The following is a 144179-nucleotide window of genomic DNA, read 5'->3' as shown; positions in this document are numbered from 1 at the left end:
CCCCTTCTAATATGATCAATACTCTGGTAATTGGTACAGAAGGATTGCAAATCCCAACTTCAAGGCAAAAGGTCGACTCTGTAATCTGTTCGCTCGGGACATCAAAAGCATTCAAGTGTTAACAGGAACATGTTACGTTGTTTTTCCTGCCTGCAGGGCTGAGTGGGTAGCACAAGGTACCAACAGGACCATGCCATGCATTATTTAATAGCACATCAAAAGAAATCGGGCTGTGGCTTTATTTAGATGAGGGGCGGCTGGCTTCCATTGTAGTTCAAGCCTTACCAAATATTTCTATTGCTGTGGGACCATAGGTCGCAACTTCAGTCCTGAAGACTTCCCAACAGGTCAGGTTTTCAGGATATCCCAGCTTCAGCGCAGGTGGCTCAATCAGAGGCTCAGTCGAAGACTGTGCTGAAGTAGTGTCCCTTGAGGACTGGAGTTGGTCAGTGTTTCCCCAGGACATGGATACACTGGCGACACACTTTATTCGAGCTCGGCTAGTCCCACGAATTCGGGTATACCCGGGTGTATTGAGGTTTGTGACTGTTTTCTGCCCGAGTGCATTGAGGTATTTTCCAGGCAGGGATTGAAGCATTTTATTCCCGCTGGCTGCAATACTGCACAGTATATATATATATACTGCATTACAATTCATGAATTTATGCCACCTGGTAGACACGCGAAGCATTGCAGCCTATTAAATCCTAATCATTATCATTTAACAGATCAGCCGCCCGTCAGCCAGGCATGAACCCAGGCTGGGAAGGCAAACGCAACGGGGCTTGTCAGAGGTGAGGAGCGGCGCATTCCAGGTATCTGCCAGGTACATACTGGGTATTTGCTCGAATAAAGTGTGTCGGTGCAGTATGTAATGGTAGTGTCGGAGGCACACGGAGATATACAGCAGTGGTAGGTTTCCAATTAGGTCACAATAGGATTTGAACCAGGTTCACCTAGCTGGTTATCACTATTCACTTCACAACTCCTCAATCCCCAAGATTTAAGCCCATAACAGATGTCACAGCCTTTGGCTCACTTTGATTCAGGAAGGGAGAGCACTTTAATACCTATCAAGAAGGGGGGAGGGGGGGAGGTTTAGATACAGTTCTAATCTCTGACTTTATCTAGGAAACGGAGACATTGTCCATAAGGAGAGAGTATGTGAGTAGCTGAAGCACTAACAGCTGTCAATAAACCGATAATTTGGAGAACCTCAAACCCACGGTGAGCTGACAGCTACGTTCCTGTGAAAGGCATCATCTTGCCAAATGCCCACATTGGACATCCTTGGAAGGAGATCTTCTCTTGGCTTCGCCTTCCCTTGTCTGATATCGGAGCACTGAGAAGGGTGGGAGACGACCATCATCGTGGTGGAACACATTCCACAACTCCACCACAGTCTCATTTTTCCAACCTACATGTCTAGCTCTGGAAGACGAGCCAAACCCTATAATGACAGGGAGCAGAAAAAATAGATGTTCCGTAGCCTAGGAGGCATTTAATTGGCTTTGTTGTGTGGGAGGCAGGTTCCATGGTCCTTCTTGACTCCCGTCTGCTGGCTGAAGGAGAAGGTGGTAAGAGTCCTGACTGTGAAGCAGTTGTGCCAGGTTCGAAATCCCAGTGTCAGGCCGTGGGATACTTCCTGTGCCTATGGCACCAAAAAGATGCTTTTGTAAACTCTCTTCAGGGTACAGGCACAACATTATCTGTGCTCATCGTCAGTGCTATATAAGAATAAATATTATTATTAGTAATATAATTATCCCTATTCTGCTGGAAGGATTTGCAGGGGTGAGCTTATGCCGTCAGTAGTACTTACATGACCATTAAAAAGCAGTGTTTTAACCTGTAAAACATGGGATTACAGTAAATCAGTCCCTGCTTCAGCACAAGTGGTTCAATCGGTCCCAGCTGCTGCACAGGTGGATATCCTTAAAACCTGACCTGTTGGGGGTTCTTGAGGACTGGAGTTGAGCCCCCCTGTTCTAAAGTGTGGTAGCATGCACACAATTGTTGACGTCATCCTGGGAGCAGCAAGCTATTCAGAGTGCCCCCTTTATTTATTATTCATAGAAAACTGAATGATATAAAAACGTCCGATTCTGACCTCAGGATGGCCTATTCTTACAGATCAATTCAGCCCAGTCTCCGATGGCAGAAAAGGGAACCAGTTACCGGGCAGCAACGTCCCTGAATTGGTTACAACAATGGCTTTGTGGGATTACCCCTTTAACCGCGACCATGGAATTTAGGCACGGCTCCTACGAAGAGGGGTGTTATCACGAAAACGAAGAGGGGGGGGGGGGTGAGGTCTCTATTTGGTGGACAGCAATGGGAAGCGTAGACCTCGATACATGTGCAAAGTATGCAGAGCTTCAGCTTTCCGAACCTGCGAGCGATCACAATGATTAAGTAATGTGAGCAGGTCACGGCTTACTGTGGGATATCGTCCCTGCTCCGGCTTATTGGATTGCAGGCTAGGTAAGAGCTGCCAAGAGCTCCGGGCTGTGTGACAGGGTGCCCATGAAGAACATCACAAGTAAAATAGCTAACAGATGTCATCCACGGAGGTTCGTAAATATTTTACGACGAGCTGTGAAGTGCATTGTGGAAAAGAGGGGGGGGGAAACGGCAAGTGAAATTGAATAAGAGCCGTGAAATGAGATGATCGTTATATAATAACTGCTGTAGTTATAAGTGATAGAAGTCTATTATATTCAAGTTTTTAATGGACGAAGGGTCTGCAAAGTATTGTCGAGCAAGTTAGCTACTTGATAGCCAAAGGAGGACTAAGATGCTCTCATTTGGAATGGCTGTTATACACCCCTAAATTGGCAGAACATATCTAAGGGGTCGCCCCAAACATTAGAAGTGACATCCCACCCCAAGTCACCTAAACATATCATATCCAAGAGCAGACCCTGGGAAGAAAGAAGGCGGCACTCCGGTGTGTCTTGGCAAGGATCAACTTTAAGGTCCTAGTGTGGACTTTCATCAAGAGACCACTGGAGCCCCGTCTTCTTTCTTCCCAGGATCTTCTATACCCCAACCCGCTGGGGCTTTCTGAGCACCAGTGGCAGCTCGCCACCGTCATTGAGAGTGTACCTGTTACAAGTCTACCCTCATTTAAGGATTACCACATTATCAGGGAGATTTTGTGGTTGCTATTTTTACTCCCAGAATCCCCTGCTTGTCCCATTTTCGCTCTTTACTTGCTGCCGAGTGAGGGCAGTGCCAGCATCATTGACAGGAATGAAAGCTTCAACCGATTGTGTCTGCCATGTTGGTGTATCCCATTGAGCACCAATTCCCAGATGGATTGCCTTTCAAATAGAGGAGGGGAGTGCTCTTTGAAAACATACACATCCACTATTCCAAATGTCAAGACCCTCCATAAATGACCAAGGGGGAAGGTGGGAAGTGCGGGGGGGGGGGGGGGGGGTGTGGGGAGAGAGGTGCCTTAAATGTATCCAAAGCCCATCCGGAATAAAAATCTCCAGGGAATCCGTGCAAAGTTGGAAACTTAAAGTGACACACCGACAGTTCTCCTTCTACATGTCACTCACTACCCAGAATCCTTGTCTGCACTATGGCCACTGCATGTCATTTTGCTGTTGGGAGGGTACCATATAACAGACATGTAAACCTCCAAGGAGAAAAATTGGTGAAATATGGGGGGGCTTTGGATAAAAACATATTTATTTTTTTAATGCAAAAGTGATTTATTGTCAATTTCACTGGAATCTATGAGGTTTGCTCATAAAAATCAGTGAGACTGGCTCCAAGTCAGTGAGCGCTCGCAATCTATGTCTGCGCATTTATAATAACTCATTAAAGTGGGAAAAGTCAGGGGTTCAGTTGTCCTTATATCTGTTGATAATTTCAGCCCCCGAATTTTATAATGTTTTGCTTTTGGGGGCGCTGCTAAAATCTATTTGGTACGACAACAGAACTTCTCAAACTCACACCTCTACCATCACTAGGTCACAGGCTCAGACAAGAGCCCCCTTGGAGTTTTGAAGACCCCGCTGCGGATAAGAGAGACGCACATCGCTTATTTTTCTATGAGATTTGCTTTCAAACAAAATAAATAGTCATCCGAATAGCTGGTTCCCTGCAAAAGACTCGTCATTAATTTATAAACCCCAAAAGGAGGCAAAGCCACACAGCTTCCCTGCCAGAGGAAGGATTAACCATACTTTCTCTGCTACCGAAAACACATTTAGGCATATGTACTATGGGGTCTAGGTATCATGGCAAAGCCGGGACATTTGAACCCAACATCTTGCCTTGTCTTCCACCGCTTGCACCTTGGGGAGAGTCAGTAGGAGGAGTTGGGGGAGTTACATGGGGCACAGATTATAATGATATGTATCACATTCTGTGTCTCTGCCCCAGCTTGCACCTTGACGAGACTCAGTAGGAGGAGTTGGGGGGAAGTTACATGGTGCACAGATTATAATGAGATGTATCACATTCTGCGTCTCTGCCCCAGCTTGCACCTTGGGGAGAGTCAGTAGGAGGAGTTGGGGGGAGTTACATGATGCACAGATTATAATGAGATGTGTCACATAATGCGTCTCTGCCCCAGCTTGCACCTTGGGGAGAGTCAGTAGGAGGAGTTGGGGGGAGTTACATGGTGCACAGATTATAATGAGATGTATCACATTCTGCGTCTCTGCCCAGCTTGCACCTTGGGGAGACTCAGTAGGAGGAGTTGGGGGGGAGTTACATGGTGCACAGATTATAATGAGATGTATCACAATCTGCGTCTCTGCCCCAGCTTGCACCTTGGGGAGACTCAGTAGGAGGAGTTGGGGGGAGTTACATGGTGCACAGATTATAATGAGATGTATCACATTCTGCGTCTCTGCCCCAGCTTGCACCTTGGGGAGAGTCAGTAGGAGGAGTTGGGGGGAAGTTACATGGGGCACAGATTATAATTAGATGTATCACATTCTGCGTCTCTGCCCCAGCTTGCACCTTGGGGAGAGTCAGTAGGAAGAGTTGGGGGGAGTTACATGGTGCACAGATTATAATGAGATGTGTCACATTCTGCGTCTCTGCCCCAGCTTGCACCTTGGGGAGAGTCAGTAGGAGGAGTTGGGGGGAGTTACATGGTGCACATATTATGAGATGTATCACATTCTGCGTCTCTGCCCAGCTTGCACCTTGGGGAGACTCAGTAGGAGGAGTTGGGGGGGAGTTACATGGTGCACAGATTATAATGAGATGTATCACAATCTGCGTCTGCCCCAGCTTGCACCTTGGGGAGACTCAGTAGGAGGTGTTGGGGGGAGTTACATGGTGCACAGATTATAATGAGATGTATCTTATTCTGCGTCTCTGCCCCAGCTTGCACCTTGGGGAGACTCAGTAGGAGGAGTTGGGGGGAGTTACATGGTGCACAGATTATAATGAGATGTATCACATTCTGCGTCTCTGTCCCAGCATGCACCTTGGGGAGAGTCAGTAGGAGGAGTTGGGGGGAGTTACATGGGGCACAGGTTATAATGAGATGTATCACATTCTGCGTCTCTGCCCCAGCATGCACCTTGGGGAGAGTCAGTAGGAGGAGTTGGGGGGAGTTACATGGGGCACAGGTTATAATGAGATGTATCACATTCTGCGTCTCTGCCCCAGCATGCACCTTGGGGAGAGTCAGTAGGAGGAGTTGGGGGGAGTTACATGGTGCACAGATTATGTGAGATGTATCACATTCTGCGTCTCTGCCCCAGCTTGCACCTTGGGGAGAGTCAGTAGGAGGAGTTGGGGGGAGTTACATGGGGCACAGATTATAATGTGATGTATCACATTCTGTGTTTCTCTGCGCCATTCTTTTTGCCTTTTATTTGCCCCAAAAGTTCCTCCATATCGGAAAGTGCGTAGGTCTAACATTCTAACAGCTCAGCTCCAAAAAGCGAGCACGGCGTCTAAACACACGTTCCTCCGCCTGGATACATAAACCCCAAAAAGCCGCGAATGGATCTGACTTTAAATTGTTCTTGTGGCACTTCTGTACTAACCTGATATTTCTCAATCTGCACCATCAGCGCCAAAAAGATGTTTGTATTGTTGTTGGCTGGCGCTTGGCGTACAGATGTGATGAGTATGTATTAAAAAGGATGTTTCTGCGCGCCCCAGAAATTGAGAAAGTGCGTCAAAATCCCGCAAGTTCGACTTGGCCTAAACCCCAAATTCTGTTTATAGTGTTAGCGCAGAATGAAGTTTGCAATACAAAAAATTATTTGACATAGCACAGATGTTTTATTAGTTAGGTTAAGGAAGCATAATTCTGTTTTAATTTAAAGCTGCACACCAAGTAATATCCTACATGTGTTTTTTTTTTAATAAATCAGTTCTGTACCATGAGAAAATATTTGTAGCATTTTTTTACATCAACTCTGAATTACATTTTTAATGTATTATAATGTAACAAGCATTTTTTGTTTCTATAGCAACCATTTACAAAGTCACACCCCTTCCTCTTCTGAAACAGGATCTGGCACACCCCTTTTTGAGCCCTGCCCCCTCTAGCAGCGCACCAACTGTACCTAGTGACTGCCTGGTCACATGATCTTACCCACAGAACTTTGCATCTTTGGTCCTCTTCTGCTGCACTGACAGCCATTTAGTGAACCCCCGAGCCGAATCTTCACCGATCGATAACAGGAGAACAGATCAATCGGCAACTTCGCTAATTACTTATCATTGTGTGGATTGTATTGATTCAGATATTAAAGGGGGGAAAAATCCGGCAACTTGGACGGCTTCTTTAAATTGTATCAATCAGGTATTCAACATAAGGGATGCGTCAAAAATAATTTCAAACAACAAATTATGCGTCATATACATGTATGAAGTCTTCAAATACGCAATGCGCATTGTACGAAGATTTGTACTTCTACTAGCACTGAGTTTTTGATGCACACATTTAAAATAATAAAATGTAAGTACACTGTCCCATTAAACTTATATTTTTTAAAGTATTTTATATAGGGGTAAGGACACTCAGGGGTTTTATTTTTTAAACAGTTTGAGCTGTGGTTCAGAAATACATGGTAACCTAACTTCTTGGCTGCCGTTGGGATTGGAACCATCGGGATCTCCAGCCGTTGGTTCACGATGGGAGAAAACGTTTTTTTGCATTTGGCACGCACACGTTTCTTAATAATATGGCACACTGCCTCCTATGAACTCACAATCCCTCTTAAAGACGGCTCAAACTTGCCAGCAGTCACCGTGAGCCTTTCCTCTGGGTCCTATTTGGTCTATTTCATCCCAGCCATGCTGGTCCCGTGGCACTATCATTCTCAGTGGACAAAAATCATAACTCCGGTACGATACTGTAAGTGGGAACTGTATTAGCAGCGAGATGCAATTTACCATCATAAGTATTAAGAAAAGGTCATTAGCATGCAAGTTTTTTTTTTTTGCATCAATTAAGCGCAGATGCTGAATGCTGCATAACCGGCAATGTTATATTTTCCCATTAGAGAAGTTGCCTTTTTCTTGGCATTAAATCTGCATATAATATAATGGAAAAGGGATTTCGGAGTCACGCAAAATCAATTTTGAAAATACATTTTGGGTTGGACGATGAACTACCCGTCTGATAAGGAGGCTGTAGGTCTTTTCTTTCACTGTTTTCATCTGTTGATATCTTTCAGTGGTTTTCTGTTTCGGGGTAATGGGGGGGGGGGGGTTATGAAAAATCAGCGGTCAATCTTTTTACTGCAGTGATCAGAAGAAATGTGAGTTTTGGGCAGAAAACATTTTAATAAAAAAGTACTCATTTTTTTACTTCGACTTATGTTAAAAATCAGCGAGACGCCAAATCTGTAAAAAATGAAGAAAATCCATGAATGGAGGTGTAATGCTTAATAAAGATCTTTCCCATGCATAGTACCCCTACCCTCACTCCTTATGGGAATTGACACTTAGAGGTCAAACCTTTAATTTAAGGACAGGAAGGTCACCGTACAGCTGCCCCATTGTGTCCCGTCCACCCCAGTCTGGTCATTTCCCTACAGCGCTTGTTTAGGAAACACTGCCAAAACAAAACATCAAAAAGGGCAAGAAGTCACAGCGGTGTCACGCAATCGCAGCGGTGTCACCCAATCATTGCAGTGTCACCCAATCACCGCTATGTTACCCAGTCAGGGCAGTGTCACCCTATCACTGCGGTGTCACCCAGTCACCACTATGTCACCCAATCATTGCGGTGTCACCCAATCACCGCTATGTTACCCAGTCAGGGCAGTGTCACCCTATCACTGCGGTGTCACCCAGTCACCACTATGTCACCCAATCATTGCGGTGTCACCCAATCACCGCTATGTTACCCAGTCAGGGCAGTGTCACCCTATCACTGCGGTGTCACCCAGTCACCACTATGTCACCCAATCATTGCGGTGTCACCCAATCACCGCTATGTCACTCAGTCAGGGCAGTGTCACCCTATCACTGCGGTGTCACCCAGTCACCACTATGTCACCCAATCATTGCGGTGTCACCCAATCACCGCTATGTCACTCAGTCATGGCAGTGTCACCCTATCACTGCCGTGTCACCCAGTCACCGCTATGTCACCCAATCATTGCGGTGTCACCCAATCACCGCTATGTCACTCAGTCAGGGCAGTGTCACCCTATCACTGCCGTGTCACCCAGTCACCGCTATGTCACCCAATCATTGCGGTGTCACCCAATCACCGCTATGTCACTCAGTCAGGGCAGTGTCACCCTATCACTGCCGTGTCACCCAGTCACCGCTATGTCACCCAATCATTGCGGTGTCACCCAATCACCGCTATGTCACCCAGTCAGGGCAGTGTCACCCTATCACTGCGGTGTCACCCTATCACTGCGGTGTCACCCTATCACTGCGGTGTCACCCTATCACTGCGGTGTCACCCTATCACTGTGGTGTCACCCTATCACTGCGGTGTCACCCTATCACTGCGGTGTCACCCTATCACTGTGGTGACACCCAATCACAACGGTGTCACCCAATCACAACGGTGTCACCCAATCACAACGGTGTCACCCAATCACAACGGTGTCACCCAATCACAGCGGTGTCACCCAATCACCGTGGTGTCACCCAAACACTGCGGTGTCACCCAAACATATATTCACACACACATAGATACAGTATATATTTACACACGTATTTTTCCATCCCATTTTTTCGCCGTGCAATTCCCCAGAACTTCTCTTCCTGAAGAAATTGTCATATAAAATGATTATTTCCATGGCGGTGTCGCTAGAAGAGTCCAGAGGAGATGCTGAGATGTGGGTGGGGGGGGGGGGGGTGGGGGGGGGAGGGGTTGGAGAGGGGTTCAGGCTCTGCTTTCCAGGAAGACCTGGTCACACTCATTTTAGAAATTGCCCGTATTCTACAAACAATTATAATTTTAGGATATGAGATCTAAAAAAAAAACTATTGAGAGGGGAAATACTTTTTGAATCCAGATCTTAATCATTAAGGTTAGAAATGGTGGAGAAGTTTTTTCTTCTTCCTTCTCACGGCTGATTACTTTTCTGTTTATCTGGAATCCGTGAGGTCGGCTGCACACTTAGAAGGTGTAAACACCGAGTCCTCACAGAAGTGACTGCGTGTGTGGGATCAGTCCTGCCCATGAATAAAAACCCGCCCCATCCTACAGTATTTATAAAAGGACGAGGTTGTTTTCACAGGTGGAACCAGTTGGGAAGGCACTTGGTTCAAACAAGGACGATTATTTTCTGCCAACCCCGTCTGAGTGGGTCTTGTAGATGCCCTGTCATTTACTCGGCTAATTATCAGGAGGATGTGAGGGGGTTAGGTTAAATAATCAAACCTGCTGTGTAATGCGGCAAACTCTTCCCTCCCCCCCCCATGCTGACTCAGCCAGACCTTGGCCCACACCAGATGGGATGAACCAAGAATGTTCCGTCGCGGCTAATTGTCCGGATTCATCTTCCCACCTCAATCCCTGTCTCTGCCGAGAAACCTTTTTTCCCCACCTCCCCCGTGTGGGGCCGGGCTGGACGAACATCCCTCACGGAAATAGATGTTGGGTAAACTCCAGATGTTGGTGCGAGATCCCGGTGTGGATGGTAGCTGTGGGAGGTTCTCCTAATCCATCATCTCAGAATCCACAGTCCGGTCAACATGCCCCGATACATGGTAACCTCCCATGGGGTCAGAATGGGACATTTGGTCGCGGAATGATTCACCATATTACTGTTAGGGTAAGGGTTTAATTTAAGGGGTTTCAGCGGTTAGGGTAATGGGTTTTAGGGTAAGGGCTTAGGATAGAGGTTGTAGGGTAAGGGCTTAGGGTAGGGGTAGTAGGGTAAGGGTTAAGGGTAGGGGATTTTAGGATAGGGGATTTTAGGGTAGGGGATTTTAGGGTAAGGGCTTAGGGTAAGGGGTAGTAGGGTAAGGATTTAGGGAAGGGGGTTTAGGCACTTACTTTAGCGGCAAAGTGGCCTCGACTGACCAAATGTCCTGACCCGTGATTGTTGCTGCGATGTGACTTACCTTATACACAGATGTAGCAAACACCTTGCATTGCGCCAGGGCCGGACGCAAAATTGTCTGCAAACGGTAACGTGCACGGCACTTTCCGAACGCACACAATTCTAAAGTTTCCATTTTAACGCCAGACGTCGCGGGAACGGGAGCGGTAACGCCGGCTACACCTGTATTTGCTCATAATGTAGTGCAGGGGTGGGCAACTCCAGTCCTCTAGGGCCACCAACCGGGCAGGTTTTCAGTATATCACTGCTTCAGCACAGGTGGCTCAATCAGTGGCTCAGTCGAAGACTGCTGGTTGCGGATGTGGTACTGATGGGACCCGACGGATAGTCTGACCTGGCTTCTATGATCTCAGCCAGGGGGGTCCTCCCTCCGTCACCAGCGCACCTGCTCCACAGGTGGGGTCCCGGGGGGGGGGGGAGGGGAGAGCGCGGGGTTCAGTGCAGTCGCACCGATGAAACCGCCATCAAGCCGGCCCAGCTCAGAACCCCAACATTTAGAGGTTGGCATCTCTGCCAATGCACAGCACTCTACCCCCCCTCTCTATTTCACTTCATTTAATTAAAAAAAAAACACACAATATAAATAAATATATAATATACACAGTGTATATAACTAATTCTTCTTTTATTTGGGGACTTTCCTGGCTAAATCTGGTGCCGGGTTTTTGCCCCAGGTTTGCGGTTGGGAGACGTTGACATCTTGCTCATGATGTGGGTAATATTGTGAGCTTCAGGACCAATTTGCTTAACCATAGTCGTCTTTAAGGTCAGTTCACATGGATGAGCGATGGAGCTCTTATACTTGGGTTTTGGGGAAGAGCTGGAATCTGAAGAACTTTGTGTCTTGGGACTTGGGGTATGGCTGGTATTTGAAGTACTTTATGGCTTTAGATTTGGGGTACGGCTGGTATCTGAAGAACCATATGACTTGCGATTTGGGGTAAGGCTGGTATCTGAAGAACCATATGACTTGCGATTTGGGGTAAGGCTGGTATCTGAAGAACCATATGACTTGCGATTTGGGGTGCGGCTGGTATTTGAAGTAATTTATGACTTAGGTCTTGGGGTATAGCTGGTATTGGAAGAACGTTATGACTTGGGTTTTGGGGTATGGCTGGTATTTGAGGTACTTTATGACATTGGATTTGAAATACGGCGTGTATCTGAAAAACCATATGACTTGGGATTTGGGGTATGGCTGGTATCCGAAGAACTTTATGACTTGGGGTTTGGGGTACGGCTTGTATCTGAAGAACCATATGACTTGGGGTTTGGGGTATGGGTGGTATCTAAAGAACTTTATGACTTGGGTTTTGGGGTATGGCTGGTATCGGAAGAACTTTCTGACTTGGGGTATGGCTGGTATCTGAAGTTCCTTATGACTTGGGTTTTGGGGTATGTCTAGTGTCTGAAAAACTTTATGACTTGGGTTTTGGGGTATGGCTGGTATCTGAAGCTTTTTAAGTCACCACGTTCTCGACGTGTATAGTTGATTGCAAATGATGTCTTGCGCATGAAAGCACAGTGGTCCTCTAATTGCTACTTCCACCCTGCCAGTAGGACAACAGATTGTGGAATACCTTTAAATACAAAGGTTAAAGGTTGTCTGTCCCACTGCTAAGAACTTCTGGCAATAACATCTCCTCCAGAATAGTTCTTCTCATAAGGGGATAGCGCGGTGAAGGGATGGGTGGAAGCACCATTGTGCTGGAGATCAGGACATCTGCCATGGGAAGGCTTCCTGCCGCACAGTTCTCCTCTCTCAGTCACCGATCTGTGTATCATTGAGAAACTAGTTGCTCATTCGTATGCAAATTCCAGCAGTGTCTGAGCAGATGTGAAACATTTGGTTCTGTTCTTGTTTTCGTGTAAGGAAATACAACATCTTTAAGAAATGAATGGGCAGGCGATGTTTATAACAATGGCTTTCTTTCTCCCTTGGTGGTCCATGCCGACCTGATTTATACGTGGACGGACCGTGCCAAGTGGGTTATGACGAGCTGACCAGAGAAAAGCAGGAGGAAAGTGTGGGTACACACCACATCTAACTACTATAAAGAGGGGGGAGCGAGAACGAGGAATTCTTACATGTCGGCACATCATCATTTCCATCATTCTTAGTTCACACCGGTTTGAAGCAGTAGCGTAGTAAGAGTGCGGTCTTTGTAGTGGGTGAAGCTGGTTCGCACCCCAGCGTCAGTTCTCTTTGTGAGCTTTCATTTCCCCGTACCTCAGCAACCAAAGTTGATTGTGAGCTCTTTAGGGAAGTGTGCCTGCAAAACTGCATGTACAGCGCAGTGGACACTGTCAGCGTTACGTAACGAAAAAAATATCATTGCAATGATATGAAGAGGCATATGTCGATTTCAATCAATTTGGGGATATTTTCTTTCATTATATGCTCTTCTGTCCAGTGGTATCCCTGCAATAAGGCATCCTGCTGTTACATAATAACGGGGTCCTAATACAGGATACAAATCGGGCTCGCGCTTTACAAAGAGATGCAAAGGCTGAAGATGTGCGTTTAAAATGTAAAAAAAGAAATATGTAAGTCCGTTATGAACTGAAAGAACATTTCAAGGGATTTCTCTGCTGAGCAAAACGAGCACACACAAACACACACGCACGCACGCACTCACGCACGCACGCACACACACACACACACACACACACACACACACACACACACACAGTCCTATATCCCAATTTTCAGGTCCTCTTGTGAGCCACATTTACTAAGAAGACCTGCTCCACGCAATGTCTTATATATAATGTATAACCTGCTCACTTAATGTAACTATGAATTTGTAACCATGTATCTGCCTTCATAACTATGTGCCCAGGACATACATGAAAACGAGACGTAACTGTCACTGTATTACTTCCTGGTAACACATATTATAAATAAACAGGACTCCGCCTGTGCTGGAAGATACCTCCTGGTCCCGCTCACGTGAACGGGACGGAAAGGGCAATGTTTACCAAGCCGGGGTGAACGGTGGCTTATGCTTAGCACTGCTAAGTCAGTATGGGCCTGCATGTCTTGAACTTCTTGAGCTCGTTACACATTTGTACCTGCTGCTGCCCACCACAGAACTGGAATTCCCCAACCCAACCACGGGCCTGGTCCACGTCACTGCCAGATGTGGCCCGCTCATTCCGTAAAAGGTTTCATTTCATTGCACTCCCAAATAAACCGCATAGGTTGGTTACCGTTTTTTTCCACTGCCCTGAAGTCTGGAAGATAAGCTAAGAAAGGGATTAGCTACATTTGATTTCAATCTATAATAATTTTCACCGTAAAAAAAAAGCGCTGAAACCATTTCATAAACCTGGCAGCTGGGATCCAAAGCTTGCATATTCCCCAAAATATGCACATAAAATATTCTCTCCCACCCCCTCTTCTCCACCGAAAAACCACTTCTCCGCAGCCCTGCACTGCCCCGCGGCTGCCCTCTTATTAAAATTAAGTAATGTACATCGGGCTTACTGAACTTATTAAAAGCTCGCTCCGATAAGATATGCATCCACTTTAGGTTTTTATGGAGGAGATGACATATGTGATGTCCCCTGAGGAAGGCGAGACAAAGGGGATCCAGGAGTTGACATCATGTTAATTTCCAGCTTTTTTTTTGGGAGCTAAATAATTCCATGTGGGATCTGGACGTAGAGACGGGTTGCTGTTTAATTGGTGCGGGTACATATGATACCATTGCAGGCGCATTTCAAAGCGTTGAGTTACATTGAGACAATGGAATTTTACGAGTGGTGGGGGCGTTAGAAGCTGCATTTCCTCCTTTTTAGGGGTGTCTCTACCAGAGATCCCCCATGTTGAAATGGTACTATGTTAGTAGGCCACCCCAACTTTAAAAAATCAGGAGCTGTGACCTCATGTTTTCCATTCCATCAAAAACAATAGTTGTCATGGAAAAAATGGGGGCCATTTTGCTCTATCCCTTAAAATTACAAGTAGGTACCACAGCATTGCTACGTCGTTAAAGAAAGTTATGAATCTATGTACAGAGCTTAAAATGAAATCCTAAACGACAGCCGTACTGGAGTTAGGTATTCCCTCAATGAACCTCTCTCTAATGAAAACTGGGGGAGGACATGAATAGCGGGATTATAGGGATCACACACTGTGCATCACACACTGTGCATCACACACTGTGCATCACACAATATACACCACACACTATGCATCACACACTATGCATCACACACTATACAACACACAATATACACCACAAACTGTACAACACACACTGTACACCACACACTGTACATCACACACTGCACACCACACACTGTACATCACACAATATACACCACATACTGTACATCACACACTGTACACCACACACTATACATCACACACTATACACCACACACTGTACATCACACACTGTACACCACACACTATACATCACACACTATACACCACACACTGTACATCACACACTGTACACCACACACTATACATCACACACTATACACCACACACTGTACATCACACACTGTACACCACACACTGTACACCACACAATGTGCATCACACACTATACACTAATGTGTCAGCACGGAGGCAGCACTGGCCGGAGTGCAGGAGCATATAGAATAATACACTGGCCGGAGTGCAGGAGCATATAGAATAATACACTGGCCGGAGTGCAGGAGCATATAGAATAATACCCTGGCCGGAGAGCAGGAGCATATAGAATAATACACTGGCCGGAGTGCAGGAGCATATAGAATAATACACTGGCCGGAGTGCAGGAGCATATAGAATAATACACTGGCTGGAGTGCAGGAGCATATAGAATAATAAACTGGCCGGAGTGCAGGAGCATATAGAATAATACACTGGCCGGAGTGCAGGAGCATATAGAATAATACACTGGCCGGAGTGCAGGAGCATATAGAATAATACACTGGCCGGAGTACAGGAGCATATAGAATAATACACTGGCCGGAGTACAGGAGCATATACAGTAGAATAATACACTGGAGCGCAGGAAATGGCCCTAACTGCAGTGCTCTCTCCCTGACCCTGCAGACCTGGTCAGTGGGCTCTGGCAGCCCGTTCTTCCTCTCTCTCTAGTGCAGAGGCAGTGGGGACGTGGCTGTCGTGGATCAGAGCCTCTTCCTGCTCCCTCTGGTCAGCTTTTTATATGGCCGGGTCCTCTCAACACTCGTTCTGCGAGTAAGAAGAGGAATGGGACGGTATTATAGCGCAGACAGGCAAACCGGGGAGTGACTCTGACCCGTGGCTGCAACGTGCCCACGCGTGGGAAGAGAGCGAGATACACCCACTTCCCCTACGTATGTATCTCTTTACTTGTATAGGGCCATCCAGGTACATAGCGCGTCACAGCGGTAATACGCATGACATCATATAACACTTAGTGGGAATAAGCGCTTCAAACATGAACGTAACAAAAGAAAAGGGAGTCCCCGCCCCGAAGAGCTTACAATCTTATCACCCTCTCCACCAATGCCACTTCCTCCCCCTCTAGAACAGACTTTATTCTGGCGTATAATTATCTTAGTGACACGACGTTAACCTCGGGGCAAATAACACCAGTTCCTGTTTTACTTATTTGCCCTGATTTAAACTGAGCCTAGGCTGCGCTTATAGTTCCCGCGACGTTGCGCCAAAACAAATACATTGGATCCGTCGCATGCGCTTATAGTAAGCGCGACGGAGCTACAAAAAATTTGGAAGCCATTGAAATTTAATTTTGGGAGAGACAGTCGCCACGTGACTACACCAATCACAGACCGCCTACTGCTCTCTGCCCGCCCCCTTCGTGACGTCACTGGCCTTGGCACCAGCGACGTTGCTCCAAACTAAAGTGCAACTTTCGCCAGTGGCGACTGCGACGAGTGACGTCAGTCGCGTCGCCGTCGCCATAAACGCGGCCTAATGAATCCAGGCTTCTGTACAGAGTAAAACGCTCGGTTCAGCGAGCGGGAAGGGAATGGACACGTGAAAACAGACATTGTTCTGTGCGAAGGAACCTACCCTCCTACCCCCCCCCCCCAAAAGCACGTGCCCCTTTAAAATATAAAGGTGGCCTCCTCTTACCACCTTCTTTATTAATTCATGCGTGTGCTTGTACAAGTGCCCGCTATCTCCCAGATGTCTCCTGGCCCGTGCCAAGTAATTGTAGTACCAGGCTGCCCTCGTCCCTGCCATAAGACGCAGAGCAGGGGAGCATGGCGGCACAGAGAGACGATTTGAGCGTCCTGTGTAACGGAAACTAAAACCCATTACTCTCCCCGTCTCACAGGTAGTTTTTTTTTCGCTTTTGTTTCCCATTGCAGCATCTAAGATTCGCTCATTGTCCCCCTGGCAGAATTATCAGGCTGTGACGCTGGTTGCAATGTAACACTAGGGGTTTCGATATCAAAGAGGGTCCCTCAACAAAACCCCGTGGATACAGAACTAGGGCAGGAGCAGTGCGCCAGGTTCAGCAAGAAAACGCAATGCCACCGACAGAGTTTTCCTTTGATAAATGGGCAGCGTTCTTTTTTACCGTTTGATAAATCTGAGGTGGGGTTTTTTTGCAAGACGTAACCCCTCCAGTTTTTCAGCCAGAAGGCGCCGGTACGCGGAGGAGAGACCTCGAAAAGTCTCATGGCTGCAACACTGGAGGCAGAAAAATAGGAGTGCAGCGTTTACCAAAAGAAATGCAATCCCATAGAATCCCCCAAACAGGTCAGGCTTTCAGGATATCCCAGCTTCAGCACAGGTGGCACAATCAGAGTAAAAAAAATAGTAATACTCTTAATAGATTCAAAAACAGTAGTGGTCCTTTGTTTCCCCCTCACAATACCCCCATTTCGATCATTAGGTTCTAAGAACATCCCTGCTGGAAAAACATCGAGAAATGCGTCGTTTTATTTTAAAGGGATTTCCTTTGTCTCCGAAAAGAAACGAAGTTCCGTTTCATTGATAAAAATGGAGAACCATTCACTACGACTTGGCGGCCTGTGTACTAAGCGGCGCCAACGGATTATTATTTCATTTTTTTGGTTACAAATTTGCGCAGCGAAATCTTACTTTAAACTGCGCTTGTGTCTGTGCGTCCGCGTACCAACCGGAGATGTCTCCATCGGTGCCACCAGCGTCTATAAAACTGGTTTCCATTTTCTAGAGCGCACGGAAATGGACGGCGCTAACCGTGCAGCTATACATGGCGGGTACGGGGAAAAAAAAGGAGAAAATGCGTCAACAACTGATCGCCAAGGTCAGCGTGGCGCAAATCCTAAACCTTTATTAAAATATGTGTCAGCCATTTTCTGCGACACGGTAGTGTCCGCTTCTCACGTTTGCACACTTGGTTCTGTAAAAGCGTAATAATTAATAAACACATTTTAGTGCCCGTTTGTGTGTTTTTGTTGACGCCCCACACATCTTAGTACGGAGGTCCGTAAGCCTCAGGTTGGTCACCAACCTACACCACATTTAACCTTCTTCAGGATCGGGATGGGTGCTGGAACGTTGAGCAGCGGTGCAGAGGTTAATGGTTCTGAAACGTGCGTTAGTATCTTCAGATAATAATCAGGATTTGGGTGTTTCTGCTCACAAAACTCACAACTGTTCCCCGCATTCTCTGCTGAGGTTTGCAACAAGAAAAATGACTCCTGCCTCCAACTCTTTTCTGAATTGGCTGCTGCAGGAAGGTTGTAATTGCAGCTGCCGAACCAATTAAAACATTTTTAATTAAAGCTGCGGTTATCGTTTTTGCTGTGAGTATATTTATGAAAGGAGAGAGAGATTTGGTACTGGGCAGTTCCAGTTGCATTTCGACATCTTTCATTACAGGGGATGGGCTCTGGATTATTTGTGTAACCACCCCCCCCCCCTCTAAAGGGTTACTAGCATGGTTGGCGTGTACCAGGCCTCACCCTGTGTTGCCATGGGATCACGGAGAGTGCATAAGGGTAGGGGAAAGTTCGAGAAGGTAGGTTCCAGGAAGACAACAGGAGAGGAGCCTCGGGGAGGAGAACTAGGGATGTTCATAATACAATAGTACAGACCAGGCCCCCACTCTAGTTTAATAAGTTGTAGCTAGGGACAGTGTCGATTAAGTTAGGATCCCAGAAGACGACTAAGGGTGTCCATTATAAGCTTCGAAGTATGAAAACGGCACGCCACAGAGGGCCTCAGTAACGAGGGCTCCCGGGTGCCGGTGGATCGGCTCTAACCGCGGATATGTATTACCAGTCCTCTCCGGCTGCAGGGAAGTGACAGTTCCCCCACGACGAACGGTATGTATTAGGGTCACTTGTACAAGACTCGTTAGAATTTAGAATGGGCCTAGCAGTACCGGGATGGTACAGAGGGGGGTCCTGAACCGAAAAGGAGGGAGGCCCGGGTCTCGGAACAGGCTTAATTTAAGCGGTTAGGGTAGGGGGTTAAAGAATAAAGAGTTAGGGTAAGGAGTTAGGGTTAAAGAGTAGGGGCTTAGGGTAAGGTGTTTATTTTAAGGGGGTTAGGGTAAGGGGGTTAAAGTAAGGCGTTAAGATTTTTAGGATAAGGGGACTAGGGTAAAGGGTTTAGGGTAAGGGGGTTAGGATAAGGGGACTAGGGTAAAGGGTTTATGGTAAGGGGACTAGGGTAAAGGATTTAGGGTAAGGGGATAAGGTTTTTAGGGTAGGGGGTAGCATTGGTTTAGGGGTTAAGATTATGTTTTTTTTAATGTAAGGTTAGGAACATTGGCGGCAAAAAAGGCCAGCGGTGAGATGTCCCAGCGGTGAGATCTCCCAGCAGAGAGGTGAGTGGTGTCAAAACACCGGCGGAGATTCGGTCCTGGCAAAACTGGCACGACCAAATATTCTAGACGGCTGTAAGGGAGGCATTTAATGGCAGAAGATGCCATTATCTCCCCGTAGTCTGTCCATAAAGAGGTACGCTCCTTCTGCCACAGATTTGCCAGGATTCCACTATTAAATACAGCATTCTGGCATTGCCATGAAATCATTACAGTTATATACAGTCCAAGGACTTTCAGAAATGCCGTTTTAATTGCGTTCCTCCATCTGCATACTTAAATATATATTTTTATGTTCCAAACCCGGCTGCGCATATTAATGGCCTCTGTATAGTAGGATAAAGAAAAGGACGCGGGTTTCTGACCTCCGCCGCTCTGTCGGTGTAACATGTCATTACGGGAACGCGCGCACCCCCCCCGATAAACGTTATCTATGCCGAGGGGGGTTAACGAGGCGACAAACCATCAGTGACCCATTCTAAAAATATCCCTTTCATTTTCCGCACTCCCGCTTGTAAACGGAGAACATCAGTAGGGTGACGTGCATTGCAGAGGATGTACAGAACAGGTCCTGTTCAACAGTCAGTTTGTCTCTACGGCATGGGCGGCCAACTCCAGTCCTCAAGGGCCACCAACAGGCCAGGTTTTCAGGATATTCCTGCTTCAGCACAGGTGGCTCAAACAGGAACTTACCATTGCATATGCAGAAAATGTGTATAGGGCTTGTGTCCTAAGGAAACAGCAGCCAACTACACTCCTCAAGGACCACCAACAGGTCAGGTTAAAAGGATATTTCTGCTTCAGTACAGGTGGCTCAATCAGAGGCCAGGTCAGGTTTTCAGGATATCCCTGCTTCAGCGCAGGGGTGGCCAGGTCAGGATTTCAGGATATCCCTGCTTCAGGGCAGGTGGCTCAATCAGAGGCTCATTGAGCCACCTGCACTGAAGCAGGGATATCCTGAAAACCTGACCTGGCCACCCCTGCGCTATATCTTTGCTTGTAAGTAGAGTGTAAGCTCTCAGGAGCAGGGCCCTGACTACCTCTTTGCGCTTACCTGCCCTTACTCGTATTTAATTCAGTTTATGTAATATATATATACTCTGTACCCCGTTGTACCACGCTGCGGAACATGCAGGCGCTTTACAAATAAACGATAATAATAGCCGATATTACTGTTATAATCAGGCGTGGTCCGGCCCAACCATTTTATTTGTACATAGGTGAGATGCAGGGGGTCTCCGGAGAATAAAGCTCGTTAATGTCAGCTCCGGGCACCCTCGGGGTTTCCCACATACTTATTTCCGAAGGTGCCCCCAGTACCATCACCTGCTGGGGAAACAAAATGGAGTTTTACATCTTCCCCAGCACGCTGGCCAACATGAAGCCGCAGCTTCCTACTAGCCAGCATGCCACAGGAGATACAAGCACCAGGAAATACTGGGAATCAGGGGGTCCCCGGAGCTGAAGCTAACACGGTTCAGATATGGGGAGCCCGTGCTTCTTAAGATAATCGACAATCTGTTTCCCATCTATGCTGAATAACGGGGGTCCTCTTTTTCAGAATACATCTTTAAAACTGTCAATGGGTCAAAAGTGTGGAGGCGCGGAAATCAAGTGACCAGAAGACATGAGCAAAGAAGGGGAGACGTCCTCCAGTGTACGGCTCCATAGTCCCTCAATCCTAACAAGACTAAACGAGTGATTATGAGTTTGGCGAGATGCCTGAGTACGGGACGAGGGGTTTGCAAGTTACCCCTAGTCAATGGTGTACAGCCACTGCCCATGTCCAAGGTTCGTAACCTCAGCATCCTCTTTGGCCAGTCTCTACATGTGAGCCCAACTGGCCGCAGCTAAGTCTGTTTTTTGTTGGCTGCTTCGGAGCTTGTGTCCACTCCTCTCATCTATGAACCGCGAGTCATTCGTCCATGTCTTTGTGCCTATGCGGTTGGACCACGGGACGGCCTTATATGCGAGACTACCGGTGTGCCCGATGCGGAGCCTCCGGCTCGTGCCGATCGCTGCAGCTCGGACGCTGAGATGTGTTTCTCGCTTTGAGCAGATCACTCCCATCTTACGCGATCTCCACTCGCGCCCAGAGATCTTCCGGGTTCGGTAGAAGTTGGTCGTAATGGCCATTTTAACCTTGCAAGGTCAAAGGCCGGCCTACGGCCAGTCTCTTCTGAAGTCGCAGAGGGATAGTGGCTATGATCTCAGGTCCTGAGGGGGGGTCCGCCTCTCTGTGCCAAGGGTACTATGGGTGGGGGGTCCGCCTCTCCGTGCCAAGGCGTCTGCCCCATACGCTGGGTGGGGGTCCGTCTCTCCATGCCAAGGGTACTGCCCCATACGCTGGGTGGGGGGTCCACCTCACCGTGCCAAGGGTACTGCCCCATACGCTGGGTGGGGGGTCCACCTCACCGTGCCAAGGGTACTGCCCCATACGCTGGGTGGGGTCTCTGTCTCTCTGTGCCAAGGGTACTATTGGTGGGGGGCCCGTCTCTCCGTGCCAAGGGTACTGCCCCATACGCTGTGTGGGGGGTCCGTCTCTCCGTGCCAAGGGTACTGCCCCATACTCTGGGTGGGGGGTCCGCCTCTCCGTGCCAAGGGTACTGCCGCATATGCTGGGTGGGGGGTCCGCCTCTCTGTGCCAAGGGTACTGCCCACTATGCTGGGTGGGGGGTCCGTCTCTCCGTGCCAAGGGTACTGCCCCATACGCTGGGTGGGGGGTCCACCTCTCTGTGCCAAGGGTACTGCCCCATATGCTGGGTGGGGGGTCCGCCTCTCTGTGCCAAGGGTACTGCCCCCTACGCTGGGTGGGGGGTCCACCTCTCTGTGCCAAGGGTACTGCCCCATACTCTGGGTGGGGGGTCCGCCTCTCTGTGCCAAGGGTACTGCCCCCTACGCTGGGTGGGGGGCCCGTCTCTCTGTGCCAAGGGTACTGGCCCATACGCTGGGTGGGGGGCCCGTCTCTCTGTGCCAAGGGTACTGCCCCCTACGCTGGGTGGGGGGCCCGTCTCTCTGCGCCAAGGGTACTGCCCCATACGCTGGGTGGGGGGTCTGCCTCTCCGTGCCAAGGCTACTGTCCCATACTCTGGGTGGGGTGTCCATCTCTCCGTGCCAAGGGTACTGCCCCATACGCTGGGTGGGGTGTCCGTCTCTCCGTGCCAAGGCTACTGTCCCATACTCTGGGTGGGGTGTCCATCTCTCCGTGCCAAGGGTACTGCCCCATACGCTGGGTGGGGGGTCCGTCTCTCCATGCCAAGGGTACTGCCCCATACTCTGGGTGGGAGGTCCATCTCTCCGTGCCAAGGGTACTGCCCCATACGCTCGGTGGGGTGTCCGTCTCTCCATGCCAAGGGTATTGCCCCATACTCTGGGTGGGGGTCCACCTCTCCGTGCCAAGGGTACTGCCCCATACTCTGGGTGGGGGGTCCGTCTCTCCATGCCAAGGGTACTGCCCCATACTCTGGGTGGGGGGTCCGTCTCTCCGTGCCAAGGGTACTGCCCCATACGCTGAGTGGGGAGTCCGTCTCTCTGTGCCAAGGGTACTGCCCCCTACGCTGAGTGGGGGGTCTGCCTCTCCGTGCCAAGGGTACTGCCTCCTACGCTGAGTGGGGGGTCTGCCTCTCTGTGCCAAGGGTACTGCCCCCTACACTGGGTGGGGGGTCCGTCTCTCCGTGCCAAGGTTACTGCCGCCTACGCTGGGTGGGGGGTCCGTCTCTCCATGCCAAGGTTACTGCCCCCTACGCTGAGTGGGGGGTCTGCCTCTCCGTGCCAAGGGTTCTGTCCCCTACGCTGAGTGGGCGGCCTTCTCGTGTGCAGATTTTTTTCACTTAGATACATCAATTTTCCTGCCCGATTTTTCTCTGATTCATACACTCCTTTGTTTCTGCGTCTGCACCAATAACACTTCTTCCAAACCCTCTGCTGCTTTACCACCGCAGAAGGTAAATTATTCTAATCGATTCGCTAACACAAACCTACTGTATATCATTAGACCTGGTTGACGTGTGAGAGCGTTAGACAAAGGATAGGAGGTTAAAAAAAACAAATACACAATTTCCTGTTAATACATATTATTCTGTACTAGACTAATATAGGTTATCCTGTATTGGATATATTCATTCCAAGGATGTAACAATGTCATCAAGACACTAATTAGCTGCTGTAAAAAAAATATTTCTGTTGGTACTTTTTCAACAATAAAAGCAATCCAGGATTGTAGCTAATCAGAATATTCTATTATCCGAAACTCCTGTAATGCCAGTGCCCTGGTAAGTTTTAAAATGATGTATACACATACTGTATGTGTGTATGTATGTGTATATATATATTTTACACCTCAGTGTCAGAGGGGCTTCTATTTAATGGGAAATGACTGTACTGAATTATTCTCTAGTCAGTGCCCATTTTAGGCCACTGCCCCACATACCTGGGTAGAGAAACAATATGTTTTTAAAAGTATATTCACTTGCATGTTTTTTTCCTCCTGACCTTGTATCCCACTGTAAAATCCTGATATCCTTCTCAATTTTAAAGAAAAGCTGATTTTAGAAAATATTTTGCAGCCCCCCAACACTGGACACATGAAAATAGATACGCTTTTAGTTCCCCTTTCAACGTGGGATACAGGCGCCTAGAAGCAAGTTTGCACCTTCTCTGAGGGCCCCGTACGTAACCGTTACACATACAGCTTATTATATGGACCAGTTTACCAATAAAACCCGTGTATTTCTGGATATATTTGTACTGACAGTACGAGTGGTGATAACGTCCCTATAACACGCGGAGCGTTTATCCGATCAGTTATCAGTCTTCAAACTGCTGTAATGAGCGGAAGGATCCGAGCTTCAACCAATGGGAGACAGGCAGTGGGGCTCTCCTACGTTCTCACACCATTTATTTAAATAAATCAGTTCTGTACTATGAGAAAATACTTGTAGCATTTTTTTTAAACAATTCCGAATGACATTTTTAATATATTATACTGTAACAAGTATTTTTTGTTTCTATAGCAACTGTTTACAAAGTCACATCCCCTTCCTCTTCTGAAACAGGCTCTGGCACGCCCCTTTTTGAGCCCCACCCTCTCTCTAGCAGCGCACCAATTGTATCCAGTGACTGCCTGGACCCCACAGAACTTTGCATCTTTGGTCCTCTTCTGCTGCACTGACAGATATTTAGTGAACTCCCGAGCCGAATCTTCACCAATCGATCACAGGAGAACGGATCGATCGGCAACTTAGCGAATTACTTATCATTGTGTGGATTGTATTGATGCGCATACAGTATTAAAGGGGGAAAATAATACATTTCTAAACAAAAAATGGCAGCTGTGACTGCTGCTTTAACTGCACACATATGATCTTTTACGAAAATGTATAAAGTTTTCTAATTGGCACATTTCCAGGGACTTCTATGGACACTGAGTTTCCGCTGACAATGGTTCATTGCAATTTAGGTGAAAATGACAATGAAGGGTTACCCTAGGTATTAGCAATGTAGCATCCTATGCAAATCAGGCCATTGCTCTCAGTGCAAAATAAACACACATATTTACATGTCACAGAATGAGGCACCCAATGTCACCAAAAACAAAGGTCATTTTACTGCAGATTCTCCATATAGGAGCACTGTGTACACACCACACACACACACGCACGCACGCACCCACTCTCTCTCTGAGTGAATTATAGTATTATTGATCATGGGTGTCTTTCTGCTATACTAGTGATAAGTCAGTTCTTCCCCTCTTTACCCCTGGAGAAATATCTCACCCAAAAAATGGGAGGGGAAGAGGATCAGGGGAAGAGAGTGAAAGAGAGGAGAGGGGTATTAGACAGAGAGGGAGATGAGAGAGAGTTGAGAGGTGGAGAGAGCAGGGGGGGAAAGAGAGGAGAGAGGGTTGAGGAGGGGGATAGAAGTAGGGGTCTGAGAGAGCTGGATGGAGGAGAGGGGGTATGGACAGGGGAGAGGGGGAAACAGGGAGAGGGGGAAAGATGGATAATCAAGGAGAAAAAGATACAGAGGAGAGAGATAAAGGGAGAGAGAGGGGGGAGATGGATAAAGAAGGGCAGGGAGAGAAAGTGGAAGGGGGAGTTATAGGGAGGAGAGAGATAAAGGGAGGGAGAGGGTGAAATGGATAAAGAAGGAGAGAAAGATACAGGAGAGAGGGATAAAGGGAGAGAGAGGGTGAAAGATGGATAAAGAGGGGCAGGGAGAGAAAGAAAGGAGAAGGGAGAGTTATAGGAAGGAGAGAGATAAAGGGAGAGATTCACAGGGTTAGTGTGATAAGGAGAAGGGAGAGATATAGGAAGGAGAGAGATAAAGGGAGAGATTCACAGGGTTAGTGTGATAAGGAGAAGGGAGAGGTATAGGAAGGAGGGAGATAAAGGGAGAGAGAGATTCACAGGGTTAGTGTGATAAGGAGAAGGGAGAGGTATAGGAAGGAGAGAGAAATTCACAGGGTTAGTGTGATAAGGAGAAGGGAGAGGTATAGGAAGGAGAGAGATAAAGGGAGAGATTCACATGGTTAGTGTGATAAGGAGAAGGGAGAGGTATACGAAGGAGGGAGATAAAGGGAGAGAGAGATTCACAGGGTTAGTGTGATAAGGAGAAGGGATTGGTATACAGTAGGAAGGAGAGAGATAAAGGGAGAGAGAGATTCACAGGGTTAGTGTGATAAGGAGAAGGGAGAGGTATAGGAAAGAGAGAGATAAAGGGAGAGATTCACAGGGTTAGTGTGATAAGGAGAAGGGAGAGGTATAGGAAGGAGAGAGATAAAGGGAGAGATTCACAGGGTTAGTGTGATAAGGAGAAAGGAGAGGTATAGGAAGGAGAGAGATAAAGGGAGAGAGAGATTCACAGAGTTAGTGTGATAAGGAGAAGTGAGAGGTATAGGAAGGAGAGAGATAAAGGGAGAGAGAGATTCACAGGGTTAGTGTGATAAGGAGAAGGGAGAGGTATAGGAAGGAGAGAGATAAAGGGAGAGAGAGATTCGCAGGGTTAGTGTGATAAGGAGAAGGGAGAGGTATAGGGAGGAGAGATAAAGGGAGAGAGAGATTCACAGGGTTAGTGTGATAAGGAGAAGGGAGAGGTATAGGAAGGAGAGAGATAAAGGGAGAGAGAGATTCACAGGGTTAGTGTGATAAGGAGAAGGGAGAGGTATAGGAAGGAGAGAGATAAAGGGAGAGAGAGATTCACAGGGTTAGTGTGATAAGGAGAAGGGAGAGGTATAGGAAGGAGAGAGATAAAGGGAGAGAGAGATTCACAGGGTTAGTGTGATAAGGAGAAGGGAGAGGTATAGGAAGGAGAGAGATAAAGGGAGAGAGAGATTCACAGGGTTAGTGTGATAAAGAGAAGGGAGAGGTATAGGAAGGAGAGAGATAAAGGGAGAGAGAGATTCACATGGTTAGTGTGATAAAGAGAAGGGAGAGGTATAGGAAGGAGAGAGATAAAGGGAGAGAGAGATTCACAGGGTTAGTGTGATAAGGAGAAGGGAGAGGTATAGGAAGGAGAGAGATAAAGGGAGAGAGAGATTCACATGGTTAGTGTGATAAAGAGAAGGGAGAGGTATAGGAAGGAGAGAGATAAAGGGAGAGAGATTCACAGGGTTAGTGTGATAAGGAGAAGGGAGAGGTATAGGAAGGAGAGAGATAAAGGGAGAGAGATTCACAGGGTTAGTGTGATAAGGAGAAGGGAGAGGTATAGGAAGGAGAGAGATCAAGGGAGAGAGAGATTCGCAGGGTTAGTGTGATAAGGAGAAGGGAGAGGTATAGGAAGGAGAGAGATAAAGGGAGAGAGAGATTCACAGGGTTAGTGTGATAAGGAGAAGGGAGAGGTATAGGAAGGAGAGAGATAAAGGGAGAGAGATTCACAGGGTTAGTGTGATAAGGAGAAGGAAGAGGTATAGGAAGGAGAGAGATAAAGGGAGAGAGAGATTCACATGGTTAGTGTGATAAGGAGAAGGGAGAGGTATAGGAAGGAGAGAGATAAAGGGAGAGAGAGTCACAGGGTTAGTGTGATAAGGAGAAGGGAGAGGTATAGGAAGGAGAGAGATAAAGGGAGAGAGATTCACAGGGTTAGTGTGATAAGGAGAAGGGAGAGGTATAGGAAGGAGAGAGATCAAGGGAGAGAGATTCACAGGGTTAGTGTGATAAGGAGAAGGGAGAGGTATAGGAGGGAGAGAGATAAAGGGAGAGAGAGATTCGCAGGGTTAGTGTGATAAGGAGAAGGGAGAGGTATAGGAAGGAGAGAGATAAAGGGAGAGAGAGATTCACAGGGTTAGTGTGATAAGGAGAAGGGAGAGGTATAGGAAGGAGAGAGATAAAGGGAGAGAGAGATTCACAGGGTTAGTGTGATAAGGAGAAGGGAGAGGTATAGGAAGGAGAGAGATAAAGGGAGAGAGAGATTCACAGGGTTAGTGTGATAAGGAGAAGGGAGAGGTATAGGAAGGAGAGAGATAAAGGGAGAGAGAGATTCACATGGTTAGTGTGATAAAGAGAAGGGAGAGGTATAGGAAGGAGAGAGATAAAGGGAGAGAGATTCACAGGGTTAGTGTGATAAGGAGAAGGGAGAGGTATAGGAAGGAGAGAGATAAAGGGAGAGAGATTCACAGGGTTAGTGTGATAAGGAGAAGGGAGAGGTATAGGAAGGAGAGAGATCAAGGGAGAGAGAGATTCGCAGGGTTAGTGTGATAAGGAGAAGGGAGAGGTATAGGAAGGAGAGAGATAAAGGGAGAGAGAGATTCACAGGGTTAGTGTGATAAGGAGAAGGGAGAGGTATAGGAAGGAGAGAGATAAAGGGAGAGAGATTCACAGGGTTAGTGTGATAAGGAGAAGGGAGAGGTATAGGAAGGAGAGAGATAAAGGGAGAGAGAGATTCACAGGGTTAGTGTGATAAGGAGAAGGGAGAGGTATAGGAAGGAGAGAGATCAAGGGAGAGAGATTCACAGGGTTAGTGTGATAAGGAGAAGGGAGAGGTATAGGAGGGAGAGAGATAAAGGGAGAGAGAGATTCGCAGGGTTAGTGTGATAAGGAGAAGGGAGAGGTATAGGAAGGAGAGAGATAAAGGGAGAGAGAGATTCACAGGGTTAGTGTGATAAGGAGAAGGGAGAGGTATAGGAAGGAGAGAGATAAAGGGAGAGAGAGATTCACAGGGTTAGTGTGATAAGGAGAAGGGAGAGGTATAGGAAGGAGAGAGATAAAGGGAGAGAGAGATTCACAGGGTTAGTGTGATAAGGAGAAGGGAGAGGTATAGGAGGGAGAGAGATAAAGGGAGAGATTCACATGATTAGTGTGATAAGGAGAAGGGAGAGGTATAGGAAGGAGAGAGATAAAGGGAGAGAGATTCACAGGGTTAGTGTGATAAGGAGAAGGGAGAGGTATAGGAAGGAGAGAGATAAAGGGAGAGAGAGATTCACAGGGTTAGTGTGATAAGGAGAAGGGAGAGGTATAGGAAGGAGAGAGATAAAAGGAGAGAGAGATTCACATGATTAGTGTGATAAGGAGAAGGGAGAGGTATAGGAAGGAGAGAGATAAAGGGAGAGAGAGATTCACAGGGTTAGTGTGATAAGGAGAAGGGAGAAGTATAGGAAGGAGAGAGATAAAGGGAGAGAGAGATTCACAGGGTTAGTGTGATAATACCACCCAGCTCAGTGTGATAATAAACGAGGCACCTACACTATTACATGAGGGGCTGCAATTAACCAGAATCAGCTCTCCAAGGGGGTGTAGCCATAGCCACGCCTCCCTCTCTCCTGATTGGCCAGGCCGCGCCCCCAAATAATCTCAACCCCTGTTCCCATTGGTCGGTGCCTTCCCCTCTCCCGTGTTGTGATGTAATGTAGAAGTTTTCTACGCTGATACCCACGTGCGGGGAGCAGTGACAGATGGAAAGGATGAAGAGAGGGGGAGTGGGACAGGGCTGAGGATGGAGGGGAGTTTATTGGGGTACAGAAGGTGAACATACATCACCCTTCTTTTTTTTTTTTTAAGGGAAGGGGGCAGCTAATTCTCTCACCCCCTCCCCCCCTCCCCCTTTACCAAGAACAATTACCAGCATCTCAACACACCTGGGTTCCCTGGTCATTTAAATACTGGACTTATATTTAATAATGATGGTTACCCCAAAGAGGTGAGGCTGGGCTATAAAGAGACAAACGGAATGCGCACCAGATATGCTGAGGCAGGTCACTTAATCAAGGTGGGACGTCCCTAATTGGATTTATTCATGATGCTTTGGATGGGGACCTGAGGAATAAGAAGGACAAGCCTCTCCAGGAGTGAATGCCACTGATGATCAGGTCTGCATACCATTCTTCCCCCCTCCTCCTCCTGTATCCCTCCTCTCTTGTTTTATTTTGGACCTGCCTGGCTGCAGCAGGGGGAATTGAGCCTGCCAACTCCACTACAGATATGACAAGTTCAACCTATATTTATATTTTTTCATTTACTTTCATGAAACAGGACTGTGAGATTTTATCAGAAATCTAATTCTTTCTGAGGCTGCTTTGATTGAGAAGATCAGCACTTGCTCTGGCTTTTATTATTAAGGTGGAAGCTGCTATGATGGGTAGGGTAGTTCCCTAGGTATATAGACATCCCCCCCCCCTTGCTGGCTGTGGGTGATCCAGTTGAGGTTGTAGGATGTTCTAATGCTATGGCACTGGCACCCAGGATAGCCTAGCATGGCGAGCTCACCATGCCTTGGGCTACTATGGCATTTACTGCTTCCCTTCCTGAGCCCTTGTCCAGAAGCATCTTCAAGAAGTTTGTGCTGATGCTCTGCTCTCTGCTGATGTCCCTCTATGTCTTCTACTGCCTGGCTGACCGCTGCCAAAGCCTGCCAGGGCCAATTATTGGGGCCACTGATGAAGAGGAGGCTGGCTACCTGGGGTCAGATCTGACCATCTGGCAGTCTGTGAAGAGGAAGAAGCTGCTGCAGAAGATGAGGGACCAGAGACAGAAGATGAAGCAGGGAGCTCCATGGAGTCGCCTCTTCCCCAACTTCGGGGTGGTATACCCTGGACAAGGTGGGGTGTTGGCCAGAGCTAGTGTTGGAGGATCCGGAGCTGATAGCACCCTCACCCCCCTAGGGGAAGGGAGCAAGAAGCTTCCCCAAGCCATCATCATTGGGGTGAAGAAAGGTGGCACCCGGGCTCTGCTGGAGTTCCTCCGGGTCCATCCGGACATCAGGGCGGTGGGAGCTGAGCCTCACTTCTTTGATAGGAACTACGACAAGGGACTGGACTGGTACAGGTGAGTGAGAGGCACAGACACAGGCAGGTATCCCACTGTACCCTGTGATGCCCCAGCCTCTGTGCTGCTGAGACGGTATTTGTGAGACGCCACTGCCCCACTCTGGCCAACACTGGAGAAATTACACACTTACTGTACATAGTCATTTCTGGGGTAAAGAGGGCATGCATGTTATGCATTTATTTATATGACATTAAATGGCATATACAGTCTGATGATCTACTTATTATATGCACTGTAGGTGCAAGTCACAATATACACAGGATGCCTGTTTTATTAGTTATATATATATTATTGTTTATTTGTAAAGTGCAGATTCCTCAGCACAGGTGTGTGTGTGTGTGTGTGTGTGTGTATGTGTGTGTGTGTGTGTGTGTGTGTGTGTGTGTGTGTGTGTGTGTGTGTGTGTGTGTGTGTGTGTGTGTGTGTGTGTGTGTGTGTGTGTGTGTGTGTATATATATATATATATATATATATATATATATTTCCTCTGCATGTGAAATAGATAGATATCAGGTTGGCTGCAACACATATGTGAGACACACACATGTATATATGTATATATATAACATTGTGTATAAACGTATGCATGCACATATGTACAGGTAGTCCTCGTTATCCAACGTTTCACTTTACAACGAATGGCATATCCAACGCTTTACAATGCAACCCTACGGTCCATTTTTTGGTGCCTGAATGCGTTATCCGACGCCTGAATGCGTTATCCAACGCTCACCGCCACTGATTAACATGGGACTCACTTTACAGCGGTTTCACGATCCCACGCTACTTCCAGAGCGGATTCCGTTGGATAACCGAGGACCGCCTGTAATTGCACTTTTATCATATACAGTGGGAGAAGATGATGTGATTGACAGTCAGGATAAAATCAGTTTTCCATTTATATCGTTATAGTACCACTTTATTTCATATAATAAAAGGGGATTCTTTTTAGAAGAAGCTCTCTCTTTGGGCTTTGTAGGATTCATTTGTCTTACACCTTTTCCAAAAGAGTTAGCTAATGTTTCATGTAACAAGTACAGCATGCCAACGCACTGTGCCCAGCGACATATATACAGTGAGATGTGAGAGTGTTTTACAGACATGTTGATAGCTGCATCTCAGGGAATAAGCATTTCATAAAATCCCCAAACATATGCAACATTTCAAATGCTCATTTAAAGTTAGACTTTGAAATGTGAGTTTCTAACTTTGAAACGTGAAATCGTGTTTATTTTATTAGCTCTGTGCTTTGGATTAGGACATTTAAAAAGTAATGTTTTTAGCAATCAACATTTCCACTGGTTTGTCAAAAGCCATAAAACGACAAGAACAGTAAGCTATCAATTATTTTGCATGGCTGAACAGTCTTTGTGTAGTAGAGATACTAATAATACAGAATTCATAATGGTACAACTGCTTTGTATCAGCAGTAGAATCAGAGTTCTTGTATTATCCAGCGTATCTCATCATGTTTATGTTTAACAATTTATTTTAGTGCTTTTCATAAGGGGTTGTCAGGAAAATCAATCACAAATGAAATCAACCTATAACGGATTGTTTGACAGCCACGTAATATATATTGTCATAATTACATGAAATAAAAAGTGTTCTAAAGAAACTTCTTGAGCGTTAGAGAAAACACTTAACGGTGTTGAAATCTGTTACAAAAATGTAGTTTATAATTATAAGCCGTATTTTCTGAAACATTACGCTACATTTCTCAATTAAAATGAGGTTATTTGTAAAATAAAGTTCCCTCCCTCTTTCGTCCTCTTTTTTAGTGACTTAGTAGATGAGGTTGGATAAAGACATATATCCACCAAGTTCAACTTATGTTACATAAGTACGGAAATACTCTGCCTATATTTGCAGTATATTGTACAGTGCAGTAATAATCCTATTTTCTTTTCCCAGCTGATCTGCTCAAAATCAGAAACTCCACTCACATTTAGTTAGAGTTTTTTGACGCCATGTTAAATCATAGCCGTTTAAAAATGGTAAGAAAAAGTATTCCTTTCTGTAGGGGTAAATATTAAGGGGGTGTTTGACAGACATACGCAGTTAACTGTTTCCTAAACCTTGACACAGTGATACAATTAGAACATGGACACCAAATAAAACATTACATTTATGGCGTGTATTGCTGAAATATCTTTGTAGCAAGAAATTAAGTTTATTTTAGATTCCAGGGTTGATTTTTGAAGCCTTGGTTTGAGTTGTAGGATCTACATGGTGGATATTGTTTTCCGCTAGGTTTGAACCTACATGGAAAAGTTCCTTAATGAACAGAGCGTTTACAGCGTTAATCTGCTGATATCCTTCGGGTACGCTCGTAAAACAGTACGCAGGGCAAACAAAAAAGTATTTATATTGAGAAATACAGTAGAAGCCCTTTACATTTTCATTATAATGGCATTTCTTGTACAGCGTCCCTCTCTGACCATATACATGACATTAAGCAATGCCCTAGAGGCCCCACTACCCCCAAGGGGTTAAGAAAAGAAACGTGACGATCTTTCACCCACAATATCAAACTTTGCAGACATCGGCGTATTTTTTTAATTTGCCAGAAATTGAACTTTTTAAAGGTTTACAAACAGAGGAAGAGTCCGCACACCCGGAAATATGGGTTTTGCTGGAGACACGAATCCCATTTCACAGATTAACCACCCAAAGTCCTCCTCTATACAAGACGTGGAGAGATACCTGCACATCATAATTACAGTATAAGGCGCAGCACATAGGAATGTTACAGACACAGTCCCTGCCCCGTGGAGCTTACACTCTGTGTATTTCGTGCCTGAGGCACAGGGAGTTAAAGTGACTTGCCCAAGGTCACAAGGAGCCGACACCGGGAATTGAACCAGGTTCCCCTGATTCAAACTCAGTGCTGCTGTTTACAGAGTGAGTGTGTTTACTCACGGAGCTGCTCCTATACCCAACAGGTACATGACTAAACAGGTCTCTCTCTCTCTTTTTCTCTCTCCACGTTCGAGCAACACGTAGACAAAGCGAATTTGGCCAAGATCACACTTCTCCAGTTAAGAACATGATTGCACAGCACTAACCAGCTAACGAATGTATTTATCAGGGAACAAGGAAGTGGACCATGAAATCCAATAAACGCTTTATCGAAGCTTGATCCGGCATCCAACTTCCGTAGACATACGCCAGTTAATACCGGATCCACCCTCGATGCCCCTTATCGGAGTTTAGTGAATCCACCAGCTCCCCCCCCCCCCCCCCCCCCAACCCCCCAGTGGAAGATTTGCTTGTAAGAATAATCTTAACAAATATTCTGCAATCTGACGCAGGTGATAAGCCAGCGCGGTTTCTGCCGTTGCTACTCAAGCTTACGTTTTGATGCAGAAAAAATGTATGTGCATCAATTCCTGTGTTAACTCTTCCCGTTGACCCTCCAAAAATGGCAAGCTGAAGCAGGGAAAACGCAAGGCACTTTAACCCCGCGCGGTGTTGCAAGGAGCTGTCAATACATAGATAACAACACATTAACTGCCATTAATATGCATAGAAGGTGCAGCACCATTGGCTTTGCAGTAACAGCTTCTGGAATTGAATAGGGGAGCAAGTCTTTCATTTCCTGGTTAACAATCTGCTTCAAATCCTTACATTTGATTCAGTTAACAGCAGGTTATTAAAAACACATTTTCAGTGCAAAATACACTCTTAAATACTTTGATTTATAGACAGTGTCAGGAGGGGCGGCGGAAAGTGTCTGCCCTTCATATCCGCCGTATGAACAGAGCAGTAAGAATTACAGCCCTTCAATGTATTTATCAACATTGTATCTCAGGGCCCAGCAAATAATAATAGCACATTCACAAGTCTCTGGCAGGGCTGCAAACCTGGCTTTCCCCATTATCTCTTAGCAAACAGTGCTTCCACTGCAGCCAGGGATTCTGGGTAATGACATGCAAATGAGCAAACCTTTTTTCTTAGTGCAGCCACCTCAGGGGTGGGATCCTCTTTCCGCCTCCTAGTCTCTGGTGGAATTTTCGAAGTGGAAGGAATAATGATGATATTATTATTATTATTATTATTATTACTACGAGTCCATTAACAGAGGGTTGTGTACTAACTCGATACGTGAAGCAGTCACCCATCGTGTCTTGTGTTCATCTTTGCTCCAGTCAGCCGTGGGGTTTTGGGAGACTTGACTTCCGCTCGTGATCTCACCGCACTCCGTTATACTGGTGAAGTACGGCTACAACTTCCACTCCGCCAGATCAATCAGCAACGAAACAGCAACTTTCGGTCGCCCGCTTTTAATAATAATAATAGCATGTTTTTGTATAGCGCTGCTAGTTATACGTAGCGCTTTACGGAGACATTTTGCAGGCTGAGGTCCCTGCCCCGTGGAGCTTACAACCTATGTTTTTGGTGCCTGAGGCACAGGGAGATAAAGTGACTTGCCCAAGGTCAAAAGGAACCGACACCGGGAATTGAACCAGGTTCCCCTGCTTCACACTCAGTGCCAGTCAGTGTCTTTACTCACTGAGCCGCTCCTTCTCCCAGGATCCCCTGCTTCACACTCAGTGCCTGTCAGTGTCTTTACTCACTGAGCCGTTCCTTCTCCCAGGATCCCCTGCTTCACACTCAGTGCCAGTCAGTGTCTGTACTCACTGAGCCGCTCCTTCTCCCAGGCTCCCCTGCTTCACACTCAGTGCCAGTCAGTGTCTTTACTCACTGAGCCCCTCCTTCTCCCAGGTTCCCCTGCTTCACACTCAGTGCCAGTCAGTGTCTGTACTCACTGAGCCGCTCCTTCTCCCAGGTTCCCCTGCTTCACACTCAGTGCCAGTCAGTGTCTGTACTCACTGAGCTGCTCCTTCTCCCAGGTTCCCCTGCTTCACACTCAGTGCCAGTCAGTGTCTGTACTCACTGAGCCACTCCTTCTCCCAGGTTCCCCTGCCTCACACTCAGTGCCAGTCAGTGTCGTTACTCACTGAGCCGCTCCCTCTTACTTTTTCAGAAAGTAATCTCACGACAAGGCATTATATTTCATATTTTATATATATATTTTTTGCTTTTTATTGCAGTTATCGCGTCCAGATAACTGCAATAAAAAGCAAATATATATATATATAATGTCTTGTGGCGATGGTAAATGAAACCACTTGCGAAGTTTGCCCTGCCTTATACCTGGCGTTAAATGACATCTAAACTCCAATCTTAAAGCAGCGCTCCACACTTTTTTTTTTTATGTAGCCGGGAGTTGTTCTGCAGGTCATGACCTTCAGTGACCTTCCGGCTCCCAAGCTGATATGTGCGAAACATAAAAACGAGGTCACCCGTAGAATGTCGGCAAGTCCTCTGCTGGACATGAGCTGACTCCAGTGGCCACACTTTGTCCACTAAACGATTGTTTTTGCTTGGTGGATGTAACCGCTTAAAGTTCAGGAACTGGGGGGGTGGAGGGGAGGGAAGAGGGGTGTGGGTCCCCAGAAACAGCGGGACCAATTGGTTCAGATATCATCAGAACATGGCATTGCAGCTTTCCACTAGATAATCCTTGTAGCCATATCTCATTTAACTTTTTTTTTACCAGCACATAAAAAAGAGTGTAACAAGATCTAGGAATAGTGGGGTTCAGCACCAGGAGATCTAGGAATAGCGGGGTTCAGCACCACGAGATCTAGGAATAGCGGGGTTCAGCAACAGGAGATCTAGGAATAGCGGGGTTCAGCACCACGAGATCTAGGAATACCGGGGTTCAGCACCAGGAGATCTAGGAATAGCGGGGTTCAGCACCACGAGATCTAGGAATAGCGGGGTTCAGCACCACGAGATCTAGGAATAGCGGGGTTCAGCACCAGGAGATCTAGGAATAGCGGGGTTCAGCACCAGGAGATCTAGAAATAGCGGGGTTCAGCACCACGAGATCTAGGAATAGCGGGGTTCAGCACCAGGAGATCTAGGAATAGCGGGGTTCAGCACCAGCAGATCTAGGAATAGCGGGGTTCAGCACCAGGAGATCTAGGAATAGCGGGGTTCAGCACCAGGAGATCTCGGAATAGCGGGGTTCAGCACCAGGAGAAATTTTTTAGTAAAATGACAAAACCTTCAAGCACTTTGCTGGGGCTTTGGCATTTTCCCCCATTGTTGGTGTCTCGACAGTGAGGACAGAGCGAGTGTGAGTGGCTGAAATGAAACACGCACGCGCATGCGCACGTACTAGTGATACACACTTCAACCTTTCCTGCGGTGCAAGTGCCAGGAGTGCGACTCAGACTTCAAAGGGTTACCGAAACACAGCCTGCCAGACTCCAGGAGCGGATCTGTGTGCTCGGTGCCTCGGGTCGCAGAAGAGGCGTTGGGGATCAGGCGTCCGGTCGGCTGTCCAAACAGCATGGAGACTGGACACATATTTTCCTGGAAGATTATGGCTAAGCTCCCTGGAACAGCGCCACTTATTTATGTCGGCGCAGGGAGCCGGGGTGGAATTACCGCTGCGCACACACTGGCAATGTCAGATCTACCGCAGATAAAGGATTTCCACTTCTATCCACTTTACCTTTCTGATCCCAATCATGTTACCCTACGCTCTGCCCGTCCGCATGGAATTGTATTGTATGTCTTTATTTATATAGCGCCATTAATGTACACAGCGCTGCACAGCAGTAATACACGTGGTAATCAAATAAATAACAGATAATATAAATAATAGATCATGGGAATAAGCGCTTTAGGCATAAAAGTAACATTAAGGAAGAGGAGTCCCTGCCCCGAGGAGCTTACAGTCTAATTGGTAATTCTACGAGTGGTTGAGCTTGAGAGGTGTTAAAAGCTGCACGCCCCTATTTAAAGGGGTGTCTCAACCGTGGATTCCCCATGTTGCAATGGTACTATGCTAGTAGACCCCCCCCCCTCTCACTTGAACCGCTGCTCCATAGAACTAGCACAATTTCCACGTAAAATCACAGTATACGTGGAATCCAATGAAACGTGGCAGACTTTTATAAGCAATGGCTGTATCTAAAATTATAACCTATATTTATATATAGTAAAGAAACCTAAGGAATTGTATAAGTGAGTTTTAGCATGTATGTTACTTTAAAGTTTTGAACGAGTTGTCTGTGAGAAGGGTTACTGGCTCTGCACTTCTGTAACCCAGCCTGTACTGAGAAAGCTATGTAACGCGGCAGGAATAAGCTTATAGGGGCCCCATGTTAAAATGGACAAGAAGGAAAAAGTGATACGCTGCGAGTGCTCATTGTATGCTAAGAGATAATGGGGAAGGGCAGGTTTGTGGACCTGTCTGAGACACGGGAATGTGCTCACACGTGGTATTTTTATTTGTTGTACTTTAACGTTTCAAACTGTGCTGCTTGACTCAAAACTCATTTAGCTATGTTTTTGGAACCGCCTACCTTCATGCAACTTCTCCTAACCCGAGATATGGAGCCCTAGAAAAGGAGATGGGTTGAAATGCAAGAAAATAAACTGCCGAAGTCGAGGATAAATATAAATACTACTAACTCGTTCATCTTTAGGAATAGCAGAAGGGGAGAGGGATTTGAGATTTGGCGATCAAGACAATGTATCATCATATAGTCCTTGCCCTAAATGTATTCGGAAGGGGGTTGCTGATTTAACATGATGTCATGGAGTTTTTTAACTTGATGTCAACAGTGTTTGAATAAATATTGAACATCCCAAACGCAGCAAACCCCAACTCGCCAATGGTCGTGGATCTGCTGCCAGCCCACCGTGGTCTGCTGCATTCTTCACAACAGCTGGGCCCGGCTGTGTGTCTGGATCCTACAAGGTTTTCCCAGCCTGTATGTTGAGGTCCTTTTCACCCGCACAGAGCATGAGAAGACACCGGAGAGTTTGTGGGGGCGTCGGATTTGGTGCCTGCTGCGTGCTCAGATGGTCCAAACATGTGCACCCCTGCCAAGTGTCCCCCAACTTCGTGGGGGCCCCTGACTTTACAGCCAGTCTGCTGGCACGTCGGCTTTTCTCTCTGGGGCAGGAAAGGAACGGAGAGGCACACCCTTGTTAATTACTGTATGGTGTGAAGCCACTGCCTTGTGCTCGAGGAGATTGCAGTCCCATTTGTTTGGATGGACCTGAACTCACATGGGAAGTAGGGGCTTAAAAACCTATTGAAAAGGGGACACAGAGAAATGGAACAGGGGACTGAGAAAGATCTCAGGGGACAGAGACCAGGGGCAGTGACAAGGGGACAGAGACGAGGGGCAGAGACAAGGGGCAATGACAAGGGGACAGAGACGAGGGGCAGAGACAAGGGGCCAGTGACAAAGGGACGGGGACAGGGACAAGGGTCAGTGACACATTTTTGAGTGGATACAATGTGAATCTCGACCTTCCTTATCTTGTAGCATAAACCATTTGAAATCCCGGTGCAAAGTCGTGTTACTTGTTGTTTGTCAGAGTTACTTAGTATTCCTGATGTAAAGCACAAAGCCGCTATGGTTTATATGCACTTTGGCCAATCACTGTCTGCACTCCAGGCGCTCCCTTCAGTGTGTGTAAGGGGTAAAGGGTTCATGGAGTGCATGTCCGAGAGTTGGCAACGTCTGGTGTTATATCTAGAAGCGGCAGTGGAGCGAGAGCTGGGAAATGTGCAGAGGAATGGGACAACAAATGTGTGTCTGTATCTGCAAAGATTGGGGCGGCATATACGGCCGGTGACAGCTGGAGCAAACCCAAATGGGACCAGATGGCCGGGCCACGACCAGTGAAGTACAGCAAAGACGTATTAAGCTGCAGCTCAATATATAACGTACATAACAAAAGGGTCGGGGGCCCCTGGGGAAATGGCACTTGGAAATAGCAGCCACCATCAGTCTAACTGCAGTGTCCAGATAAGGCCGAGGCGCCGTGCCCGCAGGGTTCCTCTGCCGCTGGTGAGATCTCCAGCCAGCTCTTTAGAACTTTGCCGGGAATGGTCGTAGTAACCACTGGATACCATCAGAATCTCAACACAAAGACTGGAGATTAGACGTCGTTTTCGTCAGGGGAACGTAGCTTTCTCATTCCTTCACTTATTTTTAAAGCGTTTTTTCATTTCTTGAACTTCTTTTCTCTCCAAAATCCTCCTTTTTTTTTTAACCCATAAGGTTTTTCTCTCCTTGTTTTCTCCCCCAACCAGCCCTCTCCTCTGTCCCTCTCTCCTACCTTTTCTCCCATTTCTTTCAGTTTATCACCTCTCCCAATTCTCTTCCCTCTAATATTTTGTATTGTTCTTTATCACTTCCCATCGTTCTCTCTCTATTTCATTCTCTTTCTTCCCTCCACACTTCCTTACTCTTTCCTGCTTTGCTCCCACCTTACATGCGTCCTTATATTACATTATAGACTCCCTTCTCTTCTTTAGCTTAGTACCGATCCCACAGTCATACTCAGCACTGGGGGTAATGGCTGATCCTTTACTCAGTGAGACATTAGATGGCAGATGGGTGAGGGGTTGAACCCTTTTGCTTTGCAATGCACTGCAGATTCTCTGGCAGTGAAGGGGTTAAGAAGAAATACCAGCTCCTTCTATGTCTCCCTCCAACCAATCTTTCACTCGCTGGGAGGCAGTCTCACTCGCTGGGAGGCAGTCTCCCTCATTGGAAGGCAGTCTCTCTCATTGGAAGGCAGTCTCCCTCATTGGAAGGCAGTCTCGCTCATTGGAAGGCAGTCTCGCTCATTGGAAGGCAGTCTCGCTCATTGGAGGGCAGTCTCGCTCATTGGAAGGCAGTCGAAGGCAGTCTCGCTCATTGGAAGGCAGTCTCGCTCATTGGAAGGCAGTTTCCCTCATTGGAAGGCAGTCTCCCTCATTGGAAGGCAGTCTCCCTCATTGGAAGGCAGTCTTGCTCATTGGAAGGCAGTCTCGCTCATTGGAAGGCAGTCGAAGGCAGTCTCGCTCATTGGAAGGCAGTCTCATTCATTGGAAGGCAGTCTCCCTCATTGGAAGGCAGTCTCCCTCATTGGAAGGCAGTCTCCCTCATTGGAAGGCAGTCTCGCTCATTGGAAGGCAGTCTCGCTTATTGGAAGGCAGTCTCGCTCATTGGAAGGCAGACTCATTAATTTTTTATCATCAGTCGTGTCTCAGGATAATTCAATGAAAACGTTATTTTTGCTTTTCAAAACTCCTAATTTTGTGTTTGTGAATCTTGACAAAAGCTATAAAAGCTCGTTCTGCATCTTCCTCCAGCACTGAGGGGTTCAATACTGATCAGATCTTTCAACAAATTATCCACAATGGAAAACACAACTAAAGTCTACAAAGCTTGAGTAATATTCAGGGAGAGGAGACACTTTGTCACATTAATTATGCCAACCCCCATATTTCCTGAAACACCCGATGGTATCTCTTCCCTCCATACAGGAAACGCCATATCTGCAATATCAGATCTGGAAGCTGGAGAGCGATTTTACAGCATAAATATTGCTTACATCTTTCTGAAGCCGTCCAAAGAACTTCACCCCAATAAAAGATCTTTCTTTAAAACATGCACAGTGCCACCACTTTTATTGGGTATCGTGGACCACCGAGCTAAACAGTGTGCGTGTGTGTGTGTGTGTGTGTGTGTGTGTGTGTGTGTGTGTGTGTGCGTGTGTGTGTATATATATATATATATATAGATGATTAACCCATTCAGTGCTCAGAGTTTACTGTTGTACAATACCCACACTCAAAGCAGTACGGACAACGGTAAAAATGAAATATAGCGGTCAATATTAACTAATAAGGGTGGGGACTTTCTGTGGCGTAGTGATTCCAAAAAAAATGTGTGTTTCGGTTTTGAGGAAGCGCGACTGTTTTTGTATTTTAAAACAATTATGAGGGGGAATATGTCAAACACATCTTTTTCTAAATTTCATCAAACTTTTTCAAACTTTCCAGAAAAAAAAGTCCCCCCCCCCACCCCCACAAAGGTTCAGCAATAAAAAAAACAATTTACAGCAACAAAAATTCCTTCTTGAAGTTCGACTGGGAGCTGAAATGTAACGCTGAGTTCTCCAACTCAACGCAGAGTCCAAATTGAATGTCGAATGAGTGAAGTCCGGATTCTGAACCAGCGATCGTGCCCCGCTTTGCTAACGAATAGTTCTCACACCGAACAAGTAAGGGAACAATAAGCGGATACAAAATAACTGCCATCCATCTCTTTGTAACAGCAATCGACACTTTCCGCCACAAACTATCGCTACAGTTTGAAAGATCGATGTTGTATAAATGACTTAAGCTGCACTATATCCTATAGTAACTCCGCAGAACCGTGTTGCATAACCGCCTGGCACTGATGTGGTTAAATGTTCTGGCTCCATTAAAACACCTTCTCCCCTACTTACAAACAATCCATTGTCCCTGTTCAACCAAAGTGTTTCTGAACCCCCCGCCCCGCCCCTCCTACTGTCCCTGCTGTTGTGGGATTCAGTGCGATTTGCCTGCAGTAAGCTAAAATAATACATTGATGCCTGTGTTTAACGAGATTGGAAGTGAAATTCCCAGGAGGCCTCCAACGCAGCCTTCTTTTAATATGTTACTACAATGTAATTAGCCCAAGATCTGTAGGATATCTGGTAACGCTGTTTCCATAGGCATCCACTTTCCGTCTAGTGTCAGATGGGACTTAGTTATGATTTTAATTTGGTTCATCATATTGTATCAGCTTATTTTGGCTTCCACTAATTTTCAGGATATTAATGACACAAATATAGTATTATTATTATTATTATTATACCATATATTGTAGTTCTTAACTGATGAGCATTTTAGAGATGAAGTGAAAAGAGACTTACATGTAAGTTGTATGTTGCAAACTCACTATGCTCCCGTGTCTGGTTGTAATCCCGTCAGGATCACCTTTCAACTCGTCCACATTTGTGAGGGAGTCTCATCTTCATTGGAGACACCATTCACGTCCACGTGATCACCCTCTAAAACAGTGGTTCTTAACAAGGGTGCCAGGTTACCCTGGTGTGCTGAGATCCTTTGCCACGGGTGCAGCATGCCACTGGTGGAAACGCTCCGTCAGCTGCCCAGCAGAAAGATTCCCACGCCATCCGGAGACAATGAGGTCCTCTCCGAGCCTGGAACCGAGGAGGGAGAGAAGCCTCCATGAGTCCAGACAGCGTGGGACCAACCCGCTGCACACATGTTTCAGATGTGTAGGAGAGTGGGAGAGCGTGTTATCTGTGAGGGGGATCCAGAGATTTTTCAAATCCTCCAGGGGAGCCTCTTCTCAAAAAAGGTTGCAAACCAGTGCTCTATCAGACTCTTCTTCTTAAAAAACCACGTATGAGGGAAGCATTCTACCCAAAGGCCCCATTTTTTCCAGGTTATCGTCTCGAACGGTGGCGCGTTGCCATGGAAACGTGTCGTCATGATGTCATTTGAAGTCGCAACGTCACATTGCCATGGTAACAAGATATGGTGTGATATCACGTTGAGGACATCATTTGACGCAGGGATTCCAAAGGAGCGCGAGGGCGGCAGCGAGGAGGCGGCCGACCCAGGCGAGTAACTTCCCATTAGGTGCGATAGGCCGGATAGAGCAGCAAAATTATACGGGGGCGGAAATTATCGCCCTCCCCAAATTTTGCCGCCGTAGACCCAGGCCGAACGGGAAATCTGTGACACTGGCGGACAGGTACCTGTGAACACACCAGAATTACCTGGGAAATACGCTGATTTGAATATGCAAGTATATGCAAATAATCACAGGTACAGTACGCCTCCACGTGTTGTACAGAGGACTGTTATGGGAGTATATACAAATATAATCACCGCGCTTCTCCGTATAAGGAGCATGCAGCTAGTGAAGGGATTGGCCATACAAATGTGCAAAACAGAAAGAGAATCCCTGCGCTTCTCCCATAGGGATAGCAATCAATGGGGAATGTGTATATATATATATGTATGGTGTATATACCTATAAGAAAAAAGGAGACTTTTGGTATACATCCTTTGATCAAATAATGACAGGCCTGCTAACCACGTCAAGGTAAGTTTCATTAGCAGGTCCCTACGCTAAATACATACTAGTGTTATGTGAAATAAGCACTGAAGGGGTTAAAATATCAAAGCATATGCTTATGTAACCTAGTGCAGTTAAAAACTGGTATATACCAGTACAGATACTCACATGTAAGTGAAGTGAAATAATGGGACCTTGCTTTGGGATTATATACCTAGAAGAGGATCAAAGGATGTATACCAAAAGTCTCCTTTTTTCTTATAGGTATATACACCATACATATATACATATATATATACACATTCCCCATTGATTGCTATCCCATAGGGAGAAGCGCAGGGATTCTCTTTCTGTTATGGGAGTATATACGTCATTGGCTTCTCTGTTACCTCGGACTCGCTCTCACATTCTCTTGAGCAAAGCACAGGGGAAGCACATTTGGGGAACGTTTGTACAACTCTATCCACCAGGATTTAAAGTACCTTCCTGTTCATGAAAACCCAGGACACATGGTTTATTTCTCCCAATCACAGGAACAACTAGTTTAGTAATACCTCATAGAAGATGGGCGGCTCTGCTCAGATCACATATACGTATATATATATATATATATATATATATATATATATATATATATATATATATATATATATATAAATATATATACATATATATATATATATATATGTATAAGTGACGGAGTCTGGTATTGAACCCACAAGCCTGTGTATTAAAAAGAAAAACAATACCAACAGTATTCCTCCTTTCCAAAGGGGTTAATACACATTGCGTACTATATAGGAAAGCTGCGTCTATATACCCGGGGTATCATTACCGGGCACAGTTACTACAGGGCAGTTATTCGTCCTCACCTGTTCACAGGTGTACCAAACACATTGGCTCTTATCTTCCCAGTGATTGACTTAATTAATATTTTATCCGACACCTGTGGGAACAGGGTGACAGGATAATCTCGCCCTCTGGCGCAAAAGCAAAAGGACAGGAGGAGCAGGTCTTAACACAAGAACAGCGTTTGGGCAAACATTTCAGTCGCCTGACTGAATTCCTTTGTCTGCCGTGGCAGCGTGCTCCGGTAACCTGTCATTATCTCCTATTATTCTTCCTAATCGCATTGTCGTCGTGTCAAGGAGCTGCTTTTAAATGCGACACCAAAACCCGGATTAATGTCCTTAAAAAGAGGCAGGATCAGAGAGCTGGGAGCTCACAGGTTTATTACAAGGCTCCCACCTGCTTGTGAATCATGTGAATGTAATGCCGGGGACAGCACAGACACACACACACACACACACACACACACATATAGTATACACACACACCTCACCCTGATGAAGGTTCCCTAGGTGAACCGAAATGTTGACATTGTCTTCTGTACAACACACTTCTTTGTTAGATCACTTACCTGGATGTGCTGTGTCCTCCCTTCTCTGTGCCTTAGCTCTGGGTAAAATATATGTTTATTGATTACCTATCATGTGTACACTTGCTTGTACATGCCTTATTACAGCTAAACTGTGCTATCCCCTTTTATTGATATATATATAAATGTAGAGGTATCAGTACCGTGTTAGCTGAGCTTCAATAATCAAAAAATAAATAGACGATACCGTTCTGTGGCTAACGAAATGCTTTTATTTGTGCGAGCTTTCGAGATACACTGTGTATCTCGAAAGCTCGCACAAATAAAAGCATTTCGTTAGCCACAGAACGGTATCGTCTATGGATAGACTTCTGCTGCTGCTAAAGTATTTTAAAAAGCATAATGTAGAAAAATGAACGGAGCAGGCACTCTAACAGTGCAATAAATGTGTTACGTTACTTTTCAAGGAAAAGGCTACGCTGGGTCGCTGAGGATTAAAACAACATATTTAATGCAAGTTTTGTACGCCTAGTCCCTTGATTAGAGATATATATATATATATATATATATATATATATACACACACACACACACACACACACACACACACACACACACACACACACACACACACACACACACACACACACACACACAGATTTAACCAAGGATATTGTATCCGGTCATGCTGCAGAATATCACATTATAACGCAGAGTATCCCCGATTTTCCCTAGGATTCCATTTATTTATAAAAAACATTTATATAACGCCCTTATCCAGCACATTAGCACCTTAGTTGGTAAAATAATGGTGGGGTTACATATGGAACACTTCATGAGATGGGCATAGTCATTATTAAGGTGTCTGTGATGGGCGGGGTGGGAACATTATGGTCGGGTTATGGGTTAGGTGCCTTGTGAGCTTGCTTGGTTGGTGGGGGGGGGTTGGAACTACATACTATATATAGATATAAGATATATATAAATAAATGTGTATATACATATATATATACACACACACACACACATACAGTATATATATGCATCTCTTATGTGATTACAATCTATCTAGTAGCTAAAAGCTCTGTAGCCGGCTTACTACGACATGGATCTTTATACAGGCAGTCCTCGGTTATCCGACACAATGCGTTACTCAAAATGGCGTTGGATAGCGAAACGTCTTAAAACGAAACACGTTTTCCCATAGGAACACTGTTTAAATTAAAGGTTCCGTTCCTGAAGGCATTTTTAACACTAAAATACACCAAATATTTTACGCAGCACACACATACATTATATAGTGTATATACTGTATTATATATATAATATAACATAAAATATAATAATATAATATATTATATAGTATAATATAATATTATTTAATATATATATATTATATACACATAAACAACTTTGCAGAGCGCTGTAAGAGCGTTGGATAAGCCGTCTTAGCGTTGTAAAAATGAACCTAGGTATGCATTGCACAGCGTTGGATAAGCCATTCGTGTAAAGCGAGGACTGCCTGTATTGGTAAAAGACATAGCAGCGCACGCTTATTATCCGAGTCTCCAAGCTGCGGTGGGAAAACTAAAGCATCAAAGAGAAAGACGTACGAACCCATTGTCTCCCGTGTCACAAACCTCCAGGCTACAGGAGCTTAAGCTGAGGCCCGGAGAAGATATTTGATGAGGTGAAAGTGAAAAATAATGCCGTTCCCAGGTGCAAAACTCAACATACTGCCCTGTAATAACTCTTCCCCTATACACCGCACCCTGATTCTCATTGGGCAAAACCGCGCCCAAATATCTCCGCACACTTTGTCAGCATTATTTTAAGACCACACCAAAAAAAAATGGCGTTTGAGTCCCTTGAAACGCACCCATTGAAATGATTGCAAGTTGTTAAGAACGTATTAAAGTCGTGATTAGCAGCCGCGCTGATGTTTTGTTGATTGGCCATTATCCAAACAAACACTTTTAGCGCTGGGTTTGAGCACCAGGTGAAAATAGAAGGTGATACCTCCGGATGTAAGGTTTGCACAGGATTCATCTGCTCGCCCTTTCTCTAATTAAGGATGATTACCAACAATTCCCCGAGGCTGCCAGTCAAGCGGTATGATCTCGCAGAACATGTATTCTGCGCACTGCGGGCTCCATCTGTTCGCCGACGTTCAGTATGGAGCTTCGTGGAAGGAGGACCCCCTGCGCTAACATATATTTCCCAAATTTGCCTTGTTTCAAAAAAATGTCAATGCTAAAAATGTATACAAACCTTCACGTGTGACCTGTGTGCATGTATGTATATCTCTATAGGTACACAGCGCTTCACAGCAGCAATACAGGTGGTATAATCTTATAACATGTAGTGGGAATAAGCGCTACTGACATGAACGTACCAGTAGGAAAAGGAGACCCTGCCCCGAAGAGCTTACAATCTAAGTGTGTTAAGATGTCATTCATAAGATGCATGATTTGTTGTTTGACGCATCCTTCATTGATACAATTTAAATTAGAACAGAATGACGTGAATTTTGTTTCATTTATAACGAGTATTAGTAAATATGTAACTTATTAGTGTAATATTATTTATAATAGGCATACTGTGTCAGTGTTACACTTTGTAAACCTATGCATGAAACATACAGATACATTTCTGGGTGGATACATAGAAACTTCAGTGTGCGCTAATTCTATTAACAAGCGTCTTAGGCTGCGGTTATAGCGCATGCGCGCACGTGAAACATGCACTGCAGGCAGGAGGCATCGGGAGGCGACAGGGAGGCGCGGCGGAGGCGTGGCCGTGACACACGTAAGCGCCTCGCCCTCATTGGCTAAACTGCTCACGTGAAGCAGCTGTCGCGCTACAAAAACAAATGATTTAGTCTCTGCACCAGTCTGTCGCTCCGTAGCGCACTATGTGCGCCTTCATGTGCCACCATTAGTTGGTACCGGCATCACGCGCACACGCGCGCTGTCACTATAATCGCGGATTTACACCACCTTGAACTTGTCGAAGGATTTTTGATGCACTTTTCATTGATTTTGTGTCGCGCAGAAACACTTTTTTTTCATATAATCTATTGACCTCCGTACGCCAAACTCCGGCCATTTCTAAGCGCTACAAAGAGAATAATCATTTGGGGGTGCGTGTGCGGACATTTCGGGGCTGTACATAAGCTCACGCAAGCGTAATTGAATTTAAGTTTCACGTGCCAGTTTTTGTACTAAAAAAGCAGTTTCCCACATTTAGTATTTAAGCCCTGGGGTCTCCTCTCTAGAATTGCATTTGAAACTCAAGACGCCCCCGGGGCAAACAAATCTCCTCACATTCCTCCTGGCGAGCAATGAAGGTAACACACAGTTCTTCAATGAATGGGTTAATTGTATTTGTGTAGAGATTATCGTTACCTGCGGTGAGGTGAAGACCTGTTTTGTTTGGGAGGCTCACAGTTACCCCTCACTGTCCCCTCGCTGTCCCCTCACTGTCCCCTCGCTGTCCCCTCACAGTTACCCCTCGCTGTCCCCTCAGTTACCCCTCGCTGTCCCCTCACAGTTACCCCTCATTGTCCCCTCACAGTTACCCCTCGCTGTCCCCTCACAGTTACCCCTCACTGTCCCCTCACAGTTACCCCTCGCTGTCCTCTCACAGTTACCCCTCGCTCTCCCCAGCAGAGTAAAACTTTGAGTTTATTACATCATTTGTCTTTTCCCAAACCTCTCTCGTGTTGTAATAACCCACAGCACCAGAGTATCAGCTGATGTTCTTATGTCACCTCCTGATAGTAACTGCACTGAATACGATATAAACCAGGACTAGCTAAACCCGTCGCTGTTAATCTGTATTCATCTGTTCACACTACTTGCAGATACATCCCAATATTTTGAGTGCGTCGGGTAATAGGTTTTATTGATATTTCCCCAAATAGCAAGTTGGATCACACAGGGTAACCTCAGCAGAAATACCCTGTCAACCTTGTTGACAAAGTGATGTCAAAGAAATGACCATTCTTTCCTGCCTGAAAGTCTATCTCTACTCTTGTAGAATTTGGTACACACGGCGTTAGTTTTCTGCGCCACAAAAATGTACTTGCGCCGCCTTTAATGTGACAGGAAAAGCCAACGCAGGAAAACACGCGTGTCGCACGTGTTTCTTCATAAAGACAACCGCGCCGTTATGCAAATGTGACTCCGCCCTAACCCCTCCCATTCATCTTGCCGCAGACATACCCAAAAATGACGCAGCTCAGATTACTACAGAGACGCTGCCCAGCGCGGGTATATTTTAGCGTGAGTTGTGAGTTGCAACAAAATAACAACATTGCATCATTGATACATTGAGCCTGGGGCTCCTTAGTCTCGCTTTTTTCTTTTCAATCCAAGCAGTTAAAAAATTTTTTTTAAATAAATCTTTTTTTTTGTTTTTATGTATGAACCATTTCATTATTTTTATTGAAAGCTGATTGCCTAAACTGCCGATCGATTGGTTCTCCCGTGATCGATCAGCAAAATCCTGCTTTCCAGGGTTCACTAAATGGCTGCCTTTCAGTTTCAATCAAGCCTTCAGTCAGTGTAACTCAGCAGCTACAATGTATTCTTATATTACTAAGGTAACATTATCTATTGTTACAGTTTGCAGCTCAAATTGCTGGGAATATTGGCAACAAATGATCACAAACAGGAAAGTGTTACAAAGATCTTGCACTGCTGGGGAAGGGGGCTAAACCTGCTATAGAAAGCAAAGGATGCTCAGTATATAACACTCATTAAAAATGGCATTAAGAGTTGAATTTTAAAATAAAAAGGTAGAAAGTTTTATCTAATAGTACAGAACTGATTTATAAAACACACACATGTAGGATATTGCTTGGTTTGCTCCCTTTTTGTCCCAGTCATTATAGGAATGATCTGTGTAGGGTCAGAATGGCCAATGGAAGATGACACAGCTAGAGAACCCATGACTTGATCTACAAGTCACCCAAGCCCGCAAGTCACCCAAGCCTGCCTCTTTCCCCCTTCTGGTCGCATTCCAGTGGTTAAGCGGAAGATAAGGATTCTGGGTATTGATATGCAAATGAGTTCACGGGGCGTGTCACGTTTAGCTTGCTGGCTCGTTCTTAACTCCGGCGCCAGAGAGCTCTTTATACAGCCTCCAAATCCAGATGCAGAGCAGTGAGCGTGAATGTTGATCTATATTGCTAACATCTATATAGACCAGGTGTGGCCAACTGCAGTCCTCAAGGGCCACCAAGGGGCCACGTTTTCAGGATATCCCTGATTCAGCACAGGTGGCTCAGTCTTTGACACCTGTGCAGAAGCAGGGATATCCTGTAAACCTGACGTGTTGGTGGCTCTTGAGTGCTGGACTTGGCCACTCTTGATATAGCCTTTATTTATTAATATGTCTAATCCTCTATTGAGCTCATTAGTCTTATTTCTTCCTACAACATCCAGTGGTAATGAGATCCACCAGTTATGTCAAAACTGTACTGTACATACTCTACCTTCTAGAAACACAAGAACAAACAGGCATGTACAGTGTTGGATGTAAATACTATTGCCCATCGCTGCTCCTGCACGGTTTGGGGACTCAGCTACTGATATCCGATACCGGGTTTAATAAAGGATCTGTAGATCAATGGCAATTTCCCCGAGTGTATACTGCAAAATACCAAACGGCCCATAAATCCCGGGTCGTGACCTCGAGAAACACAAAGGGCCAGCGGAGTCTGAGCATGGGGTTCATGTCAGGATTAGGTTTCTCCTGGTTCTCAATCTGGTTTTTTTTAATGCTGGGCATTTTTATAGGGCTATTAAATCCCAGGATGTGATGGAGACCAGAGAAGGAGCATGGAGGGGTTGTAATGTCAGGAATTGGGTCGGGTTTCTTCCTTCCTCCTGTCTCGATTCAACGCCATCATCACACTGGTGACCAGACTTTCTGCGTCTAACCCAATTCACTTGGGCCAGTTCAGCGACCCTGCTTGTTGACTCCTTGGCGGGTTTTCTACTTGCCTTCCTCAGCCCTGTTTTTACCTTATTTTACTTGGAGCTGCAGTGGGAAGTGGGGGATTCCCCAAAGCTGATCCATACTACATTTAGCCCCGGGAAAATCTCTGCTTTCCTTTCATGTGCCAGTGGTCTCTGGCCCCATTTGGAAGATGGCGGAAGTCCAAGCCTCACTCCCATGGGCCTATCGGAAGCCGCCATGTCGTCAGAGCATGACATCGCAGCTTCCTATTGGACGACCCTGGTGGCCATCTCCGATTTTACTCTCATCTTACCGGCACATGAAACGGTAAATATCTCAGTAACGTGGAGGTTCCCAAACCTAATAACAGCATGGGTCAGCTCTTGCGGGCCACAGTTGGGGATTTGCTGCTTTAACATGGGGAGCGGGGGTTATTCCTTGGGAAAATATAGGACATGTCCGAACATGCTAGCCCCCTCATATTTCACTTGCTGATTTGTACAAAGTATATTCCAAGTATATTCCAACCATTGGCAACTCGCAGGAGGTCATTTGTCTGCCACAAGTGGAAGATATTAGGAGATATCTTAAGGAGAGAAAACCCCACAGTCTGAATGGGACACGCACCCACCTCCGCCACCCACCCCCACTAATAGGCCCCCCCCGATAAAAACAAAATTCTTCCTCATTTGCAAAGAATTCCAGACAGAGACATTTTTGCTATAAGTCTGATGACATTTTTTGAAAATGAAGATAATTTAATCGTTACATCGTTTTAAAAATCTTTATGTGCGAGCTAACAGGGATTGCACCTTCAAAGCTGCATTTTTTTTAAAAACAACTCTGAATTACATTTTTAATGTATGATAATGTAACAAGCCTTATCTTTGTTTCTATGGCAACCATTTACAAAGTCACACTGACTGCATTATATTATTTGTTATCTATAGGATTGTCACGTGTATTACTGCTGCGCTATATAAATAAAGACATACAATACAATACTTCAGCGTACTCCTCTGCAGCCATTTAGTGAACCCCCAAACCGAATCTTCGACGATCGATCACAGGAGAACGGATCGATCGGCAACTTACCTAATTACTTATCATTGTGTGGATTGTATTGATGCAGATATTAAAGGGAAAAATAAATAAATGTTAAAAAAAAAAACCCGGCACCTTGGACGGCTGCTTTAAAAGCTATCCAAGACCTCTGCCAAAGAAGCATTTTTACTGGGTAATGTAGAATTATTGTAGCTGTCTTTCCCATATCCCTGCTGAATGTCCCTGTCATTAAATCATGTAAACTTCCATTGGAAATGTTTCCACAAGTAATTGCATCACGCTGTGTGGATGCATTCTGGGACTGTGATTGAGACAAATACAAGCACACTGTCTAGCAATGTGATATAATTTGATATTTCAGTGTACTTCTGCCCTAATAATTCAAGCTCTGAAGTTGCCCGCGGATAATGCTCGATTTCCAGACACACATCCCATTCCCCGCGAGTCAAATCGAAAACATAATGTCTTGAAAAGAAGCGGATTTTCTGTGTAAGCTAATCAGTGTTATATTTCTAATCCTCGGACTTTAGTTAAGCTGGCATTTAATCTCGGGGGGGATCGGCAGAGTTATTTAATCTAACTGGATCAGCCTTCCTATTTAATGAAGCTATTATTCCCCGGAGATGGAGTTCTCGGTACAGAAAGCAGTGGTACTGTGACAGTTACTAGCTGCAGTCTGTGTCAGTGGGGATAGGGGCAGTGACTGACACGGACTGCGGCTAGAAACTAGCATGCTAACAACCTATATTTACGCCAGTGATTAAGCGTAGAGATTCCAGTTGATACTTTTTTAGGGGGTAATTATATATATTCCGCAGAGGCCATTTGGGCAGTTTTTGGTCGAAAACGGCCTTGCTGCTCCGGGGTATATACAATTTGCCCCCTTAGTCTCTAGCTTCCCAAGGCTAATTCATTGCAGCTCTGGCGCTCTGTCTTTAAATATACAGGTATTTTTTTAGCTGGCCTGAGCAGAACAATCCCTGTCCATCCTCACCTCCTCCTTCTTTAACACTCTGCTTTCCTTAGTGCGGTTCTTCATATACACAGCCCCGTGTATACTAAAGTGCAGGGGGGCTCAACTCTTCATATACACAGCCCCGTGTATACTAAAGTGCAGGGGGGCTCAACTCTTCATATACACAGCCCCGTGTATACTAAAGTGCAGGGGGGCTCAACTCTTCATATACACAGCCCCGTGTATACTAACGTGCAGGGGGCTCAACTCTTCATATACACAGCCCCGTGTATACTAACGTGCAGGGGGCTCAACTCTTCATATACACAGCCCCGTGTATACTAAAGTGCAGGGGGGCTCAACTCTTCATATACACAGCCCCGTGTATACTAAAGTGCAGGGGGGCTCAACTCTTCATATACACAGCCCCGTGTATACTAAAGTGCAGGGGGGCTCAACTCTTCATATACACAGCCCCGTGTATACTAAAGTGCAGGGGGGCTCAACTCTTCATATACACAGCCCCGTGTATACTAAAGTGCAGGGGGGCTCAACTCTTCATATACACAGCCCCGTGTATACTAAAATGCAGGGGGGCTCAACTCTTCATATACACAGCCCCATGTATACTAAAGTGCAGGGGGGCTCAACTCTTCATATACACAGCCCCGTGTATACTAAAGTGCAGGGGGGCTCAACTCTTCATATACACAGCCTCGTGTATACTAAAGTGCAGGGGGGCTCAACTCTTCATATACACAGCGTCGTGTATACTAAAGTGCAGGGGAGTTCAACTCCAGTGCTCAAGCCCCCCCACATCCCCCCAATAGGTCAGGTTTTCCGGATATCTCAGCATCATTGAGTCACATCTGCTGAAGCAGGGAGTGATTGAGCCACCTGAGCTGAAGCAGGGATATCCTGAAAATCTGACCTGTTGGGGTGGGCAGGGGGGGGGGGGGTGCTTGTGGACTGCGGTTGAGCGCCCCTACTATAGCCTTTAAGAAGCTCTTTGTACTCATGGTAGGCAACGCTACTCTGATATTAACCCTGTCAGTGCCTGACAGGCCCTCCCTAGCGGTGACTGGTTTGACATACGTAGGTGCGACATTTACTTGATATAAACAAACGTAAATTCAGATTGTTAGTCAATTAAAAAAAACGTGAAGCTGCATTCATTATCGGGGGGGAAGGCTTAAAACGTACAGATCCGGCCCATACGACATTCCTTAGGATCTCATGCAGCCGCGGTTCTGTTCTACCGGTAGTCCATAGGAACCGTACAGCTCAGAATGGTAGTGGCGCGGCACGAGGATCTCAGATCCTTATCAGAACGCTTTCCCTGCCACGGTGCCTCAGAATGTCAGTCATGCTGCAGCTGGACAGCTGTCAGTGGCTGATATATACGGTATGAAGATATAGGCAGCCCTGAACACTGCCATGGTTTTGCAAAGGTGCCAACTTTGCTGTCTTGCTGGTATGTGGATTCGTTTATGAAGCAGTTTTCCATCGCATGCAAGCATTATGGCCCATATTTACTAAGCCGTGCTATGTCACGCCAATGCTGGTAGAAACCTTGTAACCCGTTCCAGGGAATGGGCCTTTAAGTGTGTTCGGCTTCGGGAGGTGTGTAACAAAAGAGCATCGCTCACTAAATATGGGCCTGTATGTCTCATTTTTCTGCCTACTATTCTTTTAATTCTATGTCAAAAATAACCAGCACAGGAGACCCTTTATTACAAAGGCTCAGAACTATCCAAACGAATACTGGCAGATATCTGCAGCGTTCTACGGAATAAGAAAGGGCGAGGATTACCGCTCAAAGATATTGGGTGAAAAGAATATCTCCAAATGATTTGGATGGTCGTCCCGTGGCTGGCAGTGAAACAGGTTCCCTACTTCTGAATAATATCTGTTACCCCTGTGAGCAAACACCTACAGCAGCAAACGGTTTCGATAAACACATTGTATCCATGACAGAGAGCGTCCCACAGCCATGACCCATTCCCTGGCAAGCGTGTTAATACAGGAGCCGGAAGGGCGAGTCGCTCGCCCACCTTTTGGCTCACAGAGAAATAACACTTGCAAAATTCCAGCGAACAGCCAATGACACCGAAGTCTCCCGGAGTTGATATTCCGAACCTCGTGTCATCCCCTGATGTGTGTGTTCATTAAATCTTTCTTTCACGCTGCCTTCATTACTCATCTTCTATCTGGCGCCATTAAGATATCAACATCATTTTGCTACATCCACACTGGCAGTTCAATTATGTCTGGGTACCATTCACTATTTTATTCATGGGCTATCTCTTGGAGGTTGTCACACATACCTCCCTATAAACCCGGGACGGTAACACTTTGTGGCAGTGGAATATTAATGTCCCCTTGCATTGTGCTTTGACATATACGCATGGTTGTTATTAACCAACTGATCATTTCAATCCATTAACACCACATACATCACAGGGCTTTCAATGGATGTTATTATGTACATTCATCTTTTCATAAACAATTATCTGACAGGGGCCAGGGGAATGAACGTTCAAATGGGAATGTAACTGACTTGTCTTGGAGAAACACACTATGCTGAAAACATCTGCTAAACGTAACCCCTTTACTCACACACAGGGGTGTCTGCTTAATAGGTTATGGAAACACGCAATATAGTTTGGGTGCAATTTATCATGGTAGAAACAGGTGCTGCTGCCACGTCTGCTGGAGATTTTGACTGCCAAAATGGTATTCCCATCACGGTTTGGCTGCAATGGTAAACTCTCTGCATATCCCTGTGTAGTCTTAATTGTATGTAAATGATGCAGAATACGAGTGCTTAATATAGAGGTTGGGGTCCTTCACCAGCACAGTAATTAAGATAATGGCTTAGTAAATAAAGTTAATTAGCTTCTGAAGATAGAAGTGTGCCAGTTGAGTTGGGAACTGATGGCAAAAGAAGGAGAAATGTTGCCTTCGGCTTACTGTATCCCCCCTGTGTAGTAAACGAGGCATAGGGAGCAGGTAGTATGGTACATCTCTTTGTTTGACCGATGAATAGTTGATAAGTTAGAAGATTTTGAACCACACAGGGTTCAACTGTATGTTGCTCCAGTAAAAAGTATCACACAACCTATTCCTTTTCAGGGAGAAGGAGCAGCTCAGTGAGTAAAGACACTGACTGGCACCGAGTGTGAAGCAGGGGAACCTGGTTTGATTCCCTTGTGATCTTGGGCAAGTCACTTTATCTCCCTGTGCCTCAGGCGCCAAAAACATAGATTGTAAGCTCCACGGGGCAGGGACCTGTGCATGCAAAATGTATCTGTAAAGCGCTACGTAAAACGAGCAGCGCTATACAAGAACATGCTATTATTATTATTAGTGCGTCCCCCTTCCTTCCTCTGCCGTTGAAGACATGCCACCATCCAATCTCAGAAATCAGTGAGATTTGGGAAATTTGGGCCCAAAAATGACATTTGGATGGGAAATTGCAGATTGCTTTTATCAGTGAGACTCGGTTGCAGTCTACGAAACTGCTGATGCTAAAAATCTTTGGGAGTTGACAGGTCTCAGATGGTAAAATCAAGCACTGGATTAAAGTAATAAATAGTAAAAGTGCAGACATATTAAAGGACTACAGTACACAGACCCAATGTGTACCAGCACCCCCTACGGAGGTCCGTATCTCTGGAAGCAGGGGGTCCCCGGAGCTGAAATGAACGGGGTTCAGCTCCTGAGACCCCCCTGCTTCAATCCTGGGAAAAAATACAATAAAACAATAACAGCATGGATTTTTTAAGCTAAAAGGGAGTTCTGTGGATCGGAACCATCGTTCGAGCGGGATCTTAATTTTACTTTGCTACCCCAGTGCAAAAAAATGTAACAAAAAATAAATAAATAAAAGTAACGATCGGACTGGGGCACAAGTGGTCTTAAAGTTTGAAAGATGACCCCATAATATCTTAGCGCATTTGGTGTGATAAACGACTTGATATAGCCATACTGTACGTGAAGCCGTATATTATATACGGTAGCTGGAGGTACAGAACGCTGCTATGTCACGCAGAGAAAGACGTTGCTGCTGTGTGAGATATATTGCAGAGTGGATCGGATAGGCTTCCATGTATAATGTGACTGCTCAGCCTTCTCCCAGGGCTCTCTCTGCAGCATCTCTGGCTCTGAAAGCTCTCCATCAATAAGATAATGGTACATGGGAGAAATGAGTGTGAGAGGAAGGCAGCGTGCTCTTATCACACTGCGTGCTCTTATCACACTGCGGTATCCGAGAGCGGCTTTCTCACCCGCTTCCACAGTGCTGCAGTCTCATCTACCAGGGATGGGACAGAACCAGGAAGCAGTGGATCAGCGAGTACGGGCGCTGACCCCACCACAGTGGCACTGTTTCAAGCAGTGGCACCTCTCTAGAACATTTGGCCACGGCTATTAAGCCACGACCAAATTTCCGCCAGCGTTGAACCGCCACTTACCTCGCCGTCGGCTACTTTGCCGCCAAGGTAAGCCCCTAACTTTACCCTTTACTCTAAAAAACCCTAATCTTAACCCCTAATACTACCCTAAAAACCGTAACCCCTTACCATAAAACCCCTTAACCTAAGCCCCTTACCCTAAAAAAACTTAATCTTACCCCTAATACCAACCCTACGCCATACCCTAAACCCCTTAATCTAACACCTTAACCTAAACCCCCTACCCTACTCCCCATACTCTAAAAATGTAACTTCTTACCCTATAACCCCTATCCTTAACCCCCTACCCCAGGGGTACACAAAATTTTCTGGCGGTGGAAGGTGGGGGGCGCGGTGCTTACAGAGGCCCCACACTCTTCTCCACAACATTTAAATTAAATGGGAGAGCGCGACGCCTCCGTAAGTTCCCTTACCTTGTCTCCGGTGGGGTCACATGACATTGTGACGTCAGAAAACGCTGGAGAAAAGGTAAAAGGCGGGGGTTGGGGGGGGGAACAGGGGGTAAGAGCAGGGAGGGTGGCGCAGATCAAAAAAGGTTTGCGCACCCCTACCCTAACCGCTAAATGAACCCTTAAATTAACTTATCTTTTAGAAGCGGCTGGCGGCGGAGGGTCTCACTGTGGCAGAACGCCGGCGGAGACTTGTCGCGGCGATACAGCCGCGGCCGAATGTCCCGTTCCACCTGGTTCAAATCCCAGCGTCAGCTGGTGACCTGGGGCGCGTCACTTTATCTCCCTTTGCCTCGGGCACCCAAAAAAATTTGATTGTTAGCTCCATGGCCTGGGAGGGTCTCGGGCCTGCGGATAAAAACTCTGTGTACAGCGCTGAGTATACACTGTACAAGAAAGAAAGAGATGTTAATACTTGCGCCATTGTTTGAGCCTGCGTTGACGTGAGCGAGTTTCTAATCGTGTTTCCTATTTCACGTAATCCGGCGGATTGATACGGCTAAGAAAGAGGAGAAAACTTTGTAGCTGCCACGGCGGCAAGTAATCGATTAACTCCTAATATAAGCAGAACTTCGCACGATGCCCCGAGCCCTGTGAAACGTGCCCCTTGTGAGTTCGCAGGGGGATCCACTTTGGGGCGGGAGGGAAAACCGCTTCAAATTTCGCTGATGCATTTTGGACAGTTTCACACGTCTCCCCCCACTGCGCAAGGATTTCCGGCTCCTCTGGCCGAGAAAGGGTTAAAAGTGCATTAGTGCCGCCCGTCGTCCCCTCCGGCACTTAAGGGGTTATAAGATAAGTTACAGAGAAATCCCGTCCCTGGAAAGAGATAAATTCACATTTCTCTAAGCAGACAGAGAGAGCAGAGGGGGATAAAGCAGAGGGGGATAAAGCAGAGGGGGATAAAGCAGAGGGGGATAAGCTGATAAGAATTTGATGTTGATGGATACACCTTGATGGAAATGGATGATGAGAAATCCCCCAGCCGCGCACGTCCCCGGTAGAGAATGGATTCCGGCGCCGTACCCGAGTAATAAAATCTGCGCGTTGTCTTTACGAGATATAGGATTGTGTTGTGCCTGGGGATGTTTCATAGAAGAAATAACATATGTAAAATGTATTCCATGTGAACCGTTGAAAGGAAGCGTTGTTTGGACCGGAAAGAATCGCGGGTTTTTTTCCTGCTCCGCGGCCGGACTTAGGCTTAATCGGAAGAATAAACAAGGGGCCTCCCCTAACACAGAATGGGCTGTGTGATGCTCACAGATGTTATCATACATGTTTACGTGGCTTGGAAACCGGCAACGGATGCTCTGCGCTTAGATGAAGACCAAACAATATCTGACATGTTTTTCTTTTAATAAAATAGGTTCTGTACTATTTCTTTTATTTTTTTTAAACACCTCTGAATTACATTTATAATGTATTATACTGTAACAAGCATTTTGTGTTTCTATAGCAACCATTTACAAAGTCACATCCCCTTCCTCTTTTTGAAACAGGCTCTGGCACACCACTTTTTGAGCCCTGCCCTCTCTCTAGCAGTGCACCAATTGATCTTCCCCACAGAACTTTGCATCTTTGGTCCTCTTCTGCTGCACTGACAGCCATTTAGTGAACCCCCGAGCCGAATCTTCGCCGATCGATCACCGGAGAACGGATCGATCGGCAACTTAGCTAATTACTTATCAATGTGTGGATTGTATTGATGCAGATATTAAAGGAGGGGGGGGGGGGAAGCTTGGACGGCTGTTTTGAGTGTTTTACAGTACAAACCTCAGTGACGTGTTTCTGTTTCCTTGCACCAGAGGAAGCACCGTATTCTAAGAGATAACGGGGAAGGGCAGGGGTGCAGACCTGGCTGAGACATGCGAGTGTGCTCACACGTGGGATCCTTATTTACAAGACAATACAAAGAGTTTTGCCCTGATGGTTAATACATGTAAGTCTTTCTTTCTTCTTCTTCTTCTTCTTCTTCTTCTTCTTCTTCTTCTTCTTCTTCTTCTTCTTCTTCTTTTAAATATCACTTCTTTTTAAGCCACTTTGGTGACTGGTCTAATAGAGAAATTTCTCCATCAAAATAAAGATTTAAAAAAAATAAAATAAAACGTTATCTGAAACGTGAAATGTTTTAGGATAACAGTTAGATAAAAGAAGGGTTATTTATACCGCGCGCTGCGGAGAACTCCCATGTAAGAGGGATATAGAATCCAGTAAGACATCGGTCACTCAACAGGACTGAGCTCCGAAGATATATACTCCACCTCTATTCATTATCTGACGGATTTATACTTGAACGGTTCCATGTATGCTCTTTGTTGTTGTTGCTGTGGGTTTAGCTGTGGCGCTCTGAGACATCCTTTTAGGGCCTCTACTTTTTAGTGTGATGCTGTGATGACAGATTGGTTTTTGGCTGGCTCAGATCTGTTATTCTACTTTCCTAACTCTTATGGGTCTCCCAGTGATTCATGAACCATTTGGCTTGGTGCTCTCTATACGATGCCAAGGCCGAAGTTTGTCCTGCTAGTGAAAGGGTGGACTGGCTGCATTGGTGCCTAGTTCAAGAAACGTAACCTTACAATGTATCTGTCCAGCGGCTAAAGCAACGTTTGGTACTTTGTGGACACAAAGGCAGAAACAAGACTAGAACGTGTATAAACTCAATGACTCCATTTGATGGAGCCAGAGTTTACTTGCAGTGGAATGTACTAAGGCCCATAGTCATTATGCCGTGAAGCCATCTTCCCAGTGCTGGTAAAACTTTCAGCTTCATTCAAGTCAACGGGGCTAAGGTCTTCTCCATTGGGGGCAAATGATGCAGAACAGGAGCAAGAACAGGCAGAAGAGAAGGAATTGACTAGAACCCAGGAGGTTACCTAGAACTCTTGTGCTATTGCTTGAAAAGGTGTTACAGCCTACACGGTATGAAGAATCCACTGCTCGGTGCTACATTGGTGCATCCTCTTCTGCATGTGATAGGATGCTTTGTCTTTATCCACTGTGAAAGTTTGCACTTAATAATGACATGTCTAAACAATTATCAACAAAGCAAGGAAGCCAGAGGTGTATTGAGCTGTTAAGATTATATAAACTGCAGCGATTTTCTTGTTAAAATAAGAAAATCAATGAAGGGCTCAGCTAATGGCATAAAAGGTCTTATACTTGTCGATAGCACTTAAGAACTGACAGTATCCGTGACGTGCCCAGACGCAATTCCCGTAAATGTCTCCTCTTTATTTGTTCTTGTTCCATTTTGTCTGTCTTTCGCAAGTCCCCTGAAGCACCCCTGTCTCCTACTGTGAAAACAACTGACTCCTTAACCCTTTAACTGCCGGAGGGGCCAGCAACACGCAGCGCCTTCCCTCTGGCAGCGAAAGGGTTAAGGACTAGATCCAGCCTGATAGAGGGTGCTCCGGGCCTCAGCAGTCTTGGATTACCTCTTATCCCCAAAAGCAAGAGCTCCACTCTTCAATAATTCATCGGGTCAATTAGAGAGGGAAATTGTCATTGGTAATTATCAGCGAACACGGGCCATTGAAGACGTAGGCTCTTCTTCTGATGGTCCCTCGAGGGATCTCACTTCACAACTTTGGACAACTGATTACAAGGTTTCTGCTCTGGGTTTGAAAACAAACAGTAAATCAAGATACTACTGGGGGGAGGGAGAGGAGAGAAAGTGACACCGTCCCCAGTTCTACTTTCAGCCATGCCTGGTTGGAAGGCATCAGCCTTGAATGGTCGCACTGGGAATGTAGCCCAGTCAGCCTGGCTGAAAATGTATATCTCTAAGTTGATTTCCTGGTAACTTATTTTATATCAAAATTAAAAACACTTTACCCATAGCTCTCCCCAGTGGCTATGCCCATGCACACACCGATGGAGAGGTCCAATCCAGAGATTTTGTGCAACGTTCTTAAATAAGACTGTCCCACGTGCTCCCTTTGGTAGGGCTGCCTGACTGGGATACTTTTTGGGTTGGATTGAGTTCCCAAGACAAACTAAGTTGGCCAGCACTGCGAATGAGTCAAAGCAGGCAAGGGAGGGCAGTACTGCTGTTCACCAGATGATACAGAATGGTATTTACCCCTGCAGGCTACAGAGTACATGCTGTGTGCAAGAGAAACACACAGGAACCTACATACACACGCATATCTTGTGCCAACATTGTATAATAACTATAGAGTCATGCTTCTGGTTAACAGTGTCCCACCACATCTTCCTACTTCCCCTTCTCACCATAACTCACCAATAAAGCAGTAATGTCACTGCCCACTACCAGGTACACACTGGTGGTGTGGTGCTAGCAGCCAATGGAAAACCTCACCTCTGATTGGCCGATCACCAAGAGGTCTCCCATTCATAGTTGGCCCATGAGAGTTTGCATGAAGAATTTCTCAGGGCATATAGGACTAAATCACGTCCTGTTTAATTTCACGTGAATTCGGTGGGCTTCCATCTGATTTATGAGTAGTGCTGGGCCATACATGCAATACGTTAGGTTATAAATATGTGAACAATGTCAAATATGGGAGACGACCAAAACCCTTCAAGGGATAAGACACTAGACATAAAAGTATATAGCTGCAGCTTTTAGAAACCACATGGAAATTAATGGGAAATCTGAAACCTAGGACTGTCAAGTTTGTATTTTAGCCGTAATTGATGATGGGGAAGCTGTACCTTCCTGTGGCTGCGCTTTCAAACGATCACATTCCTATACATCTTAGATCTGAGTTTCCTGGTGTGTTTTATACAACAGTTATCAATGAATATTTGGGGCAGTGTCTTCGTCCCTCCCACGAAAATGATCCCCCTTATCCCAAGACTGAGATATATTTAAAATATACTTTTTAAGATCGAGACTTTGGTACATTCTAAATAAATCACTTACCTATGTTCCACTTGCAGTGTACTCAGCGCTTGTCACTTTGCGATACATTTTGCATGTGTATCTATTCGGAAAGCTTCGATATCATGTCAAAATCACTAGGAAACGTTTTTCTGGTATCCCTTAGTGCCACCCGGTATCCCTTAGTGCCACCCGGTATCCCTTAGTGCCACCCGGTATCCCTTAGTGCCACCCTGTATCACTTAGTGCCACCCGGTATCACTTAGTGCCACCCGGTATCCCTTAGTGCCACCCGGTATCACTTAGTGCCACCCGGTATCCCTTAGTGCCACCCTGTATCCCTTAGTGCCACCCTGTATCCCTTAGTGCCACCCGGTATCCCTTAATGCCACCCGGTATCCCTTAGTGCCACCCGGTATCCCTTAGTGCCACCCGGTATCACTTAGTGCCACCCGGTATCCCTTAGTGCCACCCTGTATCCCTTAGTGCCACCCTGTATCCCATAGTGCCACCCGGTATCCCTTAGTGCCACCCGGTATCCCTTAGTGCCACCCGGTATCCCTTAGTGCCACCCGGTATCCCTTAGTGCCACCCGGTATCCCTTAGTGCCACCCTTTATCCCTTAGTGCCACCCTGTATCCCATAGTGCCACCCGGTATCCCTTAGTGCCACCCTGTATCCCTTAGTGCCACCCGGTATCCCTTAGTGCCACCCGGTATCCCTTAGTGCCACCCGGTATCAGTTAGTGCCACTCGGTATCCCTTAGTGCCACCCTGTATCCCTTAGTGCCACCCTGTATCCCATAGTGCCACCCGGTATCCCTTAGTGCCACCCGGTATCCCTTAGTGCCACCCGGTATCCCTTAGTGCCACCCGGTATCCCTTAGTGCCACCCGATATCCCTTAGTGCCACCCTGTATCCCTTAGTGCCACCCTGTATCCCATAGTGCCACCCGGTATCCCTTAGTGCCACCCGGTATCCCTTAGTGCCACCCGGTATCCCTTAGTGCCACCCTGTATCCCTTAGTGCCACCCGGTATCCCTTAGTGCCACCCGGTATCCCTTAGTGCCACCCGGTATCACTTAGTGCCACCCTGTATCCCTTAGTGCCACCCTGTATCCCTTAGTGCCACCCGGTATCCCTTAGTGCCACCCGGTATCCCTTAGTGCCACCCGGTATCCCTTAGTGCCACCCGGTATCACTTAGTGCCACCCGGTATCCCTTAGTGCCACCCGGTATCCCTTAGTGCCACCCGGTATCCCTTAGTGCCACCCGGTATCCCTTAGTGCCACCTCACCTTGACCTCTGTGTAGCGCTCGAGTAGTGACCAGCGGGTTGCAGTTTGCTTGCCCTCATTGTGGGTCACTGTAGGTGCTTTGAAACTGCTGATGTTGTATTGAAGTCCCGTTAGCTGGAGGCGTGCCGGGTACTTACTAAGGTTCGTGCTAGCGCGCTGACGAGGCAGGGATCTATATACGCCGTGGCAGACAGGGGCTGTGAACCTGCTCTTTAGTTGGGACTCCATCAGAGCCGGAGAGAGCTTCTGAAATGAGAAGGGAGAGAACCAATGTGTTAGAGAAACGAAGGCGCCTTAATGACACAAACCTGATCACTTTGGTTTCAGAATATGAGGTTGGAATCCTAGTCACTAGTGACGTACCGAGTACCCGGACATTACCCGGACATTACCCGGACATTACCTGGGCCCGGCAGCAGGGAGCTGGGCCCGTCACCGGTAGGAAACGGCGCAGGGTAATGTCACTGTAAATACTTCCTCACTTACCTGCAGCCGGCGGCGGAAGGTGAAGAAGACCGCGGCGACATCTGGGAGCAGCAGCAGCAGCAGACGTCCTGGTGGCAGCAACAGAAGTCCGTGTCCAGCCGGCGGGAGCCGCAGGAATACAGCACACAGCTGATACCGGTGTGAGCCGGGGAACCATGTGACCGGAGCAGGAGTGTTCCTATTGGACAGCCGGGGAGGAGCCGGCTGAACACGGACTTCTGCTGCTGCCACCGCCACCAGGACGTCTGCTGCTGCTCGCAGATGTCGCCGTGGTATTCCTCACCCTGCAGGTAAGTGCTGTCCGGGTATTCGGTTACCCGGCCGGGTAAAATGATTGATTTTGCCCGGGTACCCGTTACCCGGTTTTCTAAACAAATAGGACCCGGTACAACACTACTAGTCCCAAATAGTAACATGGCCATCACAGCACGTAGGATCTATAATACGACACGCCCAGGGTTCATTCATCATTAAACTTCTCTGGGGTGGCTGAGAAGACATTCAGGTCTATATGCTTACAGAGGCACGCCTCCCCAGAGCAATGAAATGGATTGCCATGGGCGAGAGCGGCCCTCCTCCATCCGCATCGCGGCATCTGGTGACGCTACGTCGTCACGATGTAGCGACATCACCGTGGCGATGGGTTGCCATAACAACGTGCCGTCCCCCGACGCAGTGTCATCACGTGACAGCACCATCCCACCGTGACGCACTGCCATGACGACGCATCGCCACGTGACGTCGCTACTGCACCCTCCCCTAATCAGGTTTTCCGATTGCGCCCCCTGTATAGAATAGAGAATTAAGGTAAGTGCCGGCCCTTCAACACGCGACCCCCTTTTTCTTTCCCCCCCCCTTGTAACCGTCTTTTTGTTGTCTGTCATTGACTCCGTCCCTTCCGCTCGCAGAAGCAGAGAGGGGAGGCAGCCGTTTAGGGCGATAACTGCACTTTATTCCAAGCTGAATTGTAGCAAATTGATGGACGGCGTGTAACCGTTCCTTCCAATAAAGGACGAAACATTAGCATCAGCGCTGCAGCGGGGAGCTAATGGGACACGGCCACCGGCGTTTGCTAGTTCGGACCATTGGTGCATTGAAACAATGTAATGCAGAGACACTTTTATTCAAGAGTGATATGTCATTATCGTTTGCAGAGCAAGCCGTGTGGAAAATGCTGATATGGCAGCTATTTCCAATAAACCTGATCATTACCTTGCCTGCAATAAGGTAATTCTTGGCCTTTGCAGTAGGTACATTCACTTTGAAAACGTATTCTACAAACACTGCTATAGGCCCTTCTGCGTTTATTCTTCTTGGTGTTTAATTAGTAACAGCCACGTACGCTTCCCTTTATAATAACAAGTGTATTCCAGATGTCCCACCACCACAGAATAACGGTGACATTCTCAGTGCCGGGTGGCATTGGGCTAAAGTTAGAATAAGTTGCACCGACATCTTTGCTTGTTTCCTGGGGAGTTTGTGAGCGCCGCCCTAGTGGAGCTGAGGTTGGAACCTCTTCTTCCATTCCTATCCCTGTCCTTGGGACACTCAGACCTGGTCCACAGGTGGATTTGAGCGTCAGGATTACCCCGCATCACTAATGTCTAAGCATTGTAACCCTGTTACAAAGTATAGACCCTTTCATTCATTGGTTGATTTCATATTTAGGCAGTAGCGGGGGGTGCGAGGGCGCTGGTGCGGCCCCTGCTGGCCGGCAGTGGAAGTTGTACCCGAGATCCTGGCTCAGGTTCCGCTGCTTATCTCTGCGGGGGTGGGGCCTTTCTGCAGGGGCGGGGCCTTGCTGTGGGGGCGGGGCCTTGCTGCGGGGGCGGGGCCTTGTGTGTGTGGGGGGGGGGAAACTGAGGGTATGTGTCTGGTGGGTAATTGAGCGGGGTTGTGGGGGGAGGGAGAGTGAATGAGTGGGGAGGAAGAGTGAGAGACATGGGGGGGGTGAGGAGGACAGTCTCACGGGAGTGAGTGTGAGGATGAGACGGATGAGGATGGGAGGGGTTGTGGGAGGAGGGAGGCGGCAGATGCTGGACGGAGTTGGGACAGGGGGACGAGGGGAACACCAATGCAAAGATCTGTGTCAGATTTAGGCCGTGGTGTCACATTGAAACATTGCAGCAGTAACAGTGAGGTCAGAGAGGGCAATTACATACAGTATATCTGTAGACGGACGTTCACAGAGGTACACAATTTGGAGACGTTTATAATGTGAAATTATAATAGGCTTTATTGTGCCTTTTACTTTTCATCAGGAAATTATCCAAACACAGGGGGGGGGGGGGAACAAAGCTTCCATTCACTTGGGAGTATTTCTAGTGAAATCCTATGCAATTAGTTCATATCTCCATTAGTTAAGCTTCTCCCAGCCCAAACACATAACATGAAAATAAGCAGATATAAGCAGTCTCTTAATAAGGAAAGTCTTATCTGTTTAGTTGCTGTAGAGTAAGCTTCTCTGCTCTCCTGGAACCGCACCCGTGCGTGCACAGAAAAATACCAGCATCCAGGTTTAGAAGTCTTATTTGGTGTCTTGCAATCAGCTCTGCTGTGTGGCTGGCAGAGCCCAATACTGGTCAGCTCCAGAGATCTGGGTTTCTTTTGGTCAGTCTCTCCTGGGACTCAAGAACCTCTGCTCTGTCTCTCCAAAGGTCAGCTCTCAGTCAGAGCTAAAGAGAGTCACTTTCTGTCTGTTCAGACAGGTTTTTGTAAACAATCTAATCAGGCAGGTGGTGATTAGTAATTAACTACCACACTGTTAGATTAAAGGCACATTACTGAACAGGGATAGGTCCCCTGTTACAATATCCCATACTGCTATGTTGTTATACAGTAGCAATTACATACAGTATATCCCATACTGTTACGTTGTTATACAGTAGCAATTACATACAGTATATCCCATACTGTTACGTTGTTATACAGTAGCAATTACATACAGTATATCCCATACTGTTACGTTGTTATACAGTAGCAATTACATACAGTATATCCCATACGGTTACGTTGTTATACAGTAGCAATTACATACAGTATATCCCATACTGTTACGTTGTTATACAGTAGCAATTACATACAGTATATCCCATACTGCTACGTTGTTATACAGTAGCAATTACATACAGTATATCCCATACTGTTACGTTGTTATACAGTAGCAATTACATACAGTATATCCCATACTGTTACGTTGTTATACAGTAGCAATTACATACAGTATATCCCATACTGTTACGTTGTTATACAGTAGCAATTACATACTGTACAGTATATCCCATACTGCTACGTTGTTATACAGTAGCAATTACATACAGTATATCCCATACTGCTACGTTGTTATACAGTAGCAATTACATACAGTATATCCCATACTGTTATGTTGTTATACAGTAGCAATTACATACAGTATATCCCATACTGTTACGTTGTTATACAGTAGCAATTACATACAGTATATCCCATACTGTTACGTTGTTATACAGTAGCAATTACATAAAGTATATCCCATACTGCTACGTTGTTATACAGTAGCAATTACATAGAGTATATCCCATACTGCTACGTTGTTATACAGTAGCAATTACATACAGTATATCCCATACTGTTACGTTGTTATACAGTAGCAATTACATACAGTATATCCCATACTGTTACGTTGTTATACAGTAGCAATTACATAAAGTATATCCCATACTGTTACGTTGTTATACAGTAGCAATTACATACAGTATATCCCATACTGTTACGTTGTTATACAGTAGCAATTACATACAGTATATCCCATACTGTTACGTTGTTATACAGTAGCAATGTCGTAACCTCCGTATGTCTCCCAGGGCGGCAATAGGATGGAGGGGGCTTAATCAGCTTTATATTGCATATTATATTAAATATAGACCATATTCCTCCCCAAGACTTCGACTTGCGCAAGCCGCGCGGTTTTATTAACACGCGTGTAATGTTTCAGTCTTCCATTTTCTTATCTTTTCACTCGCTTATTGTTTTAAAACTGCGGCGGGTAATAACGGATTTACGTAGGGGAGAGGAGCGCGAGCGCGGCTCTTCCCCTGACAGATTGCGCTGCGAATAACAATAAATAAGAAACCACCGGCTTTGATTCTAATGAGATCCATCAAGACCAGGGGCAGCCTAAAGCCGCGCTCTGCGCTGCCTTAAAGTCACAGTCTGCGCTGCCTTAAAGTCACAGTCTGCGCCGCCTTATGCTGAGTCCCCAGTAATGTCTGTGCCACGCGCGCCCAGCGGGGGGGGGGGGGGAGGGCGGCGCGTGCACAGCGCTAACTGCGATCTGCGGTCTGACAGGAAGAGGGGAGCTTGCGACGGGAGGGGGCGTGGTCTGGGATTTGCGGGGCATGGCCATTACATCACGCGGCTGGTTCGCCCTCATTGGGTGAACTGCCGGTGGGGGCGTGGCCACGCCCCCGTCGCAAGGTTTGAACTCAATTTGATTGAGTTGGGAAAAACCCTGCCGCTCGGCGCGGCTGCACCTTCTGCGTGACGGTGTGTGCTGGGCCCAGCCCCATTGAGGGGTGGTGCTTACACAGACAGTGCACGCCGCGCCGTGCGCACAGGCTGTTACTGGGACCGCAGCCTTAAAGTCCCGCTCTGCGCCGCCTTAAAGTCGCGGTCTGAGTTTCCATAAAGCTGCACTCTGCGCCGCCTTAAAGCCCCGGTCTGCGCTGCCTTAAAGCCCCGGTCTGCGCCGCCTTAAAGCCCCGGTCTGCGCCGCCTTAAAGCCCCGCTCTGCGCCGCCTTAAAGCCCCGCTCTGCGCTGCCTTAAAGCCCCGCTCTGCGCCGCCTTAAAGCCGCGGTCTGCGCTGCCTTAAAGCCCCGCTCTGCGCTGCCTTAAAGCCGCGGTCTTTATCCAGCTGGATAAAGGACCGGGAGGTCGGAAACGCCGCTCCCCTTTCCCTACCTGACCAGAGAGCGCCTCAGAGATGACATACTTGCTCTATCTATCCTGTTGCTGGATTGTGATCCCGGCAGAACCCAGAGTCCAACATCGTGTGCGTGTGCGTGTGCGTGCGTGCGTTTGTGTTTGTGTGTGTGTTTGTGTGTGTGTGTGCGTCTGTGTGTGCGTGCGTGTGTGTGTGCGTGCGTGTGTGTCTGTGCGTGTGTGTGCGTGTGTGTGCGTGTGCGTGTGCGTGTGCGTGTGCATGCGTGCGTGCATATATTTTTTTTAAATTTAATATAGGAACATGGCACACACAAACAGAACCTGAAATTAAGGTAAAGGGAGGGTGCATACTGTCCAAAAAGGTACAAAAAAGGAAAACAGGACAGGCACTCCTATACTCTAAAAAAGGGAAATTTATTGACTCAAAAATTGTTGAGTCAATAAATTTCATTTTTTTTTGAGTATTTGCCTGTGACAATGTATATTTCTACATTCTTACCTAAGCTGGCAATCGTTTGGTGCTGTTATAAGCCTGTAAAAATCTTGATTGTGTACCTAGCAATCAGTCCTTCAGTCAGTGTACTGTAACTCAGCAGCTACAATGTATCCTTATATTACTAAGGTAATATTAGCAATTTGTTACCGTTTGCAGTTCAAACTGCTGGGAAAATTAGCAACAAATTATTCCAAACAGGAAAGTGCTGGGGAGGTGGCTAAACCTGCTATAGAACTAAAAGGAATAGCAATCCTATTTTCTCTAAGGAAAAGCAGAGACGCTTTGATATACTCAGCATTAATATACAGAACCGTATAGACGTCTTCAGAGTGGTAATTCCCTCCACCCCCACCCGGCACAAACCATTCAGCACAGGGATAAATAAAAGGTGGCAGAAACATATTGGTCTGAATAAAGCATATTTCTATTCGCTGTCGGATCCGTCATACTCAGCAGGGATTTATAGTGCAGAGTGCTCCTTTTCTGGGTCTTTTCCAGTAAATGTATTGTGCTATTGAGCTATTTGTTTATTTATGGTGGACACGAGTGTGTATATGAGCAGAAATAGGTTTACTAAGACCAAACAGTATATGTATAGATACACACACACACACACACATACACACCTTACTTATTTCTGCAGATATATATATATATATATTTATGTGTGTGTATGTATGTGAGTGACTGTGGATTTCTAAATATACTTGAGCAGAGAGAGGTAAGGTATACAAAAGAGGTGGTATGGTGGTATATTTAAGTACCATAATGAATCCAAATATTTTGAAATAAAGAGATTTATTACTCCTACTAAAAGACCTCTCCACAGCAGCCAGGTCAATTCATGAATTTCTTTTAAAAATCAGATAATCAGGCGGTAATCTAACTCCTCGCTGTGCCTCAAACGCAGGGCTAATGCGGCAAAGAAAATAGGTATAATCCTTTCCGTCTAATGCTTTGGGTTTATCGCTGCAGCCTTCTAAATAAAGTCCCCTTTGTGTTTTGTGTCGAGCTGGTGAAAAGCAGCCTAGAGTCAGTTCAGCAAGAAGTCTGCCAATTCTTACATTCAAATCCATCTCCCAACACAGTCCCTGCTCCCAACTTGGAACAGAAACCCCAGTTCCCTTTGAAGTTCTTTAAGGGCACGATAAATGCATCCATTCTCCGCACTTCCCACCCACCAAGAGTCTTGGAAATCATGCATGGAGTCCGCCATAACAAGCCTGCCCCGTCTAACCAACGGAGCAACTGCGAAACAACCACAACTGCTTCCCTCAGCCACATGTATCTTATTTGGAAACAGAATACACTGACCTGGTGGTCAGGAGACATTTAAACAAACGCTGGGAAGAAATTGATGGCGGTTGAACAGTCTCACATGTCAGGCTCCCGAACCCTGTGTCTCTATCGGCCAAACTTTGGCATTCCTTAATGAAGTCCTTTAGTAAATCCTAAGTGATGGCTGGTGTCAATTTGGTAACCCGGAGACTTTGCCCGCCAACCGCAGCTGAGGTTTGGCTCAAAACAGGATGCTTGATAGATACCGGTCCAGTATTTTTATTGCATTGATGAACAGAGCTAAGCAAGTTGCATAATCAATACACATTGAAAAGGCAGGTGGTCGAAAGAATACTTATGCCCAAGTTGAAATACAAAGACACAAGGTGGTCAGTGGCCCCCATGTTTATCATACAAAACTGGAGGATCATCATGTTCGTACCGGACTCCACTAATTAATATGAATAATTTTCCCCCCTTTGTATAGGGAAGACAGTGTACACTGGCTTTTACAGCACAGAAGTCCTTGCCCATAGAGCGTACAATCTAATGTTGAAGTCTGAGCCACAGGGAGATAAAGTGACTTTGCCCAAGGTCACAAGGAGCTGACGCCGGGAATTGAACCAGGTTCCCTTGCTCCAAACTCAGCGTCATTGGGTTACCGCCCGAGCGCCCCCTCCAGCCTCCTTCACGCCTTACTGAAGGAAACGATGCTTGTTGGGACCGGTGGGGAGTGCGATGCCGTGTTCTTGCACCTCTTTTGCAGACTGATAAATGACCCTCACTGTGCTCCCCGTAATATTCCGCGATTCGCATTTCCAGTTTGGCGCCGTGTTCAGAGCAGAGGAGGGCAGGTCCATAAACATCTATTGATCAAACCCAGGTAGGTGCAAATTGCCAGCACCATTCCCCCCTCTAGCATCCCAATGGAATGACACTGGTGGATCAGCGCCGGACGTGATATGGATTCCGCTTCTTTGTATTACTGCATCTATCGGAATATGGTGACTATTTATCAATCTCCTCGCGCTGCAAAACGTGAGCAGATTTATAATTGAAAAGGAATCAAATTGCCCCCGTTTTTCAGCCGTGAGACTGATGAATAGATTGTAATGTGTCCAGACTGGGCAGTTTGGCCCTAAATTCCCACCCAGAGGCAGATACGAGCTGATATCAACCTTGCCAGCCTTAGAAACCGGCCTCAGATATATCCCAGGCAAAATCAAAGTGCAACGTTGCTATTTTGTCGCAACTCACGGTGAAATATACCAGGCAATGTTTATTATTCTTAACTGCGCTATTCAAGAATGCGTCTGCCGGCGGCGAGATGAGGGATTGATGGCGCTGGTGGGAGGAGTTAGGGGCGGAGTTACGTTTGCATATCGGCGCAGGTTTCTGCATAGAGAAATGCGTGGCGTGCGTTGCTTTTCTTGACGTTTTTTTTTGTGTTGCGTAGTGCAGAATACCAGCACAGCCAAATTCTACAGCTGAATAAATGCACTTGGTAAACATGTCACATTTCCGTAACAAATGCTGATTTTTCGCTGCACACTTATCAGCGACGACCACTTTCCGGATACGTAGAATCCTCCGTGTCTTGGAGTTAACACTTTAGTGCAGTGTGCTTGATTTCAGCTCCGGGAACGCCCTGAGTCTCGAGGAGTTTACCGGAGAGGCTGCCTCCAGCAGTGTCTCTCCAGGCAAAACAAAATGGCGGTTTCAATCTCCTGGGTTATGCGGGCCAATAGGAAGCCTCAACGTTCTATTGACCGGCTTGACATGGAGGATTTCAATATCAAGAGTATCAATGTTACTCTGAACTTGACATGGGTATTACCGGCTCTGGTGAGGACTTTACATGAGTATTACCGGCTCTGGTGAGGACTTTACATGAGTATTACCGGCTCTGGTGAGGACTTTACATTGTATTACCAGCTCTGGTGAGGACTTTACATGGGTATTACCGGCTCTGGTGAGGACTTTGCATGGGTATTACCGGCTCTGGTGAGGACTTTGCATGGGTATTACCAGCCCTGGTGAGGACTTTGCATGGGTATTACCGGCTCTGGTGAGGACTTTGCATGGGTATTACCGGCTCTGGTGAGGACTTTACATGAGTATTACCAGCCCTGGTGAGGACTTTGCATGGGTATTACCGGCTCTGGTGAGGACTTTGCATGGGTATTACCAGCCCTGGTGAGGACTTTGCATGGGTATTACCGGCTCTGGTGAGGACTTTGCATGGGTATTACCGGCTCTGGTGAGGACTTTGCATGGGTATTACCGGCTCTGGTGAGGACTTTGCATGGGTATTACTGGCTCTGGTGAGGACTTTACATGGGTATTACCGGATCTGGTGTGGACTTTACATGGGTATTACCGGATCTGGTGTGGACTTTACATGGGTGTTACCGGCTCTGGTGAGGACATTACATGAGTATTACCGGCTCTGGTGAGGAGTTTACATGGGTATTACCCGCTCTGGTAAGGACTTTACATGGGTATTACCGGCTCTGGTGAGGACTTTACATGGGTATTACCGGCTCTGGTGAGGACTTTACATGGGTATTACCGGCTCTGGTGAGAACTTTACATGGGTATTACCAGATCTGGTGAGGACTTTACATCAGTATTACCGGCTCTGGTGAGGGGATATGGAATTTCTCAGTGATCCAGTCATTAGGAAATTCCCTGGGATGTTCTATTAAAGTGGGATTCGGCAAGGCCAGAGAGATGCTTTCCATCAAACTCATCTCGTGTTTTCCCATTTTCAGGAACCTCTAGTAGTTTTTCGTTTTGGGGAAATACACATTTCACACAACATTCATCCAAATCAGTCACCGTTAGGAGTTTCCTGAGAACTTCTTCATAAAGCTAGATAACTGCAATATCAGAATCTCTTCATTATTCTTGTCATAATTAGATATGTAGTAGCACAGGAGGGAGAGGGCGTAGGGGGTATGATACCTGTTATTGGACTCCACAAGTAGTCGATATGTTACAAACTTTCCAACCTCTCAGGGCAGGAGTCAGACCTGATGAAGGACCCCGAGTTTGGAAAGCTTGTAACATATCAACTACTTGTTGGTCCAATAAAAAGGTATCGTACCCCTTACTCCCTTTCCCTCCTGTGTTACTACATGGAAGAATTTTAATTTGATTACTATTAAAATGAAGTTTTAACAAATACATACTCATCTCCCCTAACTAGGGGTCTCTGAGGTCTCTATTAGCCGGCTTATTTTTCTCAGGTTTATTATATGTCATTATATACCGGTAGTAGCACCAGACTCCGCACCAACACATTCTGCCCATACGGCACTATCTGAGCAGGGGTTTTATCTTTCCTTTCCCCTCCCCCCTCTTTCCCAACAGGTATATCTCCATGGAAGAAAGGACCAACACGGCCCCATCATTCATGTATAATTGGGAGACGTTAGTTATCCCTGTAACAAAAGCAGTAGGTTTATCCAGTTTTCCTGCCTTTCTCCGGGATTATTGCCCATTCTTTTAGTGTCAAAATAGCCCCTTTGGATAACAATCTCAGTTACACGTAAAACGCGTCTGCACAGCGCTGTTCTTACATCCTAAAAAGAAGGTTTCTTTCCACTGGGGGTTTCAGGTTCCTAATACACAGCCCCATTTGAATGATGAAACAACCAGTAATAAAAGGTAAAAAAAAAAAGGTATTACATGGCAAATAATCCTGGCAATGTCAGAAGCCAGCCCCAGTATAAATCAAAATAATAACATTTCTGCTTGATGCTTTTCCTCCTTATACACCCTAACCCCCCCCCCCCTCCCTTTATGATATACTTCATCCGCCTGGGCTCCGTAAACCCATTTGTGTTATCTCCCCGGCTCACATATGCAAAGACCCGATAATTCTGCATTAAAAAGAAATCACTTTCAACCTCCAGCCACCCGTCGCTGGAGCAGATAGGAGAGGTGCAGCTGCACTTAATGTAATATGTGATTAAAATCATTTATTAGGCTGATGTCACTGGTGGGCTGATGAGGACGATAGGGGCTATTTACATACCTACCCGTGATGGATGAAACTCAACACAATGTTAACAGAGAACATTATGTATCCTCCTGGTTAATCCATAGGGGTCTGTGCCAGTGCTCACACATGTAATGATTCTGTCCTGAGCGTTGTGGAGCATTGCCAGCAGTAATAGCCAATGTCAGGCAAGACTGTGTACTGATTGCAAACTGTAATACAAGTCCTTTGTGCACCATTGATGATCACCATGGCTAGCTGTGTGTCACCACCTTACAGCGAGCGGTGACGAGGAGGCGCAGAGGTACAATCGCTTCATCTCGCCGCGCCTGCAAAATCTCTTCTGGGGAAAGACTCCGGGTGCCTACAAAATGTTATGTACAGCGCCGCACGCGCTGTCACCGCTATACAAGGATTGTGATTGTGTCATACTCTTACACGCGGTGTTATTCATGGTGACCCTGTGACACGTGTATCGGTCACCTTTAGAAACTTGACACAGAAAATTCGAGGATACCCTCTTACTTGGCATTCTGTTCCTGTATGAACGGTGATAGAAAAACGCCTTTATAAGTCACTATCATTCTCTTACACGTATTAATTGTCACTATGTAATGTCAAACTAGTAATGGCGCTTTAGCGTGTGACAGAGTGTCTCCGTGCTCATGTCACTGTCTTGGAAGCCAGTTGGAACACGAGTGTCCACTCCTTCAAGTGTCCACTCCTTCTGCACGTGGACAAATCACTATAGGGGGTTATTTAATTTATCAGGGACTCCCAGCGGAGTAAGTGAGTACTTCAGTATTAGGTGACACCTTTTTTATTTGGGCTAACAATTGATATTATAAGAGGAGAGATCTCCTCTCTTCACCAGCTCAATCTTCCTTAATACTGTAAATGTGGTGTGTCCCACCCCCCTCCCCGCATTTTGCAGCCAGGAGACTTTGATAAATGACCCTCAATATCTCACTTTGGGGCAGGGACTCATTGTGCCAGCAATATAAATGAAAATAATCGTACTAATAATAATAATTATTATTATTTTTGCTACTTTGATTTGGTTCTATATTCAGAAACACAGTGGCTCCAATGTATTTTCTGAAGGGGGAGCGACTGGCATAACAGCTTCAAAATACAACGATGGCGGGAGGTCAGCACGGAGAACGATTAAAGCGCGAGCGAGCAAATGAGTGAGCGAGAGTATTACACTATGGTGCTGGCGACAGCGATAATGTCTGTGTATCTGCACACATTTGGAAGAAATAAAAACAGGCCGTCCGATGTCTGCACACAGGAAGCGCAGAACAACTTCACGGGCACCTCCAATCCAATCCAGATTGGAAGAATCAAACAACATCACTGTAAAACAGGGATCGTGAACTGGCGCCCGGCGTGGCGCCCGGCGTGGCGCCCAGCGTGGCGCCCGGCGTGGGGCCCGGATGTGGGCCTAGAAGGCCCTGCTCATTTCATACTTGTTTCTCAGGTAGCGTTTAACACTAAACTCACTTGTGAGTTATGGCAAAGTAAATATATATATATATATATATATATATATATACACTGTACAGTAGTACAGATTTTTTGCAAAATGTTAAAAAATAGTCTTTTTTTTTTTTTTTACGTTTTTAAGTGTATCCAAAATGACTTTGCAATAGGCGGGTGGCCCTTCTATTGCTAAATGCTTTTGGACCCGGCCCTCTTGGAGACCTAGTTGATGCGCTGTTGTTGAGAGCGAGTTCATTATAAATTACCATTCGAAGCGTCATTAACAGCCTTACGCATTAGGACCTGATCTTCCACAACACGCTGATCTCATTTGTCACCGCTAATGCATGCTAATATCCGTGATGTGTTACGGCGCCTTTCAGCTCTTAAGAGGTTAATTAGTGTGACGAGCGAGGGGGGGGGGTCACTGAATTTTTGACCTCGGCTACAGAGGATCTATTTACTAGCGTCTGCAAAACGGGGCCAACATCAGTGCAAGAAAAAGACCAGCATGGGACTTAGCAAAGATAAAGAACGGCAGTTAACGCAATAGATTTTTCTTTGATAAATGTATATATATATCTTTATAACACCATTAATGTACATAGCGCGTAATACACGTGACAATCACATAAATAACAAATAATACAAATAACACATAAAGGGAAGAAGCGCTTCAGACATAAAAGTAACATTTAGGAAAAGGAGTCCCTGCCCCAAAGAGCTTACAATCTAAGTGGTAGGTAGGAAGACCGTACAGAGACAGTAGGAGGGCGTTCTGGTGAGTGCGTCTGCAGGGGGCCATGTATGAGGTGTATAGTAATATCTTGTTATTGTGCGCTGGAATTGTACCCCAGTTGCGCAGCTGGAAGACTTTAGTCCGTAGCACCCGGAATGTTTCAATGCGCCAGGAGGCAGGAAGTAGCGATCCCGTGCAGAGGTCTTATGAGATTACGTTCTCCTTACTGTACTTTGCTGTCATTTAAAGAAGGTTAATATTGGCAACTGGCTTGGAGCCTCAGGCCCAGGCTCCTTCTATCCCAAAGAAGTGTCAAATACAATAATTGATTGATAAAATCTAAGCTTTGCTAATGCCTTAAATGTCCCATCTGTTCTTACCGCCCCGCGCACTTGAAGACATAAGCATATTACTGCTTCCAATTAGCCGCAGCAATTTTACAATTAGACAATTGATTTAACAATGGATTATGTCAGCCCGGCGCAATGAACACTTTTCATGTCGTGGAGACTGGAAGAAGAATAACCCCCCCCGAAAAACCTCGAAATAAACGCCGGGGGGGGTTGCACAAGTGTAAAAAGTGCAGAAGGGAAAGAAAACGTTTGCCGCTGCTGCGTAACCCTGCAGTGCGGTCGCAGCGCGCGCGGGTGTTTCTGTGCAGGCGTCTTGGCTAATTCGCTGTGGGACGGGAGAGCGCGAGGAAGTCCTTCTTCATGAAGGTGTTGTGCAGGGGGGCTCAACGCCGGGCCTCAAGCCCCCCCCCCATCAACAGGTAAGGTTTTCAGGATATCCCTGCTTCAGCACAAGTGGCTCAATCAGTCACTGCTTCAGCACTGGTGGCTCAATCAGAAGCTCAGTCTTCCACTGAGCCTCTGATTGAGCCACCTGTGCTGAAGCAGAGATATCCTGAAAACCTGACTTGTTGTGGGGGGGGGGGGGGGGGGGGAGGGCTTGAGGACCGGTGTTGAGCTCCCCTGCACTACACCTTCATGAAGGTGGGGAGTGGGGAGAGTGGGCTGACTGGTTGGGGGGAGTGGGGAGTGGGGAGAGTGGGCTGACTGGTTGGGGGGAGTGGGAGAGTGGACTGACTGGTTGGGGGGATTGGGGAGAGTGAGCTGACTGGTTGGGGGGAGTGGGGAGAGTGGGCTGACTGGTTGGGGGAAGTGGTTAAAGTGGGGAGGGGGGAGTGGGATGACTGGTTGGGGGAAGTGGGGAAAGTGGGAAGGGGAGGAGTGGGGAGAGTGGGCTGACTGGCTGGGGGGAGTGGGGAGAGTGGGCTGACTGGTTGGGGGGAGTGGGGAAAGTGGGCTGACTGGTTGGGGGAGTGGGGAGAGTGGGCTGACTGGTTGGGGGGAGTGGGGAGAGTGGGATGACTGGTTGGGGGGAGTGGGGAGAGTGGGCTGACTGGTTGGGGGGAGTGGGGAGAGTGGGCTGACTGGTTGGGGGGAGTGGGGAGAGTGGGCTGACTGGTTGGGGGGAGTGGGGAGAGTGGGCTGACTGGTTGGGGGAAGTGGTTAAAGTGGGGAGGGGGGAGTGGGATGACTGGTTGGGGGAAGTGGGGAAAGTGGGAAGGGGGAGTGGGCAGAGTGGGGAGAGTGGGCTGACTGGCTGGGGGGAATGGGGAGAGTGGGATGACTGGCTGGGGGGAGTGGGGAGAGTGGGCTGACTGGCTGGGGGGAGTGGGGAAAGTGGGCTGACTGGTTGGGGGAGTGGAGAGTGGGGAGAGTGGGCTGACTGGTTGGGGGAAGTGGTTAAAGTAGGGAGGGGGGAGTGGGGAGAGTGGGCTGACTGGTCGGGGAAAGTGGGGAGGGGGGAGTGGGATGACTGGTTGGGGGAAGTGGGGAAAGTGGGAAGGGGGAGTGGGCGGAGTGGGGAGAGTGGACTGACTGGCTGGGGGGAGTGGGGAGAGTGGGCTGACTGTCTGGGGGGAGTGGGGAGAGTGGGCTGACTGGCTGGGTTGAGTGGGGAGAGTGGGCTGACTGTCTGGGGGGAGTGGGGAGAGTGGGCTGACTGGTTGGGGGAAGTGGTTAAAGTGGGGAGGGGGGAGTGGGATGACTGGTTGGGGGAAGTGGGGAAAGTGGGAAGGGGAGGAGGGGGGAGAGTGGGCTGACTGGCTGGGGGGAGTGGGGAGAGTGGGCTGACTGGTTGGGGGGAGTGGGGAAAGTGGGCTGACTGGTTGGGGGAGTGGGGAGAGTGGGCTGACTGGTTGGGGGGAGTGGGGAGAGTGGGATGACTGGTTGGGGGGAGTGGGGAGAGTGGGCTGACTGGTTGGGGGGAGTGAGGAGTGGGGAGAGTGGGCTGACTGGTTGGGGGGAGTGGGGAGAGTGGGCTGACTGGTTGGGGGGAGTGGGGAGAGTGGGCTGACTGGTTGGGGGAAGTGGTTAAAGTGGGGAGGGGGGAGTGGGATGACTGGTTGGGGGAAGTGGGGAAAGTGGGAAGGGGGAGTGGGCGGAGTGGGGAGAGTGGGCTGACTGGCTGGGGGGAGTGGGGAGAGTGGGATGACTGGCTGGGGGGAGTGGGGAGAGTGGGCTGACTGGCTGGGGGGAGTGGGGAGAGTGGGCTGACTGGTTGGGGGAGTGGAGAGTGGGGAGAGTGGGCTGACTGGTTGGGGGAAGTGGGGAAAGTGGGAAGGGGAGGAGTGGGGAGAGTGGGCTGACTGGCTGGGGGGAGTGGGGAGAGTGGGCTGACTGGTTGGGGGGAGTGGGGAAAGTGGGCTGACTGGTTGGGGGAGTGGGGAGAGTGGGCTGACTGGTTGGGGGGAGTGGGGAGAGTGGGATGACTGGTTGGGGGGAGTGGGGAGAGTGGGCTGACTGGTTGGGGGGAGTGGGGAGTGGGGAGAGTGGGCTGACTGGTTGGGGGGAGTGGGGAGAGTGGGCTGACTGGTTGGGGGGAGTGGGGAGAGTGGGCTGACTGGTTGGGGGAAGTGGTTAAAGTGGGGAGGGGGGAGTGGGATGACTGGTTGGGGGAAGTGGGGAAAGTGGGAAGGGGGAGTGGGCGGAGTGGGGAGAGTGGGCTGACTGGCTGGGGGGAGTGGGGAGAGTGGGATGACTGGCTGGGGGGAGTGGGGAGAGTGGGCTGACTGGCTGGGGGGAGTGGGGAGAGTGTGCTGACTGGTTGGGGGAGTGGAGAGTGGGGAGAGTGGGCTGACTGGTTGGGGGAAGTGGTTAAAGTAGGGAGGGGGGAGTGGGGAGAGTGGGCTGACTGGTCGGGGAAAGTGGGGAGGGGGGAGTGGGATGACTGGTTGGGGGAAGTGGGGAAAGTGGGAAGGGGGAGTGGGCGGAGTGGGGAGAGTGGGCTGACTGGCTGGGGGGAGTGGGGAGAGTGGGCTGACTGGCTGGGGGGAGTGGGGAGAGTGGGCTGACTGGTTGGGGGAGTGGGAGAGTGGACTGACTGGTTGGGGGGATTGGGGAGAGTGGGCTGACTGGTTGGGGGGAGTGGGGAGAGTGGGCTGACTGGTTGGGGGAAGTGGTTAAAGTGGAGAGGGGGGTGTGGGATGACTGGTTGGGGGAAGTGGGGAAAGTGGGAAGGGGAGGAGTGGGGAGAGTGGGCTGACTGGCTGGGGGGAGTGGGGAGAGTGGGCTGACTGGTTGGGGGGAGTGGGGAAAGTGGGCTGACTGGTTGGGGGAGTGGGGAGAGTGGGCTGACTGGTTGGGGGGAGTGGGGAGAGTGGGATGACTGGTTGGGGGGAGTGGGGAGAGTGGGCTGACTGGTTGGGGGGAGTGGGGAGAGTGGGCTGACTGGTTGGGGGGAGTGGGGAGAGTGGGCTGACTGGTTGGGGGGAGTGGGGAGAGTGGGCTGACTGGTTGGGGGAAGTGGTTAAAGTGGGGAGGGGGGAGTGGGATGACTGGTTGGGGGAAGTGGGGAAAGTGGGAAGGGGGAGTGGGTGGAGTGGGGAGAGTGGGCTGACTGGCTGGGGGGAGTGGGGAGAGTGGGATGACTGGCTGGGGGGAGTGGGGAGAGTGGGCTGACTGGCTGGGGGGAGTGGGGAGAGTGGGCTGACTGGTTGGGGGAGTGGAGAGTGGGGAGAGTGGGCTGACTGGTTGGGGGAAGTGGTTAAAGTAGGGAGGGGGGAGTGGGGAGAGTGGGCTGACTGGTCGGGGAAAGTGGGGAGGGGGGAGTGGGATGACTGGTTGGGGGAAGTGGGGAAAGTGGGAAGGGGGAGTGGGCGGAGTGGGGAGAGTGGGCTGACTGGCTGGGGGGAGTGGGGAGAGTGGGCTGACTGGCTGGGGGGAGTGGGGAGAGTGGGCTGACTGGTTGGGGGAGTAGAGAGTGGGGAGAGTGGGCTGACTGGTTGGGGGAGTGGAGATTGGGGAGAGTGGGCTGACTGGTTGGGGGAAGTGGTTAAAGTGGGGAGGGGGGAGTGGGGAGAGTGGGCTGACTCGTCGGGGAAAGTGGGGAGGGGAGAGGGGGATGACTGGTTGGGGGAAGTGGGGAAAGTGGGAAGGGGGAGTGGGCGGATTGGGGAGAGTGGGCTGACTGGCTGGGGGGAGTGGGGAGAGTGGGCTGACTGGCTGGGGGGAGTGGGGAGAGTGGGCTGACTAGCTGGGGGGAGTGGGGAGAGTGGGCTGACTGGTTGGGGGAGTGGAGAGTGGGGAGAGTGGGCTGACTGGTTGGGGGAAGTGGTTAAAGTGGGGAGGGGGGAGTGGGGAGAGTGGGCTGACTGGCTGGGTGGAGTGGGGAGAGTGGGCTGACTGGCTGGGGGGAGTGGGGACAGTGGGCTGACTGGCTGGGGGGAGTGGGGAGAGTGGGCTGACTGGTGTGGGGGGTGGGGAGTTGGGAGAGTGGGCTGACTGGTTGGGGGGAGTGGGGAGTGGGGAGAGTGGGCTGACTGGCTGGGGGGAGTGGGAGAGTGGGCTGACTTGCTGGGGGGAGTGGGGAGAGTGGGCTGACTGGCTGGGGGGAGTGGGGAGAGTGGGCTGACTGGCTGGGGGGAGTGGGGAGAGTGGGCTGACTGGCTGGGGGGAGTGGGGAGAGTGGGCTGACTGGCTGGGGAGAGTGGGCTGACTGGCTGGGGGGAGTGGGGAGAGTGGGCTGACTGGCTGGGGGGAGTGGGGAGAGTGGGCTGAATGGCTGGGGGAAGTGGGGAGAGTGGGCTGACTGGCTGGGGGGAGTGGGGAGAGTGGGCTGACTGGCTGGGGGGAGTGGGGAGAGTGGGCTGACTGGCTGGGGAGAGTGGGCTGACTGGCTGGGGGGAGTGGGGAGAGTGGGCTGACTGGCTGGGGGGAGTGGGGAGAGTGGGCTGACTGGTTGGGGGAAGTGGATAAAGTGGGGAGGGGGGAGTGGGGAGAGTGGGCTGACTGGTCGGGGAAAGGGGGGAGAGTGGGCTGACTGGTTGGGGAAGTGGTTAAACTGGGGAGGGGGGAGTGGGGAGAGTGGGCTGACTGGTCGGGGAAAGTGAGGAGGGGAGAGTGGGCGGAGTGGGCTGACTGGCTGGGGGGAGTGGGGAGAGTGGGCTGACTGGCTGGGGGGAGTGGGGAGAGTGGGCTGACTGGCTGGGGGGAGTGGGGAGAGTGGGCTGACTGGCTGGGTTGAGTGGGGAGAGTGGGCTGACTGTCTGGGGGGAGTGGGGAGAGTGGGCTGACTGGTTGGGGGGAGTGGGAAGAGTGGGCTGACTGGTGTGGGGGGTGGGGAGAGTGGGCTGACTGGTGTGAGGGGTGGGGAGAGTGGGCTGACTGGTGTGGGGGAGTGGGGAGAGTGGGGTGACTGGTGTGGGGGAGTGGGGAGAGTGGGGTGACTGGTGTGGGGGAGTGGGGAGAGTGGGGTGACTGGCTGGGGGGAGTGGGAAGAGTGGGCTGACTGGTGTGGGGGGTGGGGGGAGTGGGCTGACTGGTGTGGGGGGTGGGGAGAGTGGGCTGACTGGTGTGGGGGAGTGGGGAGAGTTGGGTGACTGGTGTGGGGGAGTGGGGAGAGTGGGGTGACTGGTGTGGGGGAGTGGGGAGTGTGGGCTGACTGGTGTGGGGGAGAGTGGGGTGACTGGTGTGGGGGAGTGGGGAGTGTGGGCTGACTGGTGTGGGGAGAGTGGGGTGACTGGTGTGGGGGAGTGTGGGCTGACTGGTGTGGGGGAGTGTGGGCTGACTGGTGTGGGGGAGTGTGGGCTGACTGGTGTGGGGGAGTGTGGGCTGACTGGTGTGGGGGAGTGTGGGCTGACTGGTGTGGGGGAGTGGGGAGAGTGGGGTGACTGGTGTGGGGGAGTGGGGAGAGTGGGGTGACTGGTGTGGGGGAGTGGTACTTACATATGTAGCCAGACTTACTGTCCCTGGTGCCTTTGGACAAACAAGCAGCAACTCTGCGGTGATGTAGACGCCCGCGATCACGCTGCGGGGGTCCATGCTTCCTCTGGGGACCCCTCCGCCGCGCACAGTGATACATCAAAATATAACCCGTGCGCCGTGTAACTGCTCAAAATACGAGAAACGGGGCAAAGTGCGAGATACATTGGCGCAAATGGCTCCAATTTCACCCCAAAATGGCCCAGGCCCCCACGTGTGTAAAGATAATGTACATATCTTTATATAGCGCTGTCCGGGCACGCCGCGCGTCACCGCAGTAACACGCGTGACATCATAATATAACGCACAATGGGAATAAGCGCTTCAGACATAAAAGTAACAGGAAAAAGGAGTCCCTGCCCCGAAGAGCTTACAATCTAAGTGATGTTGGTGGCGACGGCGAGTGATTTCGAAAAATGGGTTTCCAATAATACCGTCTTTCTGCCCGGCCTCCTTCCTTTAACCCCGCGTGCGTGAATAATGGCCGTACATCGCCCCACCGCTGTGACCCTACGGGCGACGTCCCCAGGCTGTAGCCGGCTCTGTGTCACCCCTCCCAGCGCAGGCTCCCTGGGCGTCTGTGTTCCGCAGACATCAATATACCGGAGAAACTGACAGTTATTATATAGCAGCCGGCAGCAACATTCTGCTCGTCTGTCTTCCCCGCGCAATAACCTCCTGCATCGCCTCGTGCTAAATCATTTCAAGCATTTGTTTAGCTCCTGCAATGCCGCATATGTGCGCAGCCTCCCGGGCCGGTGGGATATAATATAATGCATTTATTCTGCGCAGCTCTTGATTAGAAAGCGCTTTTTTTTGCTGTAGCTGTTGCAAACGGTTGTCCTTATAATTAGACTGTAAGCTCCTCGGGGCAGGGACTCCTCTTCCTTAATGTTACTTTTATGCCTGTAGCACTTATTCCCATGACCTGTTATTTATATTATGTGTTATTTATTTGATTACCACGTGTATTACTGCTGTGACGCACTATGTACATTAATGGCGCTATATAAATAAAGACATACAATATTACCGCGTCTCCCTGGCTGCCAGATGAGTGTGTAACGCGCGTCTCTAATACAAGGTGTTCCGATAAAACACATTCTTCAATGCACCAAAGCTGGTGTGGTGCAAACCGGTGCAATAGTGGAGTGCAGAAACAGCATTAAATAGCATGGCGGCTCACGCCAGGCCCCTCTGGGGTCATGCAAAAGACAAGCCGCCGTCACCAAATATCTATATATCATATTGTGTGCTATTTATCTGTTCCCTTCAAAGCAGCAGCCGGCACTCCCCGCTGCTTTTTTACTTTAAGAGAACTCTAGCTAACGCTGTGTATTTTATTTGACATTTTTTTTTCAATCTTAAGCGTTTGCTATAAGAAGTGTCCGGGGAGGTTAACATGCAGCTCTCTCCAGAGCCCGGCGCAGGGTAAACGCCGCCATGGTAACCTCAGAAGCCAAATAGGCTTTTGGAGTGAATGCTGCTTTAACCTTTTGTGTGCCCGAGTACGTAGCTACGATGTCATGGAGTGCCACTCCAGGGGTCTAACAGGGGGACTCATCTTCCGTCTGGCACCCTTAATTTGGTCACACAGCTTCGTTAGCGATGGGCTGATGGGTCGGCAATAAGATTGATTAATTAGGGGCTCGCGGAACTAATATTTTCTAGCGGGGGGGGGGGGGGCACAAGGTTGAGGACCTGTGTTTTAGATCTTCAGAAAGGGAAGGTTTGAGTTATTTTGCTCTGTGATAGGCCAGCAATGCTTTGAATAGTGCTACACCGCGGAATCTCCCCAGCTAAATACCAGCCTGTAACATCCCCCCCCCCCCCCCCCCCCGAGAGGGGCGAGAGCTTCCAGGCAAATTACAGGTTTGTAATATTAGCAAATTGGGCTAATTATCTCAGCTGCTTTGGGCCGCGGACGTCAGTTCCAGTTTTACTTCGTTAGGTGACGTGCTAATCACCTGCGTGTGAAATTAGCAGGAGGTTTTAGTCTCCCGTGCTGGCGGGGGACGGCTCTCCTGCGTTTCCTCGTCTTCCCGGGAATCTCAGGGGATCATCGCTTCTCTAAAACCATTTACAAATGTCACCGGCACGGCTGCCCGCCAACCCCCCATCACTATATGACTGTAATGAAAGATTACTGTATGTATGGCCCATATTTACCCTCTCTGCCCCCCCTCCCCTCTCTACCCTCTCCCCACCCTCCCCTCTCTACCCTCTCCCCACCCTCCCCTCTCATACTTTGCAGTGCAGCGCATTTCAATACATCACAAGCTATCAAAAGCCCTGAGTGGTAATAGTGACACGGTATATCACGATATATCACAACATGCTACGCTTTATTGGGCAGTGACCCGGCTCACATCAGTAGCCGGCGTTGTGCGTCCCTCCAGCGCTCCAGGGGTTAAGCACGGACAATTGAACCAGTTATTGTTCAGCTTTTGTAATCTCTTCTAATCCAATCTGCAAAATCAGGGAACAGATGAAACATTTATATATAAGGCTGCCCTGTGACAATGTCCAGTGGGTTAACGTTGCATTGTTCTGCTTGTAATTACTGTCCCTAGAATAAGTCGTTCTGGCATCCCACGTCAAATAGTAACACACGTTCTAATAACACACGTTCTAGTAACACACGTTCTAGTAACACACGTTCTAATAACACACGTTCTAGTAACACACGTTCTAATAACACACGTTGTAATAACACACGTTGTAATAACACACGTTCTAATAACACACGTTCTAGTAACACACGTTCTAGTAACACACGTTCTAATAACACACGTTCTAATAACACACGTTGTAATAACACACGTTCTAATAACACACGTTCTAGTAACACACGTTCTAGTAACACACGTTCTAATAACACACGTTCTAATAACACACGTTCTAATAACACACGTTCTAATAACACACGTTCTAGGACAGCTGTGGCAATATTGGGGCAGAAACAGTAATACGTAGAATCAATCCAACGACTGTCCTATTCATATATATTATATATTTATATATGTGTACATACATACAGTTCATGCCTAGCAGTGTGTAGATATATGCTTAGTACATATCTGCAATATAGTGATTATATATACATACAGTTCCTTTTTAGACCGATAAGTCGATCTAGGTAAATTAAATTTATTGACTTTTTGCATAAGACCTAAGTCAGTCAGTTATGATCTCAAGTAGTGGTAAAAAATATACTGTATATATCCACTAGGTTTATATATATTGAATTGGACTTGAATTCTCAGAGCATGAGTTCAATAGTTTGTAACAAGTCTTTGGTATCTGAGTGTTGAGAATTTAAAACATCTGTTATTTAGAGCTCTTTAAGGTAACAAAAAAAAAGTTTAAAAAGGCCGTAATTAATGCAGCCGGCCTTCCTTAAAACCCCTTACAGCCGTTTTCCGTTACTCTAACACTGGAAGGTTCAGAACGGAAAACACATTCATTAGTCATGTATTTGTATATTAGGGTCATTCAGATACAAAAGGGATTTCTTATCCAATCAGGCTGGCGGACCCCCCTCCCACACACACACAGTAGGGGTTAGGTTACTATTTCAGGGCTAAACTATATTACATTATCTTTAACTTAGATTTATATTTGAGGGAAAGCACCGGAAATCCGAGTTTCCTGCTATTTTACAGTTCACAAAAGACGGAGTGTGTGAGTGTGTGTGTGTGTGTGTGTGTGTGTGTATGTGTGTGTGTGTGTGCGCGCATTTGTGTGTGTGTGTTCAATCTCAGAGATTTCCTTAATAACCATTAGCTGGACTAATTCAACTTGTGCTGTCAGAAAAGTGACAGGAGCGTTCCCGGATCAGAACCACGTCTGTTTCAGCTCTGTGGGCCTCTGGCCTCCTGAGACACTTACCTCTGTTGGGGGTGCTGGTATTTCCTGCAGGTTTAAAGGTCTTGTGTCACACGGGCCCAAAGGAAGCTAAAATGACGCGGCGGCTTCCTATTGGCCAGCGTGACGCAAGACATTTAAACCGCCATATTGCTTCCCCGGGCGACGCTGCTACCCGCATGACCGGAGGTAACTATATTGGGAAGGAGGGGGTCCCCAAGCTGAAATTACATGATTCAGAATCGGAGACCCCTTGTTTCCCACCTAATACAAAGAAAAAATCCATAGGTGGAAAATACCTTTAAGCGTGTGGGTGTGTGTGTGTGTGTGTGTGTGTGTGTGTGTGTGTGTGTGTGTGTGTGTGTGTGTGTGTATATTCGTCTACCCTTTCTGTCAGTCAGAAATTAGAAGACAGGTCAGATTCTATTCCCTGTCTCTATGCCTAGATTAGTATATTAAAATGAAATGTAAAACACCACAGGCTGGATGAGTTTGTTTCTGACGTAGTTCAGTGGTTGTTCTGCCTAACTGGAACTGATTGACCGATTACCAGACAGGAGACCGGTCAGACGTGGTGATGCAACAAAACTAGTATCTTTCCGAATATTACCAGTCCAAGGTGGAAACCAAACCCAACTGGATGAACTAGTCGGGACTGTCTGAGACACGTCAGGGGGGATGGGGGGGGGAGGGCTTGTCTATTGTTAATACTAAGTCCAGTAATCTAACCAGCCAAATTCATTATTATTTTATATAGAATTCATTGTAAATGATTCCATCACTTTTATATTCTGCCTCTCGCTGCCGCCTCCCGCCTTCCCTTCCTGACGCTGCTACAAAATGGCGGCGGGAGAAGGGAGCGGCTCCTCTATTAGAAAGAGGGACGATATATCTCGAAATCCAGCAGGCAGATTGGAGCCTGCAGCCTATTCTTGGATTCCCGAGGTTCTAAGAATCCAGATCTCTGGTTCTGACACCTCAGACCGCCCACCCTGGTGTTGCTTCTGATATAGGAAGAGTTATGGTTGCTATAAGCTGCAGAATTTAATGGATGGAAAGTTAGGTGGTACAGTATATATGTGCTTATGTCTAAATATACAATTGTACTCATTACTTCAAACATAGTACTAATAACTAAATCACTTATTTTCTACAGTAATATTATACAATGCCAATCAAAACGCATTACAATTAAAAAATATGTCAGTTAAATAATATCCCCACTAGTTATATTTATATATATATTTTTTAATAGGAGCCAGTAATTCAAAATTGGATTGTTAAAAAAAATAATTGATTATTATACCATAATTCTGCTTATGTTTTAAAGTGTTCTCAATTCATTGTTTCTTTTTCTGCAGGGACTTGATGCCGAGGACTTTGGACGGTCAGATCACCATGGAGAAGACCCCTAGTTACTTTGTCACCAAGGAAGCTCCTGCCCGGATCTCTGCCATGTCAAAGGACGCCAAGCTGATTGTGGTGGTACGGGACCCCGTGACCAGAGTGATATCAGACTACACCCAGACGCTGTCCAAACGGCCGGACATCCCCACGTTCGAAAGCCTGACCTTCAAAAACAGGACTATGGGTCTGATAGACATCTCGTGGAGCGCCATCCAGATTGGCATCTATGCCAAGCACTTGGAGAACTGGCTTTTGGATTTTCCGATTGGCCAGATCCTGTTTGTGAGCGGGGAGAGGCTGATCACGGATCCCGCCGGGGAGCTCGGCCGTGTGCAGGATTTCCTGGGGCTCAAGAGGATCATCACCGACAAACACTTTTATTTCAACAAGACCAAGGGTTTCCCGTGCTTGAAAAAGGCAGAGGGGAGCAGCAAACCTCACTGCCTGGGGAAAACCAAGGGTAGGACTCACCCAAACCTAAACCCAGACGTGGTCCGGAGACTGCGAGAGTTCTACAGGCCTCTGAACATGAAGTTCTACCAGATGACGGGACATGATTTTGGCTGGGATAACTAAAGAAATGAAAATATAATATATACCTATATATTTTTTATATATAAATTGAGAACAAATGTTTAGCGCCTCTTGGGAAAATATGGTCTTCACAAATGTAGATGTACAGTATCTCAGTCATGTCATAACCATCTTATTTTTCTCTTTCACACTACAATTATTGGGTAGGGGTCTGTTTCAATGTAACTGTATGTCAGACTGGGTGAATCAGTATGGTTTATATCTAAGACGATGTCCTGTGGTTTTTGCCCCACTGTGAAACCGAAGTTAAATTGGATCTGCTCTGCAAAATAATTCTATAGTATAGACTTATTAAAAGTATATTAACTAGGTGCTATCTGTAAATCAGTGTGACCCAAACAGTAATGTAGACAACATTTTGCAGGTCACAATACCTGTTATTAAATGTTCTCATGGATATTGCTGTGGACAAATAAATGTTGAGCCCCAGTAAATAAAATTAATTGTATTTTGGCCAGAAATAAACAGAAGCTGGAGCTTTTGCTACTGTAAACAACGACTCATAAGATGCACGTGCATTGATATTGCTACACATTACCCTTCCAAGATACAAGAAGAGACATCGAGGTCTGGAAACCTCTTGTACACCAACAAGAAAAGGTATCCTGGTCTCTACATGTAAGCCAACATCATTGTCCCCGCCGGTGGGAAACTCAGTGACATTGTGTATTATAACGGGATAGATTGTGTTATCTGGGGGGACAATGTCCAGCACTACATCTGTAAGTATGTTATTTACCCAGAGTGGTTAAACATTGGAACAACGTTTGGGACCACTCCGGTCTTTCATCAGAGAGGATGAGATAATGACTGGCCCCTTTACATGGCTTTGTCTCGCGTATGATGTAGGGACAGAAACATTGCGTCTATGTCTGCTGACAGGAAGCAGGCGCTCTCTCACTTGTATACAACAGGGGTGCTGCGTTAGCGACACTGCTCTGAAGGCCAGGAAGCTGCTTCCCCGGCTGGAGAAGATGGTGGTGTCAGTATTGGTGTCCTTTTCTCCAGCATTGGGAACCTGAGCAATGTGTTGCAGACCCCTGGTAGACAAGGGGTTAACTGGGTACATTATCTGCCCATGCCAAACTGTTACGGACAGATGCGGTCAACACATAAGTTGGATAAAAAAAAAGTAGGACCTACTGTATATTATCCCACCCTAAAGTCCTACTACTATATATTATCCCCCCCTAAAGTCACACTACTGTAAATTATCCCCCCCTAAAGTCACACTACTATATATTATCCCCCCCTAAAGTCACACTACTATCTGTGTGTGTTTGCTCGGAATACTCCGTTATATTAAACATTTCCGTTGACCAGCTTTAAAATAAATAAATTGAAATAAATACCTTCAGTCACTAAAGGTAATGTCTGAAATTGGGAGAAATCAGGCGATCCTACCCATTTCCTTATCATTTTGCTTTTTTTTTTATATATAATGTATTCATATGTAGCATTGTACAGATGTTCTACAGCAGGGGGCTCAACTCCAGTCCTCAAGCCCCCCCCCCCTCCCCAACAGGTCAGGTTTTCAGGATATTCCAGCTTCAGCACAGGTGGCTCAATCAGTGGCTCAGTCAAAGACTTAGCCACCTATGCGAAGCAGGGATATCCTTAAAACCAGCCCTGTTGGGGGGTCTTGAGGACATGAATGGAGCCCCCCTGTTACACAGTATAGGGGGAATACAGGCGTAATGCATCACTGAATCAAAGAGTCTGTAACACTGAGTAACAAATAAAATAAAGAATTACAGTATTCCCACGGAAAAACGAAATATTTTACTGGCCGTCTTTATAAATGGCATTGGTCTGTTATTTAACAAACTTGAATGCCAAGTGGGACTGCCCCACTCAAAGATTGCAGCTCATTCCCCAAACAGGACACTCACAATAGTAGCAATTCTGTACAATTCTGTCCAAACCCCACTTCACGTTGAACACATGATATGAAATAGAGACCTGTGGCGAGTCCTAACCTATGACATTTTTTCCCCAAACCGACTCATTTATAAACACTTTAGGATGTAAGGATCAGGGAGACAACGGCTGCTCTTTCCTGCCCCAGAAACCGTGCTTGTCTCGTAGAAAGACAGACATTGACAGAAGAGAAGAGTGAAGACCACTTAGCCCCCCTCGTCTGACCTGTCTCCTATCCTCCGTGAAACATCAGACCCTGTTAAGACCTTTTGGTTTCTTCCATATTTTCATCCTCACTGCTCATTGGCAGTGACATCATCAGATTGGACTTTAAGCTTTGTCTGGTTCCGGCTGCCATGTTGATCCCGGCGGCCATGTTGATCCCGGCGGCCATGTTTATTCCGGCGGCCATGTTGATTCCGGCGGCCATGTTTGCATAGGGGTTTTCAGAGGGAATTTCACCCACTTAGAAAAGTTCAGGGAAGTTTAGCAAGCGCTGCAGGAGTTTGGAGAGATGAACTTTTTTTGGCACGGTGAAATTTGCACTTTTTGATGAAAAGAAATGAAATTTGTGGAGTTGGTGACACAATTAAGTAATAAAATGTAATTTCCCGAATTTCTGGGATTTTGTCGCAGCTTTATTCAAATGGACACATTGTATAGTCTCACTGGACCCCCCTCATTTGTATAAACATGAACACAGTTTTTTGTTGACAGTTTCCAAGATTTCACCCCGATTTTATTTGAGTGCCTCTTCCAATAAATCGTATTTTTCAACGTCCATTCAAAACGTTTCTTTCTGTTACGCGTGTTTATTTGCATATAGTAACTGCAAAAGGTCAGTGCAGAGGTCGGCGCCAGAGAAGTTATTATATACAGTACTGACCCATTACGAGAGATGGGAAAAATCGTCGCCTACGTTCTCGAACATGGTGAAAAGAACCACATTTGTGTATTCAAATGAGCTCAAATGCATAGTTAAATTGGCTTGTACCTCAGGTGTGATCACAGATATCCACACACACACACACACACACACACACACACACACACGCACACACACACACACACACACACACACACACACACACACCCTTTACATCCAATAGAGCGCAGTCTCCCTCTTTAATTCTAATGTCACTTTATCTCCCTGTACCTCAGACACCCAAAAAATTGATTGTAAGCTCTACAGGGCAGGGATTCATGCCGGCAAAAATTCTACGTACAGCACTGCTTACCCTGTGTGCGCTATAGAAGAAACAACACACACACATTATATATCTCTATATGTGGCCATATCCACTAAACAGTGCTACTCCGTTAGACACCTTCCAGCACGGTAAATATGGCCTTTTAAGACCCATTCAAGTGTATAGGGCTGTAAGGCGTCTCCCCGCAGCAAAAGGCGTCTTCTGGGGTAGCACTACTTGGTAATATGGCCCATAATGTTTATGTTCATTAAAGATGCAATTGTATTACATATATTGTAGATATACCGTTGACAGTGTATGCAGTGCTGTGCATACAATATTTGTGCCACAGTGAGTGACCGCCCTGAAGAGCTTACGCTTCAATTTTGGTGCGCGAGGCTCAGGGAGATAAAACGTCTTGTCTCAGGTCACAGGTACCTGATTCTGGAATTTGAACCGGGTTCACCTGCATCAGAGGCTGCGTTTCTTACACTAAGCTGCTTCTTCAGCCCTCCTTGAACCCTTTTGAGCTTTGGGGGCCTAAGATGAAGAATCTATAGAATAGATATAGAGGGTTATATTTACTGAGTAACCTTCTGCCACAAGCCCACCTTCTGGCACAGAAAACACATCTCACTGCCCTTAAATGTCAGCAGGAAGGTATCGTATGGCAAAAGATTGCTTCGTATGCAGTACGTGGGGCCTTGATCTTTGTACTAAGGCAAGTTAGGAGAAAAACTGGTAACTTCAATAGACATTTTGTTTCTCTTAGCATTGATGTATCAAAGTGCTCTCGTGTCCAGTTCTGTTCAGTGGGAACCAGCTTGTGAAGAGTTTATATGACAAACATTTTCTAATGGGACATAAATTCTGCGTCTCTTTGAGTCGTTCCCCCCTTTCATCTGCCCAGTAAACTGCAGCAGGTTTCAGTTGGAGGAGGCCACTCTGTGTTAAATTGTCGGTTGACACATTCCATGCACTTGACACATCCCCAAAGCCTGAACCTGCTACGGTGCATCAAAGCAAACACTTCTTTCTAGGGATACTTAGGGCTCTACGTATCAAAGGCCACATTTTGCCATTGTTTTGTTGCAACTCGCGCTGAAATAGACCTGCGTCAGGCAGTGTCTATGTCTTAATCTTAGTTGCACCATTTTTGGCTATGTCTGCGTCTGCCGGGGAAGAGCCCCATTTGCGTTTTTGCCGCGGGTGTATGTAATAAAAAAATTGCGTGGCTTGTGTTTTTTTCTTGTGTTGTTTTTCACCTGGAAGGCGGCGTAATTAATTCGTTTAGCGCAGCATGGGCCAAAATCTACAACAGCACAAATGCACGTTATTAACATGGCGCGTCTCAGCCAAACACAATGCTAATTTCTTTACACAACCGCGCCAGTGCTCACGTAGCCTTTGGAAACATAGAGCCAATTGGGTGTGTTTCCTGTGTACTATATCCATAATGCCTTGCTAAGTCAGAATGAAGCTCACCCATTCCATAGATTGAAGGCCCTTCTTGTATTAAAGGGGTTAAGCTCAGCCCAGTCTTATAACCTTAGTGCAGTATTGTAAATTCCTGCAGTGCTTCTGTTTTCTTTTGACGTTGCGTTTAATTGCTTTAAACAATGGAGAACTGCCATTCTGGGCCCACCGGACTGTGAGAAGGCAACAGAAAAGCCCTTTAATTGTCTTGTTATGAACAGAACACGGTGTAATAAAGATCCATTAGCCGAGCACAGGAGCGCTTGCTGGTAAATTGCCTTAATGTGCAGAAATTGGCGGTGTCTTTTTACAGGAGAACTTGTTCTCTTTTGCTTTTGGCAATGTCATGTTCTGAAGAAATCAATAAAAATAAGAGCAGAGAAACCCACATGTATTAGGCTGGAACAATGCAACCATACGTAGGGACGTTGTTCTGTGAAAATAGGAAAAAGTTCATGGGAACCCATATGTAGTTGCTTCTTTTGATGATGGAGAACCAGTGATTACATACAGTACTTAGGGGTAGTCCTATATACATTCAGGCCATTTTTGGTCAAAAATCCCTATTGACTTAAATGGGGATTTTCAGCCTAAAACAACAACAGCTGCTTTGGTGTACAGTATATGGAATAAAGCCCTTAATGATTATCACTACTTTGGTATTTAGCAGACTATTGCTGTGTGCTGTAAGCCCTCTTTGCAGTAGACGGTTGATAACTCTTCATCCACACATCAGAAGTCCTGATGTCTCTGACCCACACAATCACAGCATTTACTCAGGGTCGGCACAGAATTTCACAGAATTTCACCCTCCCGATGGATTTCACCTGCTATGTTTGTGACTCGTAATGTTCAATGGCGGTCCAACCCAGACAAACAGAATCCTAAGGTGCTTGGTCTACAACATTACCACTTAATACCATCTTTATTCTGAACATGCTAAATGCTTTAAAAGTCTAAAAAGTAGTTAGCAGGAGACAATTATTGGCTGATTCAGGGCTCTATGTGAAAGACTGAAGCAAACTAGACAGCATTGGCATTTTATCCGTCAGTTTATTGCAGCCAGGTTCCTCTGTCACTTAAAGAATAATTCATCTACAAGCTCTCAGTATATTGACTGTGATCTGCGTTCTTGTAAGAATGGGCGCTGCCCGATACTGAATGGTGCATGGGCAAGACTGTAGTATAATGGGGTATTAAACATAGCCCACCTTGGGCAGGAGCGATGGTTCCTTTACAGAGTTTCTGGGCAGATAGCCTTCGTATAGCAAGTTGTCTAGGTCTTCTCTCAGGGCCGGGAGGTGGAAAATTTGGTACAGGCTCTTAGAGCAGCATGGCAAGCAGAGGAAAGTGAAAAATGGTGCCAGGGTGTTTCGTAAAAAAGAAAAAAAAAAGAATAGGTCTTTATTGTAGAATTTTTTAACAGCACTAAAAACTATTTCTTGTAGCAACAGTAACCTTTGCCAACTGGTAATTTCCAGGCTTTAAGCTGAGGGGGCACATAATTCAAGGATCTTAGCAGGGCAATGCTTCGGCCAGGCTGGAGTAGTACGTTCCTTCTTTAATTCAGATAATGAAGAACTTTTTAAGAACCCACCATTACTCACATAATCCCATATTGCCCATCCTTCCAATACCCCAGTAGTATTCTGGCCACTTAACACACAGGGGCAGTTCTCTAGTTGCTCCTGTCTTCAGGGTAGTAAAAAAAAAAAGAAACGCGAACCCCAAGGAAAAGGAACTCACTGGGTATAAAATAGTTTATTGCGTGTAAAAAAAACACACAACAAAAACACTAGAACGGAGACAAATCTCCCACGCGTTTCACACCAAAGAGGCGCTTTCCTTGAGAAGACTCACTGGGACAGGGACTATGTAAAAGTCTATGCACCACGCGCTATTTTGTCAATTTGACGCGCTTTGCGTCCCATCGGGAGAAAAGCACCATATGAAATAAATGTATTATTTTGTAGGATTTCTACATAGGGGTGCAAGAAGAATATACAACCCCTAGGGCTCAGTATTCCACCCCGAAGCTAACCTACCAGAACAGCAGATGTGATGTTGCACGGTGAATACTTCTCCACTTAGACAAGCTCATCAGCTGTCCCTAAGAGTCTATAATGTATCCCCCCGTACCCGGCTCTAAAGGCGGCCCCATCAGATTAGTTATGTACAATGGCAATGCTCAGACCTTCATAGGGTGCTGGGTAAGGGCAGGCTGGCCGTGGATGAAACTATGGAGAAAAAGATGGGCGCCAGGAACGTTTATAAAGCAAAAAGGCTCTTTATGGACAGCCGTCTAAAACACTTCACATGCACGGACAGTCGTTGGACCTTGACAAATAATAACTCTCTGGACATCATCCCCTGGTAGTTCCCAGTCTTATCCAGGTGAGGGGCATGACTTAGTTACCCATTGAAAAAGAGGGAGAGGAAACAGCTTGCCGGGAGGCTAGGATGCGGTGAGAACCTTCTGGGTGGGCAGCTTCAATGTGAGCGCAGGCTGCAGTATCGTCAACCCTATGAGGACGGTGTGTGAGGGTTTGGGAGTCACGCCGCCCTCGGCGTGCTCCTCACTCACCTACAGCTCCGACGGAGATTCCCGCAGCACACACACATCCCCTCACCGGAGCGCCGGTCACTGCTTCACGTGGGCGCGCGCGCGCACGCCAGGACTGCACTTCTAATCTCGGGCTGGCGGCTTCACCCGGTCACGTGCACGCAAACCCCGCTATACGGAGGCATGGCCACACGGCGTCGCTCCAACCCCTTAAAGGTACAGCACATCAAAACATTGCTGCAATCAAATGCACTCAGACTGCTGGGCTTTATGGCTCCTCCCATGGGACTCATTCTGGACCTATCCCTGCGATAGCCTGGTCCTTCCACACACCCCCACCTTGCTGCACTGCTATTGGACCCTCTCTCCTATATATACCTGGCAGAATCACTGACTCGTTGGCTGAGCATAGAACCAGTTGTTCTCACCATTCTCTGCCTCCCTAGTTCTCTCCGCAGACTTCCTCGTGAACCGAACCGGCTTCCGCTACGTCTTCCTGTACCTCTGGCAACCTGAACTCGGCATACGGCTACACGACTCTCCGCACCTCTGGCATCCCGATCCTGGCTTACGGTAAACGACAACGTCCCTCTCTCCAACCCCGGACTTGGCAAACGGCCTTACTACCAACCGTACCTCTCCTACCCCGATCCGGAACCCCAGACCAATCTACTCTCAAGACGTGCCCACATGGCTGTGGGTGGCGTTCTAACCTTTCCCACCTCAGCACCGCGGTCCCGTCTCGTTTGTGGTGAGCACATCCTTACATTATGCTCAGCCCACCAAAAATGGACCCCGCTGAGGTGGAGCGGACTTTAAATGCCCATACTGCCCTTTTTACCAGATTAGAGGCTTATCTGGACCAATCTGATAAACGAATGGATACTTTACAGCAAAGCGTCCACGCCCTTACTCTTCAAGTTCGAGCCCTCACGCGCCAATCTCCACCCGTGGCACCGGCGAATCCTTTCCCGATACCTCCGTTCACTCCAGAACCACGTATTCCTCCTCCCAAACACTACGCGGGGGATCCCCAAGGATGCCGGGGTTTCATTAACCAATGTCTCGTTCAATTTCGTCTCTCCCCCTCTCGCTTTGTGTCTTCTGTCTCCAGGGTTGGCTACATCTACTCCCTTCTCACCGACCAGGCACTAGCATGGGCCTCTCCCATCTGGGAACAACAGGGGGCTATCACACAGGACATCGATCTTTTCGTCGAGGAATTCCGAAGAGTTTTCGATACTCCAGCACGGAAGTTAACGGCAGCTTCTGCTCTACACCACATAACTCAAGGAGATCGTTCGGTTGCCGTGTATGCTGTGGAGTTCCGCACTCTTGCTGCTGAGACGGGTTGGAACAACGAGGCTCTATCTTCTGCGTTCTGGCAAGGTCTGGCTGAAACTCTAAAGGATGAGCTCGCCGCACGAGATCGTCCTACTAACCTGGAGGAGTTAATCGCTCTGGCTATCCGTGTGGATCAGCGCCTACTGGAGCGGAGATACGAACGTTCTCATTACCGTCAACGGGTTCCAAGAGGTCTTGCTCCCACCTTCGTGGCTCCGTCACCTTCTTCCGGGGACATTCCTGAACCAATGCAGTTGGGGGGCAACAGGCTGTCTTCTGTTGAGAAGCAACGTCGGCGCACGGCCGGTCTTTGTATGTATTGTGGCAATTCCACTCACGCTTTACCCCAGTGTCCCCACAGACCGGGAAACGCCAGCTCCCAATGAGATCCCGGAGAGTTTCGTTGGGAATACTGACCCTTTCTCCCATCGTCCAAAACATCCTTCCTACCAGGATAGTCTTGCCTATAATACTGTCTGGAGAGGGGTTCCACACCCGGGCACGGGCGTTCATTGATTCCGGTTCTGCAGGTAATTTCATTGATGAGACTTTTGCTAGACAGAATAATATTCCATGTATCAACAGGAGGACGCCTGTAGGTCTGGAGGCCATTGACGGTCGACCTCTAAATCCGGCATTCATCACACTACAGACGGTACCTCTTCTACTGCAGTTCGTCGACGTCCATACGGAGATCATTACTCTCGATGTAATCCACACTCCCTCTGCTGAGTTGATTTTGGGTCTTCCTTGGCTCCAACTTCATAATCCTCGCATCGACTGGACGGATCGGGAACCTGTGCAGTGGGCTCCTTCTTGTGCCAAGACATGTACCAGGGTTTTCCAGAAGATCGGTGGAGTATCTACCATATCAGAGAAGATCAACTCCTTACCTTCTGTGTACTGGGAATTCCGTGACGTATTCGATAAAGCACGTTCCGAGGTACTACCACCGCACCGGTCTTTTGATTGTCCCATTGACCTACTTCCTGGAGCACCTCTTCCCAGGGGTAGATCCTACCCTCTCTCTCTTCCAGAGACAAAGGCCATGAACATTTATATTGCCGAGAACTTAGAGAGGGGTTTCATCAGAAAATCTTCCTCCCCGGTCGGAGCAGGATTCTTCTTCGTCAAGAAGAAGGACGGTTCTCTCCGTCCATGCATCGACTACCGGGGTTTGAATAATATCACACGCAAAAATCGGTACCCTCTGCCTTTGATTCCGGAACTCTTCGACCGCCTCCAGGGAGCAACTATCTTTTCTAAACTGGACCTGAGAGGTGCTTACAATTTAGTAAGGATACGAGAGGGGGACGAGTGGAAGACTGCTTTTAACACCCATGACGGCCACTACGAGTACCTGGTTATGCCATTCGGTTTGTGCAACGCACCAGCAGTTTTTCAGGATTTTGTCAACGAGATCTTTCGGGACATTCTTAACACATTTCTTATTGTTTACTTAGATGACATCCTCATCTTTTCTAAATCCGTTCAAGAACACATCAACCATGTTCAACAAGTGCTGTTACGCCTTCGGGAGAACCATCTTTTTGCGAAATTGGAGAAATGTCAGTTCCACCTCAAATCGGTGGCGTTTTTGGGATACGTTATCTCTGACTCCGGTTTCAACATGGATCCAGAGAAACTTAAAGCTATTTTGGACTGGCCTCGTCCTACCACTCTCAAAGCCGTGCAACGCTTTCTGGGTTTTGCAAACTATTACCGACGTTTCATCCGCAATTTTTCCTCTACAGTATCTCCCATAACGGCTCTCACTAAGAAGGGTGTAGATCCTTCATCATGGTCTGAAACCGCCATACGGGCATTTGATCTGCTAAAAAAGGCTTTTGTGTCTGCTCCCATCCTCAACCACCCGGATCCTAAACTTCCATTTACCTTGGAGGTAGATGCCTCGGACATTGGGGCTGGGGCCGTCTTATCACAGAGGACATCTCCCTTAGCCAAACTGCATCCATGTGCCTTCTTTTCGAAGAAATTTTCGGCCGCAGAACGGAATTATGATGTCGGGAACCGGGAGCTTTTGGCGATCAAGTTGGCTCTAGAAGAGTGGAGACACTTCTTAGAAGGTACTGAGACACCCATAACCATTCTTACAGACCATAAGAACCTTCTCTACTTAGAAGGGGCACGTCGTTTGAACTCTCGACAAGCCCGCTGGGCATTATTTTTTTCTCGATTTAATTTTCTCATCTCCTTCATCCCTGGCTCCAAGAATCTAAAGGCGGATGCTCTGTCTCGACAATTCCTTGCTGAAGACAAGTCTGAAGAGCAGCTAGAGACAATTATTCCCTCTAGATGTATCCTGTCCGCCAACTCGTTTGATATTATGGGCAAGATTCAATCCGAGCAATCACAGATTCCTATGGGGCTCAAGGTTCCGGAGGGAAGACTCTACACGGCACCTCAACACCGCAAAAGGGTTCTCGAGTGGTGCCATTCCTCTAAGTCTGCAGGACATCCAGGGATACGGAAAACCAACGACCTTGTTCAACGTACCTTCTGGTGGCCTGAGAGGGCTAAGGATGTGGAGGAGTTCGTCAAAGCATGTGGCACCTGTGCTCGCAATAAAGTACCCCGGGTTAGACCTGCAGGCCTTCTTCTTCCCTTACCCATTCCAGACCGTCCTTGGAACCATATTTCTATGGATTTCATTGTGGAGCTCCCAGACTCCAAAGGAAAGAATACCATCCTTGTGGTAATTGATCGTTTTTCCAAACAAACTCACCTGGTGCCCTTGAGGGGTCTTCCAAATTCCTCCAGGCTTGCGGACATTTTTATCCAGGAGATTTTTCGTCTTCACGGAGTACCTGCAACCATCGTCTCTGATCGTGGATCCCAGTTTGTGTCAAGATTTTGGAGAGCCTTTTCTCGGAGGATGGGTATTTCACTTCATTTTTCCTCGGGTTATCATCCACAGACCAATGGGCAGACGGAGAGGGCCAACCAAAACCTGGAACAATACCTTCGGTGTTTCATAGCCGAGACTCAGGATGATTGGGTGGATCTACTTCCTTGGGCTGAGTTTGCTCTTAACTCCCTTCGCAATGACTCCACTCAAGAATCGCCCTTCTTCATAAATTGTGGCTTTCACCCTTCCCGCCTACCCTTCTCTCCTACATCCTCAGGAGTACCAGCAGTTGATAAACGCATCTCCCGCTTAAAGGACTTATGGACAAAGACTCAGGAGAACTTAAGGGTGGCTACTGGGAGACAGAAACTTCAGGCAGATCGTCTTCGACGCCCAGTTCCGGAATTCGTCCCAGGAGACAGTGTTTGGCTTTCCTCCAGGAACATCCGTTTAAAGGTTCCTACCATGAAGTTAGCACCTAAGTTTCTCGGTCCCTTTCCTGTGGTCAAGAGGATTAATCCTGTGGCTTATCGTTTGCGTCTTCCACCCTCGTTGAAGATTCCTTCAGTCTTTCATGTTTCCTTACTTAAACCTGCATTCCGGAGTTCTCGCTTTTCTAAGTCCACGGCATCTCCACTTCCTCTTCTGGTCCAAGGTCAACAGGAGTACGAGGTTCAGTTTATCCTGGATTCTAGGATCTCCAGAGGAGGGTTACAATATTTGGTTCACTGGAAGGGCTTTGGACCTGAGGAACGTTCCTGGATTCCTCACCGGGATCTCCACGCGCCTCGCCTCGTCCAGGCTTTCCATCGCAAGCATCCCTCCAAGCCATGTCATGGACGCCCGGAGGTCGCCCCTGAAGGGGGGGGTACTGTGAGGGTTTGGGAGTCACGCCGCCCTCGGCGTGCTCCTCACTCACCTACAGCTCCGACGGAGATTCCCGCAGCACACACACATCCCCTCACCGGAGCGCCGGTCACTGCTTCACGTGGGCGCGCGCGCGCACGCCAGGACTGCACTTCTAATCTCGGGCTGGCGGCTTCACCCGGTCACGTGCACGCACACCCCGCTATACGGAGGCATGGCCACATGGCGTCGCTCCAACCCCTTAAAGGTACAGCACATCAAAACATTGCTGCAATCAAATGCACTCAGACTGCTGGGCTTTATGGCTCCTCCCATGGGACTCATTCTGGACCTATCCCTGCGATAGCCTGGTCCTTCCACACACCCCCACCTTGCTGCACTGCTATTGGACCCTCTCTCCTATATATACCTGGCAGAATCACTGACTCGTTGGCTGAGCATAGAACCAGTTGTTCTCACCATTCTCTGCCTCCCTAGTTCTCTCCGCAGACTTCCTCGTGAACCGAACCGGCTTCCGCTACGTCTTCCTGTACCTCTGGCAACCTGAACTCGGCATACGGCTACACGACTCTCCGCACCTCTGGCATCCCGATCCTGGCTTACGGTAAACGACAACGTCCCTCTCTCCAACCCCGGACTTGGCAAACGGCCTTACTACCAACCGTACCTCTCCTACCCCGATCCGGAACCCCAGACCAATCTACTCTCAAGACGTGCCCACGTGGCTGTGGGTGGCGTTCTAACCTTTCCCACCTCAGCACCGCGGTCCCGTCTCGTTTGTGGTGAGCACATCCTTACACGGTGGCGATCAGTCTGCGGTCAAGCAACCCTATGGGACCAGGACAATTGCTAACTCTCTCTCACAAGCTTAGATTTCCTGTTACCTTCACAGATGCTAGCTTAGAAAGGGCATGTTACTAACATATTACTAAACACACAAACCTATGTAGAGGACTCACAGTGAAGACCCCCCATCAGAACTCTGAAGAACCTGCTTCTAGAACATAAGGGGAGTCTATGTATACCCTTACAGTGACATCATGCATCACATAGTGGGGAGGGGAGCAACCTAAGTGAGCCCACACAGTTAACCCCTTTACAGAAACTAGTAGAGGGGGCTACAATAATATCATCCATTTTATGGTAGTGCTGAAGACGGAGCCACTGATTGAGCCACCTGTGCTGAAGCAGGGATATCCTCAAAACCTGACCTGGTAGGGGGGTCTTGAGGACAGGAGTTGAGAACCTCTGCCATAGACAATGCCTACAAAATATTCTCAAGGTAACATTTCCGGGCTCTCACGTTCCCTCGTTGAGTTACACCTAACCGTTGCACGTCACTCATTCTTGCTAATAATGACCGAGAAGAAAAGATTAATTTTACTGCCGATACTGCACAAGCTGTCAGCGAGGCAGACCAATGTACTCTGTGTAATGCTCTTTGTAAATGGAAAGAAAAACAAGAAAAGAGAAGCAGTTCCGTTATTAAATTGATTCTTACCTGAAAAAATAAATAAATCTATTTCAGAAAATATCAGTAACCGCGGAATATAATCTGTGCAGATGTTTCAGCAATTCGCCGCTTTACTCTAGCCGTAAAGCCACGTCCTCTCTGAGGTCCCTTACACAAATCCATAGTATAATAATACTATCAAGATTGTGATTTTAATCAGATACAGATGTAGCCAACGTTATAGCGATCCGTGGCGCACTCCCGTGGCGAAATAGCGCGATAGTCCCAGCTCCTCCTTGTTTGCCTTCTCCCGCTGGGTATGTCCCGCTGCAATAACATGGGTTACACCTGCAGTTCTGTGGTATACATTGTTTCAAGGCGTACGTTCCTGCCCCACAGAGCTTACCATCCAATTATTGTTGCCCAGAGCAGAGGGCAGTAGAAAGCAAAGTTTAAAGGAATGCAATGGACTTTTCTGCAGGTAAACTGGTACAGTATTTAGGGGCTGGTTTAATAAGTCGCGATGCTGCCGATCGCACCGTAATTGCCCTGATTCAATAACTCCGCTTTGGGGCTTAATGAATCAGCACCTCTGGAGAGCAAAAGAAAAAAAATTGGGGGCAGGTGTGAGACTAGTGGTGCATTTGAATACCGTTATACATGGCGCCGACAACGCCTTTCCCAAAGACGCTGGGATTCCAACCAGGTTTTCCCACTTCAAAGGCCAGTGACATCACCACTTAATGACTCCGTAATAACGAAATGTTATATATTTCATGGTGAATAACCCAAACCACCAAATATATATATATATATGTAATGGATTTTCTGGCCTAGCCTGACCCACCCAATCTCACATTGGCCCCTGTGGTCTAACCAGTCCCCATTATATGGTTGTGTCTTGTGGTGCACCTGTTGGCAACAGGACTCCTGAGTCTCCCGCATGATGTTGTGTGGGGATTGCCAACCCAGACAGGCAGCTGAGGTAGTGTGCTTGAGTCCTACCTATATCCAGTGCAGCGCCTCCACCTCATCAGGATCCCAGCGTCCGCTTGTGGATGGTCCTGGTGAGGAACTCCTCTGTGGTGCACTCCTCTGTGTAATCACTCCACACTTACACACGAGGGTATGGTTTAACAGGATCATCTTTATTGCTTGCGGGGGGCCAGCTGCCCTTCACAGTAGTTGTACTCAGCCGCTCATGTTCACCGCACTTCCCTTTGAAAGGTAGCCTCTCCTTAATTGGGGATCACCTATCTCCTCGTAGGGAGACAGTCCCTGTGCCAGGTCCCTGGTCACAGTGTCATAAGCGGTATTCTTCCAAGTCTGCACTCAGACTTGTTCCTTCTACCACCTTACTGAACTCTACTCCTCTAACTACTCAGCAACAACTAACTTTTTGAACAGTGCCGTGCCTTATGTATCCTCTGGGGGCTGGCACAGCTCTGACATCACTAATCATGGATGCATAGCACGTGACCACTCCCATCCATACATAGGGCACCTCACCAGGGTGTGAGGGCAAACCTCCATAATTACTGCTGGCATGCCCATAACTTACCAGGCCTTATTGTCAGCAGGAGAGATGACTGCAACCATTTTACAGCATGGTTACATATATATATATATATATATATATATATATATATATCTGTAGCAGACAACATAAAAACAAATATTTACGTTCCTATGCTGTTTATGCATTAACTTGGAGCTATAAGATAACATGCGGATATGCCCCTTCGGTCAGCAGTGAAGGGGTTAACGGCGGCGCGCGTTTAGCGTATCCCAGAACGCAGCTAATTCTTTTTGTTTTTCAAACGAAACCCTTTCTCCTTTGTTCTCTCCCAGCGATTATCTCCCTGTGATCACCACTTCTTTCCTGGCACTGCTCCCTGTCGTATTTATGACAACCATATGGACAGCAAATGTAGCGAGTGGAGAAGCAGAGATCGGTATCAGCCCGCTCTGAGACTCAATTACAAAGTAGGAACCAAGGGCGCTCAATGTGTGTTCAATTCAGATACCATAAAACAGGTATTGTTTGCTACATAAAGATCAGCTATGAAGTACATTACTTTTGATGTGTAATGACTACATAATGGGCCAATATAATAATATCTTTTAACATTCCTTCGTTCCTAATAACCGTCCTCTTTTGTCTGGTGTAATGTCTCATGTTTGCCATTGCATGAACGCCGCTCCATATGGCGCAGAGCTGCAGAATAAGTTCACTTTGGGTAAACGGGAGATGATTTGGAATTTATGAAGTGGTATTAAACTCAGCCACAAATGGAGAACTGATGAATTTGAGAACTGACTCCGTACGTAAGCCTTCAGGCTACAAACCAGAACTTTAACCGCTAAACCCTTCCTACTTAAATAGTTTAACCACCGCTCAGCTCATAATGGTAATATAAAGTAAGACTGGGGATTTTCTGTTGTTATACTTTCTTTAGTAGCAGCCCATTCAAACTGGGTCCATAGCAATCAAAGACAAAGTGGGTGTACTATTATCTTCTATTTGTATGGCGCCTACACATTCCGCAGCGTAGTACAATGTGGAGGTAAGGACAAGAACAAGTGATGAAAAACATGCAACCGAAAACATAATGGAAGTAATTTAAGGTAATGAGGTCCCTGCTCCGAGAAGCTTACAATCTAAAAGGAATGGGATAAGGGTGACGCAAGGATAAGTGGGATATAGGGCCACTCAGCGTGGTATTAACGACAGGCTTGGATACACCTCTTTAAAGAAGTGGGGTTTGAGGGGATTTTTGATAGATTGAATGGCGGGGGAGAGCCTGATGGTGCAGGGGAGGGAGGGGAGGAAAGAGAGGGAGGAGAGGGAGCGGAGGGAATAGAGGGAGGGGAAGGAGAGGGGAGGGAGGAGAGGGAGGAGAGGGAGGAGGGGGGTGAAAGCCATGGGCCATGAGCTAAGCGGAGACTACGTGTGTGAGAGTACTCATATCTTAAGATGTTTTCACAAGAGAGATAGATGATCCGGGATTCACTAAGCCGCGGTGCGGGGATTACACCCCGATCTGGCCAAGTTAATTGTAGCCTAGTGTAACGATGCGCTCACCACAAACAAGGCGTGACCGCGAGGCTGAGGTGGGGATTTGATAAACGCTAACCCGCAGCCGTGAGGGCGCATCTGGAGTGTAGATAGGTCGAGGTAGCCGGGTCGAGGTAGGAGAGGTCAGTGATACTTGCCGAGGTCTGGATAGGTGAGGTACGGATCGTTGCAGTTACTTAGCCAAGGTCGGGATAGGAGAGGTACGGGTCGTTGTGGGAAGCCGGGTCAGGAGCGGAGAAGTACGGAATCCAAAAGCAAGCAAGGTCAGGCAACACAGGACAAGACAGGCCAGGCTCAGACAGGAGGCAGAACTGCAGTGACCACAGCGTACATTCATAAGGTTCTGCTCAGCCAATGTGCCAGAGAGCAGGCTGAGCTTATATAGGGAGAACAGTCCAATGAGGAGGGAGCATACTCCCTAGTAAGCTTGGCTGTGGTTGGCTGCTGGAAAACACAGGTGAATCCTATTGTGCAGCGGAATGAGATTGGCATTTGGGTGCCGCGCATAGGTGGTGTGCGCGCTGCGCGGCGGTGACATCACCGCGCGAGCGAAGCCTGGAGGCGGGGCCAACTGAGGTGGCATTAGAAGCCGAGTGAGATCCGCGCGCGCCCCTAGAAGGTACTCTGGCAATGGTTGGTCTGTGAGATGTGCTGCAGGAGGCAGCAGAGGCAAGGCACCCGATTGCGGGTGTAGGTAAGTAGAGAGCGCGCCGAGAGGGGCGCAGATGACGGATCCTTACACCTAGTGAATCCCGCCCATGGAATACACTGTATCTCTCATTGTTTGAATTTTGTACTAGGTGATACAGTAACTTCCCCGAGGTGACGCAGTGTTGGAAGGCTTGTGTAAACCACGTCTCATCCTTCTGATATTATTGTATTATATTGTTTTTGTATAAGCAAATAAATTCATTTTCACAGAGGGCCGTGTCCTGCCAATTAAAACCTAAAGGAGACAGACAGACCCAGTATATCCGGCGCCTGGCAGACGCCAAACTCCAGTGGAGTTCTAAGCTCTGGAACCGGAAGGATTATTGGTGGACGCTGCTCCAGAGCCGGTTACGTTGTGCCACTGGAACATTCGATGTGGGGTGTACAACTAGACACAAATCCTCCGTTTGAGAAGTCCTATATAAAACCATCTATAGATCTTTCAGGCAGCATAGTGTTCAGTAAAAAGGAACAGCGCCGCAGAGAAAAGGTGGCTGCAATGAATGTAGTAGCAGAAACAAAAAGCTACAGTGTTGGGTCCAAAATTCAGTTGCCAGGCAGAACAGGTTGAGAATGACATATTAGAATCATTGATCAAAGCTCTTTTCTGGAAGATGTAACGGATACAACATGAAATCCTGAGCAGCTGCCCTACGTATGCGGCAGAGAGGAAGTTTATGTTTACCTCAACCCTTTGACAAGCTGTCGGCGCTGCCAGCCTGTCAGCCAGTGCAGATGGCAAAACAAATTGATTGCCAATGTGGACGCCAGCGCTGATTAGCAGCGAGGAAGTTAAATGTTCTCCCGTATACAAACATTATGGTCGTTTCCTGAAATAGTGGGATCTTTTATAGCTGGAAGAAGAGACCTTCACAGTCTTCAAAGCTTGTGTACATCATCTACAAGTCCATCCCACGCCCGTGCCATAAGATATCTTGGCTTTCAAGTGGTCCAATCCAAGATGCTAGTCCAGCAAGTTGAGTCTTCATGTGCCATGATTTTATTGGCAAGAATCTGTGTCCCGTATGGTACAGTCCATGTGGTACACACCAGTGATGTTAAGCTAATGCCAACAGCAAATGGCACATTTGAATGATGGCCAATGGATGACTGGATCAAAACAGCACCAGATTTATCAAATCTATCCAGTGTATTTATTTAGATCAATCATATGCCTTGTTTTGCAGCTGGAAACCCCTCTAGTGACTCGCAAAAGGCACAATTGTTGCAAAAACAACTCCACTGTAAATTAACATTGAACGCAATAGGGATATGTTTGGTTTAATAAATATGGGCTGCCTGTTTTGCTGCTGAATGAATATCTGTTTTAATCTCTTTTTACTATGATTATAGATTGTAATAATAATACAACAGGCAAGCCTTCAAGTACTGAGAGCTGGGGACATTAGAGCAGAATATTACATATTAAGGAAATCATTCTAACTATAATGATGGGGCTGCGAGTCCTCTATTACTTGAAAAAAGCAGTAATTGCATTAAAAAAGCCTAAAGAACAACGACTTTATGGATAAAGAAATATGCAAACACATTTGTATCTATTAAAACAATTCATGGGATAAATAATGGCAGTAACTATCATGACCAGCAACATTGGTATTATGTATGTACAGTATGAATGCATGCATGTGTATGTATGTATGCATAAATGTATGTATGTATGGATGAATGCATGTACGTATGTATGTATGTGTGTATGTATGTATGCATGTATGCATGCATGAATGCATGTATGCATGCATGAATGCATGTATGTATGTGTGTATGTATGCATGTATGCATCTACCGCACACAAGTACAAAGAACCTCCATAGTGCATCAATGCTTTAATCAAAAATAATTTTGTTGTACAGCTAGTACTAGTCCTGAAGAAGAGACCTGAAAATACACTGTATCCAGTAGAGATATAGGGGGTAATTATATATTCACCAAAGCGGCCATTTGGGCTGTGCCAAAAACGGCCCCTTCTGCAGATATAGAACAAGGACTACCATTGACTTTTATAACAGGATCTATAGTATTACAGTATACAGAAATACAGGACTAAACGGCAGGAGAAGACCCGCACCGACTTCCAATGTCACCAAGTCAAGAGGCCATGAACCAGCGAAATATTATCATATTAACACAAGGTGCTTTGATGTCTACACACGAATCACAGAACGTCATGTCAATCTTTAAGACCTTATATAACATGTGATTTCTCCTTTTATATAGTTTTACGGTATATCATCTCAACTTGGAGGCTACTCCGTTCTCCGGCAGTCATTGACTCAAGGGATGCGTGAGCCTGCCTTCCAAATGGGTGAAGCTCAATCCAAACAACGAAAACATGACGGGCTACAAATTAGAGAAGGTTTCCTTTGCTTGTGGCTGTAATGGGAAGTGTCAGGTGATGAAAGCCTCCATTCACATCCCCCTGAACAGGCAAGTCGCCCGAGATGGAATTCATTGTGACATGAGTCTAAACAAGAAGACCGAAAGGCCTGTGCAGTGTAGGGCTATGTCCCTAAGGGTGGTTTAAGGGGCTGTGTTAGCCGGGGCAATTTCCTGTCTTTGCATCAAAGCTCTTTTGTGTAAACAGTAGACAATTTTAATGGCTCTTCCTCTCCTGATTTGGTGGCTGCAGGCAACCACAGACCTAATAATGTACTTCTCTCTGCTGCTAAGCGAGACGCCCTCTATAATCGCAGCCACTGTTAGGAGAGAAGGAGCGGCTCAGTGAGTAATGACGCTGACTCTAGCATGGAGTTTGAAGTGGGGGAACCTGGTTCAATTCCCGGTGTCGGTTCCTTGTGACCTTGGGCAAGTCACTTTATCTCCCTGTGCCTCAGGTGCCAAAAACAGAGATTGTAAGCTCCACGGGGCAGGGACTGTGTCTGCAAAATGTCTCTGTAAAGCGCTACGTAAAACTAGCAGCGCTATACAAGAACAAACTATTATTAATAATAATATTATTACAACTATTTAAACAAGATTATAATGTACACTCATGTTGCTACGATGAGCTGATTGGTTTCATTTACAAATGGAGCCCCTAATTCCATGTTAGATTAGTTGCAGTTTGTATTGCCTTGGAGGAGAGTTATTCCACGATATCCAGTCTCGCACACATGCCCGGGTGTGTACAGTGTATATCATTTTAGTTATAAAGCAACACAGTGTACTCCATGCTTTTCAAAATGACATATGCGCGATGGTGTGAGAGCAGCAGGTCACTTACACATAAGGCAGATCCTGCCCCCAAGAGCTTACAATCTAAGTGTACCCATAGCAGTCTACAAATATATACTTGCAGAGCAGAAACACCTCAACTTTTTTTTTTTTAACTTTAAATAAAAGTTCACATTTTTCATCTCTGACCCATGTGTCACCAGGGAGCTTTTCATTGGAAATCTCATTTAACAAGAAAGCCAATGCAGTGACGATCCGATTGGATGGAGGTTGGGATACTTTGTAGCAGAACATCAGAGTTCTTCATAGATGAAATAATAGTGTACAGAGATTTCCAATCCTCATAGGTCTCTTCTTCAAGTGTCCTGCGTACTGACCCATGTCACCATCTTATCACAAACGCGGCATTAGTGACCAACGCCTAAATTCTATTTTCAGGTAGATTTAGCCGATAAATGTATTATCTTTCTCTTACTTTGACTTCATTTCTTGCAGGGAGAACAACAGCTATTTGTTTCAAATGATAAGGGAGACGCCCTCATAATTAAGAAACATGGACACATAGTGACGTGCCTGTATTCTGTATACATGTATTCTCTCTGCCCCGGGGGCAATTTCTTCCTGTTTAATCCATCAAGGACCATCCTTATTATACCATTAATCAATTTGGGGAGCAAGCAGCTGTCGGGAGTGTATGGGTTGTCACTCGTCACGCGCGAGGAGGGTGGGGCTAATTCATTGGCAACGTTTAACCCCGTCGTCGCCACACAGGCGGAAAACCTATTGGGAAGCAAGGCCGCGTCCATGGTCGGCGAGACCGCGCGGAGAAGTGCGCGCGCGGCACGATCAAAATGCCTTATGGCAATGATCGCGGCCACAGACCACGCGTGCCAGCGTGGTGGGGGGGGGGGGGCACGGTGTGCGAAGAATCAGATACATATGTCCATGGACCCAGCCTAACACTTTGGCGATGAATGGTTCTGTTGGTTGGGTGAAAGTTCTATTCATTGAAGTCTCCCAACTGGAAAAGTGGTTAAGAATCCTGAACCAAATTAACCGATGAACCAAATCCGACGGCTTCCAAGAAGAGGTTCCTCCCCCATGAATCTGATGTCGTTTTTTGGCACTCATTTAACTGCTCTATATATGTCCCGATGAGATAATCTTATTCCCTTTACAATTATATTAATAATGATCCCTCCTCCCCCTTTCTTATGTGTCGCTACAAGGTACACAGCTCTGTACATGGAAATTCAGGGACACAGTTCTGCCCCTCAGAGCTTACACTCTAAGGTTGTTCCAGAGACACAGGGAGATAAAGGGCCATGTTGACAAAGTGAAGCTAAGGTTTGAGGCACCGTACGGCCCTCTGCTTTGTAAATATGGGCCAACGTACTTGGTCAGTGAGTAAAGGGGACCGAGAAAACGATGCTGCCTTCATACACACACATACTCCAGGGTAAAAATCAGCATGGCAGATCTGGCAAAGGTATACGTGCAAACGTGTGTTACAGAGGCAATCCAAGAGAGCGATTTGTTTGGCGATTTTATTTAAACGTAGGATTGAATCAGCGGGTCTCCGGAGCTGAACCCTATTAATTTACTCGCCTCCGAAGGGGGTGCCAGTCGCCGCTCCGCTCTCGGGTTCATGTACCGGGCGGAGTTTCAAAGCTTTCGCCCCATGGGGGCCAATAGGAAGCCGTGACATCACCCGGTGCAGCTTCCTATTGGTCCATGTGACGCAGGAGCTTTAAACTTTGCGGAGATACCGGCGCCTCCTTTGGAGGTCTGTATCTCGGGAAGCAGGGGGTCCCCGAAGCTGAAATGAACGGGGTTCAGCTCCGGGGACCCCCTGCTTCAATTCTATGTTAAAATAATAATTAAAAAAAAACACATGAATTGCTTCTTTAAGGTCTGAAAGTGTTTGGCGTTGTTCAGCATAACCATATACCTTTATTTCCCCTGTAGCAGGAGGAATAGAGCTCCTTGTATAATAAAAGCAGATTGAAATATTGATGCCAAAGCCAGTGTGTTGTTCAATGGGAATTGCCTCCCCAAAATATATGCCTTGTTGTTCTATTACACCCCACATATAGCACATAAAACATTTTAAAATGCCAACTTTTCAGTGGCACAAACCTGCCTGACATGATTAATAAGTGTGAGAAGTTCTCTGAACTTCCCCAGTACTCCTGGTATAATATATTACTCTCCAGAAAACCGTTACTCATTTCTGCACAATAGTTGCATAAATCTTGATAGCGGCGGGGGTGTGCGTGTTAGAAATTAACTCCTGCCGGTGCTGAACGCTTGCACTGTCCCAAAATCAAGCCCAAACACCCCCCCCCCGCCCCTCCCCCCGGGGTCGCTCCCCCACTGATGCATAGTGCAAATAGTAACAGTGTTACCCCTTTACCCTGTTGCAGGGGTGTTTGCTGAGGAAGAGGAAGAGAAAAAACGCTATTCGGTATTGTGAGCGGGGAGGTGAAGCGCAGGTGATCAGGAATTCACTTCCATTGAAGTGGATGGAAGTTGTTACATTGTTACCTCACCATACGGTATACAGGCAGGATTCGCTCTGTGTATGCGCGTTGGATAAATGGATAGGAGATAGATATTAAATATTTTAGGGATAGATATATGTGTATCTTTATTTCTATAGCGCCATTAATGTACGTAGCGCGTCACAGCAGTAATACACGTGACAATCATATAAACAATCATAAAAATAACACATAATGGGGAGACGCGCTTCAGACATAAAAGTGACATTTAGGAAAAGGAGTCCCTGCTCCGAAGAGCTTACAATCTAATTGGTAGGTGGGAAGAAAGTACAGAGACAGTAGGAGGGAGTTCTGGTAAGTGCGTCTGCAGGGGGCCAAGCTTTATGTACGAGGTGTAAAGTATCTGCCATGGAGCTACTCGTATGCTTCGTTAAGCAGGTGTATTAAACATGGGATAGATAGAGATAGCTATAGCGTCTAGATAGATAGGTAGATAGATAGATAGATAGGTAGATAGATAGATAGGTAGATAGATAGATAGGTAGGTAGATAGATAGATAGGTAGATAGGTAGATAGATAGATAGATAGATAGATAGATAGATAGGTAGGTAGATAGATAGATAGATAGATAGGTAGATAGATAGATAGGTAGATAGATAATCAGGGGGAGGGGATGATTTCTCCCAGGGCAGCGATAGCTAACTTGCTTGCGAATTCTGACTCGCCGCGGCTATTTTCGCGTCTCCAAAAAGGTCAATTGTGCATGGTTCTCTACTCCAGATCAACACCCGAATGCCGATTCCCTGAAACCCTCTCTTCCTTTTGCCCAAGTCCGACCTAACGACCCTCTTAGCGTCGGCCCACACCGGCTTGTCATTGAGACCCATAGCCATGTCTCTATTGACCCTTCTGGAGGAAAGTAGACATACAAGCCTGACACATGTAAACAAACAGAACGAACAGCAGAGCACTTACTTACCCGAAATCTATATCACTGAACGGAAACACAGAGAAAAAAAACCTCCTTCCTGCAGGTTATGCCGGGGTTGTTCCATTTCTTCCCTTGTATTGATGATTTAATAAAGCTATAACTGTCAGCACGCATTACACACAATCTATATAAGCTTCTGTGTTTACTAATATGGTTGTGGGATCCAAGGGAACATTACTTTATAATGGCATTTCATATCACTTGGAGTAATACCAGGGGACGGGATAATGAGAAAGCCATTTAGTCCCAAGCAGCGGCGAGGAGCGCAGCGTTGGTGAGTAAAAGATGCACATTTTGTCAGAGTTAAATTGCTCCCCTATGCATCAGAGGTTGTTAGTGAAATTGTAAAGAGGAAATAGGCACTGAAATATTTATTCACCGACGGGCAATTTAGGCAAATGGTACATCAGAGTGAAGCGTTAAAACGAAATGCCAACTGTTCCGTGCAGTCATTCACACCGCGCCTTCGCTAGCCAATCACATGGGAGGAATGAGACTGCGTCAAGAATTGCTTTTCGAGTGCACTTTGAAATTCTTCCCTGGTGACACATTACATCTGATCACCAATGCTCTTAGTCCAATAAGTCCAGCAAGAAAAGACTACACACCCGCCAATAAATACAGAGCCTTGAATCCTTTTCTTGACTCCAAAGAAGTTTAAATATTGGTCTGTGCTATTTCTGGGAATGTTCAGAATAATTAAAGAATAAGCAAATATGTAGAACATGTTTGGAGAAAGAGCTGGTGTGTCGAATAATGGATTTGCAATGGATAATTTCACGTCTCTACATGGAATAGCCTGAGACTAATGTTCCTGAGTTTAATAGGTAAAGGGCGAAACGCACCCAAAAGGCCCCCCAAAAATGAAAAAGAACGTACATATGTATCAAAAATCAACGTTTCGTTCTCACACTGAGACTTTCATCAGGACATCGAATAATCAAACAGAGCACCCTCTTTTTTTCTGTTATTATTTTTGCTGTCTTCCTTTTTTTTATTATTTGAGTGTGCAAGGATACTGTATATAGGATTGTGAGTTTAATACATCCCATTATATAGTTTACGGTGGGCATCGTTGCTGGTGTTCTTGTTATTGTTCTAAAAATAATAATCTTGTTTTGGTTGTGAATTTAGAATTTTTTCCCCGTGTTCTCGTTTTAGGGTTTGCAAAAACACAATTGGTTTATTAGGGTTTTATATTTTTACAAATAATGGGGGGGGGGGAAACGGAAAAAAAAAACTGCAGAATTTTTTTTACAACTTTGAAATATTTGCAAATAGTTCAAAAACAAAAACAAAACGCACACACAAAAAAAAAGTGAGTTTGTAAGGACGGTCGATTCTGCTCACTTCAGGTTTTGAAGCGGCGAATGTCTCTCCCGGTATTGATAATCCTCAAGTTACTAGCCGGGGAACACCGGAATACATTGAAATATTGATACATTTGTCAGGATTCACTAATGTCCCAATGCGGGTTATCACTTCCTGATGCAGCAATAACCGCCATTGACGTGAATTATCTGGGGAGACTCTCGCACGTTAGTGAACCGACCTCATTGAGGCGAGATGAAAATGCACCAGATTTGCTCCAAAATGCCCCGATATTGCATTCATTCTTATTGAGTCATAGCAATGGAATATGGCTGCTTGAATGCCTCTAAGGCCACGGGCATGGTCAGCGCTTAGGCGCTGACCCGTGCTGCTGCTCGGCACTGAGCCCCTGCAGCCGCAATGAGAGCGGCTTTAGCAGGGGCTCGCGCACGCTTCCGCACGCCTGCGGAAGCGTGTGTCTTAACAAATGTTACATTTCAGAGCTCGCCGGAGTGCAGGGCCGGTCACGTGAGCGGTTCGCCCGATGAGGGCGAACCAGCTCCGTGGCGTCACTGGCCCGCCCCCAGACACGCCCACGGACGGCGCGCGCTCTAAGGCCAGGGAAAGCAGCGCTTTCCCTCAGCCTCAGCGCGCCTGCGCACGGGCGAAGTGTCTATGGACTAAGCCTAAGGCAGGGGGCTTAACTCCGGTCCTCAAGACCCCCCCAACAGGACAGGTTTTAAGGATATCCCTGCATCAGCAAAGGTGGCTCAATCAGTTCCCGCATCAGCAGAGGTGGCTCAATCAGTGGCTCAGACTTCGACTGAGCCACTGATTGAGCCACCTGTGCTGAAGCAGGGATATCTGACCTGTTGGGTGGGTCTTGAGGACTGGAGGTGAAAACCCCTGCTCTAAAGTATCACTGTAATCAGCCTTAGGATGAAAAAGTAGCGTACAAACAACGTCACCCTCATTAGTGGAGCTAAATTGATGTCCCAAAACAAAGATTTACGAGCGGCGTCGGCGGCGCTGAGAGTTCAGCTTTTCCTGTACTGGCGAAGGTAATATCACAGCCACGCATGCCCGACCACCGCGGCGTCAAGGAGGTTACATCCGATTGGCCCAATCCAGGCAAGGATGCCATAAATCACATGATACACTTCATGGACTTATGCATGCAGAAGGATCTTATGTCATGAGCAGCCGGGCTGCCAAAAGCAACACAGGACATAGGTTTAGCAGACGTAAGAAGACCAGCACACATCGGCCTTTGTATCCAAATATCTTTTTAGATTGTAAGGAGGTCTGCATGGATCCCGTGACCGCGTGTGACACTCGGTGAGCTCACTAATGTTCTCCTTTAGAGAAACAATCCTGGAGCCTAAAGAGCCAACCATAAAAGGGAGAGGGCACGGTGCTGAAAACATTAGAATTCCCAGGCTAGCAAACTTACTGCCAAACTTCCATTAACTTGCACGCTCAAATTGCAGAAAGGAAACCTTTAAAACAGCACGAGGACCTTTCTGTCTCCTCCGGTTATTTTGCTCTGAGTAATTGTCCCTGGCACGTCGCAGCAAACTCTGCACACACCGGCAAGACCGTCCGATAGCCGGTACGGTATCAGCATGATAAACCGAAGGATTGGTTCACTCCGTTGAGCAGGTTGGTTTCCAGGACCTGGACCAGCTTTGGAGCAGACGTCTCCGTGACGTCTAAGAGAGTTTATGCAATGCACATAGCGTTGGTAAACGGGTCGTGAAAGAACCATTGAACTGCTCCATCTCTGCTTGGGCCCAGCATACGTAGCGGAACAATAAGTTCATGGTCCCTTCAAGCAGCTCGGATATTGTATCGTCAATACTAAATATTCCACCAGGTCACTCCATCATGGCTATTGGGTGGAAATGAATATTTGTACCATGGTAGAATCAAAAGAATAAAAACCACAGTTTGCCAAAGTATTAACAATTCTTTGGCATATAAGTAATATTCAATTTCATTTTGTCTAAAGGATTATCCACAAATATAGTCCACCCTTAGGGAGAAATTCCTTATGTATCTTAAAGCACAAAAAACCCCATCTGCAAACAGGCTACTTATGAGAAAATGCCACAACACTACCAGAAAGAGTTGTAGCGAGTAGAACTAAAATAAATAGACAAAATTAAATATGTGAGTAGGGAGAAATATATTCTTAATATCTGATCCTAGAGGTAGAATTGATCTCTGTACTAAATTTAGCACAAAGAGAAGCCCATGTAGAGAAAATGGAGAATTCCATTGGTATGGAGAGATGTCTAAATGTAAAGAGGACGTCAGTGACTATTTGTTCTGGGAACTGGCCTATGAAGTGGGAATCCTGATGGAATAAGCATGTCCTTTCACCCAACTAGCAACACTTTCATTGTAAGCTTTTCTCAGCAGGAATGAATTGTGCCAACACTACTATATGATGTACAACAATATACCCTCTATATGTATTGTCATTAGCTTGTGCAGGGTCAAGGACAGAGTGTTGACCAAGGTCCCGGGGTTGTTGAGCAAGGAGGGTCGTCTGTGTAAGGTTTGAGGAGTGAGGGGCAGAGGCGGGCCTAGCTGAGCAGTGGAGGAGGGCCCAGGCGGACTATCACGGAAGTTGTGCCCAACTTCCTGCCAGGGCCTACTTCCTGTATCGACTAGGCGAGCAACCCAGAGACACACGGCCTTCCACAGCCCTCTGCACTGGGTGTAGATTCTGGTAAAATCATGATTTGAAGCCACGGTGAAGAGTTCTACTGTATGACCACGTGTAAAGATGGCTCAATCTGGAAGAGATAAATATGTATTTACATCATCTTTTTCAGATGGATTATTTCCCCTTCATTGCCAGAGAGGCCGCCACCACACTTCAGCAAAGGAGTTCAAATAAACAACTCATTTTAAACCTACTTAAAAGACCTCCCCCCACCCCAAAAAAAAAAGTAATTCCACTCAAAAAGCCGAGATGCACCAATTAACATGATATGTTCTCTTCTCCACAGCACGTCTAAATTGAAGTAAGCTGCAAATGATAATATGGTTTTCATTAGACCTCCTCGCCACAAGGCCCATTTATTGAATGGGTCTGACTGGAGGCCGCAGCCATCGGGAGTCTAACGTCTCGCCTTCCAAACTTTTCCTGCCATAAATAATGCGCGCTGTCAGAGACAGAAGTGTACAGAAGCACAAATCAGGGTCTCCCAGGGACCGTGGGTGGCACTGTGCCCAAAGTAACATGTGTCACGGTTAAAGAGGCAAATGTCCACCCCCCACATCTCCTCCAGCAACTCAAAGCTTCCAACGGCACAGATACTGTATTTACGGTAAGTCCCCAAGAACACACAACTAGCAAGCTGGGCACTTTATTCATTTATTTATAACGTGTTACCAGGAAGTAAATATGAAAAATGGTAAATGCTGCACACCGAATAAAGAATAAACGTACGGTAATTACCGGTGCTCCTGCGTCTGGATAAGAGCCTGCAGCTGATCCAACAGTACAAGAAGAGAGGCTACGCAAGGCACAACGGATTTTCAAATGATCTAATTTATTAAGACCTTGCCATATATGCCACTGCACCTCACCTGAAAAAGACCATAAGGTCGAAACGTTGTGTTTCTGTTTGGCTTAATAAATTAGATCATTTGAAAATCTGTTGTGCCTTCCGTAGCCTCTCTTCTCTTACCAGGAAGTAATACAATGAGAGTTACGTCTCGTTTTCACGTATGTTCTGGGCACAGAGTTATGATGACAGATACATGGTTACAAATACATAGTTTCATTAAGTGAGCAGGGTTATACGTTATATATAAGACATTGCATACACATCTAGAGATATTATATATTATAGGCCTATGTAACAGTTACAGACCAGATTAAAATGTGAGACAGCTTTAGTTTTGAAAGAACTTAGACTGGTGGCGGCTGTGAGAGCCTCCGGTAGACTGTTCCAGTTTTGGGGCGCACGGTAAGAGAAGGAGGAGCGGCCGCATACTTTGCTGAACCTCAGCACTTAATATGGCAATAAAATGATTATTGATATAATAGGGGGGATTGCTGCTTTAAGTGCAATATTGTTGCTTACTTATAGCATTCACTTGAGATGATGTTTATTGCATTTTAATGAATAGACCCTTGAGAAATTAAAATAAATATTTAATGTAATCAGCCATTGTTCGGTACATAAGGAAAGGGGCAATACGTCTAATGGAGATTCGTTAATGCAGAGTTCTAGCAGCTGTATTAATCCTGGGTAGATACGGAGACGTGAATCTCCAACGCAGCGCTCCAAAAGCTTCCAGCTAAGCCCCGCAGAGATACAGGATAATGAATTCCATAGGTAGTAGTAGGGATATAGTCCGCCAATATGAGTATTTCACAACGATAGCTGTACCTCCGGATCAGAGTAATGAGCCTACTAGAGAGTAACCCCAAGTGAGAGGGTAAACCCAAGTGAGAGGGTAACCCCAAGTGAAGCCCTGCAACCACACCGGACGACAGATGGGGTCAGAATAAACACCGGCAGCTCCAGATCCAGGTAACAAATAACACAGCCGCCATAGATAGGAACTCGGCACAGAAGGTAAATGATGTACTCACAGACCCACGTTGCTAGAAGTAGTGAGTATCCGGGCATGCATCCTGCAAGGAGAGATCCGTGGAAGTAAACAAAGTAGCGTGGAGCACAGAAAACTCTGTAATAAAGCGCCAGTGATGGCGGGAAACGCGTCAGAGTTTTTCTTCGGTTTTTGTACGGGCGCTATGTGTTAATAAATGGTTATTTTTTTCATTCTTGATCCCGCTTCCAGTTCTCTTTCCCATTGTTGCTGTGCTCCACGCCACTTTGTGTACTCCCACGTATTATTCCCGGGCAAAACTATGCTATACTATGCCACGGCTGCAATAATGAGGTGTATGAACTTTCCAGACCTTGAAATGACCTTATTCAGGGAATCAGAACCTTATAAAACATGTCTGTAAATATCCTTCATAATCTGGCTATTTCTGCCAATTCTAAAAACAAGCGTTTTGAGGGATGGAAAGTCTGATTTATGAGGGAAGGATAGGCAAATTAGGTCAGTTTACACCAGAAAGGAGGGTTCTAAGAGGGGATATGATAGCTATTTAGAAATATTCAGTATGCAACGTCAATACAAGGAACTTTCTAGGGAACTATTCATCCCAAGGACAGAACAAACGACGCGGGGTCATCCCTTGAGATTGGAGGAAAGGAGACTTCACCGGCAGCTAAGGAATGGGTTATTTGCAGTAAGGGCAGTTACAGTGTGGGATTCATTACCCATGGAGACTGGGATACAAAAGATATCTTTAAGAAGAAGAAAGGTAAACAGGGATATACCAAATAAGTTAAGCTTAGGAAGTATGTTGATCCAGAAATCTGATGGCCGTTACTGGAGTGAGGAAGGATTTTCTTTTCTCCCTAATCCTTATGAGACATCATCGGGTAATGTTTCACTGGGGTGTTTGTTTGCCTTCCTCCGGATCAATATAAATATTAATTAATATTGGATGAGTATCTCCATTGACTAAATTTAACATAGGATGAACTCGATGGACATCAGAATGTCTGTATGGTAACGTATCACATACTGTACAGAATAATCTTTCTTACAGTATATTCTATGCTGTTTTACACGACGCCTGGATGCCAATGAACACTATGTCATATTTATTGACGTATATATATTCAGCCATGTGGTGGAACTACAGGTTTTTAGAAAGGCCAGGAAAATGGTAAATCTATCTGCAAAATCCATCACACGGTATAGAGACTTCCACAAACATAAATACGTGACTCAATGTCCTTCTCAGGAAGAGGGAACGTCTGGCACCCCTTCTAAAGTCTTTGGCAGACATCTCCTCACATTTGATGGAAAGTAGAGTTATTTGATGGGTCAACGACATGTCTCTCTTGGTCAAGACATAGACAAGTCATATTGAGTTCTTTCCCAGATGGCAACTCCAAACTAGAGATGTATATTGTGCATTTTATTCTATACAGTAAAGTTGCTTAGTACACCGTTAATGGTAAGTCAGACAGATTTACTACACAGCAGACACAGTCCTGCGCACACTTCTGCTATATAAGCGAAAGGTAATAGTGCATGCAAAGCGCTTGCACGACTTATTGACCACGGACGGTTGACAGTTTGAGCATTAATTGGCTCTGCTGAACCATGGGGTCATGATGAGTTAAAGTAAGGCAGGAAATAGTGTACAATAATGTACAATAATGAGATTATGTTCAAAGGAGGCTTAGGAACAAGCTCAAAATGAAGCGCCACGGGTGCAAGAACTATGTAAAAGGGCGCTACGTAATAATGTTGTAGTTTAATTGCTACAAATACAAACTTTGCCGGATCTCAGTAAATGGACACGTGTGACTTTGGGACATTGTCCTTAGTGGGATGGCCTGGTTTGGGTATTTACGACCATATTTTGTCTTCTCCATTCCCTTGAATAGGTGGTAAGTTGTTTTAAGGCTTTTAGCCTCATGGGACGAGACGTGGGAACCTTTCGCGTGAGCTAGCGAACCATGTGAAATTGGCCATTTTGGAGGGGACGCTACCGGCAGCCCCTTCCCCGTTAAGTATCGTAAGAACCAGGGGGTCCCCGGAGCTGAAATGAATGCCAATGAAAAATAGGGGTGATAAATAAAGCAGGAGGAACTGCTGCGTTTAAGGGGTAATCCTAACTGGCGATTTTGTTTTGCTAATTTTTTTTAACATAGGTTTGAAGCAGGGGGTCTCTGGAACTGAACCCATTCATTTCAGCCCCGGGTACCCCCCGTTTCCAGAGATACAGACCTCCGAAGGGGGCGCTGGTATCTCCTGCAAGTTTAAATCTCCCGCGTCACGCGGGCCAATAGGAAGCCGCACCGGGTGACGTCACGGCTTCCTATTGGCTCGCAGGATGCGTGAGCTTTGAAAAGCGGCCATTACATGAACCCAGCTAGCTGATCGGCTACCGGCAGCCCCTATGTAGGTAGGTATCTCTGGAAGCAAGGGTGTCCCAGGAGCTAAAATGAATTTGGTTCATCTCCGTAGACTCCCTGCTTCCATCCCATCTTTAAAAAAAATGTGCAAAAAAAAATTGCCCGTAACCATAAAATACGTATATTTTTAACAGGTAAACGGTAAAATTAGCAAATCTATTGTTAGATGCATCGGGGAGAGATAAAGTAACTTGTCCGAAGTCACACGGGGTTCTTCCCACTTCAAAGAACAGTTACTACTAGAAATCTCCATCTCTGTGCTAAACATAAGGTTAACATTAGCCTTTTCAACTCATATTAACTGGGAGAGCGTCTACAAAGCAGATCCATGCATACACCGCGTATATTCATTTCGATATGACGTTCCTGTCAATGCTGTGGTCGAAAAAATTGATTCCAGACCGCAGCCCGACGAGCCGAGATGGAAGCAAAGTCTCCTGGAAAACAAATGGATAAATGTGTCGTACGATCCTTGTAACCGCGAGCAAAAAGGCAGCCAGCACAATGCTACCTTATGCTACCAGCCCATACGCATGCGCGGACTGCCACAAACATGTGATAGAAATCACTTTCAGACATCCTTCCCAGATTATAATCACTTCATAGTGTTTGTGCCTTCAAATAAATGCCTGAACAAAAACAATATACAAGTGCATATTCTCCCTGAGTACAGCACAAGACTTGTACCGGTTTACTATTACTTCCTATCTTCTGTACATTCTTATTTCAATACAGCCTTTTTGCATACAAGACATATTTTTTAGACTTTCCTGTTGGCCAAGAGTCGCGGTAACCGCCGAGAGCGAACGCTTACAGTGACCTGCCGGCCGAGCTGAATGTTCTTACTGGGCATACACGGAGGTCAGGTTTTGAGGATATCCCTGCTTCAGCACAGGTGGCCCAATCATTGCGATACAAAAAGATTGCAGGAAATGGCAGAGCACAACTGAGGGCATGCAAACTTAAGAAAAAGTCACGTGAGGGAAAATGCGTTTTTCCGGCGGCGTTTTGTTGCAGTTTCAATCCGTGCGGATCAATCCAAAACCGCCATTGGATACAATCCGTGGGTGAATTTTTACCAATCCAATCCACTGATTCTGCAATCCACGTGCGGATCCACGGATTGGATTGGTAAAATCACCCAACGGGTTGCGTACTCCACGGATTGCATGCTCCACGGATTGCGTACTCCACGGATTGGATTTCCAGTGAAGTAAAAAAAAAAAAGTGTGGTTGGGGGTGAATGTTTGGGGGTATGCCACATGGGGAGATTTCAGGGAGTTTTTAAATGTCTGAAAGCTGGCAGAGAATATATATATATATATATATATATATATATATACAGTATATATATATATACATCACTAACTTTCAGGAACCATTTAACACCTCTAGCCATAAATCACATCAACACCGGGGGAGGGACGAGCACAGATAACATTCCAAGAGACACTGTTTTTAAGTATACCTTTTGCTTCATTCATTGTAACATCGCCGGAAGAAGAGATCAGTGTATCTCGAAAGCTCGCACAAATAAAAGCATTTCGTTAGCCACAGAACGGTATCATCTATTTATTTTTTGATATATATATATATATATATAGATATATATATATATATATATATATACAGTGGTTGACAAATCACCAAAAAATCTACTCGCCACACAAAAAAATCTACTCGCCACCTAGTACCAAACGTGTGCTGCTTGGGCCAATATTTACTCGCCCGGGGGTTAAATCCACTCGCCCGGGGCGAGCAAATGTATAGGTTTGTCGAACACTGTATATATATATATATAGTTCTACCTGAATAAATTGAAGACATTATAAAAAGCAGATTGTAACAAAACGCGTATATTGCGTGGAATACTTTATATCTGGCAGAGTATAGTGATTGTGACCTGAGACAGACTTGAGCTAATGACCTTGAAGTGGGAAGCTATCCCATTGCCAATCCATTAAGCCACCCCACTCCCTAATGACTTTGCTTTGTGGTATTAAACACTTTCGTCAAAGAACTACTTTACATCTGCATGATAAATCAGATTTCATTCTGCTGCCCCCAGGACATTTTCATCACCAGATTGAAGAAAGAAAAAATGTTTTTTTTCTTGCAAGACTTTCCCCCAAAGATGGAGACGAGAGTGACAGCCGAGTCCACGAAGGGTGAGACACCCCGCTGCGAGCCGACAAAATGCCACGGAAATTCCCACATCAATGGCGCTATTGGCAGGAAGAGACCGCTCCCTGATTAAGTGAGATGTGTGTATATCCGCGGAGCTGGGAATAGGAGGTGGAATGTGGTCCCCCATTTTATTTTGCACACATGATTTATCAACCATCTTTATACCCAGATGTGCTCCAGGGGAGAATACAACATATGATGCAGACAGGAAATGATCCAAGTTTCAAGGGGAACATTGGTAAGCCGACCCCCGCCTCGGGCTGTACAGTCATGAAAGATATTAAATAAAGTAACAGCTTTAAGCTTCAGTTGTGGAAACCTGAATATCAATGTATCAACCAACTCCCTTCCATGGCTGCAGCATTCATTTCTCTTCCTGCAGATGTAGCAAAAGTTATTGCTCATAACGTGCAACATCACAGAAAATTCCCAGTAACTCCAGCTCCGTCTGTATATCAAACCTTCCCCGGCCAATGGGAACTAATAGCAGTGACATCTTTAATATCTATGTATATTTCATGTTACCAGGGAACATATACATTGAGCATTACCTGTCATTGTCAAGCATGTCCTGGGTACAGAATAATCCGTTCACAACATTATTTGTTACAGTTACAAACATGTTAAAAGCATGAAACTGCCGAAATCTTCAAAGAACTTCGGGGTTGTTCCTCAGGGGGCCATTAAATCTGGGCTATGAACGTGACGTTACAGACATAGGTAACCTTACAGAGATAGGTAACGTTACAGAGATAGGTAACGTTACAGAGATAGGTAACGTTACAGACATTGGTAACGTTACAGACATAGGTAACGTCCGGTAGTTTCCCTGAGTACTCACAAAGCTAAATACTGTATATGCAAAAACATCATCCATTAGTGAAAGGAGCGGCTCAGTGAGTAAAGACACTGACTGGCACTGAGTGTGTATCAGGGGAACCTGGTTCAATTCCTGGTGTCGGCTCCTTGTGACCTTGGGCAAGTCACTTTATCTCCCTGTGCCTCAGGCACCAACAACATAGATTGTAAGCTCTCCGGGGCAGGGACTGTGTCTGCAAAATGTTTCTGTAATGTGCTAGAAAAAACTAGCAGTGCTATACAAGAACAAACAAATATTATTATTATCTTATTCGCACAGGCTTAGCACCATGTGAAGTTAACGCAAGGCAGCTAAGAGGTTAAATAAAGCTGACAAATATAATAATTGAAAGTATTTTTTTAATTGTTTAATGCTTCACATGCTTTGTGGCGGTCGTACAATCCTTACCCTAACCTGTGCGTGATGAGACTGTTAGTAAACTTAATAATCGACACTTTTTCTCTTCCGCTGTTAGTCTTAACTAATTATTTCGACATGATCAGCCAAAGAGACAAAGGAACATACTTACCAGGTGAGATTAGCTTTATTACATGCACCCAAAGAATACATTTATTTTTCACCAGAAATAAAGAAGTAAATCATGGTTTTTGAATGGGGACTGAAGCCCAGTGCCCTGATAATATGGTATGTGAATGTTCCTTTCTCTCAGAAGTCCAACTTATCGAAGGATCCGGCTGGCAGAATAAGATGGAAGCGCTCACCCAGTTAACACCTATTCTGCTTTCTTAGTGCAAAAGTTACGTTACAAACTGGAAGTATTCTGTAAATATACAACCCAAAGTGCTTTCATTTAGTAAATCCCAAGGAAAGAGTGTCGTCAGCGAGGCAGGTTTATAACCGCAGCTTTGGGAAGATTTACAATAATGTATGGTTTTTGTGCCTCACATAAAGGGGTTTTTTTTTAACATCTTTTTTATCTTGGTAGATAAGTACCAGAGGATTTAACAAGAATGTATGTGATGTGTTTAAAACAGAAAAGATAAAGTGGAAAAAGCAGTTCCCTGTAGCAGGTCACAAAGATATTATAAGCAACATCTAAGTGTAACTGGCTTTCGAGGTTCCAAAAATGAGTGGGTTTTTTCCCCCGTCAGGAACACTGGATTTAAAGGTAGATTTAGACCTCCATTTTATTTCCCCGGGAGAGGAGGACGTGGCTGCACTATCCCAGGGAATTAACAGGGTTTGGCTCCTCAGACCCCACGCTTTCGAAGCATAAGAGAAACTCCGTGGCGGATACTATACACCTCGTGCACTGACCGTGGCCCCTCGCAGACGCACTTATCAGAACGCCCTCCTACTGTCTCCGTACTTTCCTATTTACCACTTAGATTGTAAGCTCTTCGGGGCAGGTTACTCCTTTATCCTAATGTTATTTTTATGTTTGAAGCGCTTATTCCCTTTATGTGTTATACTATTATGTCGCGTGTATTACTGCGAAGCGCTATGCACATGGATGGCGCTATATAAATAAAGATATACATACATGTAAAATGATGGGGGTAAGAAGCTTTTATTTATGTAGGGGTAACTGATCCTTTAACCCTTTGCGTTCAGGAAGGGCTGTGACACCTCTGGAACCCACGACCGGTAATCCGCCTTCCAGCCGAGATCACTTCAGATGGCGTCCCGAGCCCCAATGGGAGCACAGCACACAATCTCCCCTAACGGTGGGGAGGGGCATAGCTACTCCATCATGGCCCCCCCCAGGGTGTCAGACCCGATGATATAGTAGCTATGTCCCAGCGCTCTCAAAGGGTGCTGCATATCAGCGGCGTATGCTCATCTGTTCAACCAATGATGGCTTCATAATTACTGTGCAAACAAAAGACAGAGCAAAGCTAACAATGTACCTGGGGCTTTGAGGACTGCCAAACAGTCTTATCACCCCCCAAAAATTAGATAAATGCTTTGCTGGCCCCCTTGGTGGGAAAAAGGTTACGATGTAAAGCAATCCAGTGGGAATGCGAAAAATTAACCGTATTGATAACAGTTTTTGGTTGCCTTTGCACAGAAAACCATATTTTTGGGCGCAAAGAAAAAATGCTAAATTGGATGATAAAATACAGCTCAGCCTAATTAGGGTGACAGATACAACACAAGACACTGTTTGCATAATAACTACGGTTTGTAAATCTGTCTTAAGGCTTCGGAAGGAATTGTGTTGGTGAAAGAACCCTAATAAACAGCCACGGTGAACATGTCTGAGACCTTGCATGAAATAAAAAAAACTTTATCCGTGTATCAAACTCAACGGCAGGCTTGGGCCCACTGACTAACCAGCGGAATCCATGCTGGGCGCCGGTATGAGGCAAGCACCCATGGACCACGGGCCAAGTCTCCTAGGATGAGAGTGAGAGCCACAAATTATTGGGTACACTCATAAAACTGGCTAAGTCTCCTACAGCAGTCTGTGTGCGTGTCAGTCAGTCTGCTGTGTGTGTGTGTGTCAGTCTGTTCTGTGTGTATCAGTGTATATGTGTGTATCTGAGTCAGTCTGTACTGTGTGTATCAGTGTGTGTGTCTGAGTCAGTCTGTACTGTGTGTATCAGTGTGTGTGTGTGTTTGTTTGTGTGTGTATCTGAGTCAGCCTGCTCTGTGTGTATCAGTGTATCTGTGTGTGTGTCAGTCAGTCTGCTCTGTGTGTGTGTGTGTGTCAGTCTGTTCTGTGTGTACAGTATGTGTCAGCCTTCTCTATGTGTATCAGTGTATATGTGTGTATCTGAGTCAGTCTGTACTGTGTATCAGTGTGTGTATCTGAGTCAGCCTGCTCTGTGTGTATCAGTGTATCTGTGTGTGTATCTGAGTCAGTCTGTACTTGGTTGTATCTGTGTGTGTGTATATCTGAGTCAGTCTGCTGTGTGTATCAGTGTATGTGTGTGTGTATCGGAGTCAGGCTGCTATGTGTATCAGTGTATGTGTGTGTATCTGAGTCGGTCTGCTCTGTGTGTATCTGAGTCAGTCTGCTCTGTGTATCAGTGTGTGTGTGTGTATCTGAGTCAGCCTGCTCTGTGTGTATCAGTGTATCTGTGTGTGTATCTGAGTCAGTCTGTACTTGGTTGTATCTGTGTGTGTGTATATCTGAGTCAGTCTGCTGTGTGTATCAGTGTATGTATGTGTGTATCTGAGTCAGGCTGCTGCATGTATCAGTATATGTGTGTGTATCTGAGTCGGTCTGCTCTGTGTGTATCTGAGTCAGTCTGCTCTGTGTATCGGTGTGTGAGTGTATCTGAGTCAGTCTGCTCTGTGTATCAGTGTGTGTGTATCTGAGTCAGTCTGCTCTGTGTATCAGTGTATGTGTGTGTATCTGAGTCAGTCTGCTCTGTGTATCGGTGTGTGAGTGTATCTGAGTCAGCATGCTCTGTGTATCAGTGTGTGTGTGTGTGTGTGTGTATCTGAGTCAGTCTGCTCTTTGTATTGGTGTGTGAGTGTATCTGAGTCAGCCTGCTGTGTGTATCAGTGTATGTGTGTGTGTATCTGAGTCAGTCTGCTCTGTGTGTATCGGTGTATGTGTGTGTATCTAAGTCAGGCTGCTCTGTGTGTATCAGTGTGTGAGTATATCTGAGTCAGGCTGTTGTGTGTATCAATGTATGTGTGTGTATCTGAGTCAGTCTGCTCTGTGTGTATCGGTGTTGTGTGTGTATCTGAGTCAGGCTGCTGTGTGTATCAGTGTGTGAGTGTATCTGAGTCAGGCTGCTGTGTGTATCAGTGTATGTGTGTGTATCTGAGTCAGCCTGCTCTGTGTATCAGTGTGTGTGTATCTGAGTCAGGCTGCTGTGTGTATCAGTGTGTGTGTGTGTATGTGAGTGTATCTGAGTCAGCCTGCTCTGTGTGTATCAGTGTATGTGTGTGTGTATCTGAGTCAGTCTGCTCTGTGTGTATCGGTGTTGTGTGTGTATCTGAGTCAGTCTGCTCTGTGTGTATCGGTGTTGTGTGTGTATCTGAGTCAGGCTGCTGTGTGTATTCCATGTGTGTACTATCACATGTGTGCGGGTATCATTTTACGCAGTATGCTACGGCACTTTGATCATTAACCCCTTCACACCGCTTTGCCATGTCCTGTCGTCCCTTCTAACAGCGACGGGGATAATTGTGCTTCACCTTGTAGGGCAGGAGTGGCCAACTCCAGTCCACAAGGGCCACCAACAGCTCAGGATATCCTCGCTTCAGCACACGTGGCTCAATCAGTCTTTGACTGAGCCACCTGTGCTGAAGCAGGGATATCCTGAAAACCTGTTGGTGGCCCTTGAGCACTGGGGTTGGCCGCCCTTGTCGTCGGGCATCGAGGCCGCAGGCGCGCCGTTTGTTTTCCTCGCTTTCTCAATCGCCTGCTTCTGACACACGATCTTTTGGAGCAGCTCTCAGATGAGCAATGTGCACTGGAACCATTATAAACCATATGCGGTAAACCGATTCCTTTAGTTTCCTTGCAAAGTGTCGCTCCCCTCTTGTCTCAGCAATTTCCTCATTACTGTAATTCCGCATGTCAGGTGCTGGGAGAGCTCCCTTTCCTTGCACCCCCCCGGTTACGTGCTCTCCCAGCTAAATGTCTGCAGCCGGTGTGACACTGAAAACACGTTGCTGTGGAAATTGATGTGAGACGGGAGATAAAAGCTTTCTTTCGGCTGCCTTGGTGGAACACCACTGTTCCCCCCCCCCCCCCTCCCCGCTGCGTTTACCTCCTACGTACGTCCTTTCCCACCTCTGCGAGTCGTTGCGCCTGCCATCCCCAAACGCATTACCGTGGAAATCAGCGCCGGTGAAGATGAATGCGTTGTAAATCCTTAAATAGAAACCAGATGCCAGAATAGCAAGAGTACGTCTAATAAGAGCACCAGCAGCATTTTCAGTAGTTAACCACTATACAGATCTCCTTTAGATGTGCCTGAAAAGGCCCTTAGTCCGATACACCCACGACAGGGATACACTGAGCTTCAAATAGTTTTGTACGTAGAGTTTGCCCCAGTTTGTGATATATCTCGAAGATTATAAATCTCGTCTAGCCATAAGACCATCAGAAGAATCTTAGCATGCGAAGGAGGTATTGATGTGGTTTTGAAAGGCCGTGCATTAAATTGATATATAAAGTATATGTGACTGACACAGAAGTGAGCCTATGCGACAGTATAATATATACCACTGTGTATTATTGATGTGCCATTGGGTATGATGGGAATTCTCATGCAGTACATTCTAATGCACATCTATTGCAAGTTGTAATGCCTTTGAGCAGAGTTCTTCTCTATAATGACGAGTTTTCAAAACCGCCCACTCTTCTTCTTTTTCGAGGGGCAGTAGGAACCTGTGAGGTTTGGAAAGCTCTGTGCAGAATATTTACATCTACGAAGACCCGTAATGTCGGTTACCCTGTCCTAAATTATTGCAATATGTCACAAATGCTGCACATGTTGCAATATTAATGCTATCCGCAGTGTCATTGGTATCGTGCCAGCATTGTCACATCGATATGAAGAAAGAACTTTCAAGGTGATGATACCATGTGATATATCAGCTTTTGTTCGCTAGGTTAAACCCTATCACAGATTCCGTGGACACATAGGGGCCTGTTCTATAAGCCTCGATAAGCCACTTCTCGAGGACTTTTCGGACAAAATGCTACTCAGTAAGCCTCGATAAGTGGGCGATAAAGGCATGAATCGCTAATTTTTTCAGCCGTTACAAAAAGATGCTTTAAAATGATGTCACATCCTTTTGAACCAATGTGACCTATCACTTGGTACAGCAACCAATGGGATTTGTCTTCAATCCCATTGGCTGTAATACCATGTGATATAGCCATGTGGTTTTAAGGAGGTGACCTCCCTTGGAGATGACGTCATAGCGTTAAAAAAAACAAAGAGGCGGGCACATGATACAGCGTCCAATAGAGAAGAACCTACTTATTAGGAGGAAGCAGTTGCAGTTATCACAATATCCTCCTGGTAGATGCTGTTTCGGGATTACACTTTCGCTGTTTCCACATTCAGACACGCTTCAGGGTCCCCCCACGACGGTTAACAACGGAAACGCCCAACGCGTTTGCCCACCACCGGTTTTCCTCCGCCATTGCATGGACTTTCATTACCGGGTTAATCGGAAAATCTGGTTCTAAAAGATGTCCAGATCTGTTACAGTTCAGTATATTCATTTCCAGGTTGCTAAATATTTGTGCCCTGAACATGCAATGTTAAAGTTTCAATATGCGATTAAAGCAGACCTCTCAACTCATCGGGGGTGGGAAAACACGTCCAGCGGGGAGTTTGTGAATCGAATCTGAAGGAAAGCAAAACCGTGGGGTCATTTCCAAATCTCCCAGATTTTACAATAATGGTTCCTGCCACCTTTGGTGAAGAGAGAACGCTATCCAAAAATAACAATTAACATAATGTAATCAGCACTTTAATGCCGGCCAGGAAAATAAATATATACTGAAATTAACAATGTTTCCTGAATGTCAAAATAAATTTCAGTGAACCAGTCAGCACTAAGTAGCTGTATGGATATCTCCAATAGAGAGAGGTCGTCTTTTTCCTAATTAACTCAAGCTGGATTGTGTAGTTCTGCCTGCAATATCTTCTGCGGGTTGATTAATGCCCTCATTTGCATGTATATCCACTCAGTTCTAGGGATGCATTACGTTGCAGTAGCGATGTGCGGAGAGTTTTATGTTGTATGGAAACTGTAGGAGAAGATAGAGGAAATAGAGCATTATTCCAGCCCGTACTTTACATTTAAAATAGTTAAATTTGGTGGCTTAACTAATACAAAAGAAGTTTGAAGAATATAGGGCAGAGTTTCTCAACCCTTCCCTCGGGTCACTAAAGTCCAGTGATTATCAACCGTGGTTCTGCATCCGCATGGGGGGGGAAGAGCTGGGTCAACTCTCCCAGCTGTTCCAGGCCCGGTGGTATGGCAGCACCACCCGCAGCAGTGACCCGACACCCCATGCAGCAGTGACCGGCGGGAGGAGTGTGAGGGGCAGAGGGAGAGATGGGGAGAGACACGAGAGACGGAGGAGGGACACAAGAGACAGGGGGGACGAGAGCCGGGGGAAGAGGGTTGGGGTTCCCCAGAATTTCACAAACTAATTATGGAGTTCCTTAACCAAATAAAGGTTGAAAGCCCCTGCCCTTGTCAGACCAGATATGAGAACTATTCAATGAATTACCCAGCACACGTTAGCGCTTATCTTATGTCGATGTGCGATTAGCTGGCTATCCCTAAAACTTAGGCTGAGACGTCCTGGCAAGAGGGAGGGGAAATACTGGTACTGTATAGAGATATCCACCGTGGGAATGTTTAGGGACATAAACTATTGCTTTAGCACGGAGGTGGCCAACTCCAGTCCTCAATGGCCACCAACAAGTCAGTTTTTCAGGATATCCCTGCTTCAGCGCAGGGGGCTCAATCAGTGACTTTATCCCTAATACCCGACCTGTTGGTGGCCCTTGAGGACTGGAGTTGGCCACCCCTGCTTTAACAAGCGGGCACCAACCATCATTGACATGGGAGCTGTGTTTCCACTTGTGATGTTACTGTAGCTGGGATTCGAGACATGCCTGGAAGACAACCTTGCATTATACCCCAGGGATAATCTTTTAAGACATCATCTTGATCAGGCCTCTTTACAAGATTGTACACCACACTACCACAGAATTGGAGCCCAACAACTTATGAGATTCTCCACTTACAACTGGCATAAACTGTTATTAATAATTCCTTCTTATATTGCTGCGCATCTTATCTGATTCCCTTCCAGATGTGGCTGCCAAGTACTTTTTAATTAAGTTAGAGCAGATTTTGGATAATATGCTTTATTTGTTTTTGTTTTTTTGCCGATGTCTTGCATTTCGTTGGCAGGACGCCAGGGCTGGGGGTGGAATTCAGTAAACACCAGTAAATGTATAGATCGTTTGATTGTTGAGGATACAATATAATATATGTAAATAAATGCAGAGGTAGGGTCCACGTGTGAAGTATTAAACGTTGGAAGGGAAGCCGCCCCGTGCAGGAGAACGGCTGAAAATAGTCATACCTAGCCTAAGAAGACGTATACGTTGGTACAGTATATACACCTACAGTCATCATCAATATAGTGTCCTGATTTACAACATAAACTGCTGTCCTATTAGATGAAAGCATTCTTTCATCATTCAAGATACGTTCAATTTAAACACAAACGTTTGCCGGTGTAGTTGGCGGTAGTCTGATGACAGGAAGTCCGTCGGGAGGTGACATCACAGACTGGTCCGATGACATCAGGAGTAGACAATAATGTTAGTGACGGCGTCTAAATGGTTACAAAAAAAATCACTGTTTCACTGAACGCTGCATAGAGCAAGTATCAAGGTTGGAGATGGAGGATGGTAACGGGGGAGGGGAGGGGGAGTAAAAACTAAAAACCTCTTCAATAAAAGCATAGTAGATGCATGGAACAGATTACCAGCAAAGGCTGCACATAATCACGCAGCCAGTGATTTCAAACGCTTGCGGCAGTTCCTGGGGTTGAAATTAGGTTTTTATTGTAAGAATTAGCGGAGACAAATGTTCCTTAACTTCCGTTTTCTGTGTGTTGAGAGCAGTGCATGGGTTATCCCCAAATAACATCTTATCCCTATGCTGCATGTCCAAACTCAGGGGGGCTCAACTTCAGTCCTCAAGCCCCCCAAACAGGTCAGGTTTTCGGGATATCCCAGCTTCAGCACAGGTGGTTCAATCAGAGGCTCAGTTGAAGACTGAGCACCTGTGCTGAAGCAGGGACGGATTGAGCTACCTGTCCTGAAGCAGGGACTGATTGAGCCACCTGTGCTGACGCAGGGACGGATTGAACTACCTGTGCTGAAGCAGGGACTGATTGAGCCACCTGTGCTGAAGCAGAGACTAATTGAGACACCTGTGCTGAAGCTGGACTGATTGAGCCACCTGTACTGAAGCAGGGATTTGATTGAGCCACCGGTGCTGAAGCAGGGATATCCTGAAACTTCCCAATTTGGTCCATTTTATCAACTTCTCCCCATTTGCATCCTCTTTATATATTCCAGCTGGTACAGACCCTGCTTCAGTGAAGGAAATGAGACCTGTGACGGCCAAACTGCAGAATTTGTTGTGTGAGTTAGCGAGTACAAGTTCCCCTTTTGCAAACTGCATTTTGAACCAATAAAAAAAAAACTAAATTGCCTCTCTGAACTGATTAAAGTATCTCATTTTAAGCTCCGTAATCCAATATGTTCAGAAACCCAAGGCCAGATCAGGCAACACCTGATTTTTCATGTGATTAGAAAGGATATTCGGTCTTGGAAACCTTGCGGCCTTGGGGGAATGAGGCTATTAGCCACGCTGAGTGGGGGGAGGCGTATGCACGTGAGTTCAATCTATTCTGACATGCGCAGAGGTTTCTTATTTATTACACGGAGAAATAGCGCAGGGTTTTTTTTTTTGAAAGTATTAATCGTCATATATTGTTGCTCTTCCGTTTCGCCAGACCACGCCAAAAAAGGTGGGTTTTGCACAACGCTTCGGGGTAGAAAAGTGAACCCTTCTTCATGCACCTGGATAAGGGTTAACTTTTTTACCCCAAAATGGTGTGAAGAAACGGTCTGAAGACCCTTTGGAATTTTGATTACTTATTCCTCATCTATATATTGCGTGCAACTTTGATAGGAGAGGATCCCGCCCCAAATACTCAACGCGCCATCTAACTCAGTCAGTGACTGCGCCACTGACTGCGCCACTGACTGCGCCACTGACTGAGCTACTGACTGCGCCACTGACTGCGCCACTGACTGCGCCACTGACTGCGCCACTGACTGAGCCGGGTACACAGGAGATGAGGGAGTGTGATGTAGACAGCTGACCACTTTGGGTAGGCCACTGTGGGCACCCAACTGATTGAGCCACCTGTGCTGAAGCAAGAATATCCTTAAAACCTGACCTGTTGGAGGCTCTTGAGGACTGGCTTTGGCCAGCCCTTACCTAACTTATCTTTCCCCGGGAGTGCCAGCGATTCGGAGAGAGCGTCAAGTGGTATCACCCACAAATAATATAATGGGATATATGAAATGGTGCATCATGCTTCCCCTAGCAGCGAACCATCTGCATTATACAACCTCCTCCTCCCCCCCCAAAAAAAGTTGCAGAGAATCGAAACACATTTTGTCATCGCATTGATTTGAGGATTCCCTAATGTTTTAACATAATACCCCAAAGCAAAAGGTCAAGTTTGTGCTGATCAAAATTCGTAAGAGGTCGTTATAGACAAAATGCAAAATAGGCAAAATGGCCACGTTCAAATATCCTAGACGGCTTCCTACAGCTCTCTCCTGCAGTGTGTACATTTCCGATTGCTGATTATTAGATAGAGCTCCAGTATTTTTAAAATGTATGTTATATCCAGTTATTTACTGCGGTTAACTAGCAGCTAACCAGCCCCTCGCGTTTCTTCTGGGAGAAACCCGTACTTTTTTCCCCGAGGCATACGCATCCCGGGTTCATGACACTTAATGGTGAAGTTACAGAGTTTGAATCTCCCTCTAGGGGAAACAAAATGGCTGCCATATCCTTGGTTGCTTCCTATTGAATGGCCATTTAAAAACCCTTTAAAAACCACAGTGTAATACCAGTAGCTTCACTAGTAAGTATATTGGGAACTGTGGGATCCTCGGGGCTGAATGTGAACCCTTTGGTTCTCATCCTATAATAAAAGCGGGGTTGGTTAGGGGGGATTGCAGCTTTAAGTACTGTAAATATGGGTCGTCATAGAAGAACGGATCCCATTGAGATTAAAAAAATCCACAAGCTGGCTGCCAAATGTAAGTGCCTATTAGCAAAGTAGCGCTCCTTAATGACGTTGTGACATTTGAATAACAAAGACTTACCCTGTAATGGAAAAGCGATTCTAATTAAAATATGAGCTATAAAAGTGCACAAGACGACTGCCACTTAATTTAAGCTAAAGTCAGCAACGCAACCCAGAAAACGAAGCGGCCCGATACAGTCTCCCCGAGTTCTGCATGTTATTTCAGGATTCCGTCCAACTGACACAGATGGAGATATTTAGTGAGTGTCGGGGTGCTGTTGGTGTGTACGTCTCCCCTAACGCGGGCATACAGCTTTCCACTGTGGAGGCAAAAGTTAACCCATTCGCTTTGCAAAGCATGGCTGGCCCCACTGGCAGTGAAATGGTTAAAGATATGGCATAGCCGGCATCACACCCATGTAACCTACCAAACCTGGTCAGTGTGAGGTCTCCCCTATTATTGCAGGTTTAGGGGTTATGGAGGGACACTCATGGGATAGGGATTTCCCAATGGCACGTTAAGTCCTTCTTGTAATTGTATACCGGCAAATGGACATCAAGCCCTTCCTTATACACTCCCTGCATTGAGTTTAATTGTAATAATCGGGTCAGTGCTTGATGGTCCATCTGTTAGTTAGGGACGGGTGGTTGGTTCCTCTTGTCTCACTTCTGAAGCGGTTCGGTTTCTGTCTGCCATGTGCCATCCACCAGGATGTTTGGACTGGATCACCGCCTCTTCGCAACAAGAGGAGGACCCCATTGTCCCCCCTCTCCATGGTTTTAGCATGGTCCTCACCAGTAGGGTATGCATGGTACACTACAAACAAAATGGAGGTAGTGGTCACTTACCTGCTGAATTCAGGTTAGCTGTGTAAGATGGCACTTGGCCAGGAGAAGTGGCGATCCGTAGCCACAGTGAAGCAATCAAACGGATAATGGAACCTACAGCAGTGAAAGGAACCATTAATATAAATATGTTATTAATGCAGATTGATGTTACACAGTGACACAACGTTACGGGGATAACCCTTCGTCAGGCCAATCAGAACATAGTGAACAAAAACTCCATTCAACACCCAAAATGTGAGTGAAACCTACCTGCCATTCAACAAAAGCATGCCAAATGTAATATATTCATGACAAGATAATCAGTTAATGGATATGCGTGATGTCACCCAACGATAAATATATCCGATATGTACTTTGAATAAAGTGTTGAATAATACAGCATATGATACAACAAAGCAAACTGATATATGATACAACTACACATAGAAACAATATATCACACAGCCCTCAGACATGGTGTATAATAATGCAGCAGAAATATAGTGATAAAATCAAGCTGACTCACTATATAATAACCGAATATTGCGATCCTTCTTGGAGCAAACCATAGCCTGGTTCTCACAATAGATGCATACAATGTATCGGGACAGGTTAGACCAGTTATGATTGGCAAGATCACTATTTATGAGCAATGGATGGTGTGAAGTTACCTCTAGCAGAGAAGCAGTGTTAGTATGTACTCTGTATCGGCAGGACAAGTAAAGCCCGGTATAGTCTCTTGTGTTGAGACTCGATCAGCAAATCTGTGTACTCATCAAAACACAAGGATGATTTGAAAGAGATACACAATATAGCACTCGTGGAGAGTGTGGGGCTAGACAAGCCCTTTCTTCCGTGCAGTTGCGTGGCGTATACACAGCGGTTTCCGAACAGAGGTGTAAGATTAACCAGAAGTCTATGAATCCAAGATTGACCGGTTAACATAAAATATAAGTCCCCAGTAAAACAGCTGATTGGTTGGACACAGAGGGCTTCCCAAGCAGCAGGGACCCATAACTACCTACAAGCTAGGTTGAGTAGACAATGATAACAAGAAAAAGAGTTGTACCCAGAACCCTACAGGTTTCCCTAATAGAAGAAACCCATTACTACCACCTAAGTAGCTCAGGTTGAAAGGGAGCAACCTCAATAAGGCTTACGGGTGACATTGAATTATTCACCCACCTTGGAGGCCGCCCACTAAGGGAGCTGCCTGTGTCTGCCATGTCGTGTCACTTTTATCTTCATAGGTCGTGAAGTTTGACCTATATGTAGTTTGCAACGAGGACATTTCAGTGCATAATACTTAGAGATGGGCAAATGATGCACAAAAATGCATAGTCGCCTTGAATTTGCAAGCTCCTTTCAGGCGCGGATCAGTCTAAAAAGTGCAGCATTAATTAGAATCCCACGTACTATTTATATATCCCCTCAAACAACACGTGGAGAGACACCAGTGCTCAGAAAGGAGGCCACCTGGGAGTTATGCTAATGTGATATGCAATGTATGTTTAAATGACTCACACCTCACACCTACTAAAAGATTCCCATGAGAGCTACACTGCCAAGACAGGCCCTAAGACATCTTGTGGGGATGGGGGTCCTGCCAAACTGCCTTAGTTCATAGATCCGTTTGACTTCAGCACAGAACAACAAAGAAAATGAAAACCATGGGCGCACGGCTCAAGGATTCCCCAGCGTTGACCCACTTTGGCCTGGGAATATTCACCACTTTATCTACAGATATAGCATTATTAACTCGGCCACTCTTCCTAAACTGGCCACGTAGAAGACACTTCTGCTTTAAGACGTAAATCGGATGGAGCTGACCCGCACTGTGTAACACCTTCACGGCTGGAGAAGCCAGCTGCTATTCAATGAGTAATGCAATTCTAATCCGTCCAACAGCCATGGGGAGACTGCAACGTATTATACCGCTCGTCCAGGGGCTGCTGCCTTCAACGTGTAAGTGCTGAAGTGTTAATGAAGCTTAGAAGATTTCGGCTAGTCGTGGGGTGCCAGGGCGCCAGTCGAAATCCCTTCGGAGAGCCACTGATCTCACTCCCCAAAAATAAATTATTCACGGCGGGAAGCAGAGAGCACGAAACACAGTCATTTGTCCCAGTGCTTTATTATATGATGTCAATCCTGGGATTGCAACATTGAGGGGTTTGGAGAGCTCTGCGTTTCTCACCTCCGGGTTTATACTGAGTGGGTCGGGAGGTATTTGGATATTTTGGCAGAAGGCGCAGAATAACTTTGCAGCTCCGTGTAGATTGCCATTCCTTTCGGCGCCCTCCATCCCCTCGCAGCCAAAGCAGAACATGTTGGCTGCCACATGGCTCCTCTCGTTTCTAATGAGTTCTGTCTTTGTTGTTCTTTCCGGGTTTTTTTCTAAACACCTGAATGCGACAGAGTTTATTGGCTTGGAGAGTTAGGCCGCACTCATGGCGGCGGCACGGGCGTGCGCACTCCTGCAGCCCCAGCGATCTGTGCACTTGGCTGCAGGAGATTGGGGAGGCGATCGGGGGGCGTGGCGGACGCGTCACAAATTGGAAACCTGGTAAGAGTCCCGGACGTGCGCGCGCACATAGCGACACCGCCACCATGAGCGCAGCCTTAGCGGCCACCTCCTGGCTGCTCCAGTCAGCATATCATTGCATCTTATGCAGCGGTGCGCAAACTGGGGGGCACGAGATTCTTTGCGGAGGGCGTGGCGGTTACATAGGCCCCATTTCAGTGGATATAACCCCTCCTCTGCCTGTCATCATCACGAAAGACCGTTCTAGCGACCGCTTTGCTCTTTACGGGGGAAGCCCTGACTTAGCGTTACGTTATTAGCCCTTGAAGATACACCATTAGTCTTAATGCGATGTTAAGTTAGGTTAACGCTTTGTGAAGTGGCTCCTCGGAGTTTGTGGATCAGGTCCAACGACTGGTATAAAAGGATCTGTGGTTTCTCCAGCTGCACGGCGAAGTGTATAACATCGATGGGACTTGTCCTCCATAAACCCCGTAGGGTTGTGTTTTTGTCCCGGCCATCAAAGGATTATAACCACACTCAAAGACTTCTGGTTGTAATAGCCCAGTTTAGGACAAAGCTGCTTTAAGCGGAGTCCTTTCATAAATATGAACAGATGTTACTTGAAGGCAGAAAGCAGGAGACACATTTCCAAAGGTTCAGAATTTCAAGCGCTTCATGGATGTGGCTAGGTAACCCTTCATTACAATGTGGCCGTATATTATCATAAAGGTGGCTTCACGTTACAATTTGTGTTTAAAAAGCAGCACGCAGACTGGGGTGTGTTCCCTGGCCACGGAATGTACAAGTTGTGAATGAACGTGGACATAAGGGTCCTACATGCTAAGCCATAAGGCACCTTACTGCCCATTGTAAAGGTGGTTACCTTTTAATGGACCAACACGAGAGATCGTTATAGAATTAAAGGGTACAGACCTTTCGAAACCTCTTAGCCCCACTTAGTCAATGTGGTCCCATTTACCAGGAAGTATTTAATTGAGAGTTACCGCTCGTTTTTCAGCATGTCCTGGGCACAGAGTTATGATAACAATACACGGTTACATTAAATGAACAGGGGTTATACATTATATTTACAGACATGTCATGAGCAGTTAAAGATAATGTATGTTATGGGCGTGTGTAACAGTTACAGGCACGATTAAAATGTCTATCTGCAGCAGTCCCATATGTAAGGGATTAGTGGACTATCAGTTGGGTGAGCGAGGGAGAGGTTACACAACACATATAATGATGAGACTGCGTCTCTGTACACCATTTATTCCCATTTTCCCAGTGTCATACACTCCCCCAGGTCTGAAACCATATGTCTGACAGAAACGTGCGATATTAATCATCATTAACAAGCACCTTTTGCATTGGACATCTGAAAGGAGGACGCTAGACACCAATTTTCCGTGCATCAAAGCAAACTTTCCTTTGCTTGCAGACAGGCCGTTATCTCCAAAACATTTCTTTTTTAACTTATCTCCAAGACATTATTGGGAAAGAATGCTTCTCCCCGTGATATACGCTGATCCTGCGTAGCATTTTTACCCATTAAGTGTCATTTGATGGCTTTCAAATGGGACATATCTCTACACATTGCGTCATGATGAGGAACCCTCATTAGCTCTTGACTAGGTCAGATTTAACCGGAGCACATTACACCCAGGGCACCGTTTGTGCCGGATTCCAGTGGAGCCAACATGGATAAACTGTTCCCCAGGAATAAAAGGGACGATTTATCATACCGTAGACAGCTCCGCATCATTTATTTGAAACCTTTTGATGGCTTTAGTCAAATTGCTTCCAGTTGTTGCCCCCAAAATATGAATGTGTGCAACGATCCCCCCTCTGTGTAGGTGCCAGCTGTTTATAAGCTAAGAACGTCACGCAGTAGCAAAACAGAGCAGACGTTGAGCTAAAATCAGCTATTTAAGTCTTCTTAGCTCCAAGCCATGGAACTGATAAATTGGACGTGACATCTCAAACAAGAAACAGGTAAAGAAAGGACGAGCGAGGAACCGACTTCTCTGTGTATCACTTTTAATATTCACGGGTTTACGAGTCTGCCTGGAATACGGGATGAGGCCATGGTAAATATAGATTTGATTTATTGCAGAGGTAATAATTTATGTGAAGTAATCCTTTGACGGTGTCATTAGAAACATGTTGTTCAGTAGCATTTCCGAGGTACAGTATATATAAAGAAGACGGCTGTACGTTGTTCCAACTTGTGTGCTAGAGAAACCGGTCACATGTATGTATGTATGTAATGTATGTAATGTATGTATGTAATGTATGTAAGTATGTATGTATCTTTATTTGTACAGTATAGCGCTATGCATGTACCTAGCGCGTCACAGCATTAGTACACGTGACATAATAATATAACACGTAATGGGAATAAGCGCTTCAGGCATAAAAGTAACACTAGGAAAAGGAGTCCCTGCCCCGAAGAGCTTACACTCTCACAAATGTCTCCAGATGAAAAGTCCATGTTGGACCTGACATTTTGTCTTTCCACTGTTCTTGGCTGTCACATTAAATGGGGCATTGCATTACGAACTTGTATCTCTGTCTTAGAGGGGACCTGAACTCTGAAGAAATTAATGGTCTCCAGGGCATAACATTATTCTTTGAACCATGTTTAGTTATAGGACATTTAGCTCCATTAGCTGTGGACTATCCACATGCAGCCGTCTGTATTAGACCTCTTGCCAGGGAAAATCTGTGGCTATCTCACAGTAACGCTGCAAGATTTCTGCAGCCAGACTAATGGCCCAGAGCAGGCTGAAATGGCCCAGATCAGGCTGAAATGGCCCAGAGCAGCCTGAAATGGCCCAGTGCAGGCTGGAATGGCCCAGAGCAGACTGGAATGGCCCAGAGCAGGCTGGAATGGCCCATCGGATTAACACAGCGGGGGTCCCTGCATTTGAATGGGACTCCCACTGTGTGACTCCAACTGGGCTGCGAGTCCCATTCAAATGCAGGGACCCCTGCTGTGTTAATCCGATGGGCCATTTCAGCCTGCTCTGGCCCATTTCAGCCTGCTCTGGGCCATTTCAGCCTGCTCTGGGCCATTTCAGCCTGCTCTTGGCCATTCCAGCCTGCTCTGGGCCATTTCAGCCTGCTCTGGGCCATTTCAGTCTGCTCTGGGCCATTTCAGTCTGCTTTGGGCCATTCCAGCCTGCTCTGGGCCATTCCAGACTGCTCTGTGCCATTCCAGCCTGCTCTGGGCCATTTCAGTCTGCTCTGGGCCATTCCAGTCCAGCCTGCTCTGGGCCATTTCAGCCTGCTCTGGGCCATTCCAGCCTGCTCTGGGCCATTTCAGCCTGCTCTGGGCCATTCCAGCCTGCTCTGGGCCATTCCAGCCTGCTCTGGGCCATTTTAGCCTGCTCTGAGCCATTCCAGCCTGCTCTGGACCCTTTCAGCCTGCTCTGGGCCATTCCAGCCTGCTCTGGGCCATTTCAGCCTGCTCTGGGCCATTCCAGCCTGCTCTGGGCCATTCCAGCCTGCTCTGGGCCATTTCAGCCTGCTCTGGGCCATTCCAGCCTGCTCTGGGCCATTTCAGCCTGCTCTGGGCCATTCTAGCCTGCTCTGGGCCATTCCAGCCTGCTCTGGGCCATTCCAGCCTGCTCTGGGCCATTCCAGCCTGCTCTGAGCCAATCCAGCCTGCTCTGGGCCATTCCAGCCTGCTCTCGGCCATTCCAGCCTGCTCTAAGCCATTTCAGCCTGCTCTGGGCCATTTCAGTCTGCTCTGGGCCATTTCAGTCTGCTTTGGGCCATTCCAGCCTGCTCTGGGCCATTCCAGACTGCTCTGTGCCATTCCAGCCTGCTCTGGGCCATTTCAGTCTGCTCTGGGCCATTCCAGTCCAGCCTGCTCTGGGCCATTTCAGCCTGCTCTGGGCCATTTCAGCCTGCTCTGGGCCATTCCAGCCTGCTCTGGGCCATTCCAGCCTGCTCTGGGCCATTCCAGCCTGCTCTGGGCCATTTTAGCCTGCTCTGAGCCATTCCAGCCTGCTCTGGACCATTTCAGCCTGCTCTGGGCCATTTCAGCCTGCTCTGGGCCATTCCAGCCTGCTCTGGGCCATTTCAGCCTGCTCTGGGCCATTCCAGCCTGCTCTGGGCCATTCCAGCCTGCTCTGGGCCATTTCAGCCTGCTCTGGGCCATTCCAGCCTGCTCTGGGCCATTTCTAGCCTGCTCTGGGCCATTTCAACCTGCTCTGAGCCATTCCAGCCTGCTCTGGGCCATTCCAGCCTGCTCTGGGCCAATCCAGCCTGCTCTGGGCCATTCCAGCCTGCTCTGGGCCATTTCAGCCAGCTCTGAGCCATTCCAGCCTGCTCTGGGCCATTCCAGCCTGCTCTGGGCTATTCCAGCCTGCTCTGGGCCAATCCAGCCTGCTCTGGGCCATTCCAGCCTGCTCTGGGCCATTTCAGCCTGCTCTGAGCCATTCCAGCCTGCTCTGGGCCATTCCAGCCTGCTCTGGGCCAATCCAGCCTGCTCTGGGCCATTCCAGCCTGCTCTGGGCCATTCCAGCCTGCTCTCGGCCATTCCAGCCTGCTCTGAGCCAATCCAGCCTGCTCTGGGCCATTCCAGCCTGCTCTGGGCCATTCCAGCCTGCTCTGGGCCATTTCAGCCTGCTCTGAGCCATTCCAGCCTGCTCTGTGCCATTCCAGCCTGCTCTGGGCTATTCCAGCCTGCTCTGGGCCATCTCACGAGTTACTGCGAGATAGACCACTTGCCTGGGAAAATCTGTGGCTAACACCAGCAGCTGCATCTGTATTGGTATCTATTTCTTGCCAATGATTATCAAACACTTGTTGCCGTGGGAATAACGTTGTCGTCTTTTATCTACCGGAGGAAGAAGGTTGAGGATAACAGGAGGATGAATAAGTCTTTTCAAGGCCCCTTTAAATGTGTCTCTGGTTATAAGCTGCGCCTGTGTTAAAAGTCTGA

The 144179-nt window shown here is 46.8% G+C and overlaps 1 protein-coding gene and 1 long non-coding RNA gene across 2 annotated transcripts; one reads left to right on the top strand and one right to left on the bottom strand.

Annotated features, from left to right (window-relative positions):
- The first annotated feature begins 29198 nt into the window (after positions 1-29198).
- LOC142472602 (heparan sulfate glucosamine 3-O-sulfotransferase 3A1-like) lies at positions 29199-92203 on the top strand. The gene is made up of 2 exons (XM_075579676.1): positions 29199-30567; positions 88867-92203. Exons 1-2 carry the CDS (start codon positions 30011-30013, stop codon positions 89486-89488), a joined length of 1179 nt encoding a protein of 392 aa, XP_075435791.1. The 5' UTR covers positions 29199-30010; the 3' UTR covers positions 89489-92203.
- Positions 92204-131485: 39282 nt separating this feature from the next.
- Positions 131486-136886, bottom strand: LOC142472508 (uncharacterized). The gene is made up of 3 exons (XR_012789739.1): positions 136720-136886; positions 133257-133365; positions 131486-131754 (listed from the first exon to the last, which is right to left on the bottom strand). It is a non-coding gene; the product is annotated as an uncharacterized LOC142472508 (long non-coding RNA).
- Between the last annotated feature and the right edge of the window lie 7293 nt (positions 136887-144179).

This window comes from Ascaphus truei, chromosome 22 (genome assembly GCF_040206685.1).
Source record: "Ascaphus truei isolate aAscTru1 chromosome 22, aAscTru1.hap1, whole genome shotgun sequence".
Lineage (NCBI taxonomy): Eukaryota > Metazoa > Chordata > Amphibia > Anura > Ascaphidae > Ascaphus > Ascaphus truei.
The sequence above is the reverse complement of the archived record's forward strand: the minus strand, read 5'-3'. Positions and strand labels throughout refer to the sequence as shown.

What these genes read in the sequence shown, in the direction of transcription:
- LOC142472602 (XM_075579676.1), top strand. Translation starts at nt 30,011, where the DNA reads ATGCCTTGGGCTACTATGGCATTTACTGCTTCCCTTCCTGAGCCCTTG. An exon ending in AAGGGACTGGACTGGTACAG is followed by an intron (nt 30,568 to 88,866) that starts GTGAGTGAGAGG and finishes CTTTTTCTGCAG; the next exon opens with GGACTTGATGCCGAGGACTT.